General features: G+C 44.5%; 4 protein-coding genes and 1 long non-coding RNA gene across 17 annotated transcripts; 3 read left to right on the top strand and 2 right to left on the bottom strand.

Moving 5' to 3' along the window:
• The first annotated feature begins 38,990 nt into the window (after positions 1-38,990).
• MSANTD2 (Myb/SANT DNA binding domain containing 2) lies at positions 38,991-68,582 on the top strand. Of its 12 annotated transcripts, XM_064268915.1 has the most exons (5): positions 39,907-54,332; positions 57,800-57,889; positions 61,740-61,839; positions 63,536-63,596; positions 67,044-68,582. In XM_064268915.1, exons 3-5 carry the CDS (start codon positions 61,764-61,766, stop codon positions 67,894-67,896), a joined length of 990 nt encoding a protein of 329 aa, XP_064124985.1. In that variant the 5' UTR covers positions 39,907-54,332; positions 57,800-57,889; positions 61,740-61,763; the 3' UTR covers positions 67,897-68,582. The 12 variants fall into 12 exon arrangements, 10 of the variants coding, with proteins under 10 accessions (XP_023412862.1, XP_023412861.1, XP_023412860.1 ...); XM_010597152.3 differs by lacking the exons at positions 39,907-54,332; positions 57,800-57,889 and adding an exon at positions 39,081-39,889 and having other exon boundaries at positions 61,584-61,839; XM_003417430.4 differs by lacking the exons at positions 39,907-54,332; positions 57,800-57,889 and adding an exon at positions 39,081-39,889.
• Positions 67,367-72,599, bottom strand: LOC135227811 (uncharacterized). Its single transcript, XR_010317999.1, has 2 exons — positions 69,809-72,599; positions 67,367-69,629 (listed from the first exon to the last, which is right to left on the bottom strand). It is a non-coding gene; the product is annotated as an uncharacterized LOC135227811 (long non-coding RNA).
• Positions 72,600-72,652: 53 nt separating this feature from the next.
• ESAM (endothelial cell adhesion molecule) lies at positions 72,653-81,362 on the top strand. Its single transcript, XM_003417431.3, has 7 exons — positions 72,653-72,842; positions 76,395-76,582; positions 77,517-77,718; positions 77,921-78,076; positions 79,793-79,915; positions 80,191-80,317; positions 80,558-81,362. The coding sequence occupies exons 1-7, from the start codon at positions 72,773-72,775 to the stop codon at positions 80,871-80,873; spliced, it is 1,182 nt and encodes a 393-aa protein (XP_003417479.1). The 5' UTR covers positions 72,653-72,772; the 3' UTR covers positions 80,874-81,362.
• Positions 81,363-81,522: 160 nt separating this feature from the next.
• VSIG2 (V-set and immunoglobulin domain containing 2) lies at positions 81,523-87,243 on the top strand. Its single transcript, XM_003417432.4, has 7 exons — positions 81,523-82,221; positions 82,706-82,869; positions 83,360-83,567; positions 84,583-84,741; positions 85,706-85,825; positions 85,942-86,086; positions 86,857-87,243. The coding sequence occupies exons 1-7, from the start codon at positions 82,161-82,163 to the stop codon at positions 86,987-86,989; spliced, it is 990 nt and encodes a 329-aa protein (XP_003417480.1). The 5' UTR covers positions 81,523-82,160; the 3' UTR covers positions 86,990-87,243.
• A 77-nt stretch (positions 87,244-87,320) lies between these two features.
• NRGN (neurogranin) lies at positions 87,321-97,162 on the bottom strand. Of its 2 annotated transcripts, XM_064268917.1 has the most exons (5): positions 96,821-97,162; positions 96,149-96,351; positions 88,896-89,122; positions 88,607-88,624; positions 87,321-88,186 (listed from the first exon to the last, which is right to left on the bottom strand). In XM_064268917.1, the coding sequence occupies exons 2-3, from the start codon at positions 96,161-96,163 to the stop codon at positions 88,901-88,903; spliced, it is 237 nt and encodes a 78-aa protein (XP_064124987.1). In that variant the 5' UTR covers positions 96,164-96,351; positions 96,821-97,162; the 3' UTR covers positions 87,321-88,186; positions 88,607-88,624; positions 88,896-88,900. The 2 variants fall into 2 exon arrangements, with proteins under 2 accessions (XP_064124987.1, XP_023412863.1); XM_023557095.2 differs by having other exon boundaries at positions 96,149-97,162.
• Between the last annotated feature and the right edge of the window lie 11,914 nt (positions 97,163-109,076).

The following is a 109,076-nucleotide window of genomic DNA, read 5'->3' on the forward strand; positions in this document are numbered from 1 at the left end:
CAGTCTTCTACCTCAGAGGCAAAGCATGATATAAGTTGGCCCAGGGTACCAGGCCAACTCATACAGCAGAGGGCTTGGCTGAGTCTAGGGGAGAGGAAAGGGAAGGACCCTTGCAGTCCCGTGTCTCACATCTCACCCATCACCCCTTCTGAGGCTAATTGATTCCAGACATGAATAAGGGGTCCTCAGATGGGGTCTTAGAGGACCTCTGCCCTGCTCTGGCATCTCAGATGCACTCCCAGTGGGAGTGCTCTGTACCCCTCTCCCCCATCGCATCTTCTGGAATAAGCCCAGGGTGCAGGGTGATGGAGGGAAGAAAGGGAGGGGGTGGCAGGCCGGGGGCTCTCTCCTCTGGCTAATCCCTTCATTACCATCTCATAATCAGAACCACGCTTTCAATGTAAATGGGGATGTTAAATATTGGTTTCTCTAGATGCAGGCTCCTTTGGAGAAAATTATTGATGCTCCCTTTTGCTGGTGCTTTGCCAGTGAGAGGGTGTGCGGAGCATCAGTGAGGGCTGGGGCTTAAGGGTCAGGGTGATCGGAACTGTGGAGATGTCTGACAAGAATGGGCAGACTGATTTGTTTTTAGGTTGGCCTCAGCAGCTTGGATTTTCCTGGTTCAGCAGAACACACCCAGAGGAAATTGGCTCATTTCAAACTTAACAAGACTTTGGTGGAGCTGATTGGCTTCTGATTTCAAATCACTCTTGACCAGAGATCAATATGAAGCTGTAGATCCCAAAGTCAGATTGCTCGGGGGAAGGGAGGTGCCGTACATTGTTGAGTTCAGGCTTCTTGTCCTGTTGTCCACTCCTAGTAACTCCTGGCAGGCTCTAGGGAAGTGACCTAGACCTCCCTTCCAATCATTTCCAAGTACAAAGCTAAAGTTACAATGTCCTTTCACATCCAAAACCTCATGTTTATCCTCTTACGGCAGCCCTGTGAACTAGGTTTGGTGGTTATTGTCCCAAACTGGCAGATGATTCTAGAAGTCAAGCAATTCACCTAAGGTTCACATGCATAGTCAATGGCAGATTCACATAGGAACGCAGGTCTTCAGGGTCCAAACTCAGCACCATGACTTTGCACCATACCCCCTCCTGTAAAACCTGAGGCTAGGGCTCCTGTGCCACATGCGGAGAGACCATTTGGAAAGCCTGATCTTAGAGGTGTGTGCACTGGGCCAGGGCCGGAGGAAGGTCAGGTAGAGGTAATTTTCTACTGGGCTCTACCACTACAGTTAAGACACAGCACACAGGCTGTTGGAAAGGCCATCACATTGCCTGTTCTCGCTCTCTCCCTGGGCTCAAAACTGTAAATAAATAACAATAGTGGCTTCTTCTCACATTTGCTTAGCATTTTCCAATTTGCAAACCCTTTACCTATATTGTTTGATCCTCACAGCCACCATGTGACTAATAGCATAATGCTTAAGGACACAAGGTCTGGAGTCAGATTGTGTGGGTTCACTTTCTAGTTTCATGGCTTATTAGTTGGGTGACCCCAGGCCAGTTACTTTACCTCTCCCTGCCTTAGTGTCTTATCTATGGAATAAAGGTGATAATAACAATAGAGCCTACCTCCTAGAGTTGTTGGAGACAATAAATGAGATTATACACACCAAGCACTTAGACTAGTGCCTGGCACATACTAAATTCTCAATAAATGTCAGTAATTTTTAGGTAGGATAAGGAGTTATCCCATTTTATAACTGCAGAAGCTGAAGTCAAAGGGCTAAGGAACTTGCCTAAGTCTACTAGGCTGGTAACTTGACAGCTGGTTCTTAATTCAGGTCTGGAATGAGGTCTGCAGGTGGTCTGGGACTCGTGCCCAAAGTTCCCTCAAGGAGAAAAAGATGGGGGTGGTCTCCTGAGGGACAGCTGGTTGCCTTGGTTGTGTTCTAGATGGTAAGGGCATGTTCTTTTCCGTTTAGCGGGTGTAGGCACAGGCGGAAGAAGAACTGACTTCTCTCTGCTGCTCCTGTGACGGTGGAGGCGACCCTTCCGCTCCTAGGCCAGATGCGGTGAGTGGAGGAGTGCCAGGGGCACCATGTGGTTTGCGCTAAGCCTCTCAGAAAAAAGACAGGGCGGGAGATGCCTTCGGAGGGCCCCCTCCCGGGCCTCTGAGACTGCTTCCTCTGCTCAAGCTCTCTCGGTTTAGCTTTCCCCTCATTAACTCCCCGGCCTCATTAATCAGCCCCGATGAAATGCGCCCCCGGGAACGCTGCCCGCTCGCTCCACCGTTTGGCGCTTTAATTATCCTCCCAGCGGGAGGAGCGGGGTTGGGGATGCGCTCATATCGCCTACACACCCATACACGCACACACACACACACACCCACTCACGCACGCACACACACGCGCAGACACAGCCCCCTCCACGGGCTCTGGTCGTGACCCAGCCAGGGTAGCAGGCATGGCCCGGCTCCCACGTTGCTGCGTCAGCCCCAGGCAGCCCTAGCGTCTGCTTGGCATCTGCCAAGGGCGCCTACGTGAAGTTGTCCTTTCCATTAAGTCCCCTCTCTGCCCGGGGAAGGGGGAATCCTCCCGACCTCTCCCCAAAAGTCCATGAGCCTTCATGTCTTTGGTCTGATTCCATTTACCAACCACATCTTACCGACCTGCCATCACGGTTCTAGGTGTTGGAGGTACAGACATAGTCCCTGTCAGGCCTGGGGAGCTCCCGCAAGAGGGAGATAAGTGAAAAACAAAACCAAACTTAAAACACCACCACGGTGGTGAGGTGCTATTGTTAAAGAAAGCACAGGATGCCAGAAGTGGACATGGAATCCAAGGAGACACGCGGAGGAAGGTTTTCATAAGGAGAGTAAAGCTTGAAGTGGGCTTAAACTAGAAGTGGGAGTTAGCCAGTGAAGGAGTGGGTGCTTGAAGAAGCAAACACAGGAGACACAGTAGAGACAGACCGTGTGCCCAGAGCCCTAAGGTAGTGCAGCCTGGCTGGAGGACAGGGTCCTGAGGAGGAGGCAGCCTGAGGTAAAGAAGCAGATGCAGAAAGCCCCAGGCCACAGGGGCCTTGAATGCCTGCTGAGATGGTTGACTTCTGATCTAAAGGCAGTAAGGAGTTACTGAGAGATTTCAAAGCCAGATTAGAAGATGTTTTGGAAACCCTCTTTGCTGGTGAGGAGAATAAATTGGAGGGGGACAGGAGTGGAGGCAGGGAGGCTAATAATTAGCGAGCTAGGTGACTGACTGGATGTGGGAGGCGAAATAGAGAAATAGAGGAACTTGGAATATTCTCGTTTCCTCTGAAAAGCTGGTTTTGGAAATTGGGAGGAAGGTTATTTTGAGGTGTCCCAAGATCTCTGACTCCGCTCAAATGGAAGCGGTGTCCAGCTGGTTCCTCCTGGTACTTCACTCTCCATTTGGAAGGCAGCCACGAGACTTGTCTAGGTGATTTACTTCACCAGCTCTCTTATGAGTAAGATGAGACTGTTAGACTGGATCCTGTTTACAAAAGCATGCCTGCAGGGACCAGGGAGCTATCAGAAAAGAGCTAAGTGTACCAGGGCAAGAATAAATGCTCACTATTAAGAGATTCTGACTCATAGTGACCCTAAAGGACAGAGTAGAACTGGTTTCCAAGGAGCACCTGGTAGATTTGAACTGCTGACCTTTTGATTAGCAGCCGTAGCCCTTAACCACTACACCACCAGGGTCACTATGAGTGGGAATTGACTCAACAGCAACATGTTTCTTTTTGTAGTTGTGTTTGTTTGTTTTTTAATTAAGAGATTGGCTGCTAAGCAAAAGGTCAGCATTTCAAATCCACGTGCTGCTCCTTGGAAACCCTATGGGGCAGTTCTACACTGCCCTAAAGGGTCGCTATGAGTTGGAATCAACTTGATGGCAACAGGTTTCGTTTTTTTGGTTTTATAGGTGGTAGTGCCCTCAACCACAGCCTGCTGTAGCCACGCTGGAAGAGGGCTCAAGGTTACATGATATTCTTGTCCAGGAGAAGCCAGATCTCAGTATTTTTAATATAAAAAACAAATTGCTGTCGAGTCCACTCGAACTCCAGCACAGGGTGACCCCACGTGTGTCAGAGGAGATGTTCCACAGGATTTTCAAAAGTTTAGGAAGTGGCTCATCAGGTCTTTCGTCCAAAACACCTCTGAGTGAACTCGAAACTCAACATTTCATTAGCAGTACAGTGTGCTAACCATTTGCACCATCCAGGCCCTCCATTTTTATAAAACGTTCTAACCCTGGTTGTACAGTGGTTAAGAGCTATGGCTGCAACCAAAAGTCGGTAGTACAGATCCACAAGCTGCTCCTTGGAAATCCTGTGGGGCAGCTTTACTCTGTCATAGGGTTGCTCTGAGTCAGAATCAACTCGATGGCAATGGTTTTTTGTTGTTGTTGTTTATTTAATTTTTAAATACTCATGCAATAAAAAAATTGGTAAAATATGCTTAAATCCATAAGTTTATAATAATATATTAAAAAAAAACCATTGGTCACCTTCACATCTAGTCAGTTGGCATAGCAAAAAATGTATTAAGAAAATGTTCTGCATCCCACTTTGGTGAGAGGCATCTGGGGTCTTAAAAGCTAGCAAGCGGCCATCTGAGATACATCAGTTGGTCTCAACCCACCTGGAGCAAAGGAGAATGAAGAACACTAAAGACACAAGGTAATTATGAGCCCAAGAGACAGAAAGGGCCACATAAACCAGAGACTCCATCAGCCTGAGACCTGAAGAAGTAGACCGTGCCTGGCTACCACCTATGACTGCCCCGACAGAGAAAACAACAGAGAATCCCTGAGGGAGTCAGGAGAACAGTGGGATTCAGATCTCAAATTCTCGTAAAAAGACCAGTCTTAATGGTCTGATTGAGACTAGAAGGACCTCAGAGGTCATGATCCCTGGACTCTTTGTTAGCCCAAGACTGGAATATTCCTGAAGCCAACTCTTTAGACAGGGATTGGACTGGACTCTAAGACAGAAAATGATACTGGTGAGGAGTGAGTTTCTTGACTCAAGTAGACACATGAGTTTATGCAGGTAACTCCTGTCCGGAGGCGAAATGAGAAGGCAGAGGGGGACAAAATCTGGCTGAATGGACACAGTGATTACAGAGTGGAGAGAGGAGTGCTGTCTCATTAGGGGGAGAACAGCCAGGAGTACATAGCAAGGTGTGTATAAGCTTTTGTATAAGAGGCTGACCTGACTTGTAAACTTCCACTTAAGGCACAATTAAAAAAAAAAAATCATTGGTCACCTTCAGAGGATGCTAAGGAATAAACTCATTATTTTGAAAAATAAGGAAAAGAATCAAACATTTATCCTACCTTTCCTATTTGGAATGTACCTCAGGGTAACCAAACTGTTGATGATATGTTCTCTTCAGAGAAGTAATCCAGCTAATAAATGAAGATGGAATCAGAGAATGGTTCCTGCCTCATTTATTAGCTCCACTGCTTCTCTGAGAACGCACTTGGCTACTAACTGAAATTTTGGGGGCTTGAGTCCACCCAGATATGCCTCGGAAGAAAGGCCTGGCAATCGGCTTCTGAAAAATCAGTCATTGAAAACCCTATGTGTATCAGAATACAACTGGACCACAGTTGTATTCTGATACACATGGGGTCTCCATGAGTCAGAATCACTTGAAACCAGCTGTAGTCTTGTTTCTGTTTTTAAACATAACGAGAGAGAGATTATTCCTGACAGAGCTAAACAATATTGCCTATGAAGTATTTTTGCAGAAAAAAAAAAATCAAGCATTAATTTATTAAGGCTCTATATCTAACAACCAATTTACGGGAAATATAAGGGTGGAAGAACATATTAAATGATACCATGGGGATGCATTCAGCAAAATCAAGACTGTGGAAAATTCCACAGGACAAATTACCGGGCTTCAACAAATAAATTACAAGGGGAAAAAAAAGAGAGAGCAATTAAGAGGGCACCTCAGAAATAAGAGACATTGCACGGTATAGATTCATTTGGATCCTAATTTAAACAGTGACAAGAATTGACATAGTTGGAGAAGTCTGAACACTGACTAGATATTTGATGTTAAGAAATTATTAATATTTTAGGTGTGATAATGGTATCATGTTATTTAAAAGTCCTTATCTTTTAGGAATACATTTAAATATTTACAGAAGATATGATTTCTGAGATTTGCTTCAAAATCACAGTGAGGGGATGGGAGGAGAGGGTGCAGATGAAAAAAGATTGCCCTTGAGTGGACAAGTGCTGAAGCTGGGTGATGAGTACATGAGGGTTCTTACTATTTCTCTCATTTTAGTTACGTTTATTATTGGAAATACGGTATTGTCACTATACACCATAAACTACTTTGTTGGCCAAAATGTGTCTGTGGCCTGGATTTGGTCCACAGGCTGCTAGATTGTGGCTTCTGGGTCCTATGGTAGTTCAGCTTTCATTGAACTCTAAGTAGTCCATGAATCCTATCCATCAGTGGTGGGACCCAATATTACTAGACCTCACTTGCCCAAACCTTTTTCTGGTTCCTTTTCAGGTCCTTTACCACAGGTGCCCATCTCCCAGGGAACACGATATCGTGGTCGGAGAGAAGCATTCAACAAAGCCATAGAGACCAATGGGAGTTCCTGGGACAGAAGACACCACGGGATTAGGGTGCACGGAGCTGGGAGTTCAGGAGTTGTCACAACCTAGCACCCTGCCTGTGCCCCTTCCCTATTGGTTTTTTTTTTTTTTTTTCACCTCAACGTTAAAGGTACACAATACACCTGGCCAGACCTCCCACCTTTTATCCCAGCATTCCAGAGCCTAGACAAAGGCACTCACTCCCCCGAAAACAATAAAAGACGGAAGCTCCCCTGGAGCAGCTCGGGTTACAGAAGAGGATCCTCAATTTTGGGAGACAGAGCAATTGGGACAGAGGAAAGAAGCAAGTGAAAAAATCCCCTTATCCAAAGGCATCTGTGAGGGGCAGTGTTGGAGACAGAAACAGCTCTTCCTGTGCAGTCTCTTCTCTTAGTTGCAACCTTGTTCCCTGCACCCCCACCTTCTGCCTCCGGAGCCGGCGACCTGGCACGTGCCGGCCCTGCGAGCTGTTCTTTTAGAGCCCAACGGCGGCTGGGAGCATGAGACACCAGGGCGGCCCGAGCCGCAGAGGCGCCGGCTGGGGGCGCCGCCAGGAGACACACAATGGCACAGGCCGCGGGAGCCGGAGGGTGAGGCGAAGCCGCCGGCAGGGAGCGCGCTCCGAGGACGCGCCCAGTCCCTCCCCAGCCCCGCGCGCCTCCTCGTATTATTCCCTGGATTCTCCTCCGCCCGCTGGCCTTGGGGACCCAGGTAGACGTAGGCGTCGGGGTTCGCCGAGGGTCGGGCCTTTGCCGCAGACCAGATCGGCGCCCTGGGCGCTAGCCTTTACGCCCAGGTCCGTGCGCGGCGCTTAGGCGGCGGCTCCGCCCCGCGCCCACCTCCCCAGTCACCCGCCCGACGCCAGCTCAGGGTAACAAGCCGCCCTCGCCCCAGCCCCCGCGCCATTGTGTGTGTGTTGGGGTGAACCCGGGTCTCCGCGGTGCGGTGAAGGGTGACCGCGCGCGCGGCTGAGACCCCCGCTTCACACCTGCTCCCCGCCCCCAGCCTAGGCCGGGCGCGGGGTGTGTCCGCTCCCTCCCCGCGGGAGGGGTCTCAGCTGGGGCTGCACTTGGTAAAGAGGCCGTGGAGAGGCCGGCGGCGGCCGAAGGAGGAGCTATAAATTTGGAGCAGATGCGGCCTGACAGTCCCCCAGCCCGTGGAGGTGGGGGAGGGCTCGGCTCCCTGCCCAGCCCCATCCTCCTGTCTGCAGTGAGTTAGACCACTGTAGACCGCGATAACGGGGACTTTGGACCACGGAGTCCCCCCTCCCACCTACCCCCCCCCCCCACACACTTCTGCTCTTTGTGTGCCCAGGTGTGGGGAGGAGGAATGTAGGGCCAGGAAATTGCCTGAATTCGCTTATTACTTTCCTTAAAAGTGATTTCTTCAGAAGAGACCGTGAGCAAGGATGCTGTGATTCAGCCCTGAGCCGGCATTTCTTGGCAGCAGGTAGAGGAAAATGTGAAAGACAGCGAGAGCAGGCTCCAGTTGTCCATTCCACAGTGTTTATTATGTGCCCGGCTTCTGCTAGAAATCCAGGCGAGGGAAGCTCAGGCAGATGGAGTTGGGGAGGAGAGAGGGCTGGAAAGGGTGGCAGGAAAAAAAAAAAAAAAAAACACCGACAATGCTGTCCTGTAATACTATACATTTTAAATAGCATTTTCCTTTTGTAAGTAGCACTGACTCCACCCAGCAGCGGAGGGAGCTGGGCGCAGAGTTTCTCCAGGTGGTTGGTGGAGTTAGTACTCAATCCAGGTATCCCAGTCACAAGTATATGAGTGTAGGGTAGGGAGGGTAGGGGAAGGGAGGGGTTCTTCCATTACACCACACTGTTAGGGAGGTAGGCTGGGTGGGCCATGGTCTTCAAAGAGTGGAGAGAATTGAAGCTGAGTTGGGAAAGGAACTAAGCCGGGATGGGTTTAAAAAAAAAAAAAAAAAAGCCGGGATGGGTAGGGGTGGGAATACCCTCTGGAGAGTAGCGCGAATTGAACACTGAGCCATGTCTGTCATCTCAAGATTTTGGTTATCATAACCAGTCTGATCAAGGATGATTTAGGCGGTAGTGCCCACCACACTGGTGCCAAGCTGAGTTGGCAAAGTTTCTGCCTTCACAGTTACTCCTCTGCTTCCTCTAACACTGGGGAGGGGAGAAGAGGTAACTAGATTGACTTGTAGGATTCATTGCTCCTTCCTGTGTATTCCCCCCTCTCAGGCCCCCAGTCCATACTTTCCTAAACCAGTGAGTTTCAAAATTTAGTGTGCATCAAAATCACCTGGAGGGCTCGTTAAAACACTGAAGGCTGGCCCCCACCCCCAGAGTTTCTAATTGGGTAAGTCTGGCCAGATAATGCGCATTTCTAACAGATTTCCCAGGTGATGACCATGCTGATGCTGGGGGCACTTTGAGAGCTCTGGTCTAGATGGAGAGGAAAAGCAAAGGCTGGTGAAAGAGGAAGAAATCGAAGGACTTAGTGCTGGAGAAAGTTACTAGAAGCTTAAGCTCTCCAGAGTACTGGGGTATCTTCACTCTCTGACAGATAGGCTAAATCCTCAAGGAACTGGGGACATATTTCAGAATTAGCCCAACGTGTGTTTTCCTGGAGACTTAGCACTCCCTCTCGTGGACACAGATGATTCTGTGGTCTCCTCAGCCTTTCATGGGGAAGCAAGAATCACCTTAATTAATTTTCCCACCCTGACTTAGCCACCAACTCATCTCTTTGTCACTAAAGGAGCAGGGGCCTTGTCTTACACATTTCTGTTTGCAAATACTAGCATATATCTTGGCACACAAAAGTGACTCAATAAATGTTAGTGCATGAATGAATTTGTGCTTTCTTCCCTCGTTAAGAGAACCCTAACACTTATCAGTCTCTTTCCACCTTTGCTTCTCCCAGCCATTCTAAAACACTTCCAAGGGGATTTAAAATGGTTGAGTTCAGATGTTTCCGGAAAAAATTCTCCCCAAGGTCTCAATATTATTATCAACCAGTTAAGAGCCTTTGGCTAGTGACAAGCAAAACCCATTGCCCTGGAGTCCATTCCGACTCAGTGACCCTGTAGGACAGAATAGAACTGCCCCATAGGGTTTCCGAGGAGCAGCTGGTGGATTCGAACTGCCGACCTTTTGGTTAGCAGCTGGGTTCTTAACCACTGGCAGCTACCAGTGCTCCAAACCCATTGCCAATGAGTCGAGTCTGACTCATCGCAATCCTATAAGGTCCAAATCAGAGGATGAGGACGGGTTTGCAAAAATGGGACAGAGAGATTGCTTGGATGAGATACATAACGTGGCATCTTATTTCTCACCACCAGGTGGCAGGCCTTCCCTTATTAATGCAAATTATCCCCGGACTTGAAAAAAAAAAATTTTTTAAACCAAACCCACGGCTGTGGAGTCAATTCGGACTCATAGGGACCTATAGGACAGAGTAGAACTGTCTCCTAGGGTTTCCAAGGCTGCAGTCTTTATGTGAGCAGACTGCCACGTATTTCTCCCAAGGAGTGGCTGGTGGCTTAGAACTGCCGACCTTTTGGCTGGCAGCTGAGTGATTTAAAAAAAAAAAAAAAAAAAAAACCACTGCCTAAACTCTACTTTTTTTTTTTTTCCAAATCCCAGCCAGGACAAAGAGCTGTTTCTCTACTTGGAATTGGTTCCTTAGATGAGCCAGGAAACGAGACAGGGAGAGCAGGTTCTTGAAAATACCTTTGTAACTGCTGCCAGTGTACTTGAGTTTCCTCATCAGTGAGAAAGCCCACTGAAGTGTTCCAGTTTTTCCTTCTGGAAGAGAGGTACACCCTGTTGTATATATCAGAAAATGGGTTATTTAATGGAGAAAAATGCAAAGAATCTAACTTCAAACCAGAGCTTTGAACATCACAGCCTTAAAAAAACTTTACAAGCACATTGCGTGGCTTCACTTGCTCCCAGCCCCTGGTCTTGCAGGCATCCTCTTCTTTCCTACCATCCAAGAGTTGTTCTGTTTTGTTTCAAAATGCTTCATTCTAACTCTAGAATCCACTCAGTGACCTTCTTACTAAATTCCAGTTTGTAGACTGATGGACGTGTGCGTGGTCTTTACTATCCCCCCAAATAACCTTGCTCCTCGGATGATACTCAATATGTATCAGAATCATACAATATATACACACCTAAATCATACATTAACTATTGCAAGAGTTACATGCATACAGCAAGAATATACCTACCTCTCATTCCAAAACCATTCCCAGCCAGTTGATTTCTATTCATAGGGTTCAATGAATGGTTTGGGAGAAGAACAGTGAAGATTTCTATTTTACACATTTTTCTTACCTCAGGTGTGTATACAACATGTTGAGAATATGATAGCATCCACCACAATGCCATGGTCAGAATGGATCTGTAACTTATATGTTGTTAGGTGCTGTCGAGTCACTTCCGACTCATAGCGACTCTGTGTACAGCAGAACAAAACACTGCCTGGTCCTGAGCCATACTCACAATCGCCATTTTGCTTAAGCCCATTGTTGCAGCCACTGTCAATCCATCTCGTTAAGGGTCTTCCTCTTCTTCGCTGACCCTCTGGTCTACCAAGAATAATGCCCTTCTCTAGGGACTGATTCCTCCTGATAACATGTCCAAAGTATGTGAGACATAGTCTCGTCATCCTTGCTTCTAAGGAGCATTCTGGCAGTACTTCTTCCAAGACAGATTTGTTCCTTCATTTGGCAGTCCTTGGTGTATTCAATATTCTTCTTCAATACCACAGTTCAAAGGCATCAATTCTTCTTAGGTCTTCCTTACTCATCGTCCAGCTTTCACATGCATATGAGGCAACTGAAAACACTGTGACTTGGGTCAGATATGCCTTAGTCTTCATGGTGACATCGTTGCTTTTCAACACTTAAGGAGGTCTTTTGCAGCAGATTTGCCCAATGCAATGCATCTTTTGATTTCTTGACTGCTGCTTCCATGGGTATTGATAGTGGATCCAAGTAAAATGAATCCTTGACAACTTCAATATTTTCTCTGTTTATCATGATGTTGCTTATTGGTCCAGTTGTGAAGATTTTTGTTTTCTTTATGTTGAGGTGTAATCCATATGAAGGCTGTGGTCTTTGATCTTCATCAGTAAGTGCCTCAAGTCCTCCTCACTTTCAGCAAGCAAAGTTGTATCATCTGTATAACACAGGTTGTTGGTGAGTCTTCCTCTTATCCTGATGCCCCGTTCTTCTTCATATAGTCCAGCTTCTCTGATTGTTTGTTCAGCATACAGATTGACTAGGTACAGTGAAAGGATACAACCATTACGCACACCTTTCCTAACTTTAAACCATGCAGTATCCACTTGCTCTGTTTGAATGACTGCCTCTTGATCTATGTACAGGTTCCTCATGAGCACAATTAAGTGTTCTGGAATTCCCATTCTTTGCAATGTTATCCATAATTTGTGATGATCCACATAATCAAATGCCTTTGCATAGTCAATAACACACAGGTAAATATCTTTCTGGTATTCTCTGATTTCAGCCAGAATCCATCTGACATCAGCAATGATACCCCTAGTTCCCTGGCCTTTTCTGAATCTGGCTGGAATTTCTGGAATTTCCCTGTCAATATACTGCTGCAGCTGCTTTTGAATGATCTTCAGCAAAATTTTATTTGCATGTGATATTAATGATATTGTTTAATAATTTCCACGTTCAGTTGGATCACCTTTCTTGGAAATGGGCATAAATATGGATCTCTTCCAGTCAGTTGTCCAGGTAGCTGTCTTCCAAATTCTTTGGCATAGACAAGTGAACACTTCCTGCGCTGCATCTGTTTGTTGAAACATCTCAATTGGTATTCCGTCAATTCCTGGAGTCTTGTTTTTCACCAATGCCTTCAGTGCAGCTTGGACTTCTTCCTTTAGGACCATCGGTTCCTGATCTTATGCTACCTCCTGAAATGGTCTTCCCCTACAAGGAAGACCAGATAACAGGATTATTATTCAAGTTTATGCACCAATCACTAAGGCTAAAGATGAAGAAATAGAAGTTGTTTTTTTTTTTTTTACCAACTTCTGCAGTCTGAAATTGATTGAACATGCAGTCAGGATGCATTGACAATTATTGGTGATTGAAATTCAAAAGTTGGAAACAAAGAAGAAGGATTGGTAGTTGAAAAATATGGGCTTGGTGGTAGAAACAATGCCGGAGATTGCATGATAGAGTTTTGCAAGACCAACGGCTTCTTCCTTGCAAATACCTTTTTCAACAACATAAATGGTGGCTATACACACGGACCTCACCAGATGGAATACACAGGAATCAAATTGACTACATCTGTGGAAAAGGGTGATGGAAACGCTCAACTTCATCAGTCAGAACAAGGCCAGGGGCCAACTGTGGAATAGGCCATCAATTGTTAATATGCAAGTTCAAGTCGAGAAGCTAAAGAAAATTAGAACAAGCCCACGAGAGCCAAAGTATAACCTTGAGTATATCCCACCTGAATTCAAAGACCATCTCAAGAATAGATTTGATGTGTTGAACACTAATGACCGAAGACCAGATGAGTTGTGGAATGACATCAAGGACATCATACATGAAGAAAGCAAGAGGTCATTAAAAAGACAGAAAAGAAAGAAAAGACCAAAATGGATGTCAGAAGAGACTCTGAAACTTGCTCTTCAACACTAACTAGCTAAAGCAAAAGGAAAAAATGATTAAGTCAAAGAACTAAACAGAAGATTTCAAAGGGCAGCTCCAGAAGACAAAGTATTAAAATGACATGTGCAAAGACTTGGAGGTAGAAAACCAAAAGGGAAGAACATGCTCGACATTTCTCAAGCTGAAAGAACTGAAGAAAAAATTCAAGCCTTAGGTTGCAATATTGCAGGATTCTACAATGAAAATATTAAATGATGCAGGAAGCATCAAAAGAAGATGGAAGGAATACACAGAGTCACTATACCACATCTTATATAGAAATCAGGAAATAATTTCTCTATACCAACACAGGGTCTTCCAGCATAGGTTGTGGGACATTACCCTTTTAGCCGGCAGAGGTCTTCATTTCTGTCAGCTGATCAGCTGTAGGCTTCTTGCCCCATTTTGGGGTGGGCAGATACCAGGTACGCACTGAAAATCTTAGACTAAGGAAGCCTCTCTAGTCTAGAGTGCTTTTCTGCCTTGGGCAATTCTCTGCCACTGCAACAGCTCCCTTGTACACCTTAGATGTTTATAGATGCTATGAAAAAACATGACAGGAATAATACTGTCTTAGTTACCTGGTGCTGCCTTAACACAAATATCACAGTGAGTGGCTTTAAAGAATAAGAATTTATTGTCCCACAGTTTTGGAGGCCAAAATTCCAAATCAGGGCATCAGCTCTAGGGGAGAATTGTCCCTTGTCAGTAGCCCTGGGCATTCCTTGGTGTTCCTTGGTGTTCCTTGGCTTGCAGAGGGATTTTCACATGGCATTTGTCTTGTCTTCCTCCTGTGTGTGTCTGTGTCCTACTCTTTTTCCAAGACAGCACTCAGAAGGCATTAGGTTTAAGATCCACCCTACTCTGCTATGTTCCATCAACATAACGAAAGAAAACTCATTTCCAAACAGGGTCACATTCACAAGTACAGGGGTTAGGACTTCAACATGTATTTTGGGAGAACACAATTCAATCTATAACAAGTACCTATTTGTTTTTTTCTATGTGGGTTGTTAACAGAGTCAGTCAAAGCATATTTATGGGATGCCTACAGGGCACATAGCTTAGTCCTTCACCCTTCATTGAAATCCATTAAAAAATCACCAGGTCATGCTTGGAAATTTTTCTCACAAAGGAATTTGCTTTAGTTGCTGGGTTATCAGGAACTAATTTGAGATGCAAAGCTAAGAGCCCCGTTTGTACTAGGAAGCCCTTATGTAAACCAACAAACACTGAAAATAATATAAGGGCATTTATTTTTACCTGTGTCTGAGTATATGGACTTAAAAGCTAAAGACCTAGTGGGACAAATGTTCACATAAGGGAAGAAAAATTTTGAAAGCTAATGAATCATCTTCTACTTGTGCTCCAAAGTTAAATGTTTACCTAGAAGGCTATACCATTAATGATCATCAACAAAGAAAACTGTTTACATCTATAACAATTACGGAATGTCATACTCTCTGGCCTCTACCAGAAAACTAAAGGCAAAAAGCCTTCACTTCTTCTTGAGATAAAATTGAACCAGACTTATTCAAACCAGGGCTTTGAACTGGTTTGTTCCGGTTTGAACCCCTGCTGAGAATTTACATTTCCACCCCGATGTATTGAATCAGAATCTACATTTTAACAAGATCCCCCAGGTGATTCTTACATATAATAAATTTTGAAAACCATTGCTCTACTAGTGGTTCTTAGAATTGGTCCCTAACCAGCAGCATTACTATCAGCTGGGAACTTGTTAGAAATGCAAATTCTCAACAGGGGTTCAAACCAAAAGGAATGGGTTCAAAGCCCTAATTCAAACCCACTTTTGATCTTTGCAATTAATGTATAAACATAAGGAGATTTCCTAAGTTTGTTTATTATTTTTTCCCCACAGCTAACTTTAACCACTTTTATTGGTATATGCATATATACACAATTGATTATATCTTCTTTCAATCATTCAAAGATATCTTCATTACCTATTTAAGGCATTGGGATAGAGCTTTTCCCCCATGCCTTGAAACGCCCATGTTAAAAAATGTGTTTATCTAGTGGAAATATATAGTTTGAGGGAGTTTTAGAGTTTTGTTAATGGTTCCCAGTTGTAGTGGGATCCCCACCTCTCTATCCCTGCCTCATGCTTCTGGGAATTGCTGGGTAGTGAAGATGGCTAAACTATTCACTGTAAACAAAAGGTTGGAGGTTCAAGTCCACCCAGAGACACATAGGAAGAAAAGCCTGGTGATCTAATTCTGAAAAGTCAGCCAGTGAAAACCCTGTGGAGCACAGTTCTACTCTGACACACATGGGGTCGCCATGAATTAGAATCAACTCAACAGCAACTGGCAGTCGTGTGCCATGCTTCTAGTGTGAGATCTCTATAAAATCCTCTACTGTATTCTCTACCTCCTTAGGGCAGGAGGAGAGAGAAAGAGTAGAGTCAGGCAGAGGGCCTTACATTGCCTTAAAAATAAAAGAATATGTACCATATTTTCACACAAATAACGTGCGTGTTCTATGTTTATTTTGCCAACCGTGCCCCTGGTATTTTTGTAAGCATGCCATGCCAATTTCTTTTACATGTTGCTGTAAAAAATACTAGCATAGTGCTTACGAAAATCCCTTGTGGGGGAGGGTACAGTGGGCAAACAAATGTAGAACATGCACATTATCTGTGTAAAAATACGGTAAAAAAAAAAAACTTCCTACCAAAAAAAGCAAGTAGTAAAGGCAGTCTTAGCGCATGAGCTGAGGTCTGACAGTCCTGGGGTCAAAGCTCAGATTCATCACTTACCAGTGATGTGATGTGGGGCAAGTAACTTAACTTCTCTGAGCTAAGGCTAACCTCACTTTTAAAGTAAGGCTTAAGATTGCTGTTGTTTGACAGAAACATTGACAAATGGAACAGAACAGACAGCCCAGATATAAATCACCTGATCTTCGACAAGAGCCCAAAGTCCATCGAATGGGGAAAAGACAGTCTTTTTGATGAGTGGTGCTGGCAAAACTGGAAGTCCATTTGCAAAAAAATGAAACAATACTCATAACTCATGCTATATACAAAAACTAATTCAAAATGGATCAAAGACCTAAACATAAAACCAAAAACTATAAAGATCATAGAGGAAGAAATAGGATCAATGCTAGAGGTCCTAATACACAACATTAACAGGATACAACTATAACTAACAACACACAAACTCCATTAGATAAACTAGATAACTGGGATCTTCCAAAAATTAAACACTTATGCTCATCAAAAGACTTCACCAAAAGAGTAAAAAGAGAACCTACAGACTGGGAAAAAGTTTTTGGCTACAACAAATCTGACAAAGGTCTAATTTCTAAAATCTACAGGGAAACCCAACCTCTACAACAAAAAGACAAATAATCCAATTAAAAAATGGGCAAAAGTAATGAACAGACATTTCACAAAAGAAGGCATTCAAGCAGCCAACGGACACATGAGGAAAGGCTCATGATCACTAGCTATTAGAGAAATGCAAATCAAAACCTCAATGAGGTATCCATCTCACCCGAGCATTAATGGCACGAATCAAAAAACAAACAAACAAAAAAAAACCCAGACAATAACAAATGTTGGAGAGGCTGCAGGGAAACTGGAACACTGCTGCACTGCTAGTGGGAATGCAAAATGATACAATCATTTTGGAAAATGATATGGTGCTTCCTTAGAGAGCTAGAAATAGAAATACTATATGATCCAGCAATTTCACTCCCAGGATTATATCCTAGAGAAATAAGAGCTGTCACACAAATAGACATATGCACAAACACCATGTTCATTGCAGCATTGTTCACAGTAACAAAAAGATGGAAACAACCTAGATACCCAGGAACAGATGAATGCATAAACAAACTACGGTATGTATACAAAATGGAGCACTCTGCATTGATAAAGAACAATGATGAAGCTGCCAAGCATCTCACAACATGGATGAATCTGGATGGCATTATGCTGAGTGAAATAAGCCAATCACAAAAGGACAAATACTGTATGAAACCATTACTATAAAAACTCATGAAAAGTTTTACACACAAAAAGAAGCAATCTTTGATGATTACAAGGGAGGGGAAGGGTGGGGATGGAAAAACACTAACTAGGAAGTAGATGGGAAACTCTGGTGACCTAATGGTTAAGAGTTTGGCTGCTAACCAAAAGGTCGGCAGTTCAAATCCACCAGATGCTCCTTGGAAACTGTGTGGAGCAGTTCTACCTTGTCCTATAGGGTCGGTATGAGTCAGAATCAACTCGATGGCAACGGTTTTTTTTTGGGGTTTTCAGACAATAGGTAAGTAGTAACTTTGGTGAAGCGTAAGACAGTACGCAATATTGGAGAAGCCAACACAGCTTGTACAAGGAAGCTCCATAGACACATCCAAACTCCCTGAGAGACTGAATTATTGGCCTGAGGCCTGTGTGCACCATGGTCCCGGGGAACATCTAGCTCAATTGGCATAACAGTTTATAAAGAAAACACTCTACGTTCTACTTTGACGAGTAGCGTCTGGGGTCTTAAAAGCTTGTGAGCAGCCATCTCAGATACTCCACTGGTCTCACACCTTCGGGAGCAAGGGAGAATGAAGAAAACTAAAGACACAAGGGAAAGATTAGTCCAAAGGACTAATGGACCACAACTACCACAGCCTCCACCAGACTGAGTTCAGCACAACTAGATTGTGCCTGGCTACCACCACTGACTGCTCTGACAGGGATCACAATAGAAGGTCCCGGACAGAGCTGGAGAAAAATGTAGAAAAAACTTCTGACTCACAAAAAAAACACCAGACTTGCAGGCCTGATAGAAACTGGAGAAACCCTGAGAGTATGGCCCCCGGACACCCTTTTAGCTCAGTAATGAAGTCCTGAGGCTCACCCTTCAGCCAAAGATTAGACAGGCCCATAAAACAAAATAAGACTAAAGGGGCAAGGACTAGAAGGCAGAAAGGGACAGGAAAGCTGGTAACAGGGAACACAAGGTTGAGAAGGAGAGACTGTTGACATGTTGTGGGGCTGGTAACCAATGTCACAAAACGATATGCGTACTAACTGTTTAATGAGAAGCTAGTTAACCTTCATCTAAAGTGCAATTAAAAAAAAAAAAAAGATTGCTGTCATTGGTAGCTGTCATCAAGCTGGCTCCTGACTCATGGTGACCCCGTGCACAATGGAATGAAATACTGCTCAGTCCTGCCCCATCCCCACGAGCTGTTGAGCATTAAACCATTGTGACCCATAGGGTTTTTATTGGCTGATATTTGGAAATAGATCACCGGGCCTTTCTTCCTAATCTGTCTTATAGTCTGGAAACTCCACTGAAACCGGTTCAGCATCATGGCAACACACAAGCCTCTGCTGACAGATAGGTGGTGGCTGTGCATGAGAACTTAGGTCTCATGCATGGAAGGTGAGAATTCTGCCACTGAACTACCAATGCACCCCTTTAAATAAGATTGTTGTTTTTGTTAGGTGCTGTTGATTAGCAACTCATAGCAACCTCATGTAACAGAGTAGAACTGCCCCATAGGGTCTTCTAGGCTGTAATCTTTATGGGAATAGACCGCTAGGTCTTTCTTCTGCAGAGCTGCTGGGTAGATTCTAGCTAACGCATGTAAAATGCTTAGCATAGTGCCTCGTACAAAGGATCAGTGAATGAAAGTTCTCAGTATCCTTCAGGCCCAAAGCTCTGTGAGAATAGAAACTGACTTCACCTCTGCTGCTTCTGGCCACTTTGGCAGACCTTTGCCTGTGATTGACAGAGTGAGTATGCATGCATGTGCAAACACAACAGAAAGCTCATTGAACTTTAGCAGTAAACCAGGATACTGCATCATAGGAACTTTGTTCTGCACCAAAGCTCTGTTTTGAGGAGTCAGAGATGAACAAGACCCTTTCCTTTTCTTCTAAATATTGGTGGGTTGGGTTAGGTTCCTCCAGAGGAAGACACTGAGACAAGGATTTGAGTGCTAGGAGTTTTTTTAGACTAGAAAAACAGGGAAGTGAGAGAGAAGAAAAGGAAGTTGTGGGCAACTGTGACTTAATCCCACTGGGGAACTATGGAAGACAGTGTAGGACACACCTAAGGTATAAGGAACTTGGAATATTTGTGTACCAACTCCGCATATGCCATTGGCTAAGATCTACTTCTGGGAGCATTAACTGTTGAAGGCATGACCTTGCAATAGAGCCCTAGAGGTCTTTACTGTGACTTTCCTAATAGCTTTTGTAATAGACTCTCTGTGGCAGACATATGTACATATCATACATCTAGTGTCACGAGATCTACTGGACATATGGCCCAAACAGCAAAGCTACTTAAACTGCAGCCAGAACCTGCTGCAGTATCTATTCTTGCCCTCCCCCACAAATTTAGTAGCCTTCAGAGTCACCCAATATATGGACTGGAGCAGCACTCCCAAATGTAGTATATGATAACTCCAAAATCCAAAGAGACCTACCGGTACTATCCCTTTAGCTGAGTGGTAGGAGATGCAAGATACAACAATTTGTCCTAAAACTTGGAGTGGATGTCTTGGCATTCCCCAGACAACTAACCTTCAAAAACTTAACTGATATGGCAGGCCTCTGACTTTTTTTAGGGTATATTTCCTACTCTTTGATATTCATGTTTCTTATCAGTGCATACAGGACACTTTCCACTTCCTGCTCCCTAAATTCAATTAACATAATACCATTAAAATGAGGGAACTTCATGGTGTTTTGTGCTGTATACATCAAGACAAATCAAAGTCTCTTTGGGCAATATTGTGACAGAAAAGTTAACATAGCTCTGGGGCAATAGCATGAATGTGTACTGCTGATCATCACAAGTGAATGCAGTTCTTTTAACCCTCCTTCTTGAGGGGTATTGAAAAGAATGCATTCTGCCAAATCAATAGGTGCATTCAAGCACCAAAGGCTATGTTAATCTGCCCCATTAAAGCACCACAACTATGATTGGGGTTAACACTTAAGACCATTATCCACCATAATCTATCTGGTTTTTGCAGGAGCCATATCCATGAACTAAATTGGGATAAAATGAGAACTACCATCCATGGCTCCCTCTAAGTTTGTTTTGTTCTTGTTGTGAATATACACAGCAAAACATACACTGACTCAACAGTTTCTACATGTGCAGTGCAGTGACGTTGATTACATTCTTCAAGTTGTGCAACCATTCTCACTCTCCTTTTCTGATTTGTTTCTCTTCCACTAATGTAAACTCACTTCCTCCTAAGGTTCCTATCTAAACTTTTGAGTTGCTGTTGTCAATTTGATCCCATATAGATAGTTCTTAAAAGAGCATTGTCATGGATTGGACTGTGTACCCCCAAAACATGTGTATCAATTTGGCTAGGCCAGGTTCACAGTATTATGTGATTGTCCACCATTTTGTCACCTGATGTGACTTTCCTTGTGTGTTGTAAATCCTGCCTCTATGACGTTGATGAGATGAGATTAGTGGCAGTTATGTAGACTCAATCTATAAGATTAATTTACAATTTAAGTCAATCTCTTTTGAGGTATAAAAGGGAGAATCAAGCAGAGACAGGGAACCTCATACTACCAAGAAAGCAGCACTGGGAGCACAGCAGGTCCTTTGGACCCAGGGTCCCTGTGACTGAGAAGCTCCTCAACCAGGGGAAAACTGATGACAAAGACCTTCCTCCAGAGCTGACAGAGAAAGAAAGCCTTCCCCTGGAGCTGACTTTGGTCTTGTAGCCTACTAGACTAGTCGCTGAGCTCAGACTTGTAGTCTACTAGACTGTGAGAGAAAAAATCTCCCTTTGTTAAAGCCATCCATTTGTGGTAACTCTGTTACAGCAGTACTAGATAACTAAGGCAAGCATAATGCTCAAGGCAGACATTCTTTACTAGTTAAGCTAAACTATTGGGGAATATTTTTGGTTTAAGTTTTAAAGATTATCACGGGCAATAGTTTTGGGGGTCATCCAGCTTCGATGGCTCCAGACAACCCGAATTCCTTGAGAATTTGAACTTCTGTTCAGCATTTCCCCTCTTTTGGTCAGGATTCTGCTGTAGAACCTTTGATCAAATGTTCAGTAATGGTAGCAGGGCATCATTCAGTTCTTCTGGTCTCATGGCAAAGGAGGCAGTTGTCCATGGAGACAATTAACCACACATTCCATTTCCTTCTCCTACTCCTGTCTCTCCTTCCTCTGTTGCTCCAGGTGAATAGGGACCCACTGTTGTGCCTTGGATGGCCACTGGCAAGCTTTTAAGACCCCAAGCACTACACGACAAACTAGGTGGTAGAACAGAAGCATTAAACCTGTTATTGGGCCACCTAACTGCGATGTTCCTTGAAACAATGACCCTAAACCGCCCAATCTAGAAACCAAATTCCGTGAGGTATTTGGTTGTGCATAAGTGCTTCAACAGCTACTCTTTTTTTTTTTATTTTTGTTGTTGTTGTAGATATGTCTATCACACAACTTTTGCCAATTCAATTTTTACTGGTATATAATTTATTCACAACACTTAATAATTGGCTGTGCAACCCTATCCTTAATGTGATTTTCCATCATTGTAAACTGAAACTTAGTACTCCGTAAGCAATAACCCTCTTTTCCCCTCCCTCCCTCTCCTCTCAACCACTAATGAACTTTGGTTGGTATAAATTTGCCTTTTCTTTTTATGTAAGTGAGGTCATACAAGATTTGTCCTTTTGTGATTGACTTATTTTACTCGGCATAATTTCTTCAAGTTCCACCCATATTGTAGATGTATCAAGACGTCATTTCCCCTACTAGATGAATAGTATTCCACTTTATGTACGTACCACATTTTGTCTATTCATTGAGCTACTGGTAAACATTTAGGTTGTTTACATCTTTTGTCTACTCCGAATAGTGCTGCAATGAACATTGGTGTACAAGTCTTTGTTTGAGTCTCTGCGTTCCAGGCTTTTGGGTCTATACCTAGGGGTGGAATTGCTGGCCATTTGGTAGTTCTATTTTTAGTTTTTTGAGGAACTGCCACATTGTTTTCCACAACAGCTGTGCCGTTTTGCATTCCCACCAGCAATCAATAAGGTTTCCAGTTTCCTCATATCCTCACTGACATTTGTTATTTTCTTTTTTTTTTCAATCCTAGCCAGCCTAGTGGGAGTGAAATAATATCTCATTGTGGTTTTGATTGGCATCTCTTTCATGGCTAATGGGAGCCTTGGTGGTACAGTGGTTAAGAGCTATGGCTGCTAATCAAAAGGTTGACAGTTGGAATATACCAGCTGCTCCTTGGAAACCCTTTGGGCAATTCTACTCTGTCCTATCAGGTCCCTATGAGTCTGGATTTCCTTGATGGCAATGGGCTTGGATTTTGGAAAGCTGATGCTGTTTTGGTTTTTGGTTTGGCTGGCTAATGAGGCTGAGCATCTTTTCATGTGTTTGGTGGACATATGTATTGTTCTCTTTGATGAAATGTCTATTCAAGCTCTTTGCCCATTTTATGATTGGGTTATTTGTCTTTTTGTTGTTAAATTGTGGAAGTTTTATATACATTTTGGATATTAGACTCTTGTTGGATATATGGCTTCCAAAGATATTCTCCCAGTCGGTAGCTTGTCTGTTCACTTTTTTAGTAAAATCTTTTGATGAACAAATTTTTTAATTTTTATAAGCTCCCATTTATCTATTTTGTCTTTTATTGTTTGCGCTTTTGTTATTATTTGTTAAAAGCTAGGCCAGACCTTGTAGCCAAAAAGTGGAGACAACCCAAATGTTCATCGACTGATGAACTACAACTCTTGTTTGTGGTGGTGGTTGCCTTTGAGTCAATTCCAACTCATGCCAGCCCTATGTGCACCATGTGTGCAGAGTAGAACTGCTCCATAGGGTTTTGAAGATTGTGACCTTTCCGTAGCAGATTGCCAGGCCTTTCTTCTGAGGTACCTCTGGGTGGGTTCAAACCACTATCCTTTTGGCTAGTAGTGGAGCACTTAACCATTTGCGCCTCCCAGAGAAAATGTGTTATATCAATGCAATGGAACATTGTTTTCAATAAAAAGGAATGAAGTTCTGATACATGATACAACACAGACGAACCTTGCAAACATTATGCTAAGTGAAAGAAACTAGTCACAAAAGGCCACATATTGTATGATTCCATTTTTATGAAATATTCACGATTGGCAAATCAATAGCTAGAGAAAATAGGCTAATGGTTGCTTAGGGCTAGAGCAGTTGGGAGGGAACGAGGAGTGACTTGTACTGGGTATGTGGCTTCTTTTTGGAGTAATGAAAATGTTCTAAAATTGATCGTGGTGATGGTCACACGAATCAGTGACTATACTACAAAATGGTATGGTTATGTTGCGGCATGACTCAAAATGGGAAAAAACAGCTGCAAACATCCATTAATAATCAGAACCTGGAGTGTACAAAGTATGAATCTTTTGGAAAATCGGAAATTGTCAAAAAAGGAATGGAATACATAAACACTGATAACCTAGGCATTAGTGAGCTAAAATGGACTGGTATTGGCCATTTTGAATCAGACAATCATATGGTTTACTACGTCGGGAATGACGAAGAGGAATGGTGTCGCATTTGTTGTCAAAAAGAACATTTCAAGATCTATCCTGAAGTACAATGTTGTCAGTGATAGGATAGTATTTATACGCCTACACGGAACACCAGTTAATACGACTATTATTCAAATTTACACACCAACCACTAACGACAAAGATGAAGAAATTGAAGATTTTTATCAGCTTCTGCAGTCTGAAATTTATAGAACATGCAATCCAGATGCATTGATAATTACTGGTGACTGGAATGAGAAAGTTGGAAACAAAGAAGAAGGATCAGTTTTTGGAAAATATGACCTTGGTGATAGAAACAACGCTGGAGATAGAATGATAGAATTTTGCAAGACCAACGACTTCTTCATTGCAAATACCTTCTTTTACCAACATAAACGGCGACTATACACATGGACCTTGCCAGACGGAACACACAGAAATCAAATTGACTACATCTGTGGAAGGAGACGATGGAAAAGCTCAACATCATCAGTCAGAACAAGGCCAGGGGCTGACTGTCAAACAGACCATCAATTGCTCATACGCAAGTTCAAGCCGAAACTGAAGAAAATCAGAGCAAGTCCACGAGAGCCAAAATATGACCTTGAGTATATCCCACCTGAATTTAGAGACCGTCTCAAGAACAGATTTGACGCATTGGACACTAGTGACCAAAGACCAGATGAGCTGTGGAATGACATCAAGGACATCATCCATGAAGAAAGCAAGAGGTCATTGAAAAGAGAGGAAAGAAAGAAAAGACCAAGATGGATGTCAGAGAAGACTCTGAAACTTGCTCTCGAAGGCTGAGCTGCTAAAGCAAAAGGAAGAAATGATGAAGTGAAAGAACTGAACAGAAGATTTCAAAGGGCAGCTCGAGAAGACAAAGTATTATAATGACATGTGCAAAGAGCTGTAGATAGAAAACCAAAAGGCAAGAACATGCACAGTGGTTCTCAGGCTAAAAGAACTAAATAAAAAAACCTAAGCCTTGAGTTGCAAAAGTAAAGGATTCTACTGGGAAAATATTCAATGACTCAAGAAATATCAAAAGAAGATGGAAGGAAATCACAGAGTCATTATACCAAAAAGAATTGGTTGACGTGTCAACCATTTCAAGAGGTAGCACATGAACAGGAACCAATGGTGCTGAGGAAGTCCAAGCTGCATTTAAGGCATTGGCAAAGAACAAGGCTCCAGGAATTGGCGGAATATCAATTGAAATGTTTCAACAAATGGATGCAGCGCTGGAAGTGCTCACTCGTCTATGTCAAGAAATTTGGAAGACAGCTACCTCACCAACTGACTGGAATATGCCTACTCCCAAGAAAGGTGATCCAACTGAATGCAGAAATCATCGTGCAATGTCATTGATATCACACTCAAGTAAAATTTTGTTCAAGGTCATTCAAAAGCGTGTTCAGCAGTATATCGACAGGGAACTGCCAGAAATTCAGGGCAGTTCAGAAATCAACATGGAACCAGGGATATCACTGCTGATGTCAGATGGGTCCTGGCTGAAAGCAGAGAATACCAGAAGGATGTTTACCTGTGTTTTATTTACTATGCAAAGGCATTCAGCTGTATGGATCATAACAAATAATTTATAACATTGTGAAGAATGGGAATTCCAGAACACTTAATTGTGCTCATGAGGAATCTTTACATAGATCAAGAGGCAGTTGTTCAGACAGAACAAGGGGACACTGAGTGGTTTAAAGTCAGGAGAGGTGTGCGTCAGGGTTCTATCTTTTCACCATACCTATTTAATCTGTATGCAGAGCAAATAATTCAAGGAGCTGGACTGTATGAAGTAGAACAGGACATCAGGATTGGAGGAAGACTCATTAACAACCTCCATATTGCAGATGACACACCTTGCTTGCTGAAAGTGAAGAGGACTTGAAGCACTTACTGATGATCAAAGATCACAGCCTTCAGTACGGATTACACCTCAACATAAAAAAAAATAAAAATTCTCACAGCTGGACCAATAAGCAACATCATGATAAACGGAGAAAAGATTGAAGTCGTCAAGGATTTCAGTTTACTTGGATCCATAATCAACACCCATGGAAGCATCAGCCAAGAAATCAAAAGACACATTGCATTGGGCAAATCTGCTACAAAGGACCTCTTTAATGTGTTGATAAGCAAAGGTGTCACCTTGAAGACTAAGGTGCACCTGACCCAAGCCATAGTATTTTCAATCACATCATATACATATGAAAGCTGGACAATGAATAAGGAAGACCAAAGAAGAACTGATGCCTTTGAACTGTGGTGTTGGAGAAGAATATTGAATATACCATGGATTGCCAAGAGAATGAACAAATCTGTCTTGGAAGAAGTATGACCAGAATGCTCCTTAGAAGCAAGGATGGTGAGACTGCATCTTACATACTTTGGTCATGTTGTCAGGAGGGATCAGTCCCTGGAGAAGGACAACATGCTTGGTAAAGTACAGGATCAGCAGAAAAGAGGAAGACCCTCAACTAAGTGGATTGACACAGTGACTGCAACAATGGGCTCAAGCATAACAGTGATTGTAAGGATGGTACAGGACCAGGCAGAGTTTTCTTCTGTGGTACATAGGATCGCTATGAGTTGGAACTGACTTGATGGCACCTAACAACAACATATCATCTTATGAGGTAGGCATGATGTTCTCATTCAGGACCAAAATTGAGACAATTCTCAAGTCTGAACACTACCTTCAATGTTACTGTGGCCCACAGACATTGCAGTAATGGAGACAGGAAAGATTATTGCATTATTTCTTCCAACACCGCCTTTTTTTAAAATAATTTTTATTGTGCTTTAAGTAAAAGTTTACAAATCAAGTCAGTCTCTCACATATAAACTTATATACACCTTACTACATACTCCCATTTACTCTCCCCCTAGTGAATCAGCCCGCTCCCTCCTTCCAGTCTCTCCTTTTGCGACCCTTTTGCCAGTTTCTAACCCCCCCGACCCTCTCATCTCCCCACAAGGCAGGAGATGCCAACATAGTCTCAAGCATCCACCTGATCCAAGAAGCTCACTCCTCACCAGCATCCCTCTCCAACCCATTGTCCAGTCCAATCCATGTCTGAAGAGTTGGCTTCAGGAATGGTTCCTGTTCTGGGCCAACAGAAGGTCTGGGGGCCATGACCACTGGGGTCCATCTAGTCTCAGTCAGGCCATTAAGTCTGGTCTTTTTATGAGAATTTGGGATCTGCATCCCACTGTTCTCCTGCTCCCTCAGGGGTTCTCTGTTGTGTTCCCTGTCAGGGCAGTCATCGGTTGTAGCCAGGCACCATCTAGTTCTTCTGGTCTCAGGATGATGTAAGTCTCTAGTTCATGTGGCCCTTTCTGTCTCTTGGGCTCATAATTATCTTGTGTCCTTGGTGTTCTTCATTCTCCTTTGATCCAGGTGGGTTGAGACCAATTGATGCATCTTAGATGGCTGCTTGTTAGCATATAAGACCCTAGACGCCACACTTCAAAGTGGGATGCAGAGCGTTTTCTTAATAGAATTTATTTTGCCAATTGACTTAGATGTCCCCTGAAGCCATAGTCCCCAAACCCCCACCCGTGCTCCGCCGACCTTCGAAGCATTTAGTTTATCCAGGAAAATTTTTTGCTTTTGGTCCAGTCCAGTTGAGCTGACCTTCCCTGTATTGAGTATTGTCCTTCCCTTCACCTAAAGTAGTTCTTATCTACTACCTAATCGGTAAATAGCCCTCTCCTACCCTCCCTCCCTTCCCCCTCTCGTAACCACAAAAGAATGTGTTCTTCTCACCAACACCCCTTTTAAAAATAACTTTGTTTTTTGATTTCTTAAAATCACAAACTATCATTTCTTTCTTTGTAAGAAATAAAGATAAGCACCCAATTAAAAAATGGGCAAAGGATATGAACAGGCACTTCACCAAGGAAGACATTCGGGGGCTAACATATATGAGGAAATGCTCACAATCATTAGCCATTAGAGAATGCAAATCAAAACTACAATGAGATACCATCTCACCCCAACAAGGCTAGCATTAATCCAAAAAACACAAAAGAATAAATGTTGGAGAGATTGTGGAGAGACTGGAACACTTATATACCGCTGGTGGGAATGTAAAGTGGTACAACCACTTTGGACATCGATTTAGAGGTTCCTTAAAAAGATAGAAATAGAAGTACCATACAATCCAGCAATCCCGCTCCTTGGAATTTACCCTAGAAAAATAAGAGCGGTACACAAACAGATATATGTGCGCCCGTGTTCATTGCAGCACTGTTCACAATAGCAAAAAGATGGAAACAACCTAGGTGCCCATCAACAGACTAATGGATAAACAAATTATGGTATATTCACACAATGGAATACTATGCAATGATAAAGAACGATGAATCTGCGAAACATCTCATAACATGGATGAATCTGGAAGGCATTATGCTCAGTGAAAGTAGTCAGTTACAGAAGGATAAATATTGTATGAGACCACTATTATAAGAACTCAAGAAAAGGTTTAAACACGAAGAAAACATTCTTTGATGGTTACAAGGATGGACAGGAAGGGAAAGGGGTAATCACTAACTAGATAGTAGAGAAGAATTATCTCAGGTGAAGGGAAGGACAACACACAATACAGGGGAAGTCAGCACAACTAGAGTAAACCAAAAGCTAAGAAGTTTCCTGAATACAATCAAACACTTCGAGGAACAGAGTAGCAGGGGCAGAGGTCTGGGGACCATGGTTTCAGGGGACATCTGGGTTAATTGGCATAACAACGTTTATTAAGGAAATGTTCTGCATCCCATTTTGGTGAGAGGCATCTGGGGTCTTAAAAGCTGGCAAGTGGCCACCTAAGATGCATCAATCGGTCCCAACCCACCTGGATCAAAGGAGAATGAAGAACACCAATGACACAAGGAAAATATGAGCCCAAGAGACAGAAAGGGCCACATAAACCAGAGACTATATCAGCCAGAGACCAGAAGAACTAGATGGTGCCCAGCTACCACCAGTGTCTATGCTGACAGGGAACACAACAGAGAGTCCCTGACGGAGCAGGAAAAAAGTGGAGTGTACAACTCAAATTCTAGTAAAAAGATCAAATTTAATGGTCTTGCTGAGACTGGAGGAACCCTGGAAGACATGACCCCCCAACTCTCTGTTAGCCCAGAACTAAAACCCTTCCTGAAGCCAGCTCTTCAAAGATTAGACTGGACTATAAGACAGAAAATGATACTTGTGAAGAGTGTGCTTCTTACCTCAAGTAGATACATGAGACTAAATGAGCAGCTCCTGTCCAGAAGCGAGATGAGAAGGCAAAAAGGGACAGAAGCTGGTTGAATGGACACGGGAAATCTGGAGTGGAAAGGAGGAACGTGCTCTCACAATATAGAGAGAGCACTAGGGCCACAAAACAATGTGTGTATCAATTTTTGTATGAGAAACTAACTTAAACCTTTCACTGAAAGCACAATAAAGATAAATAAAGAAAAACAGCAACAAAAAAAGAAAGTCAGCATCAGCTATCCAAAACCCAAGCCCATTGCCATCGAGTTGATTCTGACTCATAGTGGCCCTCTAGGACAGAGTAGAACTGCCCCATAGAGCTCCCAAGGCTGGAATCTTTACAGAAGCAGAGTGCCACATCTTTCTGTCGCAGAGCAGCTGGTAGGTTCAAGCCACCAAGTTCTCAGTTAGCAGTTGAATGCTTTCATCACTAAGTCACCAAGGCTCCTTAGCATCAGCTAGAACGAGTATTAAAGCCTGTTGCATATTATTTTAACCTGCTTTAGAATAAATGTATGGAAGCCAAGAAGCCCTGGTGGCTCAGTGGTTAAAGCGCTCCGCTGCTAACCAGATGGTCAGCGGTTGGAACTCACAGCCGCTACATAGGAGAAAAGATATAGGAATCTCCTTCTGTAAAGAGCTACAGGCTTGGAAACCCTACGGGGTAGTTCTACTCTGTTTTATAGGGTCGCTATGAGTTGAATTCGAGTTGTCAGCAGTGGGTGGGTATGTAATCCTGTTATTCTTGTTTATCAAAAATATTGCGAACTTCTCTCCAGATCAATTCATTTACAACACCATTTTTCATGTCAGAATAATATTTAATGGAATGAGTTCATTGTTCATTTAACCAGTCTTTTACTGCTGGGTTTAGAGGTCAATCTAAATTTTGGTATTGTAAACAATGTAGCAGTGAAAAATCTTGTAACTAAATTTTGTACACAATCTTATTTTCTTAGTGTCTTAGTCATCTAGTGCTGCTGTAACAGAAGTACCACAAGTGGAAGGCTTCAACAAAGACAAATTTATTCTCTCACTCTCTAGTAGGCTACATGTCCATATTCAGGGCGTCAGCTCCAGGGGAAGGCTTTCTCTCTCTGTTGGCTCTGGAGAAAGGTCCTTGTCATCGGTCTTCCCTTGATCTGGCAGCATCTCAGCGTAGGAACTTCAGGACCAAAGGACACGCTCTGCTTCAGGCACTGCTTGCTTGGTGGTATGAGTTTCTCACTCTCTGCTAGCTTCCCTTTCATCTTTTGAGAGATAAAAGGTGGCGCAGACCACACCCCAGGGAAACTCCCTTTATATTGGATCATGGAAGTAACCTGAGCAAGAGTATTACATCCCACCCTAACCCTTTTAACCACAGGTGGAGATTATAACACATAGGAAAATCACAAAACGGAGGAGAACCATACATGGCCTAACCAAGTTAATACACACATTTTTGGGGGGACAAAATTCAATTAATGACACTTAGTATAAATTTCTAGAAGGGGAATAGCTGGACTGAAAAGTTCTTATGTGTTTGAGGTTTTTGGTATTTATTACCCAAGTTCTCTACAGAAAATTTCTCCCAGTTTATACTCCTACTACCAGTGTAGGAAAGAGTTCTTATCTCTCCAAACCCTTGTCAAATACATATTTTAAAATGCTCTAGAAATGAAAACAGCTTTCTTTTTCCTTCTGTAAAAAAAGAACTCATGCTATCATTTAAAACTTACAAAAATAGCATTTCATTATTTTTATTTGTATTTTTTATTGCTTTTGAAGTTAAACTTTTTTTTTTTAAGGAGAAAAATATATTTAGTTCCACTTAAATGTCATTAATCCAACTGATATGTAATAAATGTTGAAAATAGTCACCAAATAGCATTTATTGAGCACTTATTCCAACATGTACTTGTATAGAAGAATCAATTTCTAACTATTAAGAAATCACAGTTCAAGAAAGTCAATGGTCAGTCAACAAATATTTATTGAGTGGTTACTGTTTTTCTGGAACTTTTTTTTTTAATAACAGCTTTATTGAGGTATAATTGACATAAACGGCACATATTTAAGGCATACAATTTGATATACTCTGACATGCACACGCACCTGTGAAACCACCACCACAATCAAGATAATGAACATATCCGTCACTCCTCGCCTCCCAAATTTTCCTCATGCCTTTTTGTGATCTCTGCCTCCCTCTTCTTACCCCGCCCTCCTTCTACCTCCCCCACCCCCCTGCCCGGCCAGGCAGCCACCTTTCTGACACCATAGATTAGTTGGCATCTTCTACAATTCTACATAAATGGAATCATGCAGTATGTATTTTTTTTTTTTTTATGTCCTGGCTTGTTCTGCTCAAGGTAATTGTTTTAAGATTCTTCTTTCTTGAATGAATAGCTAGTTTCTTTCTTTTTATGGCTGCGTATATCCACTGCATGGATATATTACAATTTGTTTATCCATTTACCTGTTGATGGACATTTGGATTGTTTCCAGTTTTTTGACTATTACAATAAAGCTGCTATGAATATTTATGGACATATCTTTTCATTTCTCTTGAGAGAATACTTAGGAGTTGTATGGATAAGTGATACGGCAAGTGTATGTTTAACCTGTTAAGAAGCTACCAAACTCTCTTCCAAAGTGATTATACAATTTTAAATTACCACTGGTAGTCTATGAGTTTTCCAATTGGTCCACATCTTCACCGCTTGGTATAGCTAGTCCTTCTAATATTAGATATTCTAATAGGTTTGTAGTGGTATCTCATTTTAGTTTTCATTCGTATTTTCCTAATGACCGATAATGTGCTTACTTGCTATCCATATATTTTCTTTGGCCAAATATCTGTTAAAATCTTTTCCCCTAGTCTTAAAAGCCTCTGAGCAGCCATCTAGGATACTCCACTGGTCTCACCTCTTCGGGAGAAAGGAAGAATGAAGGAACTAAAGATAAGAGGGAAAGGTAAGTCCAAAGGACTAATGGACTATATCTACCATGGCCTCCACCAGACTGAGTCCAGTACAACGAGACTGACTGCTCTGACAGGGATCACAGTAGAGGGTCCCAGACAGAGCTAAAGAAAAATGCAGAAAAAAATTCTAACTCAAAAAGAAAGACCAGACTTGCTGGCCTGACAGAGGCTGGAGAAACCCTGAGCGTATGACCCCTGGACACCCTTTCAGCTAGGTAATGAGGTCACGCCTGAGGTTTACCCTTCAGCCAAAGATTGGACAGGCCCATGGAAGAAAACAAGACTAAGGGGCACACCAGCCCTGGGGCAAGGACTAGAAGGCAGGAGGGGACAGGAAAGCTGGTAATAGGGAACCCAGGGTTGAGAAGGCAGAGAGTTAACATGTCATGGGGTTGCTAACCAATGTCATAGAAGAACGTGTGTACTATTTGATGAGAAACTAGTTTGTTCTGTAAACCCTCATCTAAGGTACAATGAAAAAGAAAAAATAAATAAAGTACAATAAAAAAAAAAAACTAGGTGAAAAAAAATCTTTTCCCCTATATTTAAGTGGGGATGTTTATTTCCCTATTATTGAATTTTGAGACTTCTGTACATATTTTGGATATGTCTTTATCAGATATATAATTTGTAGATACTTTATTCCAGTCTGTGGCAGGTCTTTTTCTTTTTCTTAGCAATGTTTTTTTCAAAAGCAGAAGTCCTTGATTTTGATGGGTCAATTTATCCATGTTTTCTTTAGTGGACCATGCTTTGGTGTCAGATCTAAAAATTCTTTGTTTAACTTAAGGCACAAAGATTTTCCCTATTTTTTTCTTTAGAAGTTTAATAGTTTTAGGTTTTCCATTAAGGCCTAAGATCTATTGCTTTTTAAACACTGTTTTATTGTATTTTTGGTGAAAGTTTACACTGCAAATTAGGTTCTCATTTGACAATTTCTATATAAATTGTTCAGTGACATTAGTTACATTTTTTATGTCAATATTCTCTTTAATTGCATTTTGGTTGTTCCATTTCTAGTTATCTTTTCATCTTTGCTTTAGAGTAATTGAGACCTTTTGGTCTCATATAATTTTTTTTTTTTTAACTGGAGCACTGTACTCATGGATAATATCCTTTATTTTGTGTTCCAATCTGTTATTTTGCTAAAAGGTGACCTCAGAAGATAGTTGCAGTTCAAGGTTTAAAGAGTATTTCAGGGAGATAGTCTCAAGGAGTCTCAACTGGTCCAGTAAGTCTGGTATTTTTAAGAATTTGAGTCTGTTCTGCATTTTTCTCACGATTTATCAGAGTTCAGTTTATAAGGCTATTATTCAAATGTATGCACCAACCATTAATGCCAAAGACGAAGACACTGAAGATTTTTCCAACTTCTGCATTTTGAAATTGATCAAACAGGAATCAAGATGGATTGATAATTACCAGGGATTGGGATGCAAAAATTGGAAACAATAAAGAAGGATCAGTAGTTGGAAAATATAGCCTCAGTAAGAGAAACGATGCCAGAGATCGCATGACAGAATTTTGCAAGACCAATGACTCCTTCATTGCAAATACCTTTTCTCAACAACATAAATGGCAACTTTTTTTTTTTTTTTTTTATAAACATAGACATTCCCAGATGGAATACACAGGAAACAAATTGACTACAGCTGTGGAAAGAGATGATGGAAAAGCTCAATATCATCAGTCAGAACAAGCCCAGACTGCGGAAAAGACCATGAGTTCCTCATATGCAAGTTCAAGTTGAAGCTAAAGAAAAGGAAAACAAGTCCATGAGAGCCAAAACACGACCTTGAGTACACCCCACTTGAATTTGGAGGCCATCTCAAGAATAGATTTGATGTATTGAACACTAATGACCAAGGACCAGACGAGTTATAGGATGACATCAAGGACGTCATACATGAAGGAAGCAAGAGGTCAATAAAGGCAGGAAAGAAAAGACCAAAATGGATGTCAGAAGGGACTCTGAAACTTGCTCTTGAACATCAAGTAGCTAAAGTGAAAGGAAGAAATGATGACGTAAAAGAGCTGAACAGAATATTTCAAAGAGCGGCTCCAGAAGACAAAGTCAAATATTATAATGAAATATGCAAAGATGTGGAGTTAGAAAACCAAAAGGGAAGAACATGCTTGGCATTTCTCAAGCTGAAAGAACTGAAGAAAAAATTCAGGCCTTGAGTTGCAATACTGAAGGATTCTACGGACAAAATACTGAAGATGCAAGAAGCATTAAAAGCACATGGAAGGAATACACAGAGTCACTGTACCAAAAAGAATTGGTCAACATTCCACCATTTTAAGAGGTAGCAAATCTGCCTTGGAAGAAATACAGAATAGTACTGAAGGAAGAAGTTCTAGTGCACTGAAGGGATTGGTGAAAAACAAGGCTTTCGGTAATTGACGGAATACCGACTGAGATGTTTCAACAAACGAATGTAACGCTTGAAGTGCTCACTTGTCTATGCCAAGAAATATGGAAGATAGCCTGGCCAACTGACTGAAAGAGACCCATATTTGTGCCCCTTCCAAAGAAAGGTGACCCAACAGAATGCAGAAATTATCAAATAATATCATCAATATTACGCACAAGTAAAATTTTGTGGAAGATCATTCAAAAGCGGCTGCAGCAGTACATCAACAGGGAACTGCCAGAAATTCAAGCCAGATTCAGAAGAGGACATAGAACTAGGGATATCATTGCTGATGTCAGATAGATCTTCGCTGAAAGCTGAGAATACCAGAAAGATGTTTACTTGTGTTTTACTGACTATGCAAAGCCATTCAACTGTGTGGATTATAACAAATTGTGGATAACATTTTGAAGAATGGCAATTTCAGAACACTTAACTGTGCTCATGGGGAACCTGTATACAGACAAGAGACAGTTGTTCTAACAGAACAAGGGGATACTGCATGATTTAAAATCAAGAAAGGTGTGCATCAGGGTTGTCTCCTTTCACCATACTTATTTAATCTGTATGCTGAGCAAATAATCTGAGAAAGTGGACTATATGAAGAATGTGGCATGAGGATTGGTGGAAGACTCATTAATGCCTTTGATATGCAGATGACGCAACCTTGCTTGCTGAAAGCAAAGAGGACTTGAAGCACTAACTGATAAAGATAAAAAACTATAGCCTTCAGTATGGATTATACCTCAACATGAAGAAAACAAAAATCCTCACAACCAGACCAATAAGCAACATCTTGATAAAGGGAGAAACAACTAAATTTGTCAAGAATCTCATTTTACTTGGATCCATAAACAACGCCCATAGAAGCAGCAGTCAGGAAATCAAATGACATATTGCATTGGGCAAATTTGCTGCAAAAGACCTCTTTAAAGTGTTCAGCAGCAAAGATGTCACTTTGAGGATTAAGGCATGCCAGACCCAAGCAATGATATTTTCAATCGCCTCATATACATGAGAAAGCTGGATAATGAATAAGGAAGACCAAAGAAGAATTGTGTTGGTGAAGAATATTAAATAGACCATGGACTGCCAGAAGAACAAACAAATCTGCCTTGGAAGAAATACAGCCAGAGTGCTCTTTAGAAGCGAGGATGGTGAGACTTTGTCTCTTATACTTTGGATGTGCTATTAGGAGGGACCGGTCCTTGGAGAAGCACATCAAGCTTGGTAAAGTAGAGGGTCAACGAAAAAGTGGAAGACCGTCAATGAGACAGACTGACACGGTGGCTGCAACAATGCGCTCAAATGCAGCGATTGTGAGGATGGTGCAGGACATGGCAGTGTCTGTCCTGTTGTACATAGGGTTGCTATGGGTCAGAACCAACTCGTTGACACCTAATAACAACAACCCTGACCTACATGCTATATAGCTTATCACATTACAAAATTTACTGTCGGGGTGAATGAAAGTGAATTTTGCTTTGATCACTATTTGAGATTCCACTAGAATCCTTATGAGAACTGAAAAGAAAAATTGAAAACCAGTGCTGGAGAGAAAATGACAAAGTGAAGATTCTATTAACCAGAGTATAAAACCAAAAAGAAAAACTAAACCTGTTGTCATCGAGTCGATTCTGACTCATAGCGACCCTATGAGTACAGGCAAGGTCAAATAGTAGCTAATGGTCATACAACATCTACCGTGAACCAGGCACCATTCTAGTAACTCATTTAATTCTAACAATGCGAGCTCACCGCCATTTTACAGATGAGGAAACTAAGGCACTGAGAGGTTGGTTAAATAACTGGTCTGAGCTCGCACAGCCAGTAGGTGACAGAACTGAAATCTGAGTGAGACATTCTGACTCTAGAATCCACTCTTTTATGGTGGTGGTGGACTATACCTTTTTCTTTGGGGAAAAAAAGAGGAGGAGGAGAGCATAAATTCTTCCTTAACGCTTCTTCATACTGTTATAAACTACGACGGCATTTTAATATGCCATATGAAGAAAAATAATTAATCTCCTCCTGTATGTCATCCTATTTCTTATTCCTTTGGCTTTTCAGTGGCAACCCTAAGTATTACCCATTTGCTTAGGGGATTCTTAGAGCTAAAAACGTAGTTGAATTCAGCTTATTTTTTTTAAACCTAACATATATTTGCTATTTTAAAAAAATATCGTGTAAAAACAATAAAAGTTGGAGAGGTTGTGGAGAGACTGGAACACTTATACACTGCTGGTGGGAATGTAAAATGGTACAACCACTTTGGAAATCGATTTGGTGCGTCCTTAAAAAACTAGAAATGGAAGTACCATACGATCCATCAATCCTACTCCTTGGAATATATTCTAGAGAAATAAGAGCCTTTACATGAACAGATATTTGCACACCCCAGGTTCACTGCAACATTGTTTACAATAGCAAAATGATGGAACCAACCAAGGTGCCCATCAACAGATGAATGGACAAATAAAATTCACACAATGGAATACTACGTTACGCAGCCACACAGAACAATGATGAATCCGTGAAACATTTCATAGCATGGAGGAATCTCGAAGGCATTATGCTGAGTGAAACTAGTCCGTTGCAAAAGGACAAATATTGTCTGAGACCACTATTATAAGAACTTGAAAAACAGTTTAAACAGAGAAGAAAATATTCTCTGATGGTTATGAGAGCAGGGAGTGAGAGAGGGGGCTTTCACTAATTAGATAGTAGATAAGAACTATTTTAGGTGAGGGGAAAGACAACACACAATACAGGAGAGGTCAGCACAACTGGACTAAACCAAAAGCAAAGAAGTTTCCTAAATAAACTGAACACTTCTAAGGCGAGTGTAGCAGGGGCGGGGGTTTTGGGACCATGGTTTCAGGGGCCATCTAGGTCAATTGGCATAATAAAATCTATTAAGAAAACAGTCTGCATCCCACTTTGGAGAGTGGCGTCTGGGGTTTTAAAAGCTTGAGAGCTGCCATCTAAGATGCATCGATTGGTCCCAACCCACCTGGAATAAAGGAGAATGAAGAACACCAAAGACACAAAGTAATTATGAGCCCAGGAGAAAGAAAGGGCCACATAAACCAGAGACTACATTAGCCTGAGACCAGAAGAACTAGACGGTGCCCAGCTACAACAGACAACTGCCCTGACAGGGAACCCCTGAGGGAGCAGGAGAGCAGTGGGATGCAGACCTCAAATTCTCATAAGAAGACCAGACTTAATGGTCTGACTGAGACTAGAAGGACTCCAGAGGTCATGGTCCCCAGACCTTCTGTTAGCCCCAGATAGGAGCCCTTCCCAAAGCCAACTCTTCAGACAGGGATTGGACTGGATTATGGTATGGAAAATGATACTGGTGAAGAGTGCGCTTCTTGGATCAAGCAGACACATGAGGCTACATGGGCAGCTCCTGTCTGGAGGGGAGATGAGAGGGCGGGGGGGCGGGGGTCAGAAGCTGGCCCAATGGACACCAAAATAGAGGCGGGAAGGAGTGTGCTGTCTCATTAGGGGGAGAACAACTAGGAGTATACAGCAAGGTGTACGTAAATTTTTGTATGAGAGACTGACTTAATTTGTAAACTTTCACTTAAAGCACAATAAAAATTAAAGAAAATTATTTGCATTTTACACTATCAAAGGCAAAAAAAAAAAAAAAAAAAAAAAACCCACAGTGGTCAGCCTCTGCAGTTACAAGTCTGTTTTGAAGAAAAAAAACAAAACACATATTGAGATTTTTAAGCTAAAGATCCAAGATCAACAATTTTATTTTCAGCTTTGAACAGTTTGTATGCAACTGGTAACCTACAGGTTGGTGGTTCCAATCCACCCCACGGCACCAGCACCTTGTCAGAAAGGCCTGGCGATCTGCTTCCATAAAGATTACAGCCAAGAAAACCCTATGGAGTTCTACTAGGTAACACACAATTGACTGGAAGGCAACCAACAACATGTACTAGATTTGAGGCCCTAATGCTCATTAACCTCTAGCCCTTTAAGGTACGTTCAGGGGTGACTAATACACTTACTGCCAGAGGTCACAAGAGCTGTCATAAGCGATGGTCTTTTTAACGTCCTTACACCCTAGGGTATGAAAAACAGTGGGAAAACATTCAAAACCAGAAATGGATTTTGAAGTTATTGTAAAGTCACTTTTCTGCTGGGCTCACGCGTTCTTACAGGTTCATATACACAAACCATACAAACGCAATAAAGACATCTAATTCTTACTGGAAAACAAAAGATCATAAGTGGAATCAAAGAGTTACTCAAATAATGGTTCCGGATTTCTTGAAAAGCTACAGCATACAAACTCGAACCCTGGTCTATATATACATATGTTTTTAAACCTCCTCCGTAAGGGCTCTCCCTCCAGCCTTAGCGCCTTCCTGGATATACCCTAACTCGGTAGGTTTCCCCAGCCTCACCCAGGATGTCAACACCTAAAGGCTACTTTGGAGGGAAGAGACACCAAGAGTCAGAGAACGAAATGGTCAATTCCTCCTTAACTCCGGGCCCCCTCGCAGGCTTCACCCCTCCTCCCGGGGGCTGAGATTGGAGAGGAAGTGGGAAGGCTAGAATCTGTTCCTCACACCAGCGCCCTCATGCCCCCACCCTTCTCCTCAGCTCTGGGGTTCGGCGCGCCTCACTCCCGCCCCTCGCCCCGAGGAAGGAGCGGGCGGCGCGGGAGGGCTCGCGGAGAAAGGCTTGGGGGATCGGAGGGACCCAGCTCAACAGCCGCATCCTCTGCAGCAGAAGCCGGCAGCCGCCCACCCACCCGCAAACCAGGCCTGAGAGCAGACCCTGAGACCGTGGTGGCCGGATGTGCGGGCGCGTCACTTCCGGGCGGTGCAGCATCGGCCCCTTGGAAGATGGCTGCGCCCTGTGGCTCGGAGCTGCCCGCCAACTCGCCGCTAAAAATCCCGAAGATGGAGGTGCTCTCCCCGGCCTCTCCTGGTGGCCTGAGTGACGGAAATCCCTCGCTGTCCGACCCGTCCACGCCTCGGGGTGCCTCCCCGCTCGGGCCGGGCAGTGCGGCGGGCTCAGGGGCAGCGGCGTCCGGGGGTCTCGGGCTGGGGCTGGGGGGCCGCAGCGCCGCCTCGTCCTCGGTCTCCTTCTCCCCTGGTGGTGGCGGTGGCGGGGCTGCGGCAGCCGCCGCCGCCGCCTGTCGGGGCATGTCGTGGACACCCGCCGAGACGAACGCGCTCATCGCAGTGTGGGGCAACGAGCGGCTGGTGGAGGCGCGGTACCAGCAGCTGGAGGGAGCCGGCACGGTGTTCGGCAGCAAGGCCCCCGGGCCAGCCATGTACGAGCGCGTGTCCCGGGCCCTGGCCGAGCTGGGCTACGAGCGGACCCCGTCCCAGTGCCGGGAGCGCATCAAGGTAACCGGCCGCCCGGCCTGGGGCAGCGAACCAGAGGCAGAGAGAAGGCGGGGAAGCGGGCCCCGGGGGCGGGGGCCGGTCTGAACGCAGGGCTCCCCTCCGGGGCCCGGGGGGCGATTCGCATCTCCGCCTTTTTCTTCTCTCCCTGGGAAGGGGGCTTTTTTCCAGATGGCCGCCAGCCCGTAGGTTTCCTGAGTTTGAAGTTGGGCGTGCCTGCCGCCGCCCCTTTTTCTTGCCAATTGACTGTTCCTGCGCTCTGAAGTTGGTAGTTTCTGGTACTACGCTATGCTGCAGCCCAGGTGCCACGGGCGCCTTTCGCCCCCCATTGCCGGGGCCTCTCGCTTTGTTCCAGGCGGAGGGGTTCCCAGGCAGAGGCTTACTGGCCTGGGGCGGGATTGAGGAAGGGCAGAATGGGGGGGGGGCGGGCGGTGAGCCCCCAGTTTAGGAGTTTTCAATGAGTGACAGTGGCGGAGCCATACAGAAATCGCTTTGCTTTTGTATCATTCGCTCTGCTTCCAACTTGAGCTACGAAGGACGAGTAAGACTTGAGATGCTTTGGAGAATTGGAAAAGCTTGATTGTAGCCAGCTTGTGTTTTGTCATCGTAGGGTTACTGGATACAATGAAAGTTACCCTAGTTGATAGAGTTAGTGTGTAATTTGTAGTGTCGATTCCTCCAGAGTTAGATTGGCTTGAGGCCGTGCTCTGTTTCTGACGAAGCTCCTTCTGAAAGCCAGTTTTTCCCTGCTTTAGTTATTGTGCCGGATGTGGTGACAAGTAAAGCTCTCAGTGTGCATCTGGCTGTCTTTGTGTATCTGAATGTTTAAATGTGGAGCCCTAATTTGGACTAGAAATTTTATCAGCAGTCTGGCTATCATTTCGCCGTTTCTACTCATTTGTAATATAGGTGTTCAAATATGTATTATTGGCAGGTACAGAGTTGTATTTGTTAAGCTAGTTCACTCATTACAGAGTGTCTGATAGAGTTAAGATTTTGGTAGGATTCTTCTAGCTTTCACTAAAATACTTCCTGTTTGTAGTCATAGTATCTTTGTACTTCCTTTTTGGTAGGGATGGCAGTTTACTTCTTGGGGGTAAAAACTCCATGAGAACAGTCATAATCACACTAAAGGAGTTTTTCTTGTGTGTATTATTTGCAGAGAGAGAGTGCTCCAGAGTTTGCAAGGTCTTGGCTCCAGTAGTGTTCATATGGCGACGTTATTGCTTAGAAAATTTGGTCCAGAAACTGGGATATTTCAAAACTACTAACTGTTGTTCGAGGAGCTCTGGTGGCGCCATGGTTAAAGCGCGCAGTTGCTAACTGAAAGGTCGCGGATTGGAACCCACCAGCCCCTTCTAGGGAGAAAGATGTGGCATTCTGCTTCCATAAAGATTATGGAAACTTGGAAACTCCATTGGGAGTTCTACTCTGTCCTATAAGGTCGCTATGATTCAGAATGGACTGGCAGGCAGAGGGAACTGTTGTTCAAGAAATTTGGCACCCACTTCTCAATTATAAAATTACTTATAACATGTACCTCTGGGGCTTCTTAAGCTCCCTTCCCCCCCCCCTTTTTTTAACAAGGATGTAAGTTAAGTAGTAGCTCATAAAAAAAAGCCCCTGTTCTCTGAACCTCATTCCTTTATCTATTCAAGGTTATTAAATTTGGGGGAGAGTTTTTGCACTGCGCTGGTTAGCATTTATTCATGAACTTTTCTTGAGTTTAGAGGTGTACTTTGGGCACTTGTTTTAGTTTGACTGGTTTTTGTCCATAAAAACTTTTCTACCAAAGGGGAAAAGGATGCTCACAGAACCGTAAACCAACCCACTGCCATCGAGTCGATTGCGACTCATAGTGACCCTGTAGCAACCCTATAGGACAGAGTAGAACTGCACCATAGAGCTTCCAAGGAGCGCCTGGCAGATTCTAACTGCTGACCCTTTGGTTAGCAGCCTAGCACTTAACCACTACGCCACCAGGTTTTCCACAAAACGTTGCTGAACATAAATCACTCCATAAAATTGCTTCTCAAACGACCACGGAGTATCTCTTTGGATTGCCTCATTGTCCAGTTATAAGAATAACCTAAAACAAGGAAAGGAGATTGAACGTCTCTGAAGAATTTTTAAGAGGAGGATCAGTTTACCTGTCCCCAGACAGATAAGGCCAAGCTGACTGCAAGCTGTTGGAATATTTTGAGAATGTGCAATAATATCTGACCCATAAACAATTACGGGCAGTAGCAGTTAGCAAGCAGGGCAGATAACTTTAATTTTAAAAAAGATGCTCTGCTCCTTGAAGTGACTTCAATCAGGGAATCCAGATTCTCCGTTAATGTTCATCTTTCTTGCCAGAATTATAAGCTTCATAAGGACAGGTTTAGATCTTTCGTATTCACTACGGTGTGTCCAGTGTCTGCATGTACATGGTTATTCAATTCACCAAATAAAGCTAGAAAGAGAATTTTAGAAAGTATTAAACTCTAGAACAGTTTGAAAAATACTGCATTAAGGACTAAACTTTGTTCCTTTAGAAAGCTTAGTATGACTGTAATCTTAAGCATAGAAGCAAATGTGGCCCCTGAAGTCATAGCCTTACACAGTTATTAGGTGGATGTTCACGTAATCCAGATTATGTTTACGAAAATAGAAAACACTACTCTAAAAAAATTCTCAGAGAATCTCAAACCCCTGAAAACAAATTCTTAGATCTCAGTTTTTAAATTACCTGTTTAAAACAGGTTGTTCAGAAATCTCTTTCACTTTATTGTGTTGATGAGAACTGCAAAAAAAAAAAAAAAAAAAAAAATTAGTAATTCTTTTTGCTTTAAATTTTACAAAATAGAAACCAAGTAGCGCCATAAAATGTGGAAAATGAGGCGTTCTCGGGACAGACAAATGTAGCTCACTGAAAAGTGAACTGAATGTCAGAGGCTAGCAGAGAAGGAACATCACGTGAGTTCATTACATTTCTGGTCCAATATATTTGAAATACTTAATGCAAAATGTAATTTGAAAATTCAGGAATTTCTTCTCCGTCTGAAAGGGGAAGAAATGGTTGTTAATGTCAGTATTTCCAGAAAGCCTTCCCCGAAGGGATAGTCTCAACATGTTGATGGAGCAGGCTTTGTCTCATCATTAACCTGTAGCATAGGCTAAGTCATCAGACAGCTGAGCCCTACCTACCCCAGCCTCTTCCCTGACCACCTTCCAGAATAACTACCTTCTCTAGACTGCACCTCAGTCCCCCTTTTAAAGCTGTAACTATTGTCATTGAATTAGTAACTCTTGAATTTTGCTACCCAAGTCCTATTTTCTAACACTATCCAAATGAATATGTATGTTTCTAAGCACACAAGATTTTAATTTACAAGCAGTCAGTTAAACATTTATTGCTGCCGAGTTTCACTGTGAGGTCTGACGTGTGGAGTTATTAGTATTTGTTCAATGACTTGGGTAAAATGGAAGTGTTTGAGACTGCCTCGCTACACAGATTGTTGTTTGTTTCTGACATTTTTTTGCTTTTTTGTTTGCCTCCCAGAAGAAAATTTGAATGCCAACAATTGCAGCATAATTTTGAAGTCAGAGGAACAAATCTAGTTGGTTTTCTGTCTAGGAATTACATTATTTTCCACCTTTTTTTTGAGGCTTTTCCTCACATGTCTATTTGCCAAATATTTGAGTGCTTACTGTGTGCAGGGCTGCCTGCTAGGGGTTAGGATAAATGAAAGAATAGTTCCTGTAGTCTGAGAGTTTACAGTTCAGTTGAAGAGTTTGTATACACACATTAGAGTTAAAAAGCTGTACAAGACAACGCAGGGGATGATACACAAAAGCAGCACTTAATTGTCATATGAATCAAACAGACAGTTAGGTGTGATGACTTCAAAGGGGGGAGAGATCTCATCACAGTCTATACTGTAGTAGCCTGTTTAGCTTTGAAAGTTCTAACTAGACTTGGAATTCATGAAAGCTTTCACTCTGAGCCAGATGCTGTATTCACACTCAGTCAGTTAATCTGATTCACTGCAAAAACTCATTCTCAAGTCTTGTATTTTGGGGCGTGCTCCAGAAATTTGCCTCTTGAGAGTTGTTGGCTTTATGGCTTTGAAACAGATGTGCACTTCTAACTGCCACAAGATGAAATGCAAGGTGATTGTACGACCTGAAAAACTTGCCTCTTCTGCATCAGTGCTTGTTGACTAATACAAAGGTGGCAGGAAGTCTTCTGGCTAGCAAACAAAATGATTCCTTTTCTAGGGATATTGCTTCGATTTATTCATCAGTAGCCATCATAAGCTTTGGAATAAATTTTGGACTTCAGCAGACAAATCACACCACAGTATACTTAGCCTTTCATTTTAGCTATCAAGCCTTTCCATTATTGGTTTGTGATAGCCAGTATGGCAAAGATAACTTGGAACCAAAAGATAACCTTGTCCCTGTATAAGCGTTTTAATAGACTCTGCCTATCTCTAAGGATTTTCCTCTGGTGTTTGCACACAAGGCTTCTCTGCGTTGTCATTGAAAGGTTTCCAAGAAATGTGGTCTGCCACTCAAATAGTTGTAAGAATGATTTAGCCAGATTTGTTTCCTTCCATATTCCACATATTCCGCTTCTTTCATTCAAGTTTTGCTTGTCTGCCTATATCACAAAGGCCTATGTTAAAAGAGTAGACTCTCTTAGACCACTGAACGTACACTTATTTTTAGGCTTTCTGTTTTGGAAGAAAGGAATTTAAGAAGTACATGTAAAATGGAATTAATAGGTCTCTGAGTTAATTTTCTGGTATTTCAGGAAATCTAGAAAAGAGTGGAGTTAGATATTCTGTGTCCTACCTTAAGAGAATATATAAAAGGAAAACAAAAATTTAGAAAGCATATATAGGTAGTCCCCAGCTTACGACGGGGTTCTATTCTGATGAATATGTCATAAGTCAGTTCTGACATGTTGAATACCTCATTTTTTTTTTTTTTTTAGTTTTCATCGTTACTGCTTTTTATCATCAGTATCTTTATAAATCATAACGTTGAACATCTGCAAATGAACATCTGGTTATGATAACAGCAAATTATGGCTGTAGCATTGTAAATAGTACATATTACTAAGGATAAGATGTACCCCCCCCCACCAAAAAAACACCTGGTTGTAAGTGAGGTTTGTCATAACTCAGGTATGTCGTATGTTAGGACTACCTGTAGTACAAGGCAGTGGTATTCAGTAAAACATGGCCATAATGAAAATGTTCCGTATAGCCACCAGGCACATGTAGCTGTTGAGCCCTTGAAGTGTGGTTAGTGTGCCTGAGGACCTGAATGTTTAATTTTGTTTAATTTTTATTAATTTAATTTTAAATTATAAATAGCTACATGTGTCTAGGGTATTGGACAGTATCAGTAAGAAGAGCTGTTCAGTGTATTAAAACCAGTGACCCCATGTGTGCCAGGGTAGAACTGTGCTCCATAGGGCTTTCGGAGGCTGGTTTTTCAGAAGTAGATCATCTGGCCTTTCTTCTGAGGCTCCTCAGGGAGGCCTTGAATTTCCAACCTTTCAGTTAACAGCTGAGCACATTAACCATTTGTACCACCCAAGGACAAAGTAGTGTTTATTATATAAAAGGATTCTTTTGGTCACAGGCTCAAACCTTAGGGGGATCTCAAAGTTTCTTCTTATCCTGCCTGTCACTTTGCCTCTGAGAAGGAGGATCTCTGATAGAAGTCAACAAAAATGATCCCCCATTCTGGGAGGAAGAGGTTTTAGTGCAAGGAATAGAAGTATCGTAACGTGAACTGGTTGGTGTAAACAGTGTCGTATATCTTGGTTCTCTGGAACAGCACCGGGCAGTAGAACTTTGCGATAATGGAAGTGTTCTAGAATATTTGCACTGTTCAACATGGTAGCCACTAGCCATTAGGTCTACCACGTGTCTGTCAGTTGATTGTACTTTGGTGGTTTGTGTGTTGCTGTGATGCTGGAAGCTGTGCCACTGGTATTTCATATACCACCAGGGTCACCCTGAGTGGGCAGGTTTCAGCAGAGATACCAGACTAAGATAGATTGGAAAAAGGACCTGGCGGTCTACTTCTGAAAAAATTGGCCGGTGAAAAACCTTATGAATAATAGTGGAACAATGTCTGATATAGTGCCAGAAGGATGAGCCCCTGAGGTTGGAGGCGCTCAAAATGTGACTGGGGAAGAGCTGGCTTCCCAAGTAGAGTCAACCGTAATGACATGCATGAAGTCAAGCTTTTGGAACCTTCATTTTCTGATGTGTCACGACTCAATGAGAAGAAGCAGCTGCAAACATCCATTAACAATCAGAACATGGAATGTATGCATGTTCTTTTGTACATAGGGTTGCTGTGAGTCCGTACCGACTTGATGGCAACTAACAACATTAAGTGGCTACTGAGCGGCTGGCTATTGAGCACTTGAAATGTGGCTGTGAAACTGAATTTTTAATTTTACTTAATCAGGAGAAAGACCTTGTGATCTCCCCCCTAAAGATTATAGTCTAGAAAATCCTATGGAGCAGTTGTACTCTGTCACGTGGGGTTGCCATGAGTTAAAATCTACTCGGTGGCACCCAACAACAACACATAGTCACTTGTGTCTAGTGGCTATTGTATTGACGAGAGCAGCTTTGGAATAGCAGTGTTCAATTTTTTTTTGCCTGCGTTATCTTCAAAAGAGTTCTGAGATCCATATGCCCTTTCAAACATTTTAAAGCTGACATTAAAATTTTTTCGTCATATGTTTGAAAGTTTATAGGAATTTAATAGGATGTAGAAAATATTTAGCCTAATATCAGATGAATGAGATGGGAATTGGCTGTAAAATTTATTGACTAATCTACTCTGAATCAGTAGTATCAACACAAAATTCTTATCTGTAGGTTTTATCAAATGTATGTTGAAAAATCTGGTGGTCAGGAAATACTTTAGTTACATTTAAAAGAAACAATATCAGTAATTATCCTATAGTACTTTGGGAAGAAGCCCTAGTGGTGCAGCGGTTAAAGCGCTAGGCTGCTAACCGAAAGGTCAGTAGTTTGAACCCACCAGCTGCTCAGGGGGAAAAAGATATGACAGTCTGCTTCCATAAAGATTTACAGCCTTGGAAACCATGTAGGGCAGTCTCCTCTGCCCTGCTGGGTGTCACTATGAGCTGGAATCGCCTTGATGGCAGTGGTTTTGGTTTTTTGGTTTTGTAGTACTTTGATTATTCTAAATTTAGGTGCCAGGCTTTACCCCTTAAAAAATGCACGTAAGATTGGGAGTGACAAAAATCTGTAAGGTTTTTAAGTGCCTTGATCAGTCATTAAAGGAGGTGCTCCCAAAACCAGTACTATATCCAACTATTTTGTTTGGCTCCCTGGAGCTTTTTACGTACACTCTAGAACAGTGTGTGGTAGTAGGTTTGTGATGGGTGAAAGACCTGCCTTATTTTGGTAAGGGGTGGGATAGAGCTGTTGTGAACAATGGAAATTTTAAAAAGACTAAATAGAAATTGAAGATGCGGAAGTTGATTTCTTTAAACCTATTCATGCGTGCAGCTCTTGAAAAGACTCCTCTAAGTCTTCATATGCCCGTAGGTGTATGGATATACCTCAGTTGAAGGTCACTGCTTTAGAACTCTGAGTATCTTTTTGGTATCCTTCCTGGCTGATGTAGTGGGACTGGGTGGTTGAACCCTACTCCCCTTAGAAAGCTAGGAGGGAAACGGGGAAGGATTATAGGGGAAAGGCTAGGTCCAGATGTCTGGGGAGGGACGTGGAGATCTTGTCGATTTCCTTCCATCAGACTCAACTGACAGATTTATCATAGGGTTCCTTTAAATATGAAGGTCTGAAGTAAGAACTCTATTTTTTTCATTTATTTGCCAGCAAATATTTGGGTGCCCTCAGTGCCAGGTACTGTGGTAGGCCCTGAAAGTATTTTTATCCAAGAATCCAAAACTGGAAGCATCCAGAAAATGAAATTGTTCCAGAAAATAGGTAAATGATCAAACATCTAAAAAGTCATGCCTTTCAGTTGAAGAACAGTTGTCCATAGTGCATGAAATGTTGTGAAGGTGTGACTTAGGGGCTGGTTGGTGGTGTTATGGAGACCTGCGTAACAGGGTGGAGCTGATAGTTTTGGGATAACATCATAGTGGCTACACCAATTCTTGGTCATTTACATGCTTTGATTAGTAACAACTTCTTTATAGCATTGAATTACAATTATGGAAATACTCATTAAATATCTCATTCCTTAATTTATATACTGGAAAGAAAAACTAAAGCAATGAAACTTTTTTCTTTTTAATCACAACCCACAGTAAAAAAATATATTTTACCCTGGGACCTGGGATTCACATAACATAGAATATATGTATAACTGAGTCCCTGGATGGTATGAACAGTTCACCGATTCAAACTGCTAACCAAAAGGTTGAAAGTTTGAGTCCACCCAGAGGTACCTCAGGAGAAAGGCCTGGTGATCTACTTCTGAAAAATCAGCCATTGAAAACCCTATGGAGCACAATTCCATGAGTTGGAATTGACTCAACAGCAACTGGTTTGGTTTTTATAATAACGAAAGCTAACATTTACCAAAAAAACCAAACCCATTGCCATCGAGTCGATTCCGACTCATAGCGACCCTATACGTAGCATTTACTATGTGCCATGCATTACAAATATTAACTTATTTAATCTACATAACACTAAACTGTGTGATACACTCTGGTATGTTGTTTAATTTTTTTCTAAATGCTAGTCACAATCCGCTAAAATTGATTTCCTAACACACTAATGGGCCATAACGCTCAGATAAAAGAGGATCCAAAGACACTGAGGTGAAATCAAGTCTTTTTCAATCATTATGCTCTTTAAGAGTTAAAATATGGAAACTCCAGAAATGTCATTAATTCAGAACAGGTCAGACCCCAGATATTCTGGTGAAATGTTTTATGCTATGTAGCCCCAGATAGCTGGAGCCTTGGGTTTGTGGGTGCAGGGTGGCGGAGGTAGGGAGTGGTAAGAAATGAGACTGGAGACAATAAAAAGAGGTCAGTTGATGTGCTAAGGATTTTGGGCTTTAACCTAATTATCAAAGGATTTTAAGCAGAGGAGTGACATTGTTAGTCGTGTTTTTACACCAGTCACTGGCTGCAATGTAGACAATGGATTGCAAGGGGCCATACCGGAAGCAACAAGCGTTTAGAGGTTTTTTGCAGTAATCTAGACAAGAGGCGAAATAAAGTAGTGGCAACAAAGATGGAGAGAAGTGAAGAGATTTCAGATGTATCCAGATCACAGTGAAGTGGTTTGAAGAATCTGAAAATTTTAACTTACAGGATTTCTTAGATGGTAACTTGTGACAAAGCTCACTGTCCACTTCCCTACCAGATTGCACAGAGGACTCTTCGCTGTAGTCATGCCAGATCACAGAATTTCATGAGATCCAACTAAAACACCATATTAGGATAGGCTTGTCTGTGTTGCCTCTAGGATACACTCTACACAGACTCTTAGATTCTGATCTGCTCCCCAATCTTTAAAAGTGATTATCCTGCCTTCTTTTTTCTCTGTTTCTCTGAACATTTTTACCTTTTTCCCCAAAGGATAAGAACTGAAATTCCAGTCCAAGATTTCAAATGTCGATTGGCATACAGCCACTCTAATGTGTGCTCATGTTACAAGGTCGAGGTAGGAAGCAGCCCTCTCACCCCCCATGGAATGTAATATTTGGGTAAGGTGTAAAAAATAGAATAAAATGGGGGGAGGGGACTTTCCTGAGTTTCAGAAGCAACAGACCTATACCGTAGAGCTTTAGATTTAGAAAAAAAATGACTGTTAGGATGACAGTGATGATGATTTATTGTTGTTGTTAGATGCCATCAAGTCAGCTCTGACTCATGACGACCTTAATGTGTAACAGAATGAAACATTGGTCAGCCCTGTGCTGTCTTCATGATTGTTGGTATGTTTGAGTCCATCGTGTGGCTGTTATTGAGGGTTTCCCTCGTTTTCACCGAACTTATGCTTTAACAAACAGGATATCCTTTTCTAGCCATTGGTCTTTCCTGATGATGTGGCCAAAGTAAGCGAGCCAAAGTAGGTACGCTTTAATTTCATTTCCGCTATGTGGATATGCAGTATGTTCTTCTGCCTGCTGTTTACCATTCCAAAAACTTCATTTAGTGTTTAAAATGCATGTTTAATGAATCTGTGCCTCGTATGCATATATCACATTTTTGGGAGTTTGTAATCCATGCTGAGTCTCCTCTCCCCCCCAAAATTGTCCTGAATAACTGAAAGATGTCTGCATATTGGAAAAAGACATGTATTAAAATCTGTATAATTTTTGTAGTTGAGAGTCCTTGAGAACCGATGGGAATTTTTTTTTTTTGTTGGCACTAATCAAGCAAATATTATCTTGTCACATAGTATATTGTTACTGCTTAGTGAAATACAAATTTGTGTTTATTCTCAGGCATTTTAGGAATAACAGCCATCATTTTATTTTTATATATGTGTTCTTAACTGTGTTCATAAATTACATATTCAGAGCTACCAAATAATACTTCATTCAATATAAGTTGATACAATAGAGTGGAAACTGTTTCCTCAGAAATGTTTTTTAGTTGCATTTTCTCAGCCTATGTAAGCCTATTTTGTTGTAATAGCCTGAAGTTTTGAAACTCGAAATATTGTTTTCTCAACTATCTGTCTTCAGATAACTTCATTCATCCAAAGACGCCAATTATGTTTGTAATTGATACTAATAAAACCAGAATAAAATTCATGCCTACCAAAAACTGCTTTTATTATTTTTTTAAAACACCTGAAAATGATTTTCTCTAAATGTGAGGAGCTGGTTTATGATTCAGAAAGAAGACTATGATAGGCCAAAAAGTACTTTGACCATATATTTGATCTCCCAACTACCTGTATACACTCTTAAGGAATTCCTATTAGTTCATTCAACAAAAATTTGTTGAGCACCTTCTACATGCCAGGCATTGGTTTCTGGGCTGGGAATACATCTGTGAACAAAACCAACAAAAATCCTTGCCTTCAAAGAACTGTATTTTGGTATAAAATGTAGTATTTAAGATATATAATTCAAAACAGAATCGATACAATTAGAAAAGACCCCTTAAGTAAGATATCCCTTGATGTCAGTGTTCCTGACCTTAGAAAGTTTAAGCTCTGTGTTTCATTATCCATAATGGAAATCCATTTATTGTTGGTCATGAAACTGTTCACCTTTGCTTTGTTAAGAATGATTTACACGACCTTCTATTATTCCTTTTCGTATACATCCGGTTGCCACCTGAGGTTGCCCCACCTCGCAGCAGAGTACCTCGTTGTTAGCGTTCATTAAGTCCTTGGGCAGTGAGCACCCCCTGTTGAACTAGGCATTGTACTGGGCTGCACAGTGAAAGTCTTGAGCAAAACGAGGTAATGCCCTTCCCCTTGTAAAGCTTTCCACCTTGTGTGAATCAGGAAACATGCTTAACAGGTGAGCTTTGGGAGATCAGAGTTGTCCCAGTTTTAGAACAAAATAAAATAATTTTTTTTTCTTCATGTAAGTTATATAACCATATGACAAAATCAAGAGAAAAAAGGGAAATTTTTTTAACTTTTTCACCTTGGCATGACCACATAATCCATAAAACATTTTGTCATTTTTCAAGAAGTGGTGGGAAATCTGATTTTAATTCCAGTAAACTTCCATGCAGTAAATTGGAATGAAAAGTGTACATGCTTGTTGTTCCATCCAAGATTAAGAAAATAATAGGGATCATTCATACTCCTTGTTTCTGGCTTCCCAAAGGGGGCATGGAATTCCCATTACCTTATGCCTGAAGGAGGATGGCTTGGGTACTCATCTCCTTGGAGATGAGGAGGATGAGAGGGACTGTTTTGTAATGTATAATATACAAAAAAAGGATGTTTGCATATTGAGAAAGCAAAATATAGAATCAATACAGGGAGCATAGCAGTTCTCAAGTAAGTATGAGTAAAGCTCATTTTAATTTTGAGCTAATGAGCTGTGAGCTTCCTGGCAACTATGGCAAAAAGGTAAATACAGTGACTATATCATTTTTGATGTCTGCTGAAGAGAAGCATACCAGTTCCTAGTTTTGAAACCCAAAAGGAATTTACGTTAAAGACAGTCTGATAGTGACCTTGGGTAAGCTTTCACCTTTCTCTGCCTTTGTCTTCTTGTCTGTAAAATGGGGATGCACAATATGTCGCTCAGTATATATGTGATGGGCTGCCCAGATCCCTCCTCCGGAATGAGGCACTACTCCTCCCCGGCTGCCCATACCGCTGGCTGCTGATGGCTGTGGTCGAATTCCTTCTTGGAATTTCTTTTTGCCAAAGGGAGCTGTCTCATCCAAGGTTAGACCTTCTCTCCAGAGGAGCTTAAATCCAATGATTGGTCAGTGCTGACATACAAAAGTCCAGCCTCCTTGCCTCGATTCAGAACAACTCTGAAGGATCACCCAAGTTCCATACCTCAGTTTAGAATCAGCTGAACTATGTCTTCATTGAACTTCTTTCTCTGCCCAGTCCTGCTTCCCTCAGTCTTCACAGGTGTTGTTCCCAGGAGCCCTCCCTGGTACACCTGCACACAGTCTCCTCAGAGTCTGTCTCCAGGGACACTATCTTTAGCATTATTGTAATAATTAGGAATAACAAACGTAAACTCGGTGTAGACCTCAGTACACAGTGGGCACTCAGGCAATGGTAGTTAGGGTTTTACCTTCATTCCATAGGACGCTGAACCACGTAATGGATGATGTTTAATTTCTGTAGAAGGTACAGGGACTTTTCATATGACCATTTTTCTTAACAATCCTCATAAAGCTAAGAATCAGATATAAAGAAATCTACGAAATTAGCCATAAAAAGTGTTACAATTGTCTGGATTTCCAAAAATTTCCTAGCTAAGTACAGGTCACCCAAGGGCAGATGCTTAAAATAAGCTTAAAATGCTTACTTTCAGGTTTTTCATGAAAAGGGTATTTGTAGGAGGGGATGTCCTTTTCATGCATCTGTGACCTGTAGTGTACCTACAGAGTGTACGTGCAAAAACACTTTTTAGAATAATTCAGTCTTCACATTTTTCACAATTGACTGAATCCTAATGTTTGTGCCCAGATATGTTGATGGAGGAGGCCTAATAACCTTAGTTTTTAAATGATTTTTGTCTGGAGATGAGGATTATTCCTTTTCATTTACAATCACATCAAATTTATGTATGGAAAAAATCTACATTACAGGTTATCTTTGCATTATAGAAGGTGGTTTTCAGTGAGACAATAACTGATTGAGAAAATCACATGGTCAACACGTGCAAGGAATTAAGTGGTCTACTCTTTCAGGGAAAAATCCTGATCTGGGTAGTTTCCCCCTTAAACATTGATCTTACGAATAGAAGGTTCGGTTGCCTTTGGGAAAGCAATACAATGTTGTAATGATAAAGCTGTCTGAGGTTTTTTGGTAATTTTGTGCGTGTGTTTTAATATTTAGATTTGGTTGATTGTGGAACAGTCAGTTCGTAATGGGGAGTGTAGGGCAGGGCTTTAAAGATGAATGGGTCTCCCCTGTTATGCTAGAAGTATTTTGGATAATTGTCTTGAATGTTTTTTTTTTGATACCACATTTTTAATGTCATTCGAGTATCACTTTGAGGTGTTATCCAGCGTGTGCGGTACAGAGAAAAAGATTGAACAGAGATGCTGACATAGCAACTTGAGTGATGTAGGAGGTAGGATGAATATAACCTCTGATCCAAGTCAGTTGTTTACCAGCAATTGATTTTTTTTTTTCTTCCAGGTGGGGAGGAAATTCTAGACAAATAGTGTTATCTGCTATCTTTGATGACTTTAGCTGTCTATTGCTGCTTATGTCTGAAACAGTTAAGCAGTTCAGTGTACCCTACTTTTTTTTTTTTTTACCTATTTTGTTCTAAGTAGAGAAGTACTTGAGGATTCCACGTATTCCAAAGAAGCCCTTAAACATGAACACGCATGCTAGCCATGGCTTACAGAGTGTTGCTGCTCATATGAGATTATCCCGTGAGTCCATATGGAGTACATACAGTGTAGTGCTGAAGCTTTATGGTCACATGAATTTAGTCCTTGAGTAATAGGAGATGCTGATTTTTGACAGTATTGTCCTCCTTGAGGGTTTTTTTCTTCCTAATCTGAATGGTCAAGACTGTCAGCCTCTAGTGTGAAGGAACCTAGAACACTTAGGCATTGATACTCATTGAGAATCAGAACTTCCTGAATTATATATTCTGTGCAAGCACCTCCCCCTCATGAAGACACTGACCAGTGTAAGCAAAGTCACTGAGAGCCAGATTCAAAATGAACTGCAAGCTGCTAGGAGTCAACCCGGGACAGTTCCCCCACAGAAACTGAGGCTCCTGCGAGGTAAGATCTCTTTGTTTGTGGTGGTCATTCTTCTGTTTGACCCTGTTCAAATCCAGGAAGCAATTGAGTCTTTTTTCTTTCTATCTTTGACAGAGGTGCCTTACATTCTTGAATATTTTATTTAGTGTGTAAGCTATAAGAAATAACAGATTTTGGACAGGGCTGCAGGTGACCCATCCCCTCCCAGAGGAAAATACAACAAGCATGATGAACGTTTTAAAAACAACCTTCCCACTGCGTTCAGTCCTCACTTGTTATAAAGGAATTAATTTGCTCATTATAGCTGTATGTTTTGTACCCTTTTCTGCTTCTGGTTTTTTTTGAAAGGTTTTAGTAGCCCCTACATACTTTAGTGATGTTATAAATATAATCCACTCCTGTGGTTAATAGGAGCCCGGGTGTCAAAATGGTTAAGTGTTCGGCTGCTAGCCTAAAGTTCGGTAGTTTGAACCCACCAGCTGCTCCGCAGGAGAAAGATGTGGCAGTCTGCTTCAGTAAAGATAACTGCCTTGGAAACCCTATGTAATAGTTCTACTCTGTCCTGTATGGTTGCTATGAGTTGGAATTGACTTAATGGCAATGGGTTTTTTTTTTCATAGATTATGGTTAAACAATTTCACAATTTTGTTCACTAAGAAAAAGTTTCTTCCCTTTGCTAGTGATTTACTACATTAAAATTATTTTAATTCATTTATTAAGTAAATACATATTAAATCTTTATGTGGTAGGCACTGTTCTAGGTTCAGGGGAACAGGCAGTTAAGGCAGACAAAACCCCTACTTCATTGAGCTTACAATCTAGTCAAATAGCTCTTTTAGGAAACATTAAAATTTTGTGAGTGGCGTTTGGTACTTCTCATGTGCCAAACCTCTTTTGAAGGAATACTTGTTTGTCTTGGGGCCTCAGTTCCTCATTTATTAACTGAGGAAGTTTGACTAGACGATCTCTAAGGTTCTTTTCCATTCAAAGCTTCCGTAATGTTTTAGAAGTTGTAGGCTTGGGTTTGCACTTAGAGTCTTGGACACCCCTTGTGGATCAACATACTATAGAAAGAGTTTTAGAGATTTGGCCAGGGTAGTCACATGGATAGATGATGAATAGTATCAAGTGCTACAGGAAAGTCAAATAAGTGAAAGACAAAGTTTGAGGATCACTCTTAGTAGCTAAGAAGGCATTGATGACCATAACCTGAACAGTTTCGGTGGAATAATAGATCAGACTTTGATCCCACTGGGTTAAGGATTGAAACAGTGTAGGCCACAAGCATTACCTATTCCTTTGAGCCCCGTTAGTCATTAGGATTAATACTCACATTTGCAGTGTTCAAAAGGAAAGACACTAAAGCTTATCATTGTGACTACAAAGGAAGGTAGTCAAGACTTAATTTCCTGTCTTATTTCTGGAGGCATGAATTTCCCTGTTTTAAGATGTTACTTAGGTAATTTATCCAGCATCTATTTTGATAAGTCAATCAGATAATCAGTGATCACGAATTATATGATACAACTGGAACAAAATAATCAGCCTAGCTAATGAATCTTTTAATATTGCTTAATTACCACTTCAGAAAAAGATTTCTTGTTGGCAGGTGGGGAAAAATACAATATTTTTTGTGAAGAGTAAATTGATATCCTCATATGCCTTTACTGATAGAAATTGTTTCCTTCAAGAAACAGGAATTTAGCTCTATAACTCTTAAAGGAAATGTTAATGCTGTTTTATCTAAATAAGCAGGATACTGAGCAAACCGGATAAATTATACTTAAACTGGTTGTCCCAATCTTTAGGCTCCTGTAAACCTTAAGGTACTAATTAAGTCTCATCTTGTTTTAGGGTTTCTGATTAATATATCAGACAGCTTACCAACATGGTATATTCTTTTATGGAAGAAAATACTAATTACATAGGGCCAGCAGAGTTTTTTAACCTGAGGTGGTTGTATGGGCTTTCTGCTAAGTCCATGCGCCCCTTGAAATAATATGGAAAAGTTTGTGTATGTGCGCATTTTTCTGGGGAGGGAATCTATAGTTTCCATCAGACTGTCAAAAGGGTCCATGGCCTAAAAAGGTTAAGAACCTCTGCTCTACAGAGAAAAAGCAAAAAAAAAAAAAAAAAAAAAAGATTTAAGGAAAAAAAAGAAAAACTTGCTCTGAGCACTAAGAACTGGGGAGAGTGTGAAGTTAGCTTGCTGGAGTTTTTTGTTTTGTTTTGTTGGGTTCTTTGTTTTTTCAAGGATTAAGGTGATTGCAAAGTCACTTTGCCAGATACTAATGTACAGAAAACCTGAGCAAATAGGGAGTAAAAGTTCTCCTGGTCCCAGGGAATTGGGCTGTAGGTGACTTCCTAATCATTAGTTACAGCTCTGTGTCAGAAGATATGTATGGTGATTTATACCATATTCTTATGACCCCTCCTGCTGTGTGCAGAAATGTTTACTCACTTATGTCTACTATTTAAGGTTTTCTTCCTCTCCTACCCCTGTGCTCACTGTAAGAAAATATAGCTAAATAAAGAAGTTTTGAGTCTTCCTTAAAATACAAAAATAAACCAGGTGTTGTGTTGTTGCTTGAGTTAACCTAAGAGCAACTGGTTCTAATAGTTAACAATAAAGCCATAACTGTAGCTACTTCTTTAAAGGGAGAAGAAAGGTCTCTTTTGCCAAGACTTGCTGCTGTAACACCTTCATAAGAGAACCAGTCACTGGAGATTTACCCCCAGTGTAATTTCCCCTAGCTCCTGTGGAGTACAAAGATGTTATTTTTAAGATTTTCTTTGTAAATAAGTATATTCTTTATTTAATAATTTGGGTAAAAAGAATCTCAAATCTCAAAGATGTGTTTAGTTGGCAGAGGGCTAAGATAAACTATGTAATCCATTTCTAGTGTGCCCAGTTTGACAACTGCTGTTGAAAATCTGTTCCACTGCTTTTTTTTTTCTTGTAACGTTGTTTCCTGCTGTTACAACTAAGCTGTCCTCCCCGCAGTTTGACTTTATTTCTCATGTGACATCTTAGACTGATCATGCCAGTGATTTCTGAACAACACATTTATATAGCTGGTATGCTTTATTTCTGTTCCTCCTTGTTACATACTCCGGTCCACTTAGCGTTAGTCCTGTTAGAACAGTGGTTTTGTCACGGTGATTAGTTTTGATTGTATGAAACGGGGCAAATTTTGTGAAAATTACTGAGCCATTAGCAGAATTGGTGGCCTATGCCCTTATTATTGATTTTGTCTGGATCTTACCTTGTCGTACCCGGGAAGAATTCAGGTCTCACTTCCTGAAAGTCATAGGAGGGGTTGGAGGACGCTGACGCGAAAAAAACCCATTTTCACCCCCAAAGCAGCTTATGTAATGTCAGGAAGGGCTTTGATGAAACCACTGGCCCTGCTTAGAGATCTTATTTTCCAAGCCTTTCATTATTTAATTTGCCCTTTTCTGAACTCTACAATTTCCCTCTCTTGTAGCTGGTTCGATGCCCAGAACTGAATGCTGTGCTCCAGCTGTGGCCTCACCGGTGCTGAATAGAGAGGAAGAGCCACCTTCATAGCTTACATGTGATTCCTCTGCTTATTCAACCCAATACTGGATTTACTTACTTTGGCAAGATAGCTGCATTGTGCACTGTATTTAATGTTACGTGTACTGTAACCCTGGGTCTTTCTCTGCATTGCTGCCGTTAAACCCCAAATCCTGCCAATCTAAAACTCCTGCCTTTGTTTACCTGCCCCTCCCTCCCATAGACTCCCCATACATTCATCCACAATGAATGTCATTCTTTTAGTCTCTCATTTCCTTTCACCCTAATCTTAAACTTTGGCAAAACTTTCACTTTGTCCTATAAGTTGTCAGTTGTCAGCCATCTTATTTTTCTCCCTGCTTTGGTGACGGGACACCTTTCAAGTCCTTTTTCTGGTTCTTTTCCTACTGTAGTCATTAAGTACTTGGCATGGTGAATTTAGTAAGCATTCACCTGGTATTTCTTTCATATGAAATACCCGTGAGCTCCACTGATCTGACCACCTGATCAGGTTGTTACCTCTACTTTAGTTGTTCTATCCAGGCTTTCCGGACTCCCCCTGACCTCTCCCTATGGCCTCATTCAAGACATAGTGTACTTCACAGCTCTTCCCCTAGGAAGGAGAAAATAAGATACTATTGGTTTGCCATGGAGATATCTAACAATGAGGAAAGTGTTGTTACTCCTAATTCTAGATAGAATAGTCTTCAATAATTTTTAAGCATATTCTTTCTCATTCTGAGTTAATTCTTTTTTAAAAAACTAGAGCTTATGTTACTACAAATTTCTAAGATGAGTGAAGAGAAGGAAGATTTTTTGTGTTGAATAGGACAGAGTTCTCTAAGAAAGTCAAATTGAGGTTCTTGCTAAGTTTGGTATGGCTGTCTGCAAATGGGAGGTAGGACTTTGTTTTCCTAGAGTATGGAGCATTATTTTAATCTCAGATTTAGAATAGGTTTTTAAGTTATTTTATTTAGATCTTTTGACTTAATGTTTTAATTATATGTTTTGGTTAATCATTCGGAGTGTGAAAAGTATAACCTTTTCTGATTTATTATAGATGATAAGAACTGAAAGGTCTTCATACGTCCTTTTTATCCATTCCTGAATTCCCTCAAGTTCAACTAAATCCCAGTGTTTATTATAGTAGCAGTCAAGCTGATATTTGAGTTCTAATTTTTTTTTTCCCCCTGTCTTAGTTGATGTGTCCTATTCAAACAGTTTCTCCTTGGGTCTATGGTCTTTACTGAATCCAGAAGGTACCTCTTGTGTGTATTTGTATCTTGAGATAGTTAAAATCAATTTGGAAAGCTTTTTACATGGTTTCAATGCATCAAACTCCTATCATGTGGATTTAGAAGTTACCAAACATCTTTCCTTCTGACACCTAATCGATATTTTACATATCAGCATATTACAATCTGAAAGTGTATTACAAAAGTACACCTCGAAGTAAGAGATGGCAAGATCTATCAGCTTTTTTTAGTGAAATATAAAGTATGTCACCTGACTATTCTTCCACATATTTGTAACCATTAGATATTGCTAGTTTCCTTATTCACAACAACATAAGCCAAGCGAAATTTGAAGCTCAATTTTGTGGTTTCAGAGAAAGAAAGAGTCTTTTCTGTGGTTTCCCACCATCTATATTGTCAAAGATTAGTGGCTTTGCGTGTGCCTGTGTCACTTCCTGATAAGTATGGTGTTTCCTAAATCACCTTTCTTCAAAGGAACATTAGTTTGACTCCTTGATATCTGAAATTACTCAGTGACAGATCCAACTGGGCTTTTGTGTGTGGAGTGCTTTTCTCTAGGCAGCCAGTGAATGGTGAGCAGTGGCATGGCTTCCATCACCATTTATGGCCTTGGAAGGGTGAAAGGAGCATGGTTGGGGCTGTTTACAGTCCTTGGAGGAGTTGGAAAGAGTGGTTGGGGTGCTTTTGCAGGCAGAAACTAGACATTGTGAGATAAAAATAAATTGGCAGGAAATGTTTGCAATTCAGATTCCAATCACTCCAAGACAGGCAGAGGGCACTGGGAAAAGGGAGTATGTAGAAAGCCAGATGAGATCTGCTGCAGTGTCTCTTTGCATTGGAAAGTTTGCCCATGACACACTTTCCCGAAGTTCGTATTTCAGTTGGTGTCTAGAAAGTTTTGTGTTATGTAGTTGTGACTGTCCTTTACAAGGAGAAAGAAGGAACAGTTTTTAAAAAGTATGTTATTAGAAACCTCAGTTCTTTAAAGCCTTGCTTGAGGCACCAGATGAGACCTGAAGAAGGGGAGAGCGAAGCAGGTGTTTATGCTGGTGGTGCTAGGGTGGGCGGGCAACTCTAATCACTGCTCTGTTTATGTCTGAGGAAGATCATCATTTGCGGCATTCTTTTATTATTTCTTTTGTCTACGTGGATTTCTGGCCTCAAAGGAGAGATTTGCAAAGTATTTCACAGAGTTTCTTGTTGTAGTTTGTATTGAACATTATTGAGAGTTGTTTTATTTTGGCTAGAATAGGGGATGTATTGGATTATGGAAGGTAACCTCTTATTTAGGAGACATTTGTAGTCTGGCTAATGCCTATAAGTTAAGTGTGAAGTGAACTGACTTTACACAGTTGGGTAAGAAAGTATTTGAGAGCTACTAGGGGTCTTGTCTCTCAAGAAAATTCTCAGAGTGAAACCTAGTTAAGGTAGAAAGGAGATTAGAAAACAAAGGGAGGCTGAGATGGGACAGAGACTACAAGTGTAGCTAAACTAAATTTGGAAGCTGGGACTAAGTCCTTGGTTTATCTTTTGGAATGTCATATAAGATACCACTGAACTCAGGGAACTGGACTAAGAATTAGAAACATGTGTTAGAAATAAAGACCATGATGAAAACTGAAGCGTGGTACAAGATAATAAAATTATCTAGGTTTTATGTGTGGACTTGCATAATGATAATTGCTGTGTACCATGTGGCAGTAAAAGAAGTGAAATAACATCCCCTCCCCCGCTGCCTTCCTCACCAAAGAAGAAATTAGTGGCCTTGTTTGTTGGTTTGTTTAGCTGACTGTTCGAGTTGGTAGATTGTTGGTTAATTTGGAGACATGGGTATTAGTGTACTGTTTCTTGACAATTGATATTTGAAAGACTAGGAATCTGTAGCATTATTGATTTGACTTCTATCTTAAACTTTAGTATTTCTCCAAAGAGTTAGTAAGGAGTATGGACTGTGTGAGTAATATGTTTGACTAGCTAGTTTAGGCAGTGTTTTTGTCCTGTATTCCTTCTTAATCAAGAGTAAGGAAGGTTATGTTCTTGCTTTGGGGAATCCTTCTTTCTGTCCTCCCTTCCCTCACTTTTTCCAAATTCTGGGCACAATAGCCGCTCTCTCTCTTCTGTGGCAGGTGTGCATCCTATTGGCTGGCTGGTATTTCTTTTTTTTTCTTATTCTTTTTAAATGGGGGTGGGGGTATAAAAATATGTGTATGGGTTACATGCAATAATGTTGTAATGTTTCTTGTTTAATGGATAATTAACTGCAAAATAATTGTTTGAATTATAACATGTTTGAGTAAATGCTAAATTAGTATATATTTTTTTCTAATATAATAATGAATTTGAAATCTAGCATTCCTGTAACAATGTGTCTATGTTTGTCTGTCTGTGTCTGTCTAATAGTAATTAATATCTGTGGTCCATACCTGGAAGAGGAAGTACAGCTTTAAAGGAATAACAAAAGACTTTGTGTCTTAGACCCTTCGCAGGTGTTACAGTCGGGTGAAAGAACATGGTGTTGGGAAAAGAAAGAGCAGTTACACATTTGAACAGTTGGAACAGGTGTTTGGTCAGGGAGGATGGGATGCTCAGCCCTGCCAGCCTGTACTTATTAACAGTAGTGGCTTGTACCAGGAGCTGGAGTCAGATGGCAGCACTATGGAGGAGTATTCACAGGAGGACTGGGGAAACCACAGTCAGGATCTCCATGGCTATCCAACAGATCAGGAATTGGGTAAGAAAGCCAATATGTATAATACTTATGTATATATATATCTATCTCTATGTACACCAGTGCTTATCTTCTGTTCCACTGTCAGCACAAGGCGATAGATACCTAGTGTGTTTGGAGACATGGGCATCCTTCGTTTGGCCTTAAAGAGCCAGCTGGTGCTTGGTGTTGATCACTTGGTGATCTGGGTACCAGCAAGATTCCTAACCTGAGCTGTGCAGGGAAGCTGGTGGCAGGTAGAATCCTATGAGTTCTAAACAGCCTGCATCTTCTCGTCCTAAGATGACTGATGACAGTATTGACTGTTTACCCAGCTGCTTACAGATGTAACTGTGTCTTTTCCTTCCTTTATCCCAAATACATTTTCCTTTGTGATTTGGAAAAGGTCCCCTGCCAGACTTCAGTCTGAACAAGAAATGAGGGGAAGCCTTGGTTTATCTTGAAACGAGCTGATATTTGAACTATGTTAGTGATCAGGCTTCTTCAGACTTCTCCAGTGATCCCGTCCCAACAGTAGCTGGAGTGATTTATACACAGTCAAAGGCATTAAAAATGAAAAAATAAAGCTCCTGGCCATCAAATCAAAACTTTTTTGGCCTAACTAAGAGGGTATGTGCAGGTTTTTTTGTTTATTTGTTTTTGCAGTAAATGCTCCAGTTTTGGTTTTCATAATTTGAAAGTGCTAATCAAGTGTCTGGAGCCCTGGTGGCACTGGTTAAGAGTTATGTCTGCTAACCAAAGGGTCAGCAGTTCGAATCCACCAGCCGTTCCTTGGAAACCCTACAGGGCAGTTCTACTCTGTCCTATAGGGTCACTATCGACTAAACAGCAACGGGTTTTTTTTTTTTGTAATCAAGTGCCTGCTGCAGCCATTGCACATTAACAGCAAGTTGTGTGAAGAGTGCTCACTTATTTAAGTGAATGCTCTTACTCCCATTGGAGCTCAGGTAGCCTCCTCGGAAGTATAAGTAGAATTGGCAATGAAACTGTGCCTCCCGAGCTTAAGACAAAAGTCCGTGGGTACTTCGTACAGAATTTCTGATGATAGAGAAGCTAATTAAAGAGAAAAAAGGATTAAATGCCAATATATTTCTTAAGAATACTGTTGTAAAATATATCTCAAATATTGGAAGAGAGCGAAATAGACTATATAACTTGAAGACTGACTTAAGATTTTAGAATAAAAAGGGCACATGCTAGCTGATCACTACCTTTTAATTTCAGAGCAGTAATAAGGTCTAAATTACTTTGACCTCCTATAACTCTGGTTTTGCCCTAGAGATTTAGGTCACCCAAACCTATGGAAAAAAAAAAAATGTAATATATGGCTGCCGAGTGTGTTGATCCTGATGTTGGAAAAATAATTGCTCTGTGAAACCATAGAAAATCTAAGTTGAACAGAATTATTCTTGTTCTTTTAAAATCATGTTTGCAGTGAAATTAAGCTTTAAGCTTCTTGCTAGAAATCCACTGGTGACCTTGAAGAATTTTATACATGTAGAGCTGGTTTCTGATCTTGCATGTATGTATCTCATTATATAAGAGCTGTGTTTATAAATCTGGTGTTAGACAGTCACACTTAGAATTAAGGTCAGGCATTGGAAAATATGGAATGAATAGTCAACATAGCTCCTTAACTATATAAATGTATGCCACTGGGTAGGAAAATATAATTTGTTTCCAAAACTTTGCTTTTCAGATGAAATACCTGTTACAAAGAGAACATTAAAAATAAAACAGGAGTCTTCTGAGGAAGCACAGTAAGTAGATGTTTCTTTCCCCTTTCCACAAAGTCTATTTGCCTAAGTTTAATGACTGCTGAGAGCGTTCAAAGTCACTGCTGTAGTTGGATGAGCTCTGGAAGTCATAGCCACATCACTGAGGCAGCACGTCTACTCATTCCTCCTCAGCGTGTTAGCTTAAGTTTTCCAGTGGTTAACCTAAAGTGTTGAGAGTTTTATATACAACAAGAAACCAAATGTGCTATATGAAAGTGTGTGTGTGTGTGTGTGTGTACACCTAGATATTTAAATGGGGCCTGAATTTATCTGGGGTTAACTGAGATGATGGGGCCAAAGGGACACTTAAATTCCTATGATACTACATTTTGGGAATCAAAAAGCAAACTCTTGGATGACCTGTTTATAAAGCAGCTCCTGGAGGAAAGACTAAGAAATAAGAAAGTCCAAGGACAAGTGCTTCCATTGGCCTGAATCCCTAATCTTCCCCCAAGAGTTTAGTTAGCATCACCTCTTTTGTAAGGACATCACAGTTCTGAGTTTCCTGTGATGTTATATTTGTAGTTCTTTTTAATAGCTTTAAGTAAGTCCCTGATGAAATCTAATTGTTGAAGAGAATGTGATAAAAGAGAAGTTTAGGGGGAAAACGCGGAACACCGTTTAGTTTTACCTGGTAACCTGGGAGCATGAACAGCTACCACTTGTTCTTATGTATGTCATTCCACACATGTGATCTTGATGTTTGCGAGACTATGAAGAAAAAGTAAAGGGGAAGAGGCAAGACGAAAAAGACTGTGATAGCAAATAATACAACCAAGAAACATGAGTTGTTTTCATTCAGCAAACCACCACCATTACCACTCCCTTGTAGATACTCATTTCTTTTTCAGAGTATCTCTTTGGAATCAGAATTCCCGATGTCAGCTGATTCCATGCCTGGGGAGGGGGTGTGAGTTCAGGGATCAGGAGTTGTTCCCCTGAATTGGAACCACTATCCCACGACTCAAAAAAATAGTTGTGTGACGCAGAGCAGTAAGTTTGAGGCCGTGTCTTGTTGAGAGGTAGTTCTCTTTTAAGATTGTGACATCCAAGTGTCCCAAAGAAGGGGAAGCTTTATGATTACTATTTTTAAAGAACGAGTTATCATAAGTCCATATCTCCAGACCTCTATTCCCCAAAAAAGCCACTGGCTGTTTCACAAAATGTCCTACATCTCCCTTTAGCCCCTCAGGACCTACAGGGGAAGCCCAGCAGCTGATGTAACCAGGGGTGAACTCAAACTTCACAGAACTGGGCCACCACCCCCAAACCGCCTGAACTTGTCCCATAGTTGGAGCTTCAGAAATAATGAATTACAACCGACAGATCTCAGGAACTGTTTAAATAACTGGGTCTGGTTCTCATTGTGCTCTCTGGCTTTGAAAAGCTTATATGAATCTTAAACCCAGGGAGTTTCAGGCAAGATCAGATCAACAGCACAGGAAATTGATGGGCTCTCCTGAAATCTCTAGCCTGTACAGCTCACATGGTTCCTGTTAGGCTATTTCTTTTCTGGGGCAAGAGTTTCTTCAGAACTCTTCCCAGTAGTGTCTAAGTATAGCATTAATGTGATTTAGGGCATGACAGTGCTCAATAAAACTACTTCATTTGGGCAGCTGGATTATTTTTCTTTGTAGGTGTAAGTGGGATTAATCTGAACTAGCTGACATATCCAGTAGTAAAATACACCCATCCTTCATCCATAAAGAAGAGTCACCCATTTATTCAACAAACATTTATCAGTGCATACTATATATCAAGCATTGGGATACATCAGTGAGCAAAGCAGACAAAAATCTCTGCCCTCCATCCCAACTCCTTAGCCTCGTCCTCCTTGAGATCAATAAAACACACTTCAAAAGTGGACAGGGAAGGTTGGTGGTAATGGAAAATAGTTTTTCCTTAAAATATTTACCCATGCAGAAACGTGGTCCTTTATTTTTAGCCTCACAAGTCCCACAATCCAGACATTGTAAAAGTGGTCATCATCAAGTGCCCTTGTGTCCCCTGAGAAGATGAATAATTCCCTGGTTATGTGGTGATTTCATCTAGATGGCTGCTCTGATACTGGAGAAGCTCTTAAGACAAACTGAAGCGTAGAGGGGAAATCAGGGCAGTCTTTGGTTCCAGGAAGCAGCTGATAACAAAATACTAGCTCCTTGTCATCCCACAAATGGAAAGTGAACTAGAATAAGAGGACGGATTAAGAATGGCTATGTGGAAGACTCCTCAGAATGTCCCAAAAGCTCTTTTCCTAGGAGGTATGAGAATTTTAAAGGAGAATCTGAAGGATCTGTCTCCTTCCAAGGCCTCCTTCCGAGAAGCTGTTAGCAAACGAGCATGCACACCCTCTTTTCTTGCCTGTGTTTGATTGTATGTGAGTGTGATAGCTGAATATTGTTGTAGGACAAACCTGGAATTGATGTAGAGTGTAATAGTGTGTTGCTACAGTGATATTTAGCCACCTGTAATCTTCCAATATAAAAGTTTTGCCATAACTGAGAAAAAAACTTGTAATTATGTATCTTCCTTGGCCAATCCTCATGAAATGTCCATTCCAAATTATGAGTTAAACAGCATGTGAAACAAGAATTTCCCCACATTTTCTTACTCTCTTAACTATACAAGTCAATATTGAAGCAATTTCTATACTTTTTTTTTTTTCCTCCCTTTATGAGGGCTTTTCTGCAAGAGCCCAGCTCATTATCTTGACTCTTTCTCTTGTAAATCCTAAGCCTAATATGGACTTTTCCCATCTGATTGCTTAGATCTTAAGTCTGTACTAAACTGACAGTCCTTTTAAATTTGGAAGTAGTAATGAATTTCTTTTTTTAATGAATTTCAGACAAATTTAAGAAAATATTATTTTGTTTGCGCATTAAGTCATTAGCCATAATCAGTTGTATATTTTCCTACAGCAAGCAAGTATGGGCCAAACTATATCGAGCCGTCAAAATTTCCAGTTTAGAAATACAGCTGTTAATTAATTTTAAGTGACACTGGATGCTTTTCTAAATACAGTGTCCTTTGCCGCCTTTTGGTACTTAGGTCATTAATATGCATTATAATAGCCAATTTCAGAAATCCTAGGGCCTTGTGTATATCATCAGTCACCAAATTTGATACAGCCAGACTATAGAAGTAATGGAAAGCAGTTTATCATTGATTCCAAGAAACTTCCTAGGGGTGAGTGTTTCTCAGATTTTAGTACTGTGATTACCTAGACTTTAGCCACTAGTCACATGTGGCTATTTAAATTTAATTTTAAATTAAGTAAAATGTAAAATTTAATACCTCACTTGTCACATTTGAGGCTCTAGGAGCTACCGTATTAGACAGCGCAGATAGAGGACATTTGTATTATTGCAGAAAGTTCTGTTGGACAGTACTGATCTAGACACCTGAGGGATTTTTCTTTTTTTTTTTTAGGAAGAGAGATATCATGCAGAATATTGTACAGATTTTGGAATCGGTTCAGTTGAAATGGGAACTGTTTCAGAGCTGGACAGACTTTTCAAGGCTTCATCTTTCTAACAAACTGGCCATTTTTGGAATTGGTTATAACACCCGTTGGAAAGAGGATATCCGTTACCATTACGCTGAGATCAGCTCCCAGGTGCCCCTTGGCAAGCGACTGCGGGAGTACTTCAACTCAGAAAAGCCTGAGGGACGGATCATTATGACCCGAGTACAGAAAATGAACTGGAAAAATGTTTACTACAAATTTCTAGAGATCACTATTAGTGAAGCCAGGTGCCTGGAGCTGCACATGGAAATTGACTGGATACCCATTGCCCACTCTAAACCAACTGGTGGGAACGTTGTTCAGTATTTATTGCCAGGAGGCATTCCCAAAAGCCCAGGCCTTTATGCCATCGGCTATGAAGAATGTATTGAGAGGCCCCTGTCACCCCACATGGAGCAGCGTTCCCTGGACCCAGGAAAGGAGGGCCGGGTTGACCTGGAAACCCTGTCGTCACAAGCCTCATTACAGGTGGAAATGGAACCCACTCGAATTATCTATTGCTACCTCGGGATTGCTGAAGTCAGAACTCTGCAACAGTGCTTATTTTTACACTTCCAAGCAAATACCAAAACCTTCAGCAAAGATTGGGTTGGTATTAATGGGTTTTTGTCTCAGAACTGTATTGTGGATCCCGGAGTTTCCCCCAAATCCATCTATATCAAATTCGTTGAAGTAGAGAGGGATTTTCTTTCTGCAGGCTCTTTAGTTGAATGCCTGGAAAAAGCCATTGGATACCCCTTAAAATTTAACAACTGAATGTCATCCTTCATAAGGATCTGGGCTCTTACCTCCCTCTTCTCTGCTCATTTCCCATTACCCAGACTGTCCCTCGTCCAAATGCTGCCATCAGACTCTTCACGGAAACTGGCTTCCCATGATTGGGCCAGTACAGCTAAGAAATCATAGTAAACTTTGGAAGAAAACACAGACCTCACCTGAAAATGCTCATTTTGAGCAAGCAAGACATAACAGCGAACTTGCATGGTGGGTCAGCCGTTTCTTTTTTAAAAAACAAACAATTTTTAAATGGATTTTAGAGCCCTAATATGAGCAAATGTAGGTACATTCCATATTGGACAAAACTTATACTTTGAGTTTCATATGAAATTGAAAAGTTGTATTTTTTTCACAATGTTTCATTTTTACACATCTATGTCTCTATATAAGTGTTATTTACAACCCTGAATAAATAAGCAATAGATAATGGCAAGGTAAATCTTGAATCACATTAAATAAGACTGTTTTTCAGTATCACCCTTAGCTACTACTGTATATAATTTAGAATTACATTTTTTTCACCAACCAAGTGTTTTGCTATTTCCAATCAGTGTTGCCTGCAAAGACTTTTGTTTCTGTGATGTACCAACTTTATGGTTGTGTTGCCATTTAAACTTTTTAAAAAAAAAAAAAAAAAAAGATTAAAGTAATTCCTGGCCTCTTGACGTACTAATTGAGCTTTTTGTAGCAGAGTGTGGTCTCACTAGCTGTGGGGACTATGCTCTGACGTCACCTCTAAGGATGAACAGGACAGACAGAGCACGTGTTTTCACCTCCTTTCACACTCTGTACCCCACTGACCAGTGTCATTGTTTCTTGTCAGAGTATCAAAGTCATTGGACATCTCATTTTGTATATATTCTGTTTTCAAAATGACTAAGATATTTCCTCTGACCCTAAGTACTTGAATTTGTAAGTCTGTCATTCTGCATCTTTACACTTAGTGACCAGTGCAACTCTCTCAAAGAGTACAAGTGGACAGATGAGAGAGGAACCAGTGGAAACATGACTCATTTTTAAAGTGATCTGTAGGATAGGAAATTGGATGGTACTAGTCCTTTAGGAAGATAAATATGTTTAGATCTTTTCAGAGATTTCTCATGGTCAACTAGCACTCCACTAAGAGGTTAATACTCTTGACCAAGAACAGCTTAGTAGTAGGATAATCAAGGATCAGTTTGGCCTCATGGTGGGAATTTGTTAGATTGGTTGTTTATCTTTGATAATTCCCCAACATCTCTCAGGTGCTGTATTTAACTGGGCTGCAAATCCAGGTAAGAGCTACCATTCTCCCTGTTTTTCTATACTATTGAAGACGAAGTTGCATGTGATAGAAAATGTTCTCTTCTTTCCCACAACCTGAATCGTCTCAAATCAGTGATTTTTTCATTCTGATGACTCATGGTTGATGCTTATTTATTTTTCTAATGGTTAGAGAGCTTATAATCAGTGGGGTTACTTTTCTTTATGTCATTTGAGCCTGGGTTTATGGAGTTGGCTGAAATGAGCTGCTAAAAATGGGTGCTGGTTCAGGGAGTATATATCACTGTTATGAGGATGTCCAAGTGTAGCTCCTCCCCTCCCCGGCAGTCCGTAGGCGTGGACATGAGGAAAGTCTCCAGACTTTGCCCTTCATTGGAACTTGGAATTATGGTCCTGAAGGCTGAGGTTTCATTGACCTTCTCATAGCATTAATCTCATAGTATTCAGTGCTGTAGGAAAAAGCATCGTCACGAGGAGCACTGGATGGTATCCCCAAAGCTTCGCCACTGACCAACCCTAAAACCAGCATTATGCTTCGTGCATTTTTTTTTTCTCCATCTCGTTTCCCATTGCTGTTAGTTGCTTAAGTGTGGCAGAGCATTTTAGGAACGTGTCATAAAATACCTACCTAACATTGCTGACCATGGGGCATTGCTGCACCACCCTGAGCAGTTGGAGAAGATGGCAAACACTGGATCCAGTATGTGCTTTTCCATTTGACTTGGAGTGTGCTGCTAAGGGTGGGGCCAAGAGGACAAAGCTGAGTGTTGGGACATGGAGACCTGGAAAGAAAGTAGCTTGCTAATACTGAATTTATCCAGTCTCTGACCAGAACAGTCTAAGTCTAAAAAAGAAGGCAGCAGGTTGTTAGGTAACTATATGATCATTGGTTAAAAACAAAGAATGGGACTATTTACTGATTCAAAGGTAATGGAAGCACCATATTCAAGTAAAGGAATCGGTATTAAAAAGAGATGTAAGATGAGGTGTAATTTGGGGGCGGGGGGGAAACGCTATGACCTCTAAGTCTCTAACATGAAACTGTGAACTTAGCTCTTGTATACAACACGTTTGTGTAAGCAGCACCCTGGCCACTCAGAGATCAGCTGTGCCAACATTCTCATTTTACAGAAGGGTAGAGAGCAATGCCTACCCTAAAATGCATCTTGGCAAAAACTTAGAAAGTAACGGAGCTGCTTTGCTAATTTCTGCCACTTGACTGCCTCAGGGTCAGAAGAAAAAAGTGGTTGGAATAGGAGACAGTGAAGAAAATTCTTGGATGGGGTGGGGGCAATGAAAGTGTCATAAAGAGACTGCTCCAGTGTCACATGAAGACACTCACTGCCTACACAACTTTGGTTACAGCTGTATTTCTGATGTTGCAAATTATTTGAATTCTAAAGGAAAAGTCAGCCACGGAAGCCCTTGATAGGGATGAGCACAATTGGTACAATTAGATGCTTTGGCGTTCCTTAGTTACAACCAAAAGAGTGTGCCGCCGTTCTTGGAAGGTGACTTTACCAGTCTGGAAACAGAGGAGGGGTGTTTACAAGGGATGGTTTGCAGTATAGACTAAGAAAAACTTGAATGTAATAGAATAGGAAAAACAACCACCCTCTCCTGCCCATCTCCCAGTCCACTTGAAAATTCCGAGTTTGTAGGCCTGGCAGGCATCTGCTCTTGTTGCCTTTCTGCTCCTGAGCGACCAAGTATTAGACTCCAGGGGTTGCAACGAACAGTCTAGTGTTTGCATAGGGATTGCTCAGAGCCACTGCATGGCAGCTATTTGAAGAGGCTCCAGGCAAGTCACACTAGAAGAGGCAGCTGAGAGGGGCTGTGGGGCAGTGCAGGCACAAAGACCATAGCAATGTTAACACTGAGCGCAGAGCTGGGCAGGCTAAATGGAATCCAGGAGCCCTGGCTGCTTTTCTTCCTAGTCGACGCTGCCAGCCACAGCGGGCAGCGCCAGGAATTCGTTGTTATAACCTTTCTACCCTCGGTGACCTTTGCTCAGTGGTTGAGCTATGCCCGGAGGTTTGCAGCATCTTTTATTTTTGACTGTTGGACAGAGACACAGGAACAGGTGCGTGCACGTCTGTAAGGGAGTAGCGGCCGCCAGAGGGCGCAAAAGTGCCTTTTGATAGAATGGCAGGGGAGAGGGGGGCGGTTAAATTAAATTCTCGGCGAACAAAATCTAATCCCGGGAATTAAAGGATCAGAGCAGACCTGAGCCGTTCACTGCAGGGATGGGAGGCACCGAAGATACTGGGGATAAGGAAGAAATTGAGGAACTGTGTCCTGTCTGCCCTTCCCCGCAGCCGTCCCCTCTCCCCAGTCTGCAAAAGGCCTAAAAGCCATTTTTTTCCGAGGGACAAAGCTGGGCACAGGCCTTGTTTCCTCAGTTTTCTGCTCAGCTCCTTGGGCCGTTCTTTTCCCTGCTTGTGGTATGAGGTACAAAGACCGGGGTAATTCTCCTACAGAGAATTCTGAGACCCCGTCCTGGCGCAGTGGTTAAGCCCTGGGCTGCTAACCAAGAGGTGGGCAGTTCGAACCCACCAGGGCCGCTCCGCGGGAGAAAGATGTGGCAGTCTGCCTCCGTAAAGATCACAGCCTTGGAAACCCTGTGGGGCAGATCTACGCTGCCCCATGGGGTCGCTGTGTGTCAGAATGGCCCGAGGGCACGGGTACAGGCAACTCGCAGAGAGCGCGTCTTCGCCGCCGGCAGGTGGAGAAGCCCTCGTCGACCCCAGGGCGCCGAGTAGGAGCGCAGCCTCCGGGCGGCGGCGGCGGATGTGGCCGCAACTTGACCGCCCGGGATTTCTGGTTTGAGGCCGCGGGCAGGGGGTTCCTCCTGCCCGCCCCCCATTGCCTCGCCTGCCCCTGGCCCTGGGAAAGCAGTTGAGGGGGCAGGGAATGGGTCGCGGACGCTGGCACTCGGGCCCCTTCCCACCGCCCGGTCCCCACGCATTGGCGGACCTCGGGCCCTAGGGAGAACGCGGCCTCCCGGCTTTCCCCGCAGGGAGGGCGCCCTGGTTAGGCTGAAGACGCTGCACCCCTAGTTCCGAGCCGGTTAGTCGGGCCAACGCCCCCGGCCATTGACGATGTCATGGGCGCGGGCTCCTCCCGGAGAAGGGTAATCCCCAGCTCCCCTCGGTTGTAGCCCTGTTCTTACCCCACCGGCGAAGGAGGAAGGGTTTGGCGTAGAATGGTTGTTCAAGAGCCTTCTTACCCCACCGTCCCGCAGGCCGGCTCCGGAAGGCACCACCACTTACCCGCCCGCACCCTCCAGCCTAACCCGTAGGGACAGCGGGATCCGGCCAGTCGGAGCGCCGGGAGCGCCCCCCTGCGGCAGGTGGCCCGCGCCTCGCCTGGAAGGACAGCGACCTCTCCGCCCCTCGGATGCCCCGCCTCCCTGTCCCCGTCGGTCCCCACCCCAGCCCCGGCACACAGACGCACAGACTCGGGCTGGAGCCGCCCTTGGTGTCAGTGGCCTGGATCTCGGGCCCGCCCCAGCTGCCGTGCTGCCTTGGCACCTGTCGGTCGGTGTGTCCTGGAGCCGGTACCCGTCACTCCGTCGGGGCCGGGGAGGGCCATGGTTTCCCTGCCCGGGCCCCCGGCGGCCAGCTTGCTGCGGGTTTTGTTCCTGGGGCTGAGTGCCCTCGGTGAGTGAAACCGGGACCAGAAGAGGCCTTGGCTTGGAGGTGGGGTGAATCTGACCCTGAGGGAGGGTTCCGGCCTCTGACCTCTCCCCTCTCCCAGCCCCTCAGGGCATCACGGACTGGTACTGACTTCTCTCCCTGACATAGCTCCCAGTTTGGGCATGGTGTGTTTTAAGGGAAAGTCGGGGTGAGGGCATAACTGGGATAGACCCTGGTAAGTCTAGGGTGAGTTATTGAACCGTTCCTTACTCACCCCCACTCCTACCCCACCTCCACCCCAGCATAGTCCGATGAGCTGAGCTGCTGGATGAGACACTGGCAAAAGAGCTTAAAGACTTAACTCCAACCAACCCTACCCCTGCCCCCCCCCAACACACACAAGCTGATGCGCAAGAACCCCCTGGGAATTCCCTGGTCCCCGGATTTGACACAGGCACTGCATTTCGTGTCACTTCCCTAGTCCAGATCCTCCCTCTTACCCCCTCCCTCTGCTTCCTGCCCTGGGAATCAGGGAGGTGTCCCAAAAGCACGACCGTGAGGTCATTTGGGACACAGGAAATGGGGAGGGGTTCAAATACCAAAGGAGAAGTGTGACCCCCACAAGAGGTCCACTACTCTTATTGGTTCCCAGAGCCAAAAGGACAAGGGAAATAAGGACTAGAGCTGCAAAGAATTAGAGGGGAAGGGAGCCTTCTAGGATCAAGTATTTGGGGAGGACGCTCAGCCTGTTTCCCAATGTGTCCCCTTTGTACACTCTTTCACTTGCTCTTCAGAGGCTGTCTCGCCATCCCCTTCAAGGATCTAGAATGGGGGTGAAGGGTAATTTTAGCAGGTAAGACTTAGGTTAGAGGCAGCCAAGGCCTAAGAGGAAGTAAGACCTGGAAGACCATGGACTGAAATTCAGCTGCAATGATGGGGGCTGAGATGTGGAGTACCTAACTCCCACCCTGCCCTCTTTAGCCTGGTCCCAAAGGTTTTGGGGCATGAGTATTAGGGTCCACAGGCAAAGCGAAGCTCAAGGGTAGCTCTGGCTGCTGCAAAGTTAGGACAGCTTCCTGCCCCTGTAGGCTCAGTGGGCCTGCTCCAGGGTTCGTCAACTCCAAAAACCTGGCTCCTCTTTCCCCTCTGTCTTGATCATTGTACCTGGCACTTCCTGGCCGCTTCCTGCCGCGGCAGGAGGTCTCTGAAGCAAGGAAGGAAAATCTAGGTTTGCTGCCTGAGCATCCTGGATACCTTCTGCAGCTTGTCTGCGCCTGCCTTTCTTCTGTCTCAGTTATGAATTTGTCGTATTGAAGGCCTTATTCAACGTCCCTACCCGGTCACCTCGGGTGTGGGGGTTGCCAATCACCCGCCGGTCAGGCAAGGGTTAAATGGCGCTCCGGGCCCCTCCCTGGGTGCTGTGATGGGCTCTCCGAAAGGCCCTTCTGCTCCGCGCGCTCCTCCACGGCTGGGCTCCTCTGCCCCTGGGGCGTGAGAAGCTAGCGGGGGGAGTTTCTCAGAGAAAGAGGGAGACTAAAAATAGGAGCCCTGGGGAGCGGGCCCATTTTTGCTCTCCTTCGGCCGTTGCCTGCTCCTGCACTCTGGTCTGAACCGGCCGGAAGGCACACTTTCTTGGGCTGCTCCTGTCTCCTTCACTTAGACCCAACCACCCTCTTTTTCTCTATCAGCGGCTACCGTGGACCCTGGGAGCGAAAAGGGCTGACAAATTGGGGGGCTTCTCCTCCAGCAAACATCCAGGACAGCGGGCGGGAAAGCCTCAGGGCCCTCCGCAGCTCCTAGTTTCTGACCGCAGGCGTGGGTCAGTAAGCGGCGATTAACCAGTATGCAGGGGAGGCACTGGCTAGGTAGGCATGGACTGACTTATGCTGATTTACTAATCTGCAGCGCACGATTTCACCTGTTTTTCACCACTACAGATTAGTCAGTAAGCACAAGTAAGCTGTGCCCACCTTGCTTATTGGGGGCCGCAGGAAGCATTTGCCAAGATCCCCCCTGTGTGCCCATTACTGTCAATTTTAGCCCCTCTGTAGCTTTTGCAAGGTGCAATGGACAAATACGGGACTTCGCTGGGGGACCCCTCCCGGGCCCAGACAGGATTCTCTGCGGAGAGTTTCTGGCTGCTGGGGTGGGATGCTGGAAGAGCCGGCACCACCGCAGGGGCGCGCCGAGCTTCCCAGGCCTGGGCCTTGCTATGGCTAGTGGGCCCACTTCCTAGGGGGGCATCGAACTTCTTGAGGCGGGAGTTGTTTCGCCTGGAGAGCCTCCGGTCTAGCGGCCCCCCCTTCATTGTCTTCGGGCTTATCACTGGGCGCAAGTTTCCTGCCCGGCCCACGGGGACCTGCCAGGAAATGGGAAGGGGGATGCAGCAAAGGCCAAGGAATAGGGGTGGGGGCTCTGTGAAGACGCGCAGCAGGAAAGCGGTGGGGGTGACGCGCATCCTGGCAGGATCAGCTTCCCGGCCCAAAGAGGCCTTCAGCTGCGGCCCAGGAGAGCTGAGCCTGTCTGCGGCCTCTGCCTGCCGGCTGGCCGCCTATTCCCCACGGGGAGGTGGCGTCTCACACCCTAGTGCTAATGGCGGGGGAAAGCGGAGAGTTAGCACCCTCCAGCTTGGCCCGGTACAACCCCAAGGTTATCCCCCCAAAGGACTTAAAACTCCGTTGCCTCTCGGAGGAGCAGAAAGTGAGTGCTCATGGACGCCAAGGCGGAAGCGTTGATTCCATAACCCTCCTGGAAACCAACACTCTAGTCCACCCCTGAACGCTGGACGCTGGACACACGCAGGGAAAGCTTTGTAATCATCAGGAGACCTTCGTTCGCGTCCCAGCTCTGCCCACGCCTCACTGCGACCCAGAGAGGCTCCACCCACATCTCCTGGACCCCACAATGGCCCTTGGGAGTTTTCTGGGTCTCAACCCCCTGCCTTCCTGGAGAAGCCTACCCTTCGGCCCTGCGCGGGAGCGGGGAAGCACCACACTCACTGGGCAAGGCCTTGACTGTGAGCCGCCGCGCTCTTTTCCCCCGGGGCAGTTCAGAAGGAGCCGCAGGGTTCATCGGTAACCCGGAGGCCTCCCAACTCTCTCTGCCCGCCCGCGTGAGAACGCCGGAGCGGGGAACCCCAGCGGCTCCGACCAGCGTCGCTATTTCCCCTTGACTCTGGGGAAATTCGGGGCCCAAGCGGGCTACGTGTGGTGGAAGTCAGAAGTGTTAAATCTTTCCTTCCAGCTGAACATCTTTCCCTTCTCGCTAGAAACCTACCCTCTCTCCTTGGTGCCCAGAAATCTCTGGATAAAAATAAGTGCATAGAAAGGCGTCCTTATCCCCGCTACAAACCCACGGGAGAATAAACTCTGGTGAAACGGCAAGGAGGACCCTGGGTGGGCGGTCCCTGGGCAATCGTCGAGGCCTCCCATGGTGGGGCCTGGCGAGGTTCGTTCCTCCCGTTCGCGCGACTGGCACGACCCAGTCCTCCAGCCCGGGGGGTGGGTGGGGTCCGCCGGTGGAGCGGGGGGAGGGGGGCAGCCTTTGGCGCTCACGCCTCCTTGCTCTGGTCCCCAGCGTCTCCCTCGCAGGCCCAGCTGGAGCTGCACGTGCCCGCGGGCCTCTCCAGGTTGCAGGCGGTGGAGGGAGAGGCAGTGGTGCTCCCGGCCTGGTATGCCCTGAAAGGGGAGGCGTCTTCGGCCCAGCCGTGGGAGGCGCCGTTGGTGCTCTGGTTCTTGGAACGGAAAGGGAAACATCCGCAGCAGGTGAGAGAGAAAAGCGTCTCGGCCTGTGGCAAGCTGTACCCAGTGACTGGGGGTGGGGGGACGTGGGAAAAAGCTGGCAACAAAGGGGGGCGTTCGGGAGGGAAGAGTTCCAGGGAAAAGCCAGTGTCTTCACCGGTTCAGTTTTTGTTCGGATCTTGGAGGTCTCTCAGACGCTTTCACTTTGCCCCAGCTTTCGTTAGAAATCCTGCACACAAAACACCGTGGAAGTGGAGAGACATATTTTTATTGGGGGGTGGGAGTTGTGGGGTCAAGGAAAGGGGAGGAGTTAGACCAAGTTAAACAGCTTTGAAAAGCTGAGCATCTTTCTGTTTGCACCTTCTCTGTGTTTTGCATACCGTCAGTCGCAGCCCACTTCTCAGGTGACTGTAGTCTGCTTCGCTGCCCTTTTTACCTCCTGGGGCGCAAGGGGCAGTCTCCTCCCACAACCTCCCACCTGCCCTCTGTCAGCACAGCAGACATACTCAGAGGCGGATTTACCCAGAGCCCCTCACTGGCACCGGCTCCTTGCAAGGTCCTGGAAAATGTGTTCCCAAAATGTTCTTGGAAAAAAATTTTTTTTCATCTTTTTTTAAGGATGCACCCTCTCGCCCTCCCCCTCCCCCCCCAACATTGTGTAAGTTTCAGTCCCTATAAAACCTAGGTCTACCGGTGCAATCTCCACAGCCTCCTATTTACAGCATCTCTCCGTTTCCGTCATACCGTTTCTAAAGGCTCCAAGTGGGAGGTGAAGAGACAACCTATAGGGGAACAGAACTGTTCTGGGGAAGGGAACCAGGGGTGGTGAGAAGGTGGCTGGAGTGGGAACTGGTACAGGTTAGAAGGGATGGATGCAGGACAGGGGTGTCGGCAGAATACCAGCCTGTGGGCACAGTGAGTACTTGTACTAATGGGGAGGTGTTATGTCCCACTCCAGGTGTTCTCATACAACAATGGAATTGTGACAAGCAAAACTGGAGTATCCCTGGTCTACTCCATGCCCACCAGGAATGTGTCACTTCAGCTGCAGGGCCTCCAGGAGGAAGACTCAGGGTCTTACCTTTGTTCTGTGAATCTATATGACAGTCAAAAAGCACATAGGGGCTTCAGCAGCAAAAGATTAGAACTCGATGTGCTGGGTGAGTGAGAAGCACACACTTTCCAATACCTCCCCATACCCAGGGAAGGTCTTTCTTCCAAACGACCAAGTGTAAGGGTTGGAGGAGGGGCAAATGGAGCCACAAAAGGGAAAATGCAGGTGTGTGTGTGGGGGAGGTGGTGGCGGTTGAGGGTCTATGCGTCCCTTGGGTGTGAGTTTTTATTCTGTCTCCCCTCCCCCAGTTCCTCCAGTTCCTCCATCCTGCCATCTCCAGGGCAGCCCCCGTGTGGGGACCAACGTGACTCTGAGCTGCCAGTCCCCAAGGAGTAAGCCCACTGCCCAGTACCAGTGGGAACGGCTGCCCCCATCCCCCCAGGTTTTCTTTGAACCAGTTTCAGGTGAGGGAACTTCTGGAAACTGAGACTCTGGCTGGGAAAGGGAAAGATGAGAGGTGCCAGATGGATGGGGTGAAAGAAGAGGTGATACTGAAAAATATTGGGAAGAGGAAGGTGAGGATGGTGTGGGGTGAGGGGTTGAGAAACAGGGCCTATCAGTGCAAGCATCCCGTTTCACTCTCACAGACTATACCTGTGTTACCTAGAGGCCCGATGGCCCAGTGGCTCCAGGGTACTGCATTCAGATTCCAGCTCTGCCACTGACTAGCTGTGTGACTTTGTCTCTGTTCCTTGTTTGTAAATTGGGGATATCAATAGCCCTGATATGAACACACCAGCTATAAAAAACATTTTCGGGACAGTTGTAACATTTTTAATATGGACTGAGAATTAGATGCTTTCAGAGAGTTATGAATTTGTTAAGCGTCGCAGTGGGTATTGTGGTTATATGAGACAACACTCTTACATCTTGAAGATTCATGATGAGGTATTTAATAAGTCTAAGCGACAGAAGGGGTGCAGTGGTTAAGAGCTCAGCTGCTAGCCAAAATATCAGCAGTTCAAATCCCCCAGTGGCTTCTTGGAAGCCCTGTGGAGCAGTTCTACTCTGTCCTATAGGGTTGCTATGAGTCCGAATTGACTTGATGGCCACGAGTTTGGTTTTGGTTTTAAGATATAAATAGGTAAAGTATGGCAAAATGTTAACAATTATTGAATCTACTGGTACATATATGGTTTTCATTTTTGTATTCTTTCTACTTTTCATTTGACCATTTTTATAACAGAAAAATCTTTTTGGAATAGTACTTAACCTTATAAATTTGTTGTGAAATTTTAAGGAGTCAGTATGTGTAAAAAAGTTAGAACAGTCTTTGCGTAGAGTAAGCAGCCAATAAATATTAACTATTATAATAACTGGAGCCCTGGTTGGCGCCATGGTTAAGAGCTCAGCTGCTAACCAAAGATGGGCAGTTCAAATCCACCAGGTGCTCCTTGGAAACCCTATGTGGCAGTTCTACTCTGTCCTATAGGGTCACCATGAGTTAGAACCCACTCAACAGCAATGGGGTTTTATTATCATAACTATTTCAGGTAACTCTTCCAATAACATTAAAAAACAAAACCAGTTGCCGTTGAGTCAATTCCAACTCATAGCGACCCTATAGAACAGAGTAGAACTGGCCCATAGAGTTTCCAAGGAGCACCTGGTGGATTTGAACTGCTGACTTTTTGGTTAGCAGCCATAGCACTTAATCACCATCCCTAGGTAGGTCATATTATCCCCATTTTACAGATAAAGAAATGGAGATCCAGAGATACCAAGTAACTTGCTTAAAGTCACATGGTCTATTCTGGAACCCAGGTTTTCTAGTTCCTAGCCCAATGTTCTTTTTGTCTCACCACACTGCCTTCCAGAAATAAACGTAAAAATGGGGTTTTGATTTTTCTGTGCATCATTTCCTTTTAGCCTCCTTTCAGATATCAGCTGGGGGGACTGAAAGGTGGACATGGGGGTGGGTATTGAGCTAGCAATCTTCCAACTGGGAGTAGAATTCAGTATGTTGGCCATCACACCCATTCCCTCCACCAAGGAACAGACAAACTGAGTCTCTAGAGAGGCCAAGGAAGACATCCCAGAGGAGGAGCAGGATTTTTTTTTTTTTTTTGGTGTGTGTGGGAAAGGTGTTCTCTGGCCTGAGAGCTAAATTGTGTCCACAGATGCCATCCATGGATCCTTAAGCCTTACAAACCTCTCTGCTTCCATGTCTGGAGTCTATGTCTGCAAGGCCCACAACAAGGCAGGCAGTGCCCAGTGCAATGTGACCCTGGAAGTGAGCACAGGTCAGTGGGGGGTAAGTGTGGAGAAGAGCGGTCAGTGGGGGTTGGGGGGGAAGGGGTGCTATACGAGAAGGGGGCGACCTGTTTTCTGAGGCCTCTGGTTGTAACAGGATAGGGAGCTTGTATAAATATTTGGTACAAATGGTGACTGGCCACTTTTTGATTGACAGGTGCCCCTTCACAGGGAAGAAGAGAGAGTGTTTCTGGTGGCAACAGGAGTACTGGGGTTGGAGAGGGGTAGCAAACAACTGGGTGTTCTGACACCAAGGCTTTTCCAGGGCCTGGGCCTGCAGTAGTTGCTGGAGCTGTTGTGGGCACCCTGGTTGGATTGGGGCTGCTGGCTGGGCTGTTCCTCTTGTACCATCGCTGGAACAAGGCCCTCGAGGAGCTAGCCAATGATATCAAGTAAGTGTTCCTGGTCTTTACTGTGATGGGGGCTCTCCTAGCTCCCCTTATGGAACCTGGGAATTCAGGCAGCTCCCATCTAATGGAAAGGTTTCAACTTAATTCCTCTGAGCAGATTTTAAGGGAGAGGGAGAGGAGGGTTGAAGTGGGGCAGGAGAGTAGGCGGGTGGGTAAGACAAAGTGTGTAGAAACCGCCCCCCACTCCACCTTCTGACCTCTTATTACTTCTTTGACAATTAGGGAGGATGCCATCGCTCCCCGGACCCTGCCCTGGCCCAAGGGCTCAGACACAATCTCCAAGAATGGGACTCTTTCCTCTGTCACCTCAGCACGAGCCCTTCATCCACTCCAAGTCCCTCCCAGGCCTGGCGCATTGACCCCTACACCCAGCCTCTCTGTTCAAGCCCTACCCTCGCCAAGGCTGCCCAGGACAGATGAGGCCCACCCTCGGCCAATATCACCCATCCCTGGTGGACTTCCTTCCTCTGTCCTGAGCTGCAGGGAGGCTGTGCCCGTGAAGGTACCTGCCCAGAGTCAGGCTGAGTCTCTGGTGTGATGGCCCAGGCACTCATTGGCTAGGCTACCTGGTTTCTCTCCTTCCTATAGGGGTCGTCCTAGCACCAAGGCCTGAATCTTGGGAGGGTAACACATACTAGACCAACAATCCTTTGCCCCCACCTCTCTTTATGGGAAAACTGAGACTTACTTACTAAGACTCTAATTTGTAGGAGGTAGAAGGAGAAGAGGCAGTGGGCCTGGGGTTAGTAGGTGCCTCAGCTCTCTCTTCCGCCCTACCCAATGACTGCAGCTGAATGCTGATGAGATTGACTATTCCCCAGGGCCCTGCTGGGGATTGCCAGTCAAAAAGTCCTCCAGGCTACCCTGCTCTGTCCCCCACCCCTATCTAACATCTTCGTCTGCCCAGCACTCCAGCTCCCCGCATTAATATAAATTGTCTTGCTGGCTTGGTTGGATTTTTGTTGGGGAAGGGGATAGGGAAGATATTTTTTAAAAACTAACTTGAAACGTGCTTTTGTTTTTGTATACATCAATAAAAAAACTGTGTTCGTATGCAACATGAGAGTAAAATTGCCTTTACGAGCTTGGGATTCCCAGGAGAAGGTGAGATTAAGGACGATTCAAAATGGGTCCCTACCGAGTTGGTGTACACAGGACAGCTTCTGCACCCAGCAGCAGAATTCACTAGCTCAGGATGGAGCCTTTAAAGTGGCCACTCGCTGTTAGGTGGAGAGGTGGAGGGACAAAGGCTGTGGAGACTCTTCTTGTTGTTAGTTGCCATCCAGCCAATTCCAACTCATCGCTACCCTGTCCATGTGTTCAGAGCAGTACTTCTCCATAGTGTTTTCAAGGCTGTGTGTAACCCTTCAGAAGCAGATTGCCAGGCCTGTCTTCCTAGCCCACTCTGAACAGCAAGGGTATGAACTTGGTGTCCTTTCTGCTGGCGCTTGGGTATGCCTCCCTTTTCCTCAGAGTCCTTTCCCTTCAGATCTCCAGCTCTGATCCTTTCCCTTCAGGGTGCCCACCACCCCAAGCCCAGCCTCTTTTCCAGGGCCTGACAGCTTTGAAAATTGAGCAGATAAGGAAGGAAGCAGGAAGCACTGGTTAGAGTGAGACCAGAATTGAGCCTCAAGGAGGGAGGAGCATTTCCTTACCTGTCGGTGCAGGCCTCTCACCTTGTTTGCTCTGAGATAGCCAGTCTGGCTCCCCACCAGCTCCTGACCAGCACAAGGCAGCTGCTGCCCCTTGGGCGTTCCCTTCCTACCTCTAGACCCAGGCAGGCTGACTGACCAACAGACGGCAGGACAGCAGGTCTCTCTCGGCCATGGCCCGGCTCCCTGGGCCTTTCCTCTGCTGGGCTCTGCTGGGCTTCGTCTCCATAAGTGGTGAGGAGAAGGGCGAGGGTGAAGCCGGGGTGTGAGCCGAGGCCGAGCTTGCCTGAGCTCCTTCGGGCCTGCTCAATCACCCAGTCAGGGTGATGGGGCCGGGGCGGCGGGGGAGAGGGGGAGAGTCGGGGAGGGAGAGGCAGGCAAGTTTGGCCTCTCAGAGCCCAGGGTTAACTACTGGAGGACTATTGTTCTCCTTGCCCTCACAAACACACCTTCATACCTGGCTCAGTTTCCGTTCTTTCACCCACAAAAACCCAGACGGGGCCCCTCCCTCCCGGAACCTCAGGTTTGGAGAAGGGAGGGATTCAGAGCAGGGGGTTTCACTCTGGGGACGGGATCCCCAGCCTCTGCTGTGGAAGCCACGGAATAGGTTGGATCCCCAAGATTACCGGGATCTGGGTCCGGCCTCCACTTCCACCGCAGCCCCTTTCCGGGAGTAATCTGAGCGCTCCCTTCCGCGGGTCTCCATCTGCGTCGCCAGCCCCGGGGCTGGCCGTGGAGGTGAAGGTGCCCGCCGAGCCGCTGAGCGCGTCCGTGGGCAACACCGCCGAGCTGACCTGCAGCTACACCACTTCGGTGGGAGACAACTTCGCCCTGGAGTGGAGCTTTGTGCAACCCGGGAAACCCATCTCTGCCTCTGATCCCGTGAGCTGGGAGTAACCGCGCCTGGGTGGGGACCCTCCTCCCACCTGTTAGAAGGGTTGGCCCAGAGGGGCAGGAACCCGCCCATGGTCGGGAGGGTGCGTTTGGGGATCAGCATGCTTGCATGAAAGGTAAGTGGACTCTTCCAGGATCTTCCTCAGAGCTGCAGTCTGCTCCATCCTATATCACCTGTTCCTCTTCCTTAGCTCCTATATTCAACTCCCCTGTGTTAGCGCAGTCCCAATTTCAGGTAATGTGACAATATGCTGTCCCTTCCAGGAATATTATTATTATTTCCGCACACAGAATGCCATGCTCAGCTGAAAGCAGTGACTCTAGTTCATTCAGCATCTGAAAGAGGATGGCATTTCATGGTTCTCGTTATAGGGTATCAGCTTCCCAGGGCATCCTATACCCACATTTATGAGCAAGGATTATAGAGTTGGTGCCAGGCAAAAAAAGGCACACATGTGTATCATTTGCTTCTTCCCAGATTCTGTACTTCACCAATGGTCATCTGTATCCAGTTGGTTCCATGGCAAAGCGGGCCAGCCTGCTTCAGAACCCCCCCACAGGAGGGGTGGCCACCCTGAAACTGAGTGATGTCCACCCCTCGGACACTGGAACCTACCTTTGCCAAGTTAACAACCCACCAGATTTCTACACCAATGGGTTGGGGCTAATCAACTTTACTGTGCTGGGTAAGGCCGGATGGGGACCCACTAGCCACCCACGTACTCTGAAAGACTGCTCTGGCCCTGTTAAATCTCCCAACATCCTAATTCCAAGCCCAAGCATACAACTCCATCAGGGACTCCAAAGGAAATTGCTCCTTCCCAAAGTCTTCTAAACTAGATGGTCATACTGTAGTTCCAACCTGCACAGAGTACCTCCTCCCTCAGGCTGTGGTAACAAAGGGTCTGAGAGAGAAAGACCCTCCCCCAAACACAGGGATCTGAGTCATGCCCCCAACAGTTCTATTCCTGTCCACAGGGAACCTCCCATTCATAGCTCAGATTCTGTCCCTCCCAAGGTAAATGCCAGAGAAGGGGAGTCACCGTTAATGGAACACGGATTCTATACCTATTTGTTGGCATCTCCTTAACTGAACATTGGCTTTGGGTTCAGGGCTTCCATCTCACCCTGAACTAGAGCCTGCGTGGGGGGAGCAAGGAGGTAGTGTATGACAGTTATATTCAAATATCTGAAGGGCTGTCAGGTGGTAGAGATTTTAATTTCTCTTTGGGGGCACAAAGGGCAGGAACTGGGACTGACGGGCAGATAATATATTAACACAGATTTGGCTCAATATGAGAAAAAATTTTCCAACAATCAGAATTTCCAATAGTGGAAATCACTTCCTGGAGATACAGTGATGTCTGAATAGGAAAAAGAAAAAAAAAAAAATCCCAAAATAAAAAACCAGCTGCCATCCTCCTGGAGACCCCATGTGTGTCAGTGTAGAACTGTGCTCCATAGGGTTTTCAATGGAAGTAGATTGCCAGGTCCTCCTTCCAAGGCACCTCTGGGTGGACTTGGACTTGAATTTTCAACCTTTCTGTTAGAACCAAATGCTTAGCTGTTTGTGCCAGCCAGGGATGCCTGTCTGAATAGAAGTGGAGCACTATTTGGTAGGGGTGTTGAAGCAGGATTACAGCACTTAATGGGGCCCGGGTTGGAAGACTGCTAAGGTACTTTCTGTGATTGCCATTGCAGTGCCCCCCAGTACCCCCGTGTGCAGTCAGAGTGGTCAGATCTCTGTGGGAGGCTCTGCTGCACTCAGATGTCAGTCTTCTATGGGAGAGCCCAGGCCAGTGTACAACTGGGTGCATCTTGGATCTTCTCCTACACCTTCTCCTGGGAGCATAGTACAAGGTAAGGGCCCAGCACATCAAGCAATAGGGGACTCAACATCTAGGCAAACCTGGCCTCTAAACCCCACACCTCCATGTTACCATTTCCATGGCTGGGAGTATGAGACAAAGCATTACACTCTTTTGTTGCCTTTTCCGTGGCTTCTTTATTGTTCCCTCCTGTCTGTCTTCCCGCACACTCAGTGGTTGGGTGATCCCGGGAGCATTTTCCAACCTAAATGTACTCCCGACATCCAGGGAGAAGGCAGAGGGCTGGGGGCATTTGGATGATCCCCACTAGTCTGCTTTTCGGGGGGGTTCTTTTAGATTTCTTAGGGTCATGAATCCTTTCCAGACTTCTTACAAGGGAAGTGAGGCAGTAGCATGGACTGGTTTGGATCATTTAGCCAGTTTCTTTAAGGAACCATATAACTAGCTAAGAGCTGTGGCGTCTCAGCTTTCTCATGCTGGTTCCAGTTGCCCTGTCTCTCCCCTCAGTCTCAGCCCTAGCAAACTCCTTTATCAACCCAGGACACTCCAGTTCCCCTCAACCCAGCATTATGCTCTGCCTATTTTATTGGGTAAGGATTGTAGAAAATATTTGGGTCAGTTTAGAATTGCTCCAGGTGATGAAGTTTCTAGCAATCAAGACTTTTACTCCCAACCAGGAACCTGACATCAACCAGTAAGTTCTCACCCCAACTCCATTGCACGTTTCTCAACCCTTCATATGTGCGCAGCACCCACCCCCAATGCAGCCGTGCAGGGTGGAACGAGAACAGAGGTTGCAGTGGCTTTGGCACCTCCTGTCTCCGCCACCTTGGACCAATTGCTTCCCTCCTCTGAGCCAATCTCCCCATTAATAAAATGAGGGTAATCGCTTCCCGGCAGGATTGTTGTAAGAATGAAATGAAATATGCTTTACTCATAGTAGGCTTCCAGCGCTCGTTGAATCAGTGATGAAACACTTCCTCTTCACCCTCTAGATGAGGTGTCTGGCCAGCTCATTCTCACCAATCTTTCCCTGACCTCCTCGGGAACTTATCGTTGTGTGGCCACCAACCAGCTGGGCAGTGCATCCTGTGAACTGACCCTCTCTGTGACTGGTAGGGGACTGTAGGCAGAAGCTGGGCCAGCAGGATTGGGTTGGGGAGGCTGTACGAAGCTGTCTAAGGAAGGGCCAAGGAAGCCCTGCTGCGCTGAGAGTCCTGTCTTTCCTTAGATCCCTCCAAAGGCCGAGTGGCTGGGACTGTGATTGGGGTGCTCCTGGGCGTGCTATTCCTGTCAGTTGGTGCGTTTTGCCTGATTAGGCTCCAGAAGGAGAGGAGGAAGAGACCCAAGGAGACATATGGGGGTAGTGACCTTCGGTGAGCAAGAGAGCTGGGGGGTGCAGAGAAGAAGGAAAGGGCCTGGATTAAGCAGGTGCCTTCAGCCCTTAAGTGCAGTCTTTAGGGATGTTTAGGGGTAGGAAATGCTGCTCAGCCCTGGGGTTTGGTGGGGGCGGGGGAGAGGTGGGCAGCAGCATGGCCTATGTATTGAGTGAGTGAGCAAGGAGTGCAGGGTGGAAGGGCTGCTTCACAGGCTGACGCAGGGATGACTCATTTTGCAGGACTGTCCTGCCCTCCTCATACTTAAAAACATTTGCTTTGCAGTTTCACCTACATTGCTAGCTTGGGTGGTGGGAGGTGGATGCCAGGAGCTGAATTTGCCCTGTTTATAAACGGTCTAGTTCTTTTGTTTTTAGTTCTTTTGTGTGTGTGTGTGGGGGGGGAGGCAGTAAGAAAAGGAGAGGTGAAAGTTGCCTCCATCATCCTCTTTGGCCACTAATCCTGAGGTTCCGAATGGGAATCAGAACAGTGTTTCTCCAAATTTGGTCCTCAGGTGGCCTGGATGGAAATCACTAGCAGCTTGTTAAGCATTTAGGTTACTAGGCCACAGCCTATCCCTCCTAAAGCAGAATCTGGGTATATGTGTGTGGTTCGGGGTGGGGGGGGCGATGGGGCCCTAGAATGTTCATCTTTAACCAAGTCCCAGAGAAAATTCTTATGTACAGTGAAATGTGAAAGCCCCTGGGTTGGAGGATGGAGCCCTCTGAGGGATGCTTGGCCTTCACTAAGAATTTGCCTCTATTCATCAGGGAGGATGCCATTGCTCCTGGGGTTTCTGAGCAGACTTCTATGAGGGCCAATTCTAGCAGTGGGCTCCTGGAGAGACCCCCGTCTGCCAGCACTGTGACGACCACCAAGTCCAAGCTCTCTATGGTTGTCTGACGTCCCTCCCTCCTCTCTGAGGGATGAAGGGGAATATCGGTAATTAAAGCCGTTGGGTACCATATTGTCTCCCTCTTCTTTCTGCAGGTGCATCGAATTCCTTTAGGGGCCGCCGAAAGGGTTTACCAGTAAGGGAAGGAAAGGGCTTGAAGTCCCAGAGGTGATGCAGTAGGCAGGAAGTCTGACTGGGTCAAAGTGGTCAAAGGGTTTATACCTGGGTGCCCCACTTCCCCACCGCCCTCCACCTTTTTGGTCTAGTGAGACGAGACTCCTTCAAGTTCTAAGCACTGGCCTTACGCACCCAAACTCCCTCCCACTGGCACCCTCTGAACACTTGGACATTCCTCTTTATTGTTTACATTCCAACCCAGCACAGTCACATGCACACACAGAGATTAAAAACCTTCCAGCCACACCCCCAGGAGCCCGGTGGGGGCGGGACCAGTAGGGGCAGGGGCGGGGCTGCAGCAGACTCCTCCTACCGAGCCTCCCAAGCTCTGCGTTTGCTTAAACAAGAGAGCTGAAGAGGCGGCTCTCTGGGTGCGCTGAGGACAGGGGTGGGCAGGTTACAGGCTGCTAGTCCTGGGGTTCAGAACAGGAATCAGAATAGTTACAGGCAGGTGGAGGATTGGGGTGTGAAATAGGGACTTCCTTTCCAATCATGGCAGGGGGTGAATTAGACACCATGAAAACTCTTTTCCCCTCTCTCCTTGCCCCAGATCCAAATCTCTGGGGCTAGGCTGGAGCAGAAACAGCACAGAGCAAGGCGCCCCCTTAATCTGCGCACTGAACCAAATGATTTTTGTTGTTTTTGGAAGTAAGCCTACTCGGGTGACGCTTAGGGCGCCCTCCGCAGTGCTCGAGGGGAAGCACACAGAGGCTGCGGAGGCAGAGTTGCATGCTGAGCGCCTGGAGAGGTGGGCGGGAAGCAAAAGGAAGATTTGGGAGCGCGGGATTGGGGCCTAGGGTGGGGAGGAAGGGGGAATGGGGACCATTCGACTGGAGTCCATTAATCTGGAGAACTAACTAAAAGAGTACGAACTTGGCCACTCCGCGACGGAGCCTGCCTGGGAGGAGTCTCTGGGGACGCAGCGGGGCTCCTGAAGCTGGCGGGTTGGTGGGAAGGAGGGGATCACGAACACGGCAGGGAAGTCTCGTCACTGCGAAGGGAACGCGCCATCCATCTCTCCTGGGGAACTGAGGAGACAGAAGGTCTGAGAACTTGCCCTCTCCTCCGTACCTCCTCTTCTCCCCCACCCCAACCAGTACACCAGGGAGGGCAGCGCCTGAGGGCCCCAGTCACCCAGAACTCCCCATCCCGCGTCACTGAGCTAAAATGAGCCCTGCGGCAGGTATGTATGCACGCCGCGGTGTTTGTGGCCATCGGCCACGTTTGTGCAGCCACACCGGGTTGCTTGCGCATCCGTGTCAGTCCAGGTGTGTGTCCCGGTCGCCGCAGCCTCAGGCGTCTCGGTTTGGGACAAAACCCGCAGGCTCAAGGTTCATTTTCCCTGGCTGGGAGGCGGTGAGGGCGTGCCGAGGGAAGGGGCTGGGGGATGTGGTCCTTTTCTCCCACTCAGGGCTCCCACCCTGCCACTTCGGGGTTGTATTCTTTACCTTCGAAAATGCTCAGTTCTTCGGTCCAGGTGGGGCAGAAGGGGGAAGGTTGGAGAGAGAGAAACAGATGAAATCTGGGAACCTGAAGTACCCCCAGCCTCCTCCACTCATCCACCCCGCAATGCGGATTTCTCGCCCCCGACCCTTAGCTGCCCCCACACTCCTCCTGCACCCGGCCAGGCCGCCCTTAGTCGTCCCTTGTTCCTTCGGAGGAGAAGGAGGGGCCGCTCTCCGCGGGCCTCGAGTGCTGGGACGAGAGAGCCTCCCGGCCGCTCGCGCCCCGCCTCACCTGGTCTAGTCTCCGCTGGGGCCGCCGCCCGCGCCTCCCCGGGCGCCCCCAGCTCCGCCCGGCCCCCCGGGGCCCGGGGCCTTGCGGCCGCGCTCTCCACTCTTTATCTTCTTCCGCGCCATGTGGCCCCGGAAACTCGCCTGGATTTTGGCCGCGGCCGCGTTGGCACCGGGGTCGTCCAACGGGATGTCTAGAATGTCGTCGTCCGGTTTGGAGCAGGCGCTTTCCTGGGGGCGGGGCAGGAGGGTTCTTCTGGGGTGAATGGGCCGATACCCGAGGAGACCCCGCGGAATCGGGTAGGAAAAGAGCCCTGGAGGATTGAAATGAGGGCGACGCAAGAGTGGGAGCGTGGGGAGGTGAGAGCGCCAGTCCTGGAGAAGGGCTAAGGCAGGAACGAGCGGGGTGTGTGTGTGTGTGTGTGTGTGTGTGTGTGTGTGTCCTAGGCAGAGGCAAGGCAAAGAAATGGGTTCGGGGCTAGGTGGACACAGTTGTGCCCCCACATCGAAACCCAGGAAAGAAAAGTGCATGGTGGGATGGGATCGGATTTCGGGGAGCTGCTGAGCTGACTGGAGGGTGGGTTTGAAGAAGCAAAGAAAATGGCATCTGGGATTCCCTGGGAAGTGGTGGAGAAGAGTCGGCAGGACAGTCCCTTGTCTGAGTGAAATCACCCCAGAGCTCAAAGCTCGAATCAGGGTGGGGATGGGGCCAACCCTCAGTGAGTCGCCTCCCCTCATCTAGGACTAGAGGCCCAGAGACTGATTTCCCATTGACTCCATTTTGTACTGCTCTCCAGGATGAATTCAAACAGAGAAGAGATGGTCTGGAAGAAGTGACAGAGAAAAGGTTTCACTCTCAAAAAGGACAAAGGAAAGATAAGGAGAAGAGGGGGGCTCTTTCTATAATATGCTCACGAAGAGGAAAGGAATTACAATAATAGCTACCATTTAATAGCTTGCCTTGTTTCAGGCACCTAAGAGTTCTACAAGCATTATTTTATTTAGTCCTCACAACAAAGCTATGGTGTACTTTTTGTTAATCTTGTTTACCCATAATAAAATGAAGATTAGTGTTTAGAAACCTACCTGGGGACACACATAGTTAGCAATGGATCTAAGATTCAAACCCTTGTATACCAGAGTCCAAAGTATATTCTGAACCTCTCTTCTATAGGATGAGGGGCATTGGTAGTTCACTGGTAGAATTCCTGCCTTCCACGTGGGAGACCCGGGTTTGATTCCCAGCCTCGATTCCTGGCTAATGCACCACAGTGAGCTGTCACTTGGTTTGTCAGTGGAGGTTTCTGTGTTGCTATGATGCTGAACAGGTTTCAGCGAAACTTCCATGCTAAGAGACTAGGAAGAAAGGCCTACTGATCTACTTCTGAAAAAAATCAGCCAATGAAAATCCTATGGATCACCAGTCTGATCCAGTTATCCATAGAGTCACCATGTGTTGGGGGTCAGCTGGTCAGCAGCAGCTAACAACAACTCTATAGGATAAGAAAGTGCAGTCATGAAAATGAACTGAGGCTCTACTACTTGCTGTCTGGTCTTGGGCAAGTTATCTAATCTTTTCTTGGCTCAGTTCCTTCATCTGAAAAACCAGGGTAATAATATCTACCTCTATGGATTGTGCAGAAGAGTAACAACACAATATGCCTAAAGTTTCTGGCACATTGTAGTTGCTCAATAAATGGTAGCTATTATTATGATTCTTATAAATACTCAGTTGAAAACAAAATAGATGTTTTTGTAGGTCAAAAGTAGTCATAGAATAACAATTTCACACAGATCGACCTAGGAACAATCAGACTCATCCCCTTGCTCCAAAATAGGTTTCTATTTCTCCCACAGCTTGACCTAGCTGAGAGTAGAAGGGGTTAGGAAATTGATGGTATGGATTTCAGAAGCAAGGCTCTGGAATGGAGAGGGACTCAGCCCCCGGGGGCCCTCTGTTGCTTCACGTCACTCACAGCATTAGTGTGGGTTGGGATGAGGATAGGCACTATGGAGTTAAAAGGGCATTTCTCCTGTGATCTGCCCGTAGGGCTTCTGGCAATTTGCTCACATTTTTTGCTTGAGGACTTCCACTGTTTTGACTGTCTTTTTCTTCTAGGGCCCGAGATGACCCAAGGTCTCAAAAAGTTAGTGATTCATTTTCACTATCCCCTGCCCTGCCATCACCCATCCAGTTCATTCAGGCAGAATGGGTATGGTTCTGCTGTCTTCAGCAGGGCTACCTGATCACTACCCCAGCTAAGGTCTGCTCCAGGAGCACAGGCTGCTTAAATTCCACACGCCCAAGACCAGGTGGGAAACCCTGGTTGCTTAGTGGTTAAATGCTACGGCTGCTAACCAAAGGGTCGGCAGTTCGAATCCACCAGGCACTCGTTGGAGACTCTATGGGGTAGTTCTACTCTGTCCTGTAGGATTGCTATGAGTCGGAATTGACTTGACAGCAATGGGTTTTTTGGTTTAAGCCCAGGTGTGCAGATGTCTTCCCCTCCCTTGATCTGTCCTTGCCATGCTTCCCAAGGCTACCTCATTTCCTGGGCTCCAAAGTTCATTTTGCACTCAAGATGCTGACAAAGGATTTAAATACATTTATAAGGAGTTACCAAGAGGCCGATGTGGTACGGAAGCATTTGACATACTCCTTTTGTCTTTCCCAGGTCTAGAGCTCTCTCCCTGACATCTTAATCCCCACCTAAGATCAGAAACAACTCCTTTGGGTTCCTTGATTCTCGGAGCTCACGCCTTTCTTGGGATATTGGCAAGCTTCTCTTCAAAAGAGGACAACAACCAAAAAACCATTCCTGACCCACCTCCCTCCTCAGCCTTGGCAGCTGTGGAGGAGTAAGAAAGGTGAGTGAAGGAAGGGGTATCTTCCCCAACCACACGAAGACCCACCCACCCCAGCTGGATCCAGAATGGAAACCTGGGACAACAGGCAAAGTCACCCCCGACTCGCTGCTGTTCCCCGATACCAGCTCCCTCTCCTTCTAGCTGAATTCTCAAGGCAGAGGTGCTGGGTGGCCTGTCTACAGGCAGAACTGAAGGGAGAGTAAAAGCAAGCCTGGAAGGGGCTTGTTGATCACAGGGCCGGGGCTGATGCCTTCCCAAGCCAGGGTTTGATGATGCATGCCTGAGGGCTTCTTATGAACTGGGAGGCATCTGGGAGGTGGGACGGAGGCGGAAAACACGCTGGTTGGCAAAGCAAGGGCCATGGCTTCTGGTTCCAGCTGGGCACATCACTTCACCTCTGAGGGCCTCAATTTCTTCAGCCACTGCAACAACTTGGCCTAGATGAACAAATTCTCCTTCAGTTCTCAAATCCTAATAGCTTTAAGAATTACCACTTGTGTGCCAGGCCCTGTGCTAAGCACTCTGCACACATTACCTCATTTAATCCCTACTTTAGGAATCAGGAAACTGAACCTCAGAGACTGTTGTATAGAAGCCTGTGCTGTTAACCACTGCCTCAGGGCAGATCATCAGTTCTATGAATTCATTTGGACCAACGAAGCTGCTCAAAAGAAAAGTGGAGGATCCAAAAACATGTGTCTTTGCCTTTTCATATTAACTGAATGCAGCAAAGTCATATATATGCGGCTTTGTAAATCAGAAGGGGCCCTGACAGTGCAGTAGTTAAGCGCTTAGGTGCTAACCGACAGTCGAACCCACCAGCCAACAGTCGAGCCCACCAGCCGTTCTGCTGGGGAAAGATGTGGCAGTCTGCTTCCATAAAGATCACAGCCTTGGGAATCCTATGGGGCAGTTCTATTCTGTCCTGTAGGGTCACTATGAGTTGGAATCGACTCAATGGCAATGGGTTTAAGTTTTTTTTTTTAAGGTTTTTCCCAAGCCAGGTCAGGTGGTCAGGGAAGAGAGTCCCAAAGTGAAAAATGAAGAGGGACCTGCCTCTAGCCACCAAGATGCATGCTTTTCTCTCTGCAGTCCCAGCTCCCTTCCAGCTCTGAGCTGGATCCCTGATGCTCAGCCTGCCACAGAATGGGGTAGGAAGATACCCCAGTCCTGATGCTCTACCCCCACCCACTGCACCCCTCACAGTGGATGTCTCTCCCACTCAGCCCTTAGCCCCTCCAGACTTAGGAGCAAGGATGAAAGAGGAACGCTCATGTCCAGGGTGCACTATAGGAGGCGGCCCAAGATATTGGGCCACTGGGATAATTATGTATTAGCTTCCTGTGTACTGCAGGCATGGGCAGCCTCTCCTTTTTTCAGGAAACCCTCATTCCAACAAAACCTACCAATCCCTCAATATGGCTTCCTGGACACTCACAAGGTCTATGCAGACCGACCTACAGCCAGGGACCCAACAGCCTATCTTTATTGCTCCTGCAGGCACTAGAGAACACATGTTACGTTCCTTCTTGGATTTCTTGGATTCTTTGTTCACTCACATCTTTCCAGACACTATGTCTCGTGGCTTTCCTTCTCCATCATTCTTCTCTTCTCAGCAGTACCCCCCACTATGCACACCCCTCCTTCCTCCTCTTATATCCCAGAACCTGTGACCCACTAATTTTCTCTACATTACGAAACATTGCTGGGGCTGAGGGCCTCTTCCCTGGGGAAGCCCAGGAGCAAGAGTCCATTCCTCCTTTCACAACCGATCCCTTCCAGGTGAAGAGCAAGTGGAGAGAAAAGACTGGAAGGAGACATGTTATCATGGCTTTTCTCCAGATGGCGGCATAGTCCATGACGGACATTTTTCTTTTTTATACTTCTCTCTAGTTTAAAATTTTTCTTTTATGAGCCTATTACTTTTTTAAATAATATTTTATTGTGTTTTGGGTGAAAGTTTACACAACAAATGAGGTTCCCATTTAACAATTTCTACACAAATTGTTCAGTGACATTGGTTACATTTTTCACAATATGTCAACATTCTCATTATTTCCGTTCTGGTTGTTATGAACATATAATGAGGGAAAAATCTTAAATATTTAGAGTAGAGGTTAAAGTACAACTATTTGAATCAGACAGGGCTATGTTTAAGTTCTGCCTCCTTGGGCAAATCATTTTTTAAATCCCAGTTTGCATGTCTGTAAATGACCTATTGCACCAGACAGATCTGATGCAAAAGATCTCTTTAAGTGTTAAAAAGCAAAGATGTCACTTTGAGGACTAAGGTGCCCCTGACTCAAGCCATGGTATTTTCAATCACTTCATATGCATGTGAAAGCTGGATAACGAATAAGGAAGACCGAAGAATTGAGTTTTTGAAGAATATTGAATATACCGTGGACTGCCAGAAGAATGAACAAACCTGTCTCGGATGAAGTATAGCCAGAATGTTCCTTAGAAGCGAGAATGGTGAGACTGTCTCACAAACTTTGGACATGTTATCAGGGGGTACCAGCCCCAAGAGAAGGACATACTTGGTAAAGCAGAGGGTCAGCAAAAACGCGTAAGACCCTCCAGGAGATGGATTGACACAGTGGCTGCAACAACTGGCTGAAACATATCGATTGTGAGGATGGCGCAGGACCAGGCAGTGTTTTGTTCTGTTGTATGTAGAGTTGCTTGCTACGAGTTGGAACTGACTTGATGGTGCCGAACAACAACAACATCTGTAAAATGGGGAAATAATACCCATCTCCCAGGATTGCTGTAATGATTATAAAGTACTAGGCAGTGGGTTTAGGCACACAGAGTCCCTGGGTAATACGAATAGTTAATGTGGTTGGCTGCTAACAGAAAGGTGGGTGGTTGGAGTCCACCCAGAGGTGCCTCAGAAAGAAAGACCTGGCAATCTACTTTTGAAAAATCAGTCGCTGAAAACTCTGTGGAACATAGTTTTCTACTCTGACACACATGGGGTCTACATGAGTCAGAATCAACTTGACAAGGGCACTGATTTTTTTTTTTTTAGTCACATGGTAAGCATTCACTAATTGACAACTATTATTGATACCAACAAGAGTTAAAATCATAATAACCATGACAACTTGCCACTAAGCTCTCTGTCTCTTGATGAGATGTAGGGACATCTCAGCACTTATAGAACTGGGCTATTCTTTCCTTCCATATCACACTATTTTTTTTCTTTTGTACACCATGGGTGGGAAGCTGGCAAATTCAGTAACTTTTTGTATCATTAGCTAGGTTGACTGAATGCATGGGAATACAGGGCTTCAAGTCATCTTTTTCTATACTTAAGGGTCAAAAATAGATATTTAAATAATACAGTTTATATTTACATTTTAAAATATAATTTATTATTTAAATATCTATTTATTTTTGAAGCCCTGGTGGGGCAGTGGTTAAGAGCTTGCCTGCTAACCGCGGTTAGGATGCACCAGCTGTTTCTTGGAAGCCCTATGGGACAGTTCTACTCTGTCCTATAGGGTCGCTATTGAGTCGGAATCGACTGGACGGCAACAGGTTTGGTTGTTTATTTATACACTCACACGTACGTATTTACTGTATTCGTATGAGCCAGGTCCCAGGTCCTGTGTCAGGCGCTTTCATAGCAAGTCACCTTAACAGCAGCCTACCTTCCCGTTAGGCACTTGCTGAATCCAGGTTCCCGTGTGGGCGTGACAAATCACATTCACTTCCTTCCCTCGCCAGCAGGGCTCTTCCGCGGTCACTTCACCCAGCCCCCTCCAGAGCGAGAAGGCGTTGGGGGCAGGACCGACTCCTCCCCAGAACCACATTGACTAGGTTCTTTGCTGCTGGACATCACGACTAAACTAACCGATATAAACTGCCTATCCCACCCTAGGCTGTACAGGGCGCTTAAGCAATTGTCAGAGGTGATGAGGATCAATTTGTCCGCCCACTGACAGTGGCGGCAGTGGGATGGGGAATAGGGGTGGAGGCCGAAAGCTAGGGGGAAAGGAATCGCCGTAGCTTCTCTAGGCGACCGTTTCCAGCAGCTGCCTGGGGGAAGTTCCTCCTCTTGTCTAACCTGCAGCTTCCCTGCTGCAGTCTGAACCCTTGGAGTCTACCCTGGACTCTGCAGCACGCTGCCGAGCTCCCAGTCCAACTAGACGGTCTGGCGAATGGCGCTGAGACGCCCCCGCAGGGTGGGCAGCATTCTTCCTAGGGCTTCCGAATCAGGCGAGCGCCTTCCGACACCCCCACCCACGTCTCAGCAGAGACCCCTTATTGCTCCTCGTCTTCTGCACCCACTTCCATCCCTCACTCGCCCTCCAGGGGGTCCTCAGGTGCCCTTTGCCCCACACCAAGCTGATTGCCCGCCCCCCAGGCCCTTTAACTTACGGTGCAGCAGTCCATGCCGATGTTGGGGTCCTTGGCTGGGGCGGAGGTTTGTGCGGGGCGGAGGTTTGAGCAGGGCGGGGGTGGGGTCTGTTTGAAGCTGGGTGGAGACTCTGGGGCTCTGGGACGCCCGCCGACCCTCGGGGAACCAGCTGCTCTCCTCTCCGGTCCTCTCTCCCGCGCTCAGCTCTGCTCGCGAATGTAACCTGAACCCCACGGTTCGGGAGCCAATCAGGAGAAGCCTTTGCCCGGGTGGGCGGGGAAACTAGGTGGAGGACCACGCCCTTCTTCGGCTCCCTCCGCCTCGCTCCTCCTTCTGCCCCAACCCCTCCGCCTACACGCTTCTATCCATTCCTCCTACACACCACATCGTCTCCAACTCTATCCCCTTGCTTGCCTAACGGCCCACTGCCAGGCAGACGTATGCGGAGCAGGCAGAAGGAGGGCCCCGACGTCCTGGGCACAAATACACTCACATCTGGGCACAGCATCCCCGTCCCACCCATGTCTAGAAAACAACGCACCCCTCACCCACCACCCCACACTTCCACACCCTGGAGGCCCTAATATGGCTCCCTCTAACATCCCTCCGCCTCAGTCCACAAAGACGTGCTTCCGCAGACGTGCAATAAAAAAGTCCCCTCACCATTCCTGCGGTAGAACAGGGGAACTTACCGGTTAGTTGGGTACACAGCTCACAGGCCCTGCATGTCCATATAGGATTCTCCCAGACTCACTGAAAAGTGCATTTTTCTCAACATGCAGGCACATTTATTCTGCAGATACAACTTGTGAAAATAACTACGCAGACCTTACACACACACCCTGTGCAGATAAATGCAACCGCCTTATGGGACACACACACAGAGGCAATCACCCTGACTATAACGAAGATGTCTGCATTACACAGCTGCCTGCCTGCCTGCCTATCTTTCCATTCATCCTGCACCAAACAGACAAAACTTACGCGCAACACCAATTTTGTATGCGTTCTTCTACAGACTTAGGAGAAACCTACCCTCTGGACTCCCCATACCAGATGCTCCCTAACTTTTTGATCCACTGCTTCAGGATAAGACAAAAACTGGCTCATGTCACCCTTGTCCCTGAGAAGAAACACACCTTAAATGCAAACAAGAAAATTTCAGAAGTAACTGGCTCTTTGGGTCCACGATGGAGGAAGGATGTGGGCTTTGTGAGCAGCTGGGAAGGGGAGATGTGGTGGATCATCTAGGAGCGACAGTCTGTCACTTTTGTGGTCCCCAATCAGCCCTAACTTGTAGGGCACCGGAGCTGGCTGCATATTATTATGTGGCGAGGGTGGGGCATCTATAAGATAACTAGAAAGAAAGGCTTTCTCAGCTAAGGTCCAGAGGAAGGAAGGATGGCTGCTGCTTTAGGCCATGTTGACTGAAGTAGATCAACCCGTTGCCATCGAATCCATTCCGACCCATAGTGACCCTACGGGACAAAGTAGAACTGCCCCACAGGGTTTCCAAGGAGAGGCTAGTGGATTCAAACTGCCAACCTTTTTAATTAGCAGCTATAACTCTTAACTACTGTGCAACCAGGGCTCCTAAAATAGACCAAAAAAAAAAAAAAATAGACCAAAAGGGAGGGGAAAATGACTAGTGAATCTGGGTGGGACAGGGGATCCTGAAACACCAGTAGAGTAAATCCCCAGCCCACTGGCCAATCATAGCATGACTGTTACATGCTTCCTTCCAACCAGACAGTTTAGCCAGAGGTTGTGCTTACCAAAGGGAAAGTGAATGGGACAGAGATCTGGCATCCAGTCAGGATGGAAGCATGTTTAGTCAGTTTGGGGCCCCAAGCTGAGTAGGATGCTGGCTGGGATTCCAGGGCTTGGGGTGTCGGGGTGTCTCTCCCAGCATGTTTGGGACCCACCCACCCTTGTAACTGAAAATCTGTTCTCCAATCTGTCTCTGGCACATCCTCTATCCTCCACCTCCACCAAATGACAGAGTGTCCTGGGTACTCGGACCCTTGCACATCTGGGGCTGTAGTTTGTGCCAGCTCCCACTGGACATCAATGCTAGAATCCATAGGGCTGGGGGAAGGAGGAAAATGGGCACAGAGAGGATATGAGGCCTGGACTCTGTGCTTTTCTCTTCCCAAATTAGAGCTGAGGAATTTGGGATTTGGTGAGTTTGCAGTAAAGTCTCCCAAGTTGCTAGGCAACATCCCTCTGCAAGCTGCGCTGCCTCTGGGCCCTTCTTCCTGCTGGTCAGAGCTGAAAGGGGGAAAGCTTTACAGCCTCCCCCCACCCCCGGACTCCCACACAGGCAGCACAGCCCTTCCCTCTTCCTGAAAAACACCTTTGCGTGGCAGTCCCATGGGAGACCAGATATGGCAGCTGGCAGTTCCATCCACCAAACAATCATTTCAGCAACAGCTCACTCAAGGCACCTATGCAAAACTGTGAAGGGCCACAGTGCTGGCCCTGAGGGATGGGCAGGCTCTGAGGTGAGGAAAAGATGGACAGAGAGGAAGGCAGAAACCTGAATGAGAAGACACATACTTGTAAACTCAGATACCCAGAGGCAGAAGCAACAACACATGACGCCTCATATAAATGATACATACATGTAGACCCAAAGGCACAGACACACACACACATACATCCCCAGAGACACATACTTTTACTGACAGCCACAAAGACATGCATGGAAGTGGACCCTTCACCACTGAGTATCAAGGTCACACATTTCCCCTGGTGGTGCTCCAGGATGGTCAGCAAGATGGCTGAGTGGGACTCTGAGCCACAGACTCTTGAATAGCTGAGCTAGAAAATGGACAGTTATAGGGTAGAATGCCTAGGTATGGGTGCTTTGAGGAGCAGGCAGCCTCACTCTGGAAGGCTCTGGTCCTTGGCAAAGCAATGCCAGGTGGCACTCCCCATGTTAGACTGCTTGTCTAGGGCCTAGGTGCTGAAGGCCAATTTTTGGAGTGTAACCTATTAACCAGCTGGGCTTGGACCCCATAGCTGTCTTTCAGGACTCTGAATTTCAACAACTCTCCTCTATATTCACCAGCCCCCATCACTGTTGGAAGAGAAGAGCGTCAGAACTGGAAATGAGAGGACCTCCTGGAGGGCGGGATTGAACAGGACGCTATGGGGTAGGGAGCATAGAAGAGAAGTCAAGGCAGCCAGAGAAGGAGAAAGTTAGACAAAAGAGAGGATACAAGGTGGATTACTAGGAAGCTTCTGAGATCCGATACAGATCCTTCTTAGGACAGACGGAGGGGGATTTGGATAGAGCTGGTCCTAATAAGAGAGAACTGTCAAGGTACATGGCAATCTATTTGCCAATACTTGTGGCTTCCCCTCCCAGGAGTGAGTACTTTCTGAACATAGCATCCCAGCTCAAGCCCACAGAGGTACCCTACACTAAGGAAGGGGCTGGAAAGTAGGAGGCCTATGCCATTGGTGGAGCTGATCTGGGGGCTTCTTAGGTCAGGATTTTATCGATTTGAGTGGAGAGAGTGGGGGTAGCAGGAAATACAGTTTTCTCTGCAAATATTTCAGCTTTTGCTGTAGTAGTATTTTTAGCAACTTGGTTGGCAGAGGCGGAGCCTGGGTACATTTTTAAAGGGGCCTCTGCCAGACTAAAGGCCTCCTCCCACCCTCACCCCACATGTCATAAAGGAGAGGTATAGACGGTTCAGAGGGTACATTCAGATTTAAAAATCAGGTTTGCTGGGCATTAGGCAGCACCTGGCAGCCCGGCTCTCTCTGTGAGGCTTCATCTCTGTTAAGTCCTCTTTATCAATAGGCATTATCAGTCACCATCAGCAACCTTATCATTAGTAGCATTGTCAAGAAGAGTAAATATTTCTTGAACTTCTGCCATTTGCAGAAGGCTGCTAGGAACTCCTTGGTAAGACAGGGGACAGAACCAACACCTACTGAGTGAGTAGTAGGTTTTGTGTGTTGTGCTAGACACTATATATGTGAATTCACTTAATTCTCTCAACAATCCTATGAGTTCAGCATTTTGTTTCCTGTTTTATAGATGAAGAAGGGAAGGCTTCTAGAGGTTGAATAACTTAACCAAGTTCACACAGTCATTACATAGAAAAGTCTAGGTTAAAACTCAGAGTGGAATAATAACATTATCTTAGATCTGAACAGCGCTTTACAAAGTTCTTTCACATCCATTATTTAATTCGGTGCTCTTGAGGACAGTGTGAGAAGGTATTACTATTTTTAACCCATTTTTCTGAGGAGGAAGCTGAGGCCAAGAGAGGTTAAGTGATTTGTGATTTGTCCAGCATTAGATCTCTAGTTAATTGCAGAACTAGGGCTAAAAGCTGACTTTGAATTCTCTGTGTGTTCTCGCCTCTACACTGCTTGTACAACTGCCAGGCTGCATTTGCTCTGGGCTAGATATGATGGTTATAAACGAAAACAAATCCAAACCCATTGCTGTCAAGTCGATTCCGGCTCATAGTGACCCTATGAGCACTGAGTAGAACTGCCCTGTTGGGTTTCCAAGGAGCGACTGGTGGATTTGAACTGCCGACCTTTTGGTTAGCAGCTGTAGCTCTCAACCATGGTTATAACCAAAACCAAACCAAACCCACTACTGTCGAGTCAATTCCGACTCATAGCAACTCCATAGGACAGGGTAGAACTGCCCCACAGAGTTTCCGAGGAGTGCCTGGGATTCAAACTGCTGACCTTTTGGTTAGCAGCCGTAGCTATAAAAACCAAAAACCAAACCCAGTGCCGCTGAGTCGATTCCAACTCATAGCTATAAAAAAAAAAAGCTATAGTGGTAAACAAATCAGTCTCTTTTCTCTTGGATCTTACGGTCTGTCGAAAAAAAAAAAAAACTATATATATGTATATAAACCCTGGTGGCTTAATGGTTAAGAGCTACGGCTGCTAAACAAAATGTCGGCAGTTTGAATCCACCAGCTGCTCCTTGGAAACCCTGTGGGGCAGTTCTACTCTGTGCTATAGGGTCGCTATGAGTCGGAATCGACTTGACGGCAACAGGTTTGGTTTTATGTATAAATGTAAAGCAACAAATGATGGATGCCAAATGCCTGATGCAGACAGTAAGTGTTGAGGGAGTTGAGACGTGGGAGAAATGACTGAGAATTTGGGTAAGCAAGGAAGGCTTGATGGACAAGGATGGTTTGAAGGAAGACTAGGACTCAGATAACTGAAGGTGTGCCCGGGGGTGGGCAGAAGGACATTTTAGCCAGGGGCAAATGTTGTGAGTCACGTACTGCATTTAGTGTCACTGTTAGCACGTCACCCCTGTCCAGAAGGGCCCTGAGGCCAGCAATCCTGATCTTCTTGACACGTAGGGTTTATGTCAATAGCTCAGCACCCTGGGTTCACATATGGTGCCATTATGGAGCCCACCAGAAGCTCTTGGGACATCCCAAATGTGTGCTTGCTCCTGCTCAGCAGCCCTGGCTGTTCCTTGGCGCTCTAACACACACCTACCCCTTGCTCCTACTGATGTCCCAAGTGTCTACTTTCTCCACCCTCACCCGCTCTTCTCTAGGCCTTAGCATAGTTCAAAGTCTGGATGTGGTTTGCTCCTTGCTCCTGCATTGCCCCAAACTTCTACTTGTTTCCCATTCCTTATGAGTAAAAGCCAGTGATGGCTAAGCTATGTGTGGACCTGCTGGGCCTTCATGTCCTATAAATGTTAGACCAACACCACTATTTTAATAACAAGGCAACAACACATTCTAGCACAAACCTCTCACCACTCAGCTTTGGTTCACACAAATCTGTTTTAATTGATTTTTTTTTAAAAAGATTTGTACTAGACAGAATTCCTACCTTATTTCTTAGTCAGAGTCCCTAGGTGGTAGAAACGGTTAACATGTTTGACTGCTAACTGAAAGATTGGAGGTTCAGGTCCACACAGGTGTGCCTCAGAAGAAAACCCTGACAATCCGTTTCTGGAAAATCAGCCACTGAAAACTGTATGGAGCACAGTTCTGCTCTGAAACACATGGGGTAAACACAAATTGGAGTCGACTTGATGGAAACTGGTTTTTATTCCTTAGTCCATTTACGGACCTGGTTTAACCAGCAATGTGTCTGCGGATCCCAGGGAGGCTCAGACCATTCTCCACATCATGTCTACCTCAGGGAAGAAGGGGCAGACACTTATCCAGGAGGCAGCGACTGTCTTACATCATCCAGAATGAGCAGCTCTGGGAGTGCATGCATGTGGTGAGCATCCCAGCCTCATGCAGTTGTCCACACGGATGCCCTCTGAGCTAAGAATTGGGGTGGCTGCTCTGACCTGGATCCCTTGGCCACAGCTCTGTCATTCATCTGGCATCCAGCATTTATTGCCTTGTGTTAATACATCCTTTAAAAAAAAAAAAAAAACTTTTTTATTTTAGAAAAATTTAAGCATGTCCCAAAGTAAATACAGTAGTATAATGAACTCCACTGTACCCATACTTAATAATTGTCAACTCATGACCAAACTTATTTCATCTATATCCCCCATTATCATTTCATTCATAAATATTTAATCATGTATCTTTGAAACATAAAGTCTCTTTAATGCTTATTTTTTAAATCATATGCTCATTGGGCTGTAAACTCCATCAGGAAAGAGATTAGGGCTTACCACAATGTCTGACTCCTGGTGGATACTTCATTCATAAATATTTTTTAAATGATTGAACGAATAAAGGGGTTAATCAGCAAATATAAGTCAACAGAAAACCAGGGGTAAAGAAGATGGCATGTTTCAGCGGTCAGGCATGGTTTCATTTGAAGGGGGCCATAATCCTATTAGAGGTCCAGGCATGTCTTCAGCAAGAACTTAGAAGGTGGGTGTCTTGATCATCTAGCGCTGCTGTAACAGAAATACCACAAGTGGATGGTTTAACAAACAGAAGTTTACTCTCTCACAGTCTAGTTGGCTAGAAGTTCAAATTCAGGGAGTCAGCTCTGGGAGAAGGCTTTCTCTGTCAGTTCTGGAGGAAGGAATATCCTTGTCATCAATCTTCCCCTGGACTAGGAGCTTCTCAGCGCAGGAACCCTGGGTCCAGAGGACATGCTCTGCTCCAAGCACTGCTTTCTGAGGTGCCCCCCTCTCCGCACGCTTCTTTTTCTTTTATCTCTTGTAAGATAAAAGGTGGTACAAGCTCCCTGTAAATTGGATCAGAAATGTGACCTTAGTAAGGGTGTTATAATCCCACCCTAATCCTCTAATCTTGCCTCATTAACCACAGGCAGAGATTAGGATTTACAACACATAGGAAAATTGCAATCACAAAATGGAGGACAATCACACAATACTGGGAATCATGGCCTAACCAAGCTGACACAGTTCAATCCATGACAGGGGGCCTTAAATAGGAGGGAACTCCTCATCTTACTGAGCTTCAATCTCAGGGCTTCCACTCTGAGGAGCTGAGACATACAGGCATGTGTTTCTCAGAAGTCCATGCCAAGGTGGCACCCCCTCGTAGCAGTAGCCTGGGAGATAGGATGGGATAGGGCCTGAGCACCTGGGAAGGAGTCACGCTTGTAAACCAATTTGTCTAGTTTAATGTTGGTGTTAGTTGCAATCAGGTTAGCCCAAACTCATGGCAACTTCATGCACGTAGAATAAAATACTGTCCAGTCCTGTGCCACCCTCATGATTGGTTGTGGATTGGACCCTGGTGATCCATAGGATTTTCAGAAGTAGATTCCCAGGCCTTTTTTACTAGTCCATGTTAGCCTGGAAGCTGTTGAGCATTATAGCCACACACAAGCCTCCACTGACAGATGGGTGATGGCTGCCTACGAGGTGCATTGGCTGGATATTGAACCTGGGTCTCTCTCATGGAAGGCAAGAATTCTACCACTGAACCAGTACTGTCCTCAGTTTAATGTTACTTTCTGTTTAGTTCCATTTTATTTTTTCCTGTATTTAGCTTGTTTAATCATTGCAGTTTTGTTTTGCTGTACAAAGGGACATTCAAGGAAGATTTACATGCTTGGTCTTAGGCCAGAAAGACGAAGGTGGAGCAACTAGTTTGGTGGTGGCAATGATTAGTGAGGCTTCTCTAGAAGAAGGTGGCTCTCAGGGGACCAGAGTTGGGCTTTGCGGTCTTGGTGCCCTGGCCCATTTGGGGATTCTCCTTTCAGTGCTAACATTGGAGGGTTTTATTTTGACTGAAAATAGTGGAGAGCTTCTTTCCTCAGGTGGTCTGACGTGGCTGATCCCAATTCCCCGGAATAAATTTATTTGTTAATGACTTCTGCCTAGCAGACCAAATCAGTGGCCAGCTGGGGGGATGAAGACCAGCCTACACTGCCACTTATACTAAGGGCCAAATGGGAGCCCTGGTGGTGCAGTGTTTAAGAGATTGGCTGCTAATTAAAAGGTCGGCAGTTCAAATTCACCAGCTCTTCCTTGGCAACTCTATGGAGCAGTTCTACTCCGCCCTTCAGGGTCACTATGAGTTGGAGTCGCCTCCATGTCAATGGGTATGAGCCTAACACCTAACACTTAAAAAAGATAAAACAGATCAGTCATCTGGCTGAAGATAGCGTTAGCAACAATCATCTTCTATTGAATTTTCACCATATGACCTCCTGTGAGGACAATATTAATATGAAAAGACCTCTTACCCTCAGCCTTCAAAAAGAAGGAAACATTGACAGAATTGTCCTAGTGGACTGTCACCCAGTATGGCCAAGGTATTAGTGAACAGGAATTAGAACTCAGCTAATATAGGGCCTGGAGGGCCTACAAGGGAAAGCTTCCTCAAGATACCATCCAACATAAAAGACATTGCGCTGAGATTGGATCATTATATAAGCATTTAGTCATCTGGTCAAATGTCTTTAACCTATGTAAAAATGAGAATAATTCTACCTGGATAAACCCTGGTCGTAACCTTGGGAAGTGAATTTTTTTTTTTTTTTTTTTTTCGCTTTTTTCTTGGGGTGAGGGGAGGGCGGAGGAGTCAGACTGAAGCCCTGAAAAGTAAAGGATTATCAACTACAAGCTTTTGTTATTCTGTAGTTTGGGTGGAGCATTAAAGTTTAATGAGGTAAGTACTGAGAGTTATTTGGGTTGCTATACTGTGTTATTTTTGCTTTGCCTGCTGTGGGATTGTGTGTTGGAGGGGGTGAGGTGGGGAGTGCTGGAACACGAGCTGTTTTTGGATTGGGTTTTTAGTGGAAAAGCTCCTACTGTTTAGAGAGAAGGCATCCTGGGTAAAACCGCATCATCCTTTGACCCTGGGGCCTTAAGAGATTTAAATGGACTTTCTACAGATACTGAATGTTTATGTATACTGAGTAGACAGAGTCAAACAACTAATACTCTAGACACAATCCTGTGTGGTAGCTGCTTCTCAGAAGTCAACGAGTATAAAGCTTGATTGTTAAAGAAGAGAGAGAACGTGTCTATTCTACTGGGAATAGAATGGTGGAACTCTGCTACATTATGATTTTCCAAACAGGACAGCTCCAAGTTTGGGGTAATATGTGGGGATATGCAGACATTGTTGGTTACCAAGCCAGCATTCATGCAGTTCCCCTTCTTTTAAAGGAACTGCAGTTTTGTTGGTACCGTCCTGGGTCCAGATCTGATAGTGGGTGACAATCATTCTAAGCTGTTTCCACTTTCCCAGCTACAGCTGGCCAATGAGATACAAGCAGGTTTCTGATGACAAATCTTCTGGGAAAGCTTTTTTGCTTTCCAGATAGGAGGCAGATGCAGCTGGCACCACCATTCCTGTTCCTTTTTTTTTTGTCTTGAATACAGACCTGAAGTCTGGAGCTGCATCAGTCATCCTTTTCATTTTTAAAATAATTTTATTGTGGTAAATGTACACAACAAAAATTTTGCCATTTTAACCACTTTTACTTGGATAATTCAGTGCATTAATTAAATTCACAATGTTGTGCAACCCTCATCACTATCTATTTCCAAAAGTTAGTCACCACCGCAAATAGAAACTCAGCACTGTTAAGCAGTAGCTCTCCATTCTCCAATCCTGTGGCCCCTGATAACTGCTAATAAACCTTGGTTTCTATGCATTTGCCCACTCTAGATATCCCATACAAGTGGTTTCATACAATGTTTGTCCTTTTGTATCTGACTTATTTCACTCAGCATAACGTTTTCAAGGCTCACCCATGTCATAGCATCTTTCAGAACTTCTTTTCTCTTGATGACTGAATAATAATCCATTGTATGTGTATATACTATGTTGTGTTTATACATTTATCTGTTGATGGACACTTGGGTTGTTTCCACCTTTTGGCTGTTGTGAATACTGCTGCTATGAACATGGGTGTACATGTATCAGTTTGAGCTCTTGCTTCCAATTTTTTTGGATATATACCTTGGAGTAGAATTGCTGGATCATATGGCAATTATAGGTTTGACTTACAGAGGAACTGCCAAACTGTTTTTCACAGAGGCTGCACCATTTTACATTCCTAAGAGCAATGCAAGTGGTTCTCACCATCTCTACATCGTCACCGACACTTGTTATTTTCCTTTTTTTTCCATGGATCAAAAGATTTAACGGTGTCAAGATGACAATACTCCCCAAATCCATCTACAGATTAAACATAATCTCTATAAAAATCCCACATGCCTTTTGTTTTAGCAATTGACAAGCTGATCCTAAAATTCACATGGAAATGTAAGGGATGCAGAACAGCCAAAAACAATCCTGAAAAAGAAAACCAAGTTGGAGGACTCACATTCCAATCTCACAACTCACCACAGAGCTACAATAGTCAAGAAAATGTAGCAATAGGTTTTCCATTTTTTGTGTGTCAGCCGTCATTTTGACGATGAAACAATAAGTCATACCAAAATTATTAGAAAAAAAAAAAACCTACTTATTTAAGCCACGAGTGAATGGATCCCTAATACACCATAAAATGCAAAAGAAATTCAAGTGCATCAGGTCAATGACCTTTTCTTTGACAAAATGGGGAAGTGTGCAAGTTATTTCCTGAAATTCTTCGATGACAGTTCCTAGAAATTCCAAGCTGGATCACCTAGTAATTCAGACATGAGTTTATGCAGTCTTACTCAGTCTTAACCCCCTAACTGGTTCTCCTAGATGACTCTGCTTGGTTGGAGGAACCATTATAGAATCCTAAGTGACCATTTATAGTTCCTGAAGTCACGCTGAAAGCCTTTGTCTCCTGGTCTTTTCTCAGCTTTTCTATCACATCAACCTCTCCCAGTTGTCCCAGGTCTGGTGTGTGGGTTTGCTATAATTAGAATTACTGGCAAGTAGGGAAAATTCCTTTAAGATAGAGAAGAGAACCTAGAGATAGATGAGGACTGGATGGGTTTGAACATTTTATCTTTTTTAAAAGTGTTATGTTTAAAAAAAAAAAAAAAAGGCCCTTAGTTCCTTATAAATGGCAGTGGCAAGCTGGCCTTCAACCACCCAACTGATCACTGGTTTGGCCTGGTAGGCAGAAATCATTAACAAATAAGCATATTCAAGAGAATTGGGATCAACCATGTCAGACCACCCAATGAAAGAATCTTCTCACTATTTTTTTTTTATTTTTATTGTGCTTTAAGTGAAACAAGTCAGTCTCTCATACAAATATTTATGTACACCTTGCTATATACTCCTAGTTGTTCTCCCCCCTAATGAGACAACACACTCCTTCTCTCCACCCTCTGTTAAAGTGTTCATTCAGCCAGCTTCTGACTCCCTCTGCCTTCTCATCTCCCCTCCATACAGGAGCTGCCCACATAGTCTCATGTGTCTACTTGATTCAAGAAGCTCACTCCTCACCAGTATCATTTTCTATCCTATAAAAAAAAAAAATAGTCCAGTCCAATCCCTGTCTAAAGAGTTGGCTTTGGGAATGGTTCCTGTCTTGGGCTAACAGAAGGTCTGGGGACCATGATCTCTGGAGTCCTTCTAGTCTCAGTCAGACCATTAAGTCTGGTCTTTTTATGAGAATTTGAGGTCTACATCCCACTGCTTTCCTGCTCCCTCAGGGATTCTCTGTTGTGTTCCCTGTCAGGGCAGTTATCAGTTGTAGCCGGGCACCATCTAGTTCTTCTGGTCTCAGGCTGATGCAGTCTCTGGTTTATGAGGTCCTTTCTGTCTCTTAGTCTCATAATTACCTTGTGCCTTTGGTGTTCTTCGTTCTCCTTTGCTCCTGGTGGGTTGAGACTAATTGAGGCACCTTAGATGGCCGCTTGCTAGCATTTAAGACTCCAGACGCCACTCTCCAAAGTGGGATGCAGAATATTTTCTTAATAAAATTTGTTATGCCAATTGACCTAGATGTCCCCAAACCCCCACTCCTGCTATGCTGGCCTTTGAAGTGTTCAGTTTATTCAGGAAACTTCTTTGCTTTTCGTTTAGTCCAGTTGTGCTGCCCTCTCCCATATTGTACGTTGTCTTTCCCTTCAGGTAAAATAGTTCTTGTCTACTATCTAATTAGCGAATACCTTTCTCCATCCCTTCCTTGCTCTCCCCTCTTGTAACCATCAAAGAATGTTTTCTTCTCTGTTTAAGCTGTTTCTCGAGTTCTTATAATAGTGGTCTCATACAATATTTGTCCTTTTGCAACTGACTAATTTCACTCAGCATAATGCCTTCCAGGTTCCTCCATGTTATGAAATGTTTCACGATTCATCATTGTTCTTTATTGATGTGTAGCATTCTATTGTGTGAATATACCATAATTTATCTATCCATTCATCTGATGATGGACACCTTGGTTGCTTCCATCTTTTTGCTATTGTAAACAGTGCTGCAATGAACATGGGTGTGCATATATATGTTCATGTAAAGGCTTTTATTTCTCTAGGATATATTCCAAGGAGTAAGATTGCTGGATTGTATGGTAGTTCTATTTCTAGCTTTTTAAGGAAGTGGCAAATCGATTTCCAAAGTGGTTGTACCATTTTACATT

Source organism: Loxodonta africana, chromosome 15 (assembly GCF_030014295.1).
Source record: "Loxodonta africana isolate mLoxAfr1 chromosome 15, mLoxAfr1.hap2, whole genome shotgun sequence".
Lineage (NCBI taxonomy): Eukaryota > Metazoa > Chordata > Mammalia > Proboscidea > Elephantidae > Loxodonta > Loxodonta africana.

Coding starts and splice junctions, on each gene's coding strand:
- VSIG2 (XM_003417432.4), top strand. CDS start 82,161: ATGGCCCGGCTCCCTGGGCCTTTCCTCTGCTGGGCTCTGCTGGGCTTC. Junction 82,870..83,359: donor CCATCTCTGCCTCTGATCCC/GTGAGCTGGGAG, acceptor GCTTCTTCCCAG/ATTCTGTACTTCACCAATGG. Junction 86,087..86,856: donor TATGGGGGTAGTGACCTTCG/GTGAGCAAGAGA, acceptor TCTATTCATCAG/GGAGGATGCCATTGCTCCTG.
- ESAM (XM_003417431.3), top strand. CDS start 72,773: ATGGTTTCCCTGCCCGGGCCCCCGGCGGCCAGCTTGCTGCGGGTTTTG. Junction 72,843..76,394: donor CCTGGGGCTGAGTGCCCTCG/GTGAGTGAAACC, acceptor TCTGGTCCCCAG/CGTCTCCCTCGCAGGCCCAG. Junction 77,719..77,920: donor ATTAGAACTCGATGTGCTGG/GTGAGTGAGAAG, acceptor CCCCTCCCCCAG/TTCCTCCAGTTCCTCCATCC.
- MSANTD2 (XM_010597152.3), top strand. CDS start 39,113: ATGCCCCCACCCTTCTCCTCAGCTCTGGGGTTCGGCGCGCCTCACTCC. Junction 61,840..63,535: donor TCCAACAGATCAGGAATTGG/GTAAGAAAGCCA, acceptor TTTGCTTTTCAG/ATGAAATACCTGTTACAAAG. Junction 63,597..67,043: donor GAGTCTTCTGAGGAAGCACA/GTAAGTAGATGT, acceptor TTTTTTTTTTAG/GAAGAGAGATATCATGCAGA.